Source organism: Phyllobates terribilis, unplaced genomic scaffold (genome assembly GCF_046119375.1).
Source record: "Phyllobates terribilis strain yellow unplaced genomic scaffold, ASM4611937v1 Scaffold_11__3_contigs__length_659146591, whole genome shotgun sequence".
In the NCBI taxonomy this organism is placed as follows: Eukaryota; Metazoa; Chordata; class Amphibia; order Anura; family Dendrobatidae; genus Phyllobates; species Phyllobates terribilis.
In genome coordinates, this window is record NW_027362771.1 from 226,232,576 (window position 1) to 226,376,754 (window position 144,179).

The 144,179-nt window shown below is 43.0% G+C and overlaps 1 protein-coding gene across 1 annotated transcript; it reads right to left on the reverse strand.

The window, feature by feature from the left end:
* Window positions 1-23,419: 23,419 nt before the first annotated feature.
* Window positions 23,420-99,886, reverse strand: GPR37 (G protein-coupled receptor 37). Its single transcript, XM_073652081.1, has 2 exons — window positions 97,886-99,886; window positions 23,420-24,628 (listed from the first exon to the last, which is right to left on the reverse strand). The coding sequence occupies exons 1-2, from the start codon at window positions 98,858-98,860 to the stop codon at window positions 23,810-23,812; spliced, it is 1,794 nt and encodes a 597-aa protein (XP_073508182.1). The 5' UTR covers window positions 98,861-99,886; the 3' UTR covers window positions 23,420-23,809.
* Window positions 99,887-144,179: the final 44,293 nt, after the last annotated feature.

Sequence of the window (144,179 nt, forward strand, 5' to 3'; positions counted from 1 at the left end):
AAAAAAAGTGAAAGAAAGTGAAAAAAAATTTGTAAAAAAATAATAAAAATAAATACATATTAAATAAATATTATTATGAAAAAAAACAATAAACCAATAAAAGTACATATATTTGGTATCGCCACATCTGGAACAACCTGACCTATAAAACTGTCCCACTAGCTAACCTCTTTAGTGAACACGTTAAAAAAAAAAAAAAAAAAACGAAGCACAAAACGATGCTTTATCATCATACCGCCAATCAAAAAATGGAATAAATTGCTATCAAAAAGACGAATGTAAACAAAAATGGTACCGCTGAAAATTTCATTTTGTCCAGCAAAAAACAAGCCACCATACAACTCCATCAGCTGAAAAATAAAAAAGTTACTGTATAGCTCTCAGAACAACTTGATACAAAAAAAATATATTTTTTTCTATAAAATAGTTTTTTTTGTGTAAAAGCGCTAAAACATAAAAAAAAATATAAATGTAGTATCGCTGTAAATGTACTGACCCTCGAAGAATAAAGCTGGCTGATCAATTTTATCACACGTGGGACGGCATAAAAATAAACAAAAAAACTATTCCTGAATTGTTGGTTTTTGTTTATTCTGCCTTGCAAAAATTGGAATAGAAAGCAATCAAAAAATGGCATTTGCCCGAAAATGGTACCAATAAAAAATGTCAATTCGCCCCGCAAAAGCCAATCAGTTACATGACTCTGTCAGCCGAAATATGGACAAATGGTTGCAACGGTTTAGTGTGTGACAGCTGCCAAACATAAAAACCCGATATGTATCTGGTATCGCTGTAATCATACCGACCCGAACAATAAAGTCATCTAATCACTTATACCGCATGAGGAACGGCATAAAAAATAAACTCTAGGGTTAGGGTTGTGCTAGGGTTAGGACTGTGCTAGGGTTAGGGTTAGGGTTGTGCTAGGGTGAGGATTGTGCTATGGTTAGGATTAGGGTTATGCTGGGGTTAGAGCTTTGCTAGGGTTAGGGCCGTGCTAGGGTTAGGGTTGTGCTAGGGTTAGGGTCGTGTTAGGGTTAGCGCTGTGCTAGGGTTAGGGCTGTGCTAGGGTTAGGGTTGTGCTAGGATTAAGGTTAGGATTGTGCTAGAGTTAGGGCTGTGCTAGGGTTAGGTTTGGGCTAGGGTTAGGGTTAGTATTGTGTTAGGGTTAGAGTTAGGGTTGTGCTAGGGTTAGGGTTGTGCCAGGGTTAGGGTTGTGCTAGGGTTAGGGTCGTGCTAGGGTTAGGGTCGTGCTAGGGTTAGGGTTGGGGTCGTGCTAGAGCAGGGGTTGTGCAAAGGTTGGGGTTGTGCTAGGCTTGGGGTTGTGCTAGAGTTGGAGTTGTATTAGGGTTGGGGTTGTGTTAGGGTTGGGGTTGTGTTAGGGTTGGGATTTTTAAAAAAATAAATAAAAAAATAACTCAGCATGTTGTGGTAACCCAGATTATAGTCAAGAGTAATAGCAAGGGGTTAAAATGTTAAATGTTTATTTCATTCTAATTAAAACATAAAGAATTATCACCCAAAGTGCAAACAAAATCATGGATACGCATCTATTAATGCAATCCGTTTTAGCACACAACAATGCTCCTGGAATTTACTTGTTTCTACTAGAAAAATTGTTTTGTACAAGTTGTCCTGTTCACATGCCCTGCTTAAATTCAGTGCAATGGGCTCAGAGGACTATCAATCATACAGTTGGTTAGCCAAAGCGAAGGCACTTAAAACAGGGTGGAGCTTAATCTTTCTATGCCAGCAAAATGTTCTCATCACCTATATCCCTTGATAAAATCCTCGAGGGATCTAGTTTCCAAAATAGGGTCACTTGTGGGGGGTTTCCACTGTTTAGGCGCAACAGGGGCTCTCCAAATGCGATATGGTGTCCACTCATGATTCCAGCCAATTTTGCGTTCAAAAAGTCACACAGTGTTCTTTCCCTTCTGAACCCTGCAGTGCGCCCAAACAGTGTACTTTCCCCACAAATGGGGTGTCAGCGTACTCAGGAGAAATTGCACAACAATTTTTTGGGGTCCATTTTCTCCTCTTACCCATTGTGTAAATACAAAATTTGGGGCTAAAAGATAATTTTTGTTGAAAAAGTTAGATTTTTTTTATTTTAATGGCTCTACGTTATAAACTATTGTGAAGCACCTGGAGGTTCAGGGTGCTCACCACACATCTGGTGAAGTTCCTTGAGGGGTCTAGTTTCCAAAATGGGGTCAGTTGTGGGGGTTTCCACTGTTTAGGCACATCAGGGTCTCCCCATACGCAACCTGGTGTCCGCTAATTATTCAAGCAAATTTTACATTCAAAAAGTCAAATGGCACTACTTCCCTTCCGAACCCTGCCGTGTGCTCAAACAGTGGTTTCCCTCCACATATGGCATATTGGCATGCTCAGGAGAAATTACACAACAAATTTTTGTCTCTATTTTTTTCTGTTACTGTTGTGAAAATAGAAAAAAATTGGGTCTAAAGTTACATTTTTGAGAAAAAAGTTAAATGTTCATTTTTTTCTTCCACCTTCCAAAAATTCCTGCGAAGCACCTAAAAGGTTAATAAACTTCTTGAATGTGGTTTTGAGTACCTTGAGGGGTGCAGTTTTTAGAATGGTGTCACTTTTGGGTATTTTCTGTCATAAAGGCCCCTCAAAGTCACTTCAAATGTGATGTGGTCCCTAAATAAATGGTTTTGTAAATTTTGTTGAAATAACGAGAAATCGCTGGTCAACTTTTAACCCTTATAACTTCCTAACAAAAAAAAAAATTTGGTTCCAAAATTGTGCTGATGTAAAGTAGACATGTGGGAAATGTTATTTATTAACTATTTTCTGTGACATATTTCTCTGATTTAAGGGCATGAAAATTCAAATTTTGAAAATTGCAACATTTTCAAACTTTCCGCCGAATTTCCGACTTTTTTCACAAATAAACACAATTCATATTGAAGAAATTTTAACATTATCATGAAGTACAATATATCACGAAAAAACATTTTCAGAATCAGGGGGATCCGTTGAAGCGTTCCAGAGTTATTACCTCATAAAACGACAGTGGTCAGAATTGTAAAAATTGGCCTGGTCATTAACGTGCAAACCACCTTCGGGAGTAAAGGGGTTAATATACTAGGAACATCTTACTCCTGCACGCAGTACATACAAAACGCCAGTCTTAATGAATTGGAGAATATAAATCTTGTTTGTACAATGCAAGTTTGATGAACATTTGAATGCATCACTCAGGTACAGATATATGTATAAATGCAGCCATAGCTCACTGAGTTGAGATAATGCAGTAGGTTTAACTTCAGTAATATGAAAGCCACACATCATTATATCCCAATGAGCTGTACAAAGGTGAGGAACAGTGTGAGAGACGGTACAGTGTCAGTGTCTTTAGTTATGACATTAAATTATAAACTTTTTACTTATGCAGGAATCGTTGAGGAATAATTACTGGCATAATTTGGCCTGGTAGGTGTGATTGAACCTGCTAAAGACGGTCCACCAGACATAACTAGTCTTTTCAGTAGACACAGTAATATCTGTCTGAAATGACTAGTGGAATAGCGTATTTGATTTGATTACATAATGCAGCCACAATCTCAGGATCAATATATTATGCAGATTACAGATGTAATGCTCAGTTCTTCTAGCCCTTTGTTCCATGCTGATTGATTTAGCTACACACATTGTTCGCATTCTGATTTTCTTTCCAATAATGATTCAGGAATTAGAATTATTTCACGCTGGAGGCCTTTTCTCCTGCGCACATTGTCTTTACCTGTGGCGTAATGTATTTAGTATGACCTGACAAGAGGTGTGGGAAATGCACTGCTCATGTTTCAGACTCAGAACAGTTGATTATATCTTTCTTTGGAACTAGATTCACACAACCGTATTTTCGGTCCGAATGCAGCACTCACACCAGTGTTATTCAACAGGGCTGTTCAGATCGCTGTTTTTTTTTACATGGACCGAGTGTTCTTTTTTTAAAAAAAAAAATCACAGCATGCACTCTTCTGTTACGAATTTCATATGAAGCTCACTTACTCAAGTCTATAGGTGCACAAAAAATACTGGATCCCATACAGATTTTAGCATCGGCATCTCTGCCTCCTGCCGGGCAGAGACGCAATTCCCCTCACCGCCCCGGGTCGAGGTCCGGCGTCTTCCCGCTCCCCTGTTGTTGTGGCGCGCACCGCGCGCAGCTTTCTGGGCACCGTGCTTGGGGCACGCGCGCACACTCCCTCCCTCTTAAAGGGGCCGCACACGCCGTTCTATAGAGTCCCCGAGCAATGGCGGGAGGACTTCCCCTATATAAGCCACCTCCTCCAAAATGGAGGTGCCTGTGCAAGGTTGTTGTTCCGTGTGCTTAACACTTGCTCCAGCCCTCAGGTCCCGCTGCCTGTCAGTCCTGCCTGCCAGTCTCTCTGTCAGTCCAGCCTGCCAGCCTGTCTAACAGTTCTGTTCTCCAGTCTGTCTACAGTGCCCACCAGCCTGCTTACCTGGAGCACCTGTCTGTAACTTGCTGTGCCCGCCAGTCTGCCTACCTGGAGCACCTGCCTGTTACCTGTCGTGCCTGCCAGCCAGTCTGCCTTGGGCACCTGCCAGTTACCTGCCGTGCCCACCTGCTCGCCTACCCGGAGCTCCTGTCTGGCTTTCTGTCCAACCAGCCTGCTTATCTACCCGGTCCACCCGTCAGCCTTCCTGCCGTGCTCATCCGCTGTACCGGTCAGTTCCTGCCATCTGTCCCGTGGGAGTCACCTCCTCTCACACAAGGTCAGTCCCAGAGTGGCACCTGGTCCACCTGCCTGGTTCCTCCCTGGTTCACAGAGTCGACTAAGCTGCCGTGTGACCTTGGTCGGGCCGAGTAGGCACTTAGTCACACCCCTCTGGTCCCTCCTTGCACCGAAGCACAGAGGTTCCACCACCCAGACTTGTAACACAGATCAACCATATAGCATCCAATCAATAACGAGGGAAACTGTATTTAATCCTTTCACCCCCAAGCCTGCTTCCACCTTCATGATCAGGCCAAATTTTACAATTCTAACCCGTGTCACTTTATGTGGTAATAACTCTTGAACATTTCAACAGATCCCAGTGATTTTGAGACTTTTTTTCATGACATATTTTACTTTGTGATAGTTGTAAAATTTGTTCGACATGACTTAAGTTTATTTGTGTAAAAAATCGAAAATTTTGCCAAATCACAAAAATGTAACTTTAGACCCAAATTTTCACAAGGGTTACAGGTGAAAATGGACCACAAAATTAGTTGTGCAATTTCTCCTGAGCACGACGACACCCCATATGTGGGGGAAAACTACTGTTTGTGCACGTGGCAGGGCTCGAAAGGGAAGGAGCATCGTTTAACTTTTTGAACTAGGAACTTATCTAGATGATGGTGAGAACCTTGAACCCCTCAAGGTGCTTCACAGAAATTTATAACGTTGAGCTGAAATCACATATTTTCCACAAAAATGCTTTTTTAGCCTCGATTTTTTTATTTACACAAGTTTAACAGGAGAAAATGAACCCCAAAAATTGTTCTGCAATTTCTCCTGAGTCCGTCGATACCCCATATATGAGGTTAAATTACTGTTTGGGCACACGGCAGGACTTGGAAGGGATGGAGCACCTTTTGACTATTTGAATGCAAAATTGGCTGGAATCATTAGCGGACGGCTTGTCGCACTTGGAGAGCCCTTGATGTGCCTAATCAGTGGAAATCCACCACAAGTGACACCATTTTGGAAACTAAACCCCTCAAGGAATGTATTTAGATGTGTGGTGAGCACCATGAACCCCTGAGTGCTTCACATACGTTAATAAGCTAGATCTGTGAAAATTAAAAATCTAATTTATTTTTCCACAAAAATTTTCTTTTAGCCCCATTTTTTTTATTTTCACAAGGGTAACAGGAGAAATTGCACCATACAATTTGTTGTGCAATTTCTCCTGAGTACACCGATACCTCATATGTGATCGAAAACTACTTTTGAGCCACAGTGCAAAGCTCAGAAGGGAAAAAGCATCAGATTTTGCTGGAATGGTTGGCATGTGCCATATCACATTGGCAGAGCCTCTGAAGTGCCAGAACAGCATAACCCCCCCATAAGTGACCTTATTTTACAGACTACACCTATCAGGGCGACACCGGCAGGATCATACAATATCCCACCGCTGCCACCAATTTGTCAGGAACGACACCGGCAGGATCATACAATATCTCACCGCTGCCACCAATTTGTCAGGGATTCCACCCACACACAGTCAGGACGGCATCGGGGAGATCACGCAATATCTCACCGTGCCGTCACGCTGTCCGTATTTCGTCCGGAGTCGCGAGCACGCGATCCAGATTACTCTCTAATTAGGTATCAGTAAGCGACCAGTGAGCGTATGGCTCAACACCCTGGGTTCCACAGCCTGGAATCCGTGTTTAACACCCTCCGCACGGTCACTGTCAGCTTCACGATAGCCCAATTATTAATATTCTCTGCCACCACCGGCCGAGTTTGAAATATAATACAGGCCTGGCCGGACGCCTGCGTTTTGGTAGCGTATATGGCTTCGGGGAAGGGAACGATTACAGAACAAAAGAAACAGAACTATTAAATTTTATATTTAATCCAAAAGGGAGGCAGTGTTTAGGAAAAATATATACAAGGATGTTACAAGGGAGACATTAAAATACATATGCAGTTACATAAAATAAACAGGAGGAAAGAGAAGATAACTTTACTTACACTATACAATCGCGGAGACGATTCAATATAGGTGGAGGAGGGGCTCTCCAGATTATGCTGTTATTGAACAGGACCCGTTGCTTATAATTCTTATTCCCCCCTGGCAATGAGTGCTCCTGTCTTCTCCATAGATTCTTTTATACCTAAGGGGAGATCTGGCCACACACCCTTGTGGTGACATCATGTGGGACGGTCTCCAGCCTGTACATTTTTATTAGAAGTGCTAACTTCTGCTATAACTCATCGCTCGTTGATCACAGAAGCTCGCAAACTACGCCATTTTTTCCCTTATGATTTTATCTTTATTTTGATATCACACTTCACATAGCTGCAGTCTGCTATTCTGGTGTTTTTGCTCTACAGCTCCCTGATTTTGGTTACAGCCCTGGAAAACTACCTACACATTCCTGGGCTGATTTGGTCACTACCCATTTGGGTCTCGTTATTGCCAGACGTATGGAACTCATACTATTTCATATATAATATCGGAGCCGATCTGGCTATGGCTGGTGGCCAGGAATTGTCTGTGGGTGTCTTTGAACCTAACGAACCATTTCCTCTTTCCTCCAAACTCATTGCTTGGGAGAAGGTGTCAATCTATCTCAGGTCTGTGTTAAGAGGAAATACATTTGCATTTTAGCTTGTGACACTTCATGTGTAAAGCCTTTTGGCTGTGGGGGATAATCTGCAGGAAGACACAGTATAATTGTCATCACTGGACAAACACTACAGGAGAGGGCATGGGAGAAGAGGCTAATATTCTGTTAATCTGTCCCTGACATTAATATTTTCCTGACAACACCTCACAATGAATTCATTTAGAGGTGCAGTGAGCATGTTGACACCACATGTTCCTCACAGAAATTTATACCATTGGGCAGTAAATAAAGAATACTTAAATTTTACAGCTAAAATGTTGTTTTAGCCCCAAATTGTTAAAATTTATAAGGGTTAATAGAAAAAAATGGATCTCTCAGTTTGTTGTGCAATTTCTCTTGAGTACTCCGATACCTTACATGTAATCGAAAACTACTTTTGATGCACAGTGCAAAACTCAGAAGGGAAGGAGTGCCATCATTTAGTGCAGATTTTACTGTTATGGTTTGTGTGTGTCATGACCCACTGAGAGAGTCCCTGAGGTGCCAGAACAGCAGAATCCCCCATAAGTGAACCCATTTTACAAACTACACCTCTCAATGAATTCATCTAAGGGTGCAGTGATCATATTGACACCATGGGTGTGTCACAGAATTTTAAATCATAGGGCAGTGAAAAATAAAAACGAGGGTCAGTCAATAAGTAATGCCTCCTATTTTTTTCTCCTTAAATAAGGTAGTTATGTTAAATATTCGAATTTGGCACAATTCCTCAAACCTCCTTCTCCAATCCACAGCAATTGCAACTTCCTGCACCAACAGGTGGCAGGACTGTATCCGTTTGCAAAATGGCTGACATCGATGTTCGTATTTGACAACGTTCTGTGATTGAATTCTTGCATGCAGAAGGTGAAACGCCCATTCGAATTCATGAGAGACTGAAAAATGTGTACGGTAATGCAACAGTGGATGTCAGTACTGTTAGACGATGGGTTTGTCGCTGTAACACAGCTGAAGGGCCATCACCGTTGAAACTCATCAAGAGAATGCCAAGAGTGTGCAAAGCAGTCATCAAAGCAAAAGGTGGCTACTTTGAAGAACCTAGAATATAAGACATATTTTCAGCTGTTTCACACTTTTTTGTATATAATTCCACATGTGTTAATTCATAGTTTTGATGCCTTCAGTGTGAATGTACAATTTTCATAGTCATGAAAATACAGAAAAATCTTTAAATGAGGTGTGTCCAAACTTTTGGTCTGTACTGTATATATATATATATATTATTTTATTAGTATTATTTTGTGATTTTGTAAAAATTATTTTTTTTAATTCTTTTTCACTTTATTTTTATACTTAGTCCACTATGGAACTTTCACTGTTTGCAGTCTGATCGCAGTTATAAAGCATAGCAATTCAGGAGCATTGCTATGCTTTATAACCAGTCAGTAATGTAGACACCAGCTTGTTAGACCATGCAGGTGCGCATGGTCAAACAAGCTTGCCAGTGCCTGGTGACCTGGATGTCATCATGATGACGTCGGGTCACCATGGCATCGATCGGCCCCTCGCGATGACGTCACGGGGGCACCGATCGGAGTGAAGAGGGAGCGCCCTCCCTCTGCCTGCCTTCTAAATGCTGCGATCGATATCGATTGCAGCATTTAGATGGTCAAACTGTCGGTGCAGGCACTACTCCTGGCAGTGAGTGCCAGGAGTCAACTGTCATGTCAGCTGAACACCCAAAGGCGATCGCGCGCGCACAACTCCTATGCACGCAAAATCGCCTGGACGTATCCATAAGTCCAAGGTCGGCAAGTACCTACCAACCTGAACATATGGGATACGTCCAAGGTCGTGAACGGGTTACTAAATAAGTATGTATCAAAACTGATGATATTAGATTTACATATGGATGACAATAGGTCCAGAGAAATGATCCGGAGTATGCAAAGTATAAGAGCATATTCATACTGGCCATTTAACAGACAGAACCTAAGATAGAAACAAAATAAATATATACCCTGCTGTAAGTAAGTAAAAAGCAATAGTGTATATACTTGGCAAACACTGTTTTTTTATCAAAAATAGCATAAAATCCATCCCACCAGCACCAAGGTGTACTCCAATCGGGACGGTAGTATTCTCTAACATTAAAACTTCACTTAGTGTCAGCCAATCTCAATGTAGATGGGGCCACAGTAGGATCGGGGCCCACTTGTATGGACACCGAGCCATGGAAAGCTATATAAATGAGATGCCCAGCTCAGAAAAAGGGGGGCCACGCCCTCGTTTGTACTGGATACAAGCACCTAAAGCAAATCCAAAGAAATGACACAGAGTACGAGTTGGTATGAATGCAAAGTATGAGAGCATGTTCACACTGGCCATTTAACAGACAAAACCTAAGATAGAAAAATTAACATATACCCTGCTGTAAGTAAGAAAGCAAAAAGCAATATTGCATATAAATAATATAGTTTGTTCAGGAACGAGAACGAGGCTGCATAAGTCACTAGCGGTCACGTCACCGCTCAGCGAGGCATGACGAAGTACAGCGTGAGATTCAGCAGTGGCTGCTGCTCCAGTCTGCTCCATACACTGGAAGATGGAGACGGGGATCGGGTGGGACCTCCATGTGAACTTCGGCGGACCAGCTTGGGACCTCCATGTGGACTGCGGCGGATTGGTGTGTTTTTTTTAAATAAATGGATGAAAGAGGGAAATTGTTGGGGACTATTAATATCAGCCCCCAGCTGTCTGCTTTGCCTTAGCTGGTTATTAAAAATAGGGGGGAAACCCACGTCATTTTTTTAGGGTACTCCATAGTGATGAGCGAGCACTAAAATGCTCGGGTACTCATTACTGGGGTTGAGCAAATTGGAATGCTCGGGTGCTCGACCCGAGCAATGAGCCCAATGTAAGTCTATGGGAAACTCGAGCATTTTTCAGGCGGCTCCCCCCGGCGGTCTGCAGAGGGCCTAAAAATTGCCCAATTCGATGGGAACAGTGTTCAAATGACATGGGAACAGCATGGGGAAGACCCCTGGAAGCATTACTCCCTCCCAGGTCACTGCTGTCAATAACGTTGTCAGAGGTATTACGCCACTTTTACAGACTCACAATAAAACATACAAAAGCGAATCCAAAATGGATTTTCCTGGGAAATATGTTAAGGAATATCCTTTCCAGGGTAATGACTTGTGTATAAGGCAAAATAAATAACCAAAACCAAAAATACTCCTCCACACCTAGGGCTATGTTCACACGTAGTGTTTTTGATGCGTTTTTGCACTTTTGCATTGCTTTCAAGCAAGACAAATGCATTCACTAGGAAATGTCATTTTAACATTTTACAACCTTATCTGGCCATGTGGTGTGTGACACATCATCAGACACATGCATACAGTGCTGAAAAGACATGGGAACAGCATGGGGAAGACCCCTGGAAGCATCTCTGACTCCCAGGACACTGCCTAAAAGTGTGCCCATCATAAGTGATCCTTGGCACATGTGAAGATGCCTCCCGCCATGGACCTGTCATTGCAGACTTGCAACAATCACCGTCCACATCCTTATCCCAGTGCAGCGTTCAGTTGTCCCTACCCCATTCCTTGGAATGCAAGTGCAAATATGCAGCCAGCCACCCACCCACCCACAGTCTGCAATACTACAACCCCTGGCAAAAATTATGGAATCACTGCCTCGGAGGATGTTCATTCAGTTGTTTAATGTTGATGAAAAAAAACAGATCACAAACATGGCATGAAACTAAAGTCATTTCAAATGGCAACTTTAGGGCTTTAAGAAACACTAAAAGAAATCAAGATTAAAATCAAGAGCTGTTGCACCAAGTGGACTGACATGAATCATGGCTCCAACACGAGAGATGTCAATTGAAACAAAGGAAAGGATTACTAAACTCTTAAAAGAAGGTAAATAATCACGCAATGTTGCAAAAGATGTTGGTTGTTCACAATCAGCTGTGTCCAAAATCTGGACCAAATTCAAACAACATGGGAAGGTTGTTAAAGGCAAACATACTGGTAGACCAAGGAAGACATCAAAGAGTCAAGACCGGAAACTTAAAGCAATATGTCTCCAAAACAGGAAATGCACAACAAAACAAATGAGGAACAAATAGGAGGAAACTGGAGTCAATGTCTGTGACCGAACTGTAAGAAACCGCCTAAAGGAAAAGGGATTTACATACAGAAAAGCTAAACATAAGCCATCATTAACACCTAAACAGAAAAAACCAAGGTTACAATGGGCTAAGGAAAAGCAGTCGTGGACTGTGGATGACTGGATGAAAGTCATATTCAGTGATGAATCGCGAATCTGCATTGGGCAAGGTGATGATGTTGGAACTTTTATTTGGTGCCGTTCCAATGAGATTTATAAAGATGACTGCATGAAGAGAACATGCAAATTTCCACAGTCATTGATGATATGGGGCTGCATGTCAGGTAAAGGCACTGGAGAGATGGCTGTCATTACATCTTCAATAAATGCCCAAGTTTACATTGATATTTTGGACAGTTTTCTTATCCCATCAATTGAAAGGATGTTTGGGGATGATGACATAATTTTTCAAGATGATAATGCATCCTGCCATAGAGCAAAAACTGTGAAAACATTCCTTGAAAGAAGACACATAAGGTCAATGTCATGGCCTGCAAATAGTCCAGATCTCAATCCAATTGAAAATCTTTGGTGGAAGTTGAAAAAAATGGTCCATGACAAGGCTCCAACCTGCAAAGCTGATCTGGCAACAGCAATCAGAGAAAGTTGGATCCAGATTGATGAAGAGTACTGTTTGTCACTCATTAAGTCCATGCCTCAGAGACTGCAAGCTGTTATTAAAGCCAGAGGTGGTGCACCAAAATACTAGTGATGTATTGGAGTGTTCTTTGGTGTGTTTGTTTTTCATGATTTCATATTTTTTTCCTCAGAATTGAGTGATTCCATCATTTTTTCCCTCTGCTTGGTCTGAAAAAAATTACCCATACTGAGTACCACATTTTTTATCTTGATTTCTTTTAGTGTTTCTTAAAGCCCTAAAGTTGCCATTTGAAATGACTTGTTTTGTGCCATGTCTGTGATATGCTTTTTTTCAACAACATTAAACAACTGAATGAACATCCTCCGAGCCCGGTGATTCCATAAATTTTGCCAGGGGTTGTATATAGCCAAATTTTTGACAGCTGCTTGCACTTGAAATGTGGCCTTTTAGGCTCGTGGAGACGGAAACTGTCCACAATCTTATGGTGGCGGCGACCGGGTATCCATACTCGGTCCGCAGCCGCCACTATTTGTCCCAGTGTCATCTCCGCCTTCCACAAGCACGGGTCCCACAATATTACCCGTGCTCTCCCCAGTGCAATTACTGGGAAGGACTGCCTAACCACAAACACGTGGTCAAGTGAATGTGGCCAGGGACGGTACGGAGCCAGTCCACAGCATTTTTGCTGAGTTGTATTTCACCACAGCCATATTCTTTAGCTTGGTGAAAGGACTTGGGAAACCATATCTACTCCAGCTGTCATTTCTCCCAGGAAGTCCTCTAAAGCTACTTTCACTTGAAATGTGGCCTTTTAAGCTCATGGAGGCGGAAGCTTTTCACAACCTCATGCCTCATGCCTCGTGTCCATAATCGGTCCCCAGCCTCCACTATTTCTCCTGGTGTTGTCTCCACCTTCTACAAGCGCGGGTCCCTGAATATTACTGCTGGTAATTTTCTGTGGGAATCTGCTTGCCTCCTACTAGTATGGAATATTTCCAGTAAACTATGGTACGATCCTATGGTATTAGCACGGCCCCCAGTACCAGTAGCGAAGCCATCCCCAATTTCCTTCTCAGGAAATTTATTTGGTAGACTGAGTGGCTGCCCAAATACATTAGTTTCTCCCAAAGGAGCTGAAGATAGAGTGGCAGTAGGTAAAAGTTTCTCCAGCCTGTTAGATATCAGAGGGTGAACGGCAACACAGTGGCTCAGTGGTTAGCACTGAAGCCTTGCAGCGCTCGGATCATGGGTTCAAATCCCAGCAAGGATAACATCTGCAAGGATTTTGTATGCTTGCCACGTGTTTGCGTGGGTTTCCACCTCAGTAAAAAAACAGCCATAGAGTGTCCAGGAACCTTCCCACACACTTTTCTTAGCCAGGACTACTTCTCGGCAGGGTTGGACGGTCCCACCAGAGAATCCTCTGGTATGCCTTGGCTTCTACATAAGGAGAGTTCATGATAGCGCTAACTTTGCAGCTGCTATGGGGCTCTTGAGTGGGGGAGAAAGGTGAGCCCTCAGAATCAAATCCTCTGGTGGGCACAATGTTTTTCAATCTGAAACAGCTTCTCAGTGGGAGTTGTATTTCACCACAGCCATATTCTTTAGCTCAGTGAAAGGACTGGCATAGAGGGAAACTGTATATACTCCGGCAGTCATTTCTCCGTCACCAGGTTCCGTCCATTGTCACACACGACCATACCTGGCTGCATGTTCAGCAGTGAGAGACACAGATCAGGCTGCTGTGTTACAGCTTTCAACAACTCTGCAGCGCTGGGCGGTTTGTCAATTAAGCATTAAGCATGTTATCTTCAGCACAGCCTGTTGCCACTTGGCCAAGGCAGTGCTGCAGTGCTTTCAGCATGTGACTGATGTGGTCATTTCAGAGATGGAGGAGGAGGTGCAGGAGCTGAACAATGTGATTACATTGAGGTTACATTGGGGACTCTGTTTTTTATACTAAAGAAAGATCCTACTGTTTGTTTTTTTTTACGTAATTTTTTAAGACAAATGCATTCACCGGGAAATGTCATTTTAACATTTTACAACCTTATCTGGCAATGTGGTGTGTGACACATCATCAGACACGTCCTGTTTCATTTATGATGGAGGGACGCTGAAAGTCACAAAGCCTATTTTTATAGGGCCATCAGGCGGCCCATACCATTTTTAAAAGGCCAGCAGTCGGCCCTCGCTATTGTTAGAGAGCCATCAGCCGGCTGTGCTTTGTTGTTCCCATTATTAACGAGTGGGTCTCCTATACTGTTATTGCGTATGCAGTGACTGCAAGGGCTGCGAAAAATTTGGGCGCAACCCAATACCCCTTTGAAGAGACATAGAGGAGGGTCTCAGTAAAATAAAATGTTCCCATTATAAAGGAGCGGGTCTCCTATAGTGGTAATGCCCATGCTCTGACTGCAAGGGCTGCCAAAATTTGGGAAAAACCCCACTAAGAATCTAAAGACACATAGAGCAAGGCCACAGTAGCCAGTACGACATGTTCCCATTAGAAAGGAGAGACTCTGCTATACACTTATAGGGTATGCAGTTAGTCCAACAGCTGACCAAATTTAGGAAAAACCCCACTAAGAAATTAAAGACACATAGAGCAGGGCCACAGTTACGAGTACGACATGTTCCCATTAAAAGGAGCGAGTGTGCTAAACAGTTATAGGGTATGCAGTGAGTCCAACGACTGACCAAATTTACGAAAAAACCCCACTAAGAATTTAAAGACACATAGAGCAGGGCCACAGTAACGGGTACGACATGTTCCCATTAGAAAGGAGCGGGTGTGCTATACAGTTATAGGGTATGCAGTGAGTTCAACGTCTGACCAAATTTAGGAAAAACCCACTAAGAATTTAAAGACACATAGAGCAGGGCCATAGTAACGTCAAATTCCCATTAGAAAGGAGAGAGTCTGCGATACAGTTATAGGGTATGCAGTGAGTCCAATGGCTGACCAAATTTAGGAAAAACCCCACTAAGAATTTAAAGACACACAGAGCAAGGCCACAGTAACGAGTATGAAATGTTCCCATTAGAAAGGATAGAGTCTGCTATACAGTTATAGGGTATGCAGTGAGTCGAACGGCTGACCAAGTTTAGGAAAAATCACACTAAGAATTTAAAAACACATAGAGTAGGGCCACAGTAACGACAAATTCTCATTAGAAAGGAGAGAGTCTCCCATAGTGTTGGCCTAGGCAGTGAATGCAAGGGCGGACAAAAATTGGGAGGCATTCCAATGCCCCTTGGAAGAGACTTAGAGGGCCTCATAAAAAATGTTCCCATTAGAAAGGAGCGGGTCTCCTATACTTGTAATGCCCATGCACTAAGTGTATGGGCTGACAAACATTTACCCCTGGGGGTTATACCTGAACATACTGTATAAAAAAAATGTTTACGGGCATCATAAACGCCCTTTAAAAAAATTATGTGGGTGTTGCATCACGGACCACGGTCACCCTGGTAATATGGTGGTGGAGGATGAGGATGAGGAGAAGGAGGAGGACAAGAGCAAATAGCCAAAATCAGGAAGCATATGCCCATATGTGGGTGTGAAAAGGTGCATAGGAATACACCTCCCAAAAAAAGACACTGGATTTGAGTTTATGTTACGCTGCTATCATTTGGTGGTGTTGGTGTCTGGCCCAATCCAGCCCTTGTTCATTTTTATAAGAGTCAGCCTGTCATTATTTTCAGCTGACAGGCAGATGCGCTTATCAGTTATAATTCCACCAGCAGCACTAAAAACCCGCTTTGATAAAACGCTGGCAGCAGGGTAGGCCAGGACCTCCAAGGCGTAGAGAGGCAGTTCATTCCACGTATCCACCTTGGATACCCAACAATTATGAGGCACAGAGGAATTGCGGAGGATGTTGGTACGGTGGGCAAGGTACTCCCTCATCATCTTCCCAAACTTAGCACTCCTTGTGAGAGTACCCCTCAGGGCTTGTGCGATGGGAGGGGCTGAGAAAATTCTCCCAGAAGTTTGACAGTGTACCCCTGCCTCTGCTGGATTGGAGTTGTGTCTCTCTCGCCTGTAGTCCTTGGTTGTCCAACAAACTATGACCTCTGCCGCCTACGTTTTCAGATGGGAATTTTTTTAATAGTTCCGCAACAAGGGCCTTCTAGTACAGCCCCATGTTTGTAGACCTGTACGCCTCAGGAATAAGAGATATAAAGTTCTCCTTGTAGTGTGGGTCTAGAAGTGTCACCAACCAGTAATGACTGTCACTCAAAATTTTGAGAACGCGAGGGTCATGGGAAAAGCAGCGTAACATAAACTCAGCGATGCGTGCCAGACTGCTAACAGGCAAGACTTCCGTGTCCTCACCAAGAGGACGAGTGACCATGCTCTCCTTCTCCTCCTCCTCTCTGTCCTCAGGCCATCCACGCTGAACAGACGGTATGACAGTTGTGCAGGTAGTACCGTCTATAGCGCATGAAACTAGCTCCTGTTTTTCTTCCTCGTCCTCCTCTTCTTCATTGTTACCCAATCCACGTTGGGATGAGATGAGGCTGGGCTGTGTGTAATCACCCTGTATGGTTCCTTGCTCCATCTCATCATGCTCCGCCTGCAATGCATCCTCTTTGATTGTGAGCAGAGAGCATTTCAGAAGACAGAGAAGCGTGATGGTGATGCTAATTATGGCGTCTTCACAGCTCACCATCTTGGTGGAGTCCTCAAAGTTTTGGAGGATGGTACATATGTCTGACATCCATGTCCACTCCTGAGGTCTTATGTGTGGAGTCTGAGTGAATACCGACGGCCTTGTTGATGCTGGTACTCAAAAACTGCCCTCTTCTGCTCACAAATCCTTCCCAACATCTGCAGTGTAGAGTTCCAACGAGTGAGGACATCACACACCAGTCTGTGAGCCGGAAGCTGCAAACGCTGAAATGGGCACACAGATGGCATACTTTGACAAGCAGATCTTGCAGCTCTGGGTAGGATTTGAGAAATCTCTGAACCACGAGATTAAGCACATGGGCCAGGCATGGTACGTGTCTGAGCTTGCCTCGCCTCAGAGCCGCCACCAGGTTCCGGCCATTGTTACACACGACCATACCTGGCTGTAGGTTCAGCGGTGTAAGCCACAGATCTGGATGAGGTACAGGAGATGCAGACTGTGGGGGCAACCCTGATTGACCTAGGGCCTGTGATCCCTGGGGTCGGGAGGATGTGTTCCGTCCCAAGGTCCGACTGGGTCCCGGCTTGCACTAGGTTAACCCAGTGTGCCGTCAGTGAGATGTACCGTCCCTGCCCACAAGCACTTCTCCACGTGTCCGTGGTTAGATGGACTTTAACGGTAACTGCGTTGTTGAGGTCACGGCCAATGTTTTGGGACACATGCTTGTGTAATGCGGGGACGGCACACTGGGAGAAATAGTGGCGGATGAGGAAAGAGTACCGAGGAACGGCCTCCACCATCAGGTTGCGGAATGCTTCCATCTCCACGAGCCTAAAAGGCAACATTTCTAGCACAAGCAGTCGCGAAATGTGGGAATTTAGTAGTGTGGCATGTGGGGCGTTGGCTGCGTATTTGGTCTTGCATTCCTAGGACTGGGGTATGGACAACTGAACGCTGCGCTGGGACAAGGACGTGGACATGCTTCCTGATGCTGCTACTTGAGAGTGTGCAATGACAGGTGCAGGACAGGAGGCATCTTCGCATGCACCATGGACAGGGGATTGGCTTGCATGCACAACAGCGGAAGAAATGTGGTGTCACCCGCAGACACTGTTCCTGGACCCTGGGGTTTGGCCCACAAAGTCGGGTGCTTTGCTGCCATGTGCCTGATCATGCTGGTGGTGGTCAGGCTGGTCGTTTTGCCACTTCTGCTGATGCTGGCCTTGCAGGTGGTGCAACTTCCTTCATGTTGCCTGCCTTCTTTCTGCGGCCACCACACTGCTTCTTCCTGCCTTTTGGGGTGTTCTATCTCCCTCCCCCTGTGTGCTGCTCTCCTCGCCCTGCATGTCCTCCTGCCAGGTTGGGTCAGTTACTATATCATCCACCACCTCGTCTTCCACTTCCGCACTCTGGTCCTCCTCCTGACTTTCTTGCAATTGTGTTTCATCATCGTCCACCTCTTGTGACACTTTCCCACCGTCGCCTTCATGTGACCGTGGCTGCTCAAATATTTGGGCATCGCTAGATGCGATCTCCTCTTACCCCACTTCAAGTGGACTGGGCGAGAGGCCAGAATCTATAAATGGAAAAATGAACAGTGTGGGATCAGTTGTCTTTGTCTTTGGCATGGTGGGAGGAAGGAGGTTCAGGGTGAGGAATATGCGGTCCAGACTCACAGCTACTGAGACTTGACCTTGTGGAAGACAAGGTGGTGGTGGTGGTGGCTAAGTGACTGGAAGCATCTGCTATCCAACCAATAACCTTTTCACACTGCTATGTGTTCAATAGTGGTGTTCTGCGGTCCCCTATCAATTGGGACAGGAAGTTCAAGCGAGAAGATGTGGGTGTTTGTTGTAACACAATTTAAGCTTGCCCACGGACTCGGCCTCTGCATGCACCATCACCATCACGTTCAGTTCCCTGTTCCTTGCCACGTGCCTTGCCCATTTTAAATGGAGGACAATATCTTCCACGCTCATTACAAATGACTGAATTTGAAGCGAACTTATATGTGATCCGTGTGACGAACAAACCAGTTTTAAATACCTGGTCCATAGGTAACTATTTTGAACAGCAAACTGGTGTCAATTGCTTCACTGACACACTGAAAATTTTTGTTAATGGAGGCCAGAAATGGCAGTATTTTCTGAAAACGTATATGTGATCCGTGTGACGGACAAACCACAGTTTTAAATACCTGGCCTGTAGGTAACTATTTTGAACAGCAAACTGGTGTCACTTGCTTCACTGACACACTGAAAAAAAAATGTAATGGAGGCCAGAAATGGCAGTATTTTCTGAAAACCTATATGTGATTCGTGTGACAGAAAATGCACAGTTTTAAATACCTGGCCTGTAGGTAACTATTTTGAATAGCAAACTGGTGTCAATTGCTTCACTGACATACTGAAACAAATTTTTAATGGAGGTCAGAAATGACAGTATTTTCTGAAAACATGTATGTGATATATGTGATCCGTGTGACGGAAAAAACACAGTTTTAAATACCTGGCCTGTAGGTAACTATTTTGAACAGCAAACTGGTGTCAATTGCTTCACTGAGACACTGAAACAAATTTTTAATGGAGGTCAGAAATAGCAGTATTTTCTGAAAACATATATGTGATCCGTGTGATGGACAAACCACAGTTTTAAATAGCTGGCCTGTGGGTAACTATTTTGAACCGCAAACTGGTGTCAATTGCTTCACTGACACACTGAAAAAAAAATTTAATGGAGGCCAGAAATGGCAGTATTCTCTGAAAACGTATATGTGATCTGTGTGACGGAGAAAACACAGTTTTAAATACCTGGCCTGTAGGTAACTATTTTGAACAGCAAACTGTAATCAATTGCTTCACTGACACACTTAAATTTTTTTTAATGGAGGCCAGAAATGGCAGTATTTTCTGAAAACGTATATGTGATCCGTGTGAGGAGAAAACACAGTTTTAAATACCTGGCCTGTAGGTAACTATTTTGAACAGCAAACTGGTTTCAATTGCGTCACTGACACACTGAAAATTTTTTTTAAAGGAGACCAGAAATGGCAGTATTTTCTGAAAACGTATATGTGATCCGTGTGACGGAGAAAACATGGTTTTCATTACCTGGCCTGTATGTAACTATTTTGAACAGCAAACTGGTGTCAATTGCTTCACTGACACACTGAAACAAATTTTTAATGGTGGTCAGAAATGGCAGTATTTTCTGAAAACACATATGTTATCCGCGTGACGGACAAACCACAGTTTTAAATACCTGGCCTGTAGGTAACTATTTTGAACAGCAAACTGCTGTCAATTGCTTCACTGACACATTGAAACAAATTTTTAATGGAGGCGAGAAATGGCAGTATTTTCAGCGCAATTATATGTGATCCGCATGACGGACAAACCACAGTTTTAAATAGCTGGATTTTTAGTGCTGTAATATGGAAAGGACCTGGCTGTATTCTGCAGTGCCAACAAACAAATGGCGCAGAACAACGGTGTTCTCTGGATTGCTTTTTAAGCAACTAATGAGGATTAAGATCCAAAAAAAATTATTCCTGGCCCCTGAGACCTGGGCCTATTTCTAGAAATATCTAACTGCAGCAGCAGACAAAACTGGAATGGAGCCTCTTGTGCTATGTGCACGGCAGTCCGCTATATACCCTGCCTGTCTGCCTATATACACTGCCTGCCTGATATCTCTGCAGATAGATTAGTCCTCAGAAGGACTGTTTGTTGAGATGGATATGTGTCTCTAATATAGTTTGGTACACCTACACTAACTAGAAACAAGCAAATCTCTCACTAGCTCAGCAGCACCTCTCCCTACACTGTCTGATCCCAGAGTGACTGTGACGAGCATGGCAGCGCCAGGTCTGATATAGACCTGATGACGCTGTGTGGCCAGCCAATCACTGTAATGCCACAATCAACATGGCTACGGGATTACAGTGAGTGGCAGGCAATCCCTGCATGTTCATTGGCTCTGTAAATAGCGCCAAAAATGCAGGGAGGTGACCCGAGAAAGAAATAAACACAAACAAAAAAATCTTTATTAGAAAAAAACTCCCCAACCATTTCCCTTTTTCACCCATTTATTAAAAAAAAAAAAACACGCCCCTTCTCGAGGCTCCATAGGTCACTCACAATCATGTCACCGCTCATCATTCTGGCTCTAGTGCTGTACTCTGCGAGACTTGACGGAGTACAGTGCGAGACCTTGCAGTGGCTGCTGCTCCAGTCAATAGAGCCCAGTTCTCTGAATGGGGAACCGTACCCTGGAAGACGGAGATAGGGCTTGTCATGGGACCTCCATTTGGACAGGTGGGTTTTTTTTTTTAATAAATGGGTGAAAGAGGGAAATTGTTGGAGAGTTATTTTTCAAATAAAGATTTGTATTTAAACATTCCTAGATCCTTTAACCATTCATCATAGGACATAGTTTGCAGTCCGCTCACCATCCTGGTAGCTGTTCTCTGAACTTGCTCCAGTTTTTCAATGTCTTTTTTAAAATGTGGTGCCCAGAACTGAACATAGTCTTCCAGATGAGGTCTGACCGAGGAGGAGTAGAGGGGGGTAATTATTTCATGTGATGTAGACTCTTTGCTTATCTTAATACATCCCAGAACTGTGTTTGTCTTTTTTTTGCAGCTGCATCACACTGTTGACTTATGTGCAGTCTGTGATCTATTACTATATTTAAAGCCCCCGTCTCACATAGCCAGATCGCTAGTGAGATCGCTGCTGAGTCAAGGTTTTGGTGACGCAACAGCGACCTCACCAGCGATGTCGCTATGTGTGACACTTTGCAGCAATCAGGCCCCTGCTGTGAGGTCGCTGATCGCTGCAGAATGTCCTGGACCATTTTTTGGTCTTTGCCCTCCCGCTGGTCAGCACACATCGCTGTGTGTGACCAGCGATCAGGCTGGTAACCATGATAAACAGCGGGTTACTAGGGGCACACGCGCACTTACTAACCCGCTGTCTATTATGGTTACCACTCTGCTACGGTGAGTGGTAACCTCCCGCTCACCGTAGCAGGCTCGCAACCATGATAAACAGCGGGTTACTAGATGCGCGTGTGCCCCTAGTAACCCGCTGTTTATCATGGTTACCAGCCTGCTCCTGCTTCAGCAGGCTGGTAACCAGGAGCAGGACATCGTGGAAAGATTCTTTCCACGATGTCGCTGCTCCCCTGATCGCTGGTGAGCCTGCCTGTTTGACAGCTCACCAGCGATCACATAGCGACGCAGCAACGATCTCTGACAGATTGTATCGTTGTTGGGATCGTTGCAGCGTCGCTAAGTGTGACGGGGCCTTTAGTCTTTTTCACATGTGTTGTTGCTTAGTTCTATTCTTCCCATTCTGAAGATGTAATTTTTGTTTTTATTGCCCAGATGTAGAATCTTGTCATTTCTCCCTGTTAAATATCATTCTATTAGTCGCTTCCCTCTGTTCAAGCTTATCTAGATCCTTCAGAATCTTTTCTTTGTCTTCTCTAGTGTTAGCTATTCCTCCTAGCTTTGCATTGTCTGCAAATCTGAATGTGTCATGGAGACATCATCAGTAGACGTTCATGGGTTGGATTCCTACCAGCTCCAGCTGAACAACTTACTAGGTATATAATGGTAGAACCTGCTAAATTTGGCAGGTTCATCCAACCATCTAATGTGAATGGGTGTTACAAAACTCTTCCCTGATGACAGATGATGTGGGACAGGATTGGTAGTTCAATTTTAATCCTTCGATTTCCAAGAGAGGTAAGCCACTTTGGCAGGTGTCTAGCAGTCACCTACTCCCTTTGACTCTCTGAAAACACAGGCATGCTTTTCTAAGCCTGCATGCTTATTGGGAATAGGTAGGAAGTCAGTAAAAGGCTGATCTAAAGTGTAAATTCATAAAAAAAAAAGTTTAGTAATGCTATAGCAAAGTCACAGCAAAGGAATTGTTTACACAAGTGTCATTTGGTATATACATAATACTCCACTTATTGTTGATCGGGCTTATGTTAGGATAATTTATCAATATCAGATTTGTGGAGGTCTCAGACTGGGTTCTGCTCCGTTGGTAGTCAGTTTTAAACAGTGAGCAGAGCCAGAACAGAACAGCTCCTTTCACTCTGTAGTAACCGTTGCCGAGAACAGAAGCACAGCTTCTATTCACTCTAATAGGGACTGAGATGTAGCTCTCAGCAACCGCCACTACACAGTTAATGCTCCATGTGCTGTTTCAGACTGCTGACCAAATTATGATGGCTATAAATTGGGATTAAAACATCTTCAAAATGTCTTTGTTAGAGAGTACCCACTATGCATAGGTAAGTGTACCTAAAAAAGTGATAATGGCAGAACAACCAGTGACAGGGTAATGGGGCTGTCTGGTTCAATCCTGAAGAACTAATGCAATTTTGGAATATTGGATCATTTTCCGCAGTAAGAAAAATTGCAAAATCTAATATTTTTTACTTATTTGATTATTTGGTTCTCTTGATCTACTTTTAAGACTTGAGTGAAAATCTGTTGGAGTTTTAAATCAAATATATGTAGAATTATGTAAAATTATGAAGGGTTCTCAAAATTTCAAGCACCATTGAAGTTTATCTCCTATGAAGGCTTGTGTTTGTAAGTTTATGGAAACAAAAACCCTTACAAGTATATTTCATAGAAACAAAATAAAATTTATTGAACAGCTAATTTTGGAAATGTTAAAGTAAACAAAACATTACAATATTTCATTTCAGTGCAAACCACCTTGGAGTATAATAATTTTACCTAGTTTTATATATATATAACATTTTAAAAAGTTACCAGTTGCGATTATCAAAAAAGCTAACAACAATCTAATTAAGGTGCAGATATGTGACTGTTAATAGTTTTTTTTGGAAACATACCCTGTTAGGAGACCTATAACATAATAAATATACAGAAGATACCAAAATTGTTCTTACACAAGTCGAATATTTCATTAAAAAAATCATGAACTAAAAATCATTTAAAATGTATATCACAGATTATTTACACAGAAAGTGAAATCTGACTTTTTATGTTCAGCAGTGAGTTCCAACCGAAGCAAATGTGGACATTTCACGACGTATAGTACTGAAAGGGGAAAGTTCTAGTTCTGTCGTATATTCATTGTCATTATCATCGCTGGTTGCAGTCGAGGACTTCTGAATGCATTCATCACAACAGCAACAACAGCATTCCATGAAAGCTCGGCTAAATGGCTTGCAAAGGCAAAACAGAAGGACAGGGGTAACACATGATTTAAAAAACAAAAGAAACTGACTGATCAGATGAAGAAGATCCAAGGTCTGCCTGGAGACACCAGTGGACATATAAGCCGTTACAATGTTACAGATATTTTCAGGGATTATACAAAAACCATACAAAATTGTTAGAGCAACTACGGTACAGTTCATTTGACTCTCAAGTTGAATCTGACGTTTGTTACCTCTTGTACAGGCTTTCTCAGCTCTTCTAATTTTTCTTGCTGTCACCAAAGAACACGTAATTGTGAAAAGAGTGGGCAAACAAAAATAACAGCCAAAGTACCACCACAGTCTGGCGCCATCATAGGTAAGGGCTAAAACATAGATAGTATCAGGAAGATCTGTGGAAATCTTGACAACACAACGCTCACTGAAAGTGTTGGCATTCACTGCCGACTCATCCTTGGTTAACTGCCGAAGGACAACTTCAGGCAATGCTAAAAGAAGCGCCCCCACCCAAATAACAGCGAGTTTTGCAGTTGTTGATGTGCAATTTTCAATCATCTCATAGTACATCTGTACGTTAGTGGCAGCACGGAACCGGTCAATACATAGGGCACACAATGTAAATGTAGTAACTCCAAGCGAGGCCACCTGAAAAAGAAGGAAAGAGAAATGTAATTTTATATCTATTGCAAATAAAGTACGGTATATCTTATATTTAAAGAAGATTTCTCATTTTTCCAACAAAATATACAAAAACATTTTTTTAGGGACCACATCACATTTGAATTGACTTTGAGGGGCCTTTATGGCAGAAAATACCCAAAAGTGACACCATTCTAAAAACTGCACCCTCAAGGTGCTCAAAACCACATTCAAGAAGTTTATTAACCCTTCAGGTGTTTCACGGGAATTTTTGGAATGTGGAAGAAAACAATGAACATTTAACTTTTTTTCACAAAAATGTTACTTTAGACCCAATTTTTGTTATTTTCACAAGGGTAACAGGAAAAAATGGAATATACAATTTGTAGTGCAATTTCTCATGAGCGCGCTGATACCCCATATGTGAGGGAAAACAGCTGTTTGGGCACACTGCAGGGTTCGGAAGGGAAGGAGCGCCATTAGACTTTTTGAATGTAAAATTTGTTTGAATAATTAGCAGACGCCATGTTGCGTTTGGAGAGCTCCTGATGTGCCTAAACAGTGGAAACCCCCCACAAGTGACACCATTTTGGAACCTAGACCCCTTAGGGAACTTATCTATATGTGTGGTGAGCACCTTGAACCCCAAGGTGCTTCACAGAAGTTTATAATATTGAGCTGTAAAAATAAAATTTTCACATTTTTCCCACAAAAACGTTTTTCATCCCTAATTTTACATTATCATAAGGGTAATAGGATAAATTGCACCATGAAATTTGTTGTGCAATTTCTCCTGAACACGCCGATACCCCATATGTGGGGGAAAACCACTATTTTGGTACACTGCAGGGTGCGGAAGGGAAGGAGCGCCATTTGACTTTTTGAATGTAAAATTTGTTTGAATAATTAGCGGACGCCATGTCGCATTTGGGGAACCCCTAATGTGCCTAAACAGTGGAAACCCCCCCAAGTGACACCATTTTTGAAACTAGACCCCTTAGGGAACTTATATAGATGTGTGGTGAGAACCTTGCACCCCCAGGTGCTTCACAGAAGTTTATAATATTGAGCCGTAAAAATAATATTTTCACATTTTTCCCACAAAAAATGTTTTTCATTCCCTAATTTTGCATCATCATAAGGATAACAGGAGAAATTGCAACATGAAATTTGTTGTGCAATTTCTCCTGATTACGCCGATACCCCATATGTGGGGGAAAACCACTGCTTTGGTGTATGGCAGGGTTCAGAAGAGAAAGGAGTGCTATGTTGGCTGGGATAGGTTGCAGACACCATGTCACATTTGAAGAGTCGCTGACATGCCGAAACAGCAGAAACCCCCACAAGTGACCCCATTTTTTTTAACTACACCTCTCAAGGAATTCATCTAGGGAAGTAGTGAGTATTTTTTAATTTTTAAATTTATACCATTGGGCAGTGAAGAAAACAATTATATTTTTACCACAAAAAAATGTTTTAGCCTCAGATTTTACATTTTCACACAGGGCAATGGGTAAAAATGGTGCCGAAATGTGTCATACAATTTCTTCTAAAAGTGGCAATACCCCATATGTGGCTGTATCGTACCGCTTAGCCATACGGCGAGATCTGGGAGGGACGGAGCGCTTTTGACAATAAGAGAACAAATTATTGTAGAATAGGCATTTGGATTTGGGAGCACAAAATTTTCTGAATTTCTTTTGGGGGGCAAGGGCCATGTTGTTTTTCCAGTGCCTTTCTGCTAACAGTAACTTGGAATATTTTTACTGACTGAGTTGAAGCTTTTATTGGGAACATTTTACGTAACATTTATCCGGCGCTCGAGGCTGAGCACTTACATCGGGGTTTCCTTCTAAATTTCCAAGTGATGTAATTCAGATGAAACCCCTGTAGGATCCATTCACTGTAATGAGGCAGCAGAGTTACTCTGGACTCCGTCTGGCCTCTGTTTAGCGGTGTCCTTTTTTTCAGAAGTGCACAAAACTGTAGCCAACCGCACTTTTATGCACGCCTAAAAAAACTGACAGGCCAAACGGCATCCACAGTGGCCTATACCTGCCTCATTACAGGGAATCTTCCGTCATGGGTTCCGTCTGAATCACGTATTTCAGAGATTTACACGGAAACTCTGGTGTAAGTGCTCAGCGCAGAGCGCAGGATAAATGTGAGCAGAGCCTTACTGCGATCTTTGGGAGACATAATAAACAAATCAGTAGCAGGTGAAGAATTGGTTTTATTTATTTTTTACGCCTTTCCTCGTGCGGTATAAGTGATGAGATTACTTTATTCTTCGGGTCGGTGCGATTACAGAGATACCAGATTTATATCGGGTTTTTATGATTGACAGCTGTCACACACTAAGAGACGCTTTGTTTTGCAAAATCTAGTTTTTGCACCGCCATATTTTGAGACCTATAATTTTTCCATATTTTGGCCGACAGAGTGATGTGACGGCTTGTTTTTTGCGGGACGAGTTGACATTTTTATTGGTACAATTTTTGGGTACGTGACATTTTTTGATCGCTTTCTATTCCGTTTTTTGGGAGGTAAAATTAACAAAAACCAACAATTCAGGAATTGTTTTTTGAGGTTTTCTTTTATGCCGTTCTGCGTGTGGTAAAAGTGATAAGGCAGCGTTAATCTTCGGGTCAGTGCGTTTACAGCGATACTACAATTACTGTATATATTTTTTATGTTTTGGCGCTTTTATACAATAAAACAATTTCATAGCAAAAATATATTTTTTGCATCGCTTTATTCTGAGAGCTATAACTTTTTTATTTTTCGGCTGATGGAGCTGTATGGCAGCTTTTTTTTTGTGGAACAAGATAACGTTTTCAGCGGTACCATTTTTATTTCCATTTTGCTTTTTGATCGCATTTTTTTCCACTTTTTGTTTGGCGATATGATGAATAAGCATAGTTTTTTACTCCGTTTTTTATTTATTTTTATTACGGTGTGCACAGAAGGAGTTAATTAGTGTGACAGTTTAATAGATCGGGTTGTTTCGGATGCGGCGATACCAAATATGTGTACTTTTTTTGTTTTTGCATAAATATACGGATTTATTGGTTTAATATTTTAGTTATTTATTTTTATTTATTTTGTGATTTTTTTTAACAGTTTGAAAACATTTTTTTGACTTTTTTTTTTACATTTTTACTTAGTCCCTGTATGGGACTTTAATTTTTATTTTTCTAATCACTGATCTCATGCAATGTAATAGACATGTATTGCATTGGATGAGATCTTTGCTGACAGTTTTACACTGTCTGTCTCCTGCTAGAGTTCAGCTGCAGGCTGAGCCTAGCAGGACACCATATATGGCAGATCCGGAGGCGGTCATGTGACCTCCGGCTGCCATAACAACGGCAGGTCCTGGAAGACATCAGGGGGCGGTCGGAGAGGTAAGTTGACGACCCCCTCTCCTCTCACTATCTTCTATATGTGGCGATCACTATAGATCGCGGCATATAGAAGATAGCAAAGGGTTAACATCATTGGGACCTGATCCAATCAGGTCCCGATGATGTCCCCTGTCAGAGCTAATGCTCTGCACCAGAACCGCAGCGCCTGAAGGACCCTGGGGGTCCTGAGAGCTGCGGGACCACTCATCGTTTTTAAACGTCGGCGCTGCACAGAGCGCAGGCAGTGCCGACGTTTATGTACAGTGGGCGGTCCTGAACCGGTTAATATTAAAAAAAAAACTTAACTAGGATTAATTCACCTTCCCCGGGTCCAGTGCTGAGTCTCCCCTGCTGTTTCTGGTAGCTGTGATGACATACATTCAGTGAGCTTGGTGGGTATAGGCTGATAGCGCTGTTTACATCAGCAGAGCTCCATAGTATGCAGCGCTGTTTACATCAGCAGAGCTCAGTAGTCCGCAGCGCTGTTCACACAATATCAGTGCCACACATAAAAGACACCGGGAGCAGAGGTAGAGACTAAGCAGTAGACCAGGGCAGAGTAAGCAAAACACAGTCTGTTTATTTTTAGGTTAAAGAAAACCTATCTTGTCCGATAATGCTATTAATCTACAAATATAGGGTGCAGGTTACTAGCGTTATGAAGGTGGCTGGTCGAAGGGCTAAAAGTGCGACACCCAGGAGAAAATTAACTCTATCTCTCGCAGGAAACGCTGGCTTTCAGTCATGCAGGTGTGCCCAGAGTGATTACAGTCACTGCTCACAGCATTGAGAACGGCAGGTGTAAGTTCGCCTCAGCAATGAGTAACAGCAGACTCTGCACTGCATCAGTGCAAAGGATAATCCCTTTAAAGTACATATAGGAATAACAGGACATGTTCCATGATCTACTACAGCTCATCAAATGTTAAATGAAATGCATTAGAAAAAATATATCCATATGATTTGTCCCGAAGCTACTCTGCAACCAGTGTTGATGATCTTTGTGAGGTTACGATTTTATCAAGTACCCAGTATCTCTGGATTTGACACCCCATGAAGCTAATCATGAAAGGATGAAAGCAAAAAGATCTAGCGCTTTTTACATGTTGCAGATTTGCAGTAAAATTTTACAGTAGCAGCAATGTGAATAAGATTTTGAAGATTTAATAAACCTCTAGAAGGAAAATGTCCTGCACTGTAGAATTTTAAATATGCAGCATGTCAATTTTTTACGTGGACTTCACTTGTTGCATGCATTGAGTGAAATCTGCAACAGAATCCGCAAGTCATACTTGTGGTTGTAGATTTTGCAACGGTTCTGCAACAAAATCCACACAGATTGTGTCCATCAGAGGTTGAGCATACCCCTACTGTAATTACCTGCACTATGCAAGTCAGGTTCTGACAAAGTTAAAGTATAAAGATTAGTAGTAGATTAGTAGTACTATTACCACAGGCAGAAAAGTTATGTTATTATTACTTATACAGTTATTTCAATTAAGATTCCTATCATATTTCTTTGTCACTGAATTAAAGTATTCTAAATGTTACCATCTATAAGCACAAACCAACAATAAATTATCTTATTAAACCGGAATATGACTGGAAAATTACATTTGTCTTTACTGATGATGAAACAATCCACTTTAAAAGAACACATACAATGAAGAATGAATACACATTTAAACAGGAAACTTCGATCAAAGGTTTCTCTGTGTACCTAACCTTTATCATAGATGAATACAAATCCAAAATGTGACAAATGAGGTCTCCGTATAGACATTAATTTTACTAAGGACTTTAAAAGAGTGTTTCAAAATGGTATAAGCTGATGGCAAATAACAGTTGCACCGCTGAATGATTATCAAAATAAATTAAAGGGGTGATTCACTACTTTGGACAACACCTTCTTAAATGCCGGAGTCTCCCAAGTAAAGTAAGAAAAGCTTAAAGTCACCTCCCACACTAGCGCCGCTCTAGGAATGCTGGTACTGGGTCTCTCAGCACCTGTGTGGCACTGTTATGTCACGAGTGCCGCAGCCAATCATCGGTCATTGAATGGCAGGGCAAAGCCGGCTGGTGACTGGCCTCAGCCCTATCAGAGGAGATACATATTATCTGTCCGTTTTTTTTCAAAGTATGTTTACATTGACACTCCAAAGCCTTTCAGAGAAAAGTTTACCCACCTGCAATCATGCAGGCAGTGTCTGATTCATGCTGTCCTTGGTTTGGTCAGCATGCACCTAATCAAAGGTTCCCTTTAAAGGGAATCTGTCAACAGGTTTTGCTACATAATCTGAGAGCAGCATGATGTAGGGGGCAGAGACTCTGATTCCAGTGATGTGTCACTTACTGGGCAGTGTGTTGTTGTTTCATTAAAATCAGTGTTTTATTAGCAGAAGATTGTCACTAGAGGACAAGTTGTCTTGTGCCATGTAGTTCTCCTGCTCTGTGTAACTATGCCCCCATCACTGATTAGCAAGGCACAGTGCACACAGAAAGCTGTCAATCAGTGGGGTGGATGAGGATATAGAGGGCTCAGCATTCAGAGAACTGGTAGATCTGCAGCAGAGAAAACAATGCAGACCAGTAAGTGATACATCACTGGAAGTAGGGTCTCTGCCCCTATATCATGCTGCTCTCACATTACATAGCAAGTACCTGATGACAGATTCCGTTTAAACAATTCAAAGGGAAGAGTTTTTCTGCAACAGTTATGCAATAAGTTCTGTAAAGAGAATATGCCCTATTTTTACCATATGGACTTTAGCTTATGACCAGGGGAAGAGCTACTACAAGCAGTGAGTCTTGCATTGGCGGACAATGAATGAGAACATTTTTTTTTAAAAATATAATATTACATTTCCTTCTCAGCAGCTGCTCCAAATTACATCTCTGGCTATCCACAGTTTCCTTCATTCTCCACTAAAACACACGCTTGACTAAGATTTTGAGAGCTGCACCTAAATCTATCAGTTGATTCCTATAGCGCAGGGCTCCCAAAATCCAGTCCTCAAGCCCCACCAACAGGCCATGTTTTCAGGATTTCCTTAGTATTGCTCAGGTGATAATTCCATCACCTGCACAGGTAATAAATAATTCAATCACCTGAGAAATACAAAGGAAATCCTGAAAACATGACCTGTTGGTGGGCCTTGAGGACTGGAGTTGGGGAGCACTGCTATAGCGGGTGCAATATTAAAGGGAACCTGTCACCAGAAAATATACTATTAACCTGCAGATATGGGGTTAATCTGCAGGCTAATAGTGTTTCATACCTGTTCGGCACCGGCACTTAGCCAAACGCTGCAGGGAGAAAATTAAGTTTATTCCCCCCGGCAGTTTTCAGGTCTGAGTCACTGGGGCGGCGCCAGCACGAGTTCCGTCACTGCTCTGAGTATACAAAATGGCGGCTGTGACCGTGTCTCTGGCCGTGACTGAAACTGGCTGTGCATTAGGGTTGGCTGTTACTCAGGACGGGGGTGTGCTTACAGCCACCGAGCGGTGACTGAATCCACGCGAGCGTCGCCCCCGTAACTGAAACAGAACGCTGCCGGGGAAAATAAATTAAATTTTCTCGCGTTCAGCTACAGTTTCAACCAGAAGTTTACATACACTATATAAAAAGACACATATGCATGTTTTTCTCAATATCTGACATGAAACCAGAATAAACCTTTCCAGTTTTAGGTCAATTAGGATTATCATAATTTTTAATATTTGCCAAATGCAAGAATAATGAGAGAGAGAGAATGTTTTAAGGCATTTTTATTACTTACTTTATATAGTGTATGTAAACTTCTGGTTTCAACTGTATATGCAGGCACCCGCCGGTTAGTAACGCTATTAACCTGCAGATTAACCCCATATCTGCAGGTTAATAGTGTTTTTTCTGGTGACAGGTTCCCTTTAAATTGTCTATGACCAGTCAAAAGTATAATGCAACGTGTCACAATTTGCTCTCCAATAAATAAAATAGACATTTTTCTTTTCTGTAAAAATGTCAGACATTAAAATAACTTTATAAAGTGGACAAGTGAAGGACAATGCATTTAAATGTTGCATGTCTAAAGTTTTATGTTCCATATAACCTGTTACAGAATTCTTCCATCAAAACATGCTTTTCCTCACTCCACATTTTGTCTGGAATCACAAATCCTATTCTAATTAATGCTGCTAAACAATTAACAGTGTAAACATTAACATGGTAATACATGCACTGTAAATTATTCTGCTACTATGGTGTGAGATGGTGAGTTTGTGTTTTTATAAAGTGCAACTAGTATTATCAGTTTGGAGGACGGGCTTCAGCACACACACTACATTCTACACTTCTTGAGCATGATGGTTTATAAACATACACGGAATGTATAGGAGAGTACTGCGACTGGGGATGTGACAGAGCAGACAGGGACAGCAGACCGGTGAACAATCAACCAATCTTTATTGAGTCATTTAGAGAATATTCCACCAAACATTGATATAATCCCCCAGAGTCTGTAACATGGCAGCAGGAACAAATCCAGGGGCCCCACCCGGTAATTCAACACCAAGGAAATTAAGACACTGGTCCTTAGAATACTTTCTTGAATCCAGCAGAGTAACCAAAGTGGGTAACAATAGTATGTAGCAGATGATCCCCAGTTTCTAGTAGTCCAAGTAGTGGCACCAGGATCTGGCAGCAGCAGCAGATTCTAGCCCTTTGAAGACACAGCACCAACAACAACCCCCAAATATGTGTCTTCCCTTTTCTACCCCTTTCAGTCTTCTGGTTGGGTAGAAATACTTACAGCCCACCCCCTAAACCATCAGGTACATTTAATTCAAAGAGTGAAAGAAGGTCCCTGAATTCTGTACTCCTGCAAGTCTGTCTGCAAATTTGTGCATTATGGAGGCCCCCTGCAGAGAGGAACAAATTACATTATGGAAATGGAGGCTAACTGGGGGTGACACACTATTACAACCCCTTCCCCCCTCAAACTGTGTACACACAAGTGACCTCAACAGGTTGCTTGTCAAGTACAGGTAGATATTACTGACATGACTCATGGCTCCTGCTACCTGGTCAAAGCATCAGCATTTTGGTGTTGGTTCCCTATTTGATGTTATATGGTAAAATTATGGGGTTGAATGGGCAAACCCATTTTGCATTCTACTTGACTTTAACTCTGCTTTTTGCACCCACAAATCAGCATTGTATATTTCCCACATCATTTCCTAGGAGAATATCTGCAGGCAGGCGACTCAACAAACCAACCAAGCATTGCTTGGTCGCAAAGCCAAAGTCCAGTTCTACACTCTCTTTTGGAATATTCCTCCATTTTCTCCAGCTAATTAAATTGTAATCCTGATCCTAGCTGTATTGCTTCTGTATTGCACTCCTTCCCATTTGCATTCTGGACATGTGGCCTGCAAATGCCCGAGATGCCCACAACGATAAAAATGAACGCTCTACTATGGTCCCTCCCAGTCTCATTCCAGAGGATGAGGTAGGACTAGCAGGAAGTGGATTAGCATGGATAAAAACATGAGATGGTGGTCTAGTTGTAGGGGTTGGAGGATGAACATTGCAGACTGGAGTGCAATCTACCACTAATGGTGGGGTGCTGGTAGTTCTTTCTCCACCAACCAAAAGATTCTTTCAATGAGGCTTGATAGTGAGAACCTCATCATCTAATTATACTGGTTGTTGTACTGTTGCTGGTTTCCTCTCATGCTCCCATTCACTGATCTCAGCAGGTATCTGGCAAAGAACTTTTCTTTAGAATGACCTGTAGGACATTCTCTAGACTTAAGGCCCCCTCTCCCTCTAGCCAGAGATGACATGCTTATTTAATCCCATGGGTATACATTTTAAAAGAGCCATACCTGTTACAGGCTAGAGAACAGAACTGAGTCATGTAAGTCTCTGGAGTTACAGCATAATGTTCCAGTATGGTTTCCTTAAAACTCTGATGTTGTGTTTGGTCAAAAATGACCGAATTTGAAATTTGATATTTTTTAAAATATTTATTATGTGGTTCTGAAACTTGTGGTTAATTGACTTTTCCTCATGTGAGGGGTTCTTACCATGGGTATTTGTTTTTGTTTACTTTTTTCTCCATGTTTTTTTTTACACTTTTACTGTTCGATCAAAAATGACCGATAGTCTTTTATACTAATCTCCAGTCATTTTTTGAGTAAAATAAAGGAGTTATAATCTCATTTTGAACTATATATTGCATCTACTACTATTTATCAATTTATCTAGGTCCTTTTGGTCCGTGGAGATTTACACATACATATATTTTCAAATTACGATACAGCAGATGGATTCGCTTCCAGTATAGTTATGTGCAAATTTTTTTCGCTGTATCTTATTTACCCACAATGTCTCTAGAAAGATTTCATGAGATTTCAAGAGTCCTTCGGTTTGATAATAAAACCAATCGAATTGAAAGAAGAGTCATAGACAAACTTGCCCCTATTAGAGATTTGTGGAATAAATGAGTAGAGATTCTACCAACATTTTATAATACTGGTGAAAATGTGACTGTAGATGAACAACTGGTGTCATGCAGAGGTAGGTGCCCGTTCAGACAGTATATTCCAAGTAAGCCTGCAATGTACGGCATCAAAATAGGTACTCTGTGAGACAGCAAAAGTTCATACGCTGTAAACACTCAGGTATACATAGAAAAAAACACTGGAGAAAGAGCTGAAAAAAATCAAGGCATGCGAGTAGTTTTGTATTTGACACACGGACTCAAAGGACAAAATGTTACATGCGACAATTTTTTCACATCATACCAACTGGGGCAAATGTTACTGAAAAGAAAAATGACCATGCTGGGTACTGTTAGAAAAAGTAAGCCTGAACTGCCACAAGGTATCCTCAGTAAGAGAGACGTTTATAGTTCTATGTTTTATTTTACTAAGGATACAACAGTAGTTTCTTACGTTCCCAAAAACACAAACAGGTCATACTGATGAGCACAATGCACCATGATAGTGCAATCAGTAATCGAGACGACAGAAAGCTGGACATTATTTTACATCACAATGCCACAAAGGGGCAGTTGATACTCTAGATCAACTCATAGGCACTTACACCTGTAAACGCAAAACAAATCGGTGGCCAATGGTTATTTTTTACAACATTCGTGATGTGTCGGCATACAATGCATTCGTGTTATGGCGTGAAATACACCCAAATTTGAACAAAAATAAACTATATAAAAGAAGAATTTTTATAGAGGAGCTGGGAAAATCATTGGTTAGCCCATATATCAAAGAAAGAAAAGTAACACCAAGAAATTATGGAGCGGCAGCCATTGTCCACAGGATCCAACAGCATGCTAAAGAAAGTGAACCAATGGCTTTCACCAGCACTGCTGCGATACGCACGGCCTCCACCAGCAACGCAACTAGCCTAAAATGAAAATGATGCGCCTCCTGTCCAACATCAAGTAATCACAAAACAAATGTGATAAGTTGCAGTTGTGCAAAGTACTTATGCAAAAGACATGTAAATTATACTTGTGACCAATGCCAACAGTAAATTTAGCAGCGTGAACCTAATTTACCATTTTATATAGAAAAAACTGAACTTTTTATTTTTTTTATTTTTGAAAAAATATATTTACATACAGTTTGATGTTATTAGTTATAATTTACAGTTATATAAAGAATATTATTTTTTATGTGCAAATGTGCAATATGCATGAATATAGCAATAAGGCCATGTAACATTTTTTTATACAAAAAAAATAAAAATTAAGTTTTTGATTTAATTTTTTATTTGTTTATGAACAACCATGTTCACATACAGTATAATAATGCAACAGGTATTCAAATACAACACTTAAATTAGCTAAAAATCAAGACTTTAATAGGTCCAGTCCAAAATGACCGGAACATTATAAGTGTATAGTAGACCCGAACAGAACAGCAGGGTTAATGTCTTCATACTCGCGGTTCCACTGAGGGTCCATAGCTTGATATGCTTCTGTAGCTCCATCCTCTAAGAGTCTCACTAGAGACTCATACATTAACTGATATTGATGTTTAAAGTCCTGGAAGAATTCCTCAATGTCCCCTGCAACCTAATTAAATGGCTTAAAGTCCTTCTGGGACATTCTTGGGGATTCTCTCATTGTGCGTGTTGTGGTGAATGTCTTCTTGTGGTCTCTAGCTGCTTCCACAGTGAGCAGCCTTCCTTGAGCTCTCCGCTTGGCCTTCTGTTAATCCTCTATGGTAGCTTCATCCCAAGCAATCCCATCTCCTTCTCATATCACACAACCCACTGACTTTTCAGGGCATTTACCTCTAGGTCCCGTCTTTCCTCCAACTGCTCTAGGATTCCCTCTCCAGTGCCTTCTTGTAGGCTTCATTCTTCCAAAACTTCAATTAGTTGATCCTTGGACAGTCCTTTGTAACAAACCCCTAATTCATGGGCGTTTGTTTGTAGGTTCACCTCAGTCCAATTTCTGTATCCTGAGGTTCTGGTTTCATTTGTTGCAGGGCTGCTGTTCTCCATTCCCTCTGCTCTTATCCCTCCTCTGCCAACCAGTTTGACAGGGTGTCTGACAGAACACACAGGGATAGCAGACCGGTGAATAATCAAACAACCTTTATTGTGTCACTTGGAGAATATTCCACCAAACATTGATATACTGTAATTCCCCAGAGTCTGTAATATGGCAATTGGAACAAAATAAGGGGGCCCATCCTGATAGTCCAATGCTGTGGAAGATAAGACACAGGACCTTAGAATAGTTTCTTGAATCCATCAAAGTAACCAATGTGGGTGACAATAGTACGTAGCAGATGATCCCCAGTCCAAGTAGTGGCGCCATGATTTGGCCGCAGCAGCAGATCCTTGTCCTTCCAAGGCACAGCACCAACAACAAGCCCCAAACATGTGTCTGTGTCTCCCTTTTCTACCTTCTAGCCCTGGTTGAGTAGAAATACTTACACGTCACCCTTAACCATCGGGTACATTAAATTCAAAGAGTGAAAGTAGGTCCATGAAGTTCTGACTTTGGCAAGTCTGTGTGCAAAATTGTCTACAGGACAGGGAATGCTAATAGAGGCCTAATTCCATCATGGCCCATGGAGGCTCACTGGTGGTGACACACTGTTACAAGTACTATTATTAGAAAGAAAGTCCATATTCATTACTGTACAAACGTTTTAGGTAGGTGTGGAAAATATGCTGCAAAGTAAGAATGTTTTCAAAAACTGAAGTGTTAATATTTATGTATCATGCAATACCACCAAGTAGGCATCTAATTGGCTTGAATAGTTTCTGCAGCAGGACAAAGACCTCAAACATATTACTAATGTCATTGAGAAATTTCTTCAGTGTGAAGAACAAGGAGTCATAGAAGTGATAATATAGTCCCACAGAGCCCTGAGCTCAACATTTCAACATTATAGAGACTGTCTGAAATTACTTGAAGAGATCGAAGGATTCGCGCAAGCCTACATCCGGTTAGTTCTTTAAAATGTTTGGATCAACTCCCTGCTGAGTTCCTTCAAAAACTGTTTGTGGTCACATAAAATATATTAACTTGATTTAGCTTTTTCTTTTGTTCATTCACTTTGCTAATTGCTAAAAATGAACTAAAACTTTTTATTTTTTTAAGATATTCTTTTTTTGAAGCATTATTTGCATATCTGCCTAAAACTTTTATATAATACTGTATATTTTGTGTATGTACTGCTCTCCTGCGCTTTGGACATACAATACAAATACAGCGGTTGAAATAAGTATTGAACACATCACCAATTTTCTAAGTAAATATTTTCCTAAATGTGCTATTGACATGAAATTCTCATTAGATGTGGGTAACAACCCATCCAATCCACAAAGGCTAAGGAATCAAACCATTGATGCCCAAAAATTAAGTTATGTGTAATAATGAGAAATGACACAGGAAAAAGTATTGAATACATGAAGGAACAGAGGTGCAAAAAGTCATTGAAAGTCATGACACCAGCTGAAATTTACCTGTAATTAGACAGCAATTCAGCCACTTAGTGAAAAATAATATCAGCTAGTTCAACTGATGGGCTATGAAAGAGTGTCTCATTACTAAGGTGTCACACAAAAAAATCTCATGATGAGTAAATACAGTGAGCTGTCTCATGACCTTTGCAACCTTATTGTTGCAAAACATATTGATGCCATAGTTTACAGAAGAATTTCTAAACTACTGAATGGTCTTTCCTGACCTTGTAACTTGTAAACAAATCTGGGGCAAATTATTGAAAGTTAAAATAATACTGGTTATACTACCAGGATGTAGTAAAACGAGGAAGCCATCAGATTCCTGAGGAGACAGGTGGTCAAAACCCCTCGAGTGACTGTAAAACACTTGTAGAAAGAATTGACTGCAGCAGCAAATGAGGTTTCAGTTTGCACAGTGAGGTAAATACTAAATACTGAAACTCAAGATTTCGAAGCCTACTTACCCAAAAGCACAGGAAAAATTGGCTCCAATAAGCTCAAAACCATATAAATAAGCCACAGAAGTTTTCAGATTCTGTTTTTTTGAGCTATGAAATTAAACTGGAACTTTTCAGGATTATGGACCAGTGGTATGTCTGGAGGAGAAATAATGAAGGATATGCTAAAAAAAAACCCATCCTGCCTATAGTGAAGCATGGCTGTCACTCTGTGATACCCTGAGGCAGGTTTGCTTCCTTGAAAACTATGTGCAGAGGGCAGGATGGATTTAGTGGATTTCAGGAAATCATAGGTGAAAACATAATGTGTTCTGTGAGAAAGATGAAGCTTGGGTGTGATTTGACTTCAGCCCCAAGGAAAATCTGTGACAGGATTTGAAGTTGATTGCAGTATGCAAACCCAAGTATATTAGTAAACTGTAAGTCTGTTAGTGTCCATGTTATTTATTACTTGAAGTTAACATTTTTGCACTTTAAAAGTACGTACACATTTTCTACAGAGCTATGGTTTCTAGTTACAATACGTTGCAAAAGTGGTCTAGTAACAGCCAATGACAATTTCTAGAAATTTCCAAAGGAACATATTCAGTAGAGTTTTACTAATACTGTTTCACCAAATATATATTTTCATATTTCAAACATTAAGTATTTCCTGTCAAATTCCATGTTACAAGTATTTCTATAGCTGGAAAAGTATTTTAAGTATACAAGCTTGTGTATTTGGGATCTACATTCTGATTGTAATCTCTGATCTATACATGAGCTGTATACATTTCAAAATTGCTATTTGCATTGCATAATGATACAGCGGAGTGCTGCATTAGTTTAGACTTGTAGACCACTATTGGAATGAGATGCAGTAAGATAGCAAACCATTAGGACAGTTAAGACAGCTGGTTTGTATATAAGACCTGCCAGTTGCAGTTAGGATTGATAGATGATTGTAGGCGAAGGCAAGACATTCTGTCAAAATCTAATATGCAGACTCAAATTAAAAATGACCAACCTTATAGCACCAACTGCCTACACTAACTAAAGCTATACAGTAGTTCTTGGTTTGATGAAATTGCAGATGGTAGATGTATATTTTTTACCTTTTCTAACTCTTCCTAAATATAATGTATGATATGTATATATAGGTGTATGAATATGGGTATTTAGATTTCAATCGCTTATGCAATTATCTCACTGTGCATGTGTAGACACGGTAATGGTGAGGAAAAGATCTATTTGCCTGGAAACCATCCAACAAGATTTATGCAAGTATCTGGTGAGCAGCAGAGGGAATTACTACAAATAACAAAAGCTTCAATTTAGGCAAGATCTACTACTGCTACATATACATGTAAGTAAGAAATATTCTTGTCACGCACACAGATGGCACACATGGTTCATTGCCCCACTGTGCCACGCAGCCATGCTTACCTAGGAGGGGCGTAGCTAAGCGGCTACCTTGAGTTTACTGGAGTTCTTGCTGGTGGAGTCAGGCTTGAGCTACAGGTAACCACCAGGTACCACTCCTAGGCATTCCTCGGTACCGCAGCTGCTGATTTAAAGGGTCACGCATGCAGACACGGACTCGGTCTCTGTTCAGACTACTACTCGGGCAAGACGGATACTGACACGGAGCCACAAACAGAACTGGATTCGGAGACTGCTATAACAGTACGGATACACGGAGAACACGTTCAGACACATAGGCACTGATTTAGACACAGGCCACAAGGAAGCAGGTTCAGGACCAGTGGTTCAGGTTCAAGCACTGGCCGCACAAGGACCAGGGGTTCAGGTTCAGGCACTGGCCACACAGGGACCAGGGGTTCGGGTTCAGGCACTGGCCACACAGGGACCAGGAGTAAAGGTTCTGGACCTGGCCGCACAAGGACCAGGAGTTCGGGTACTAACTTCATGAAACTAGGACACAGGACGACCTGGCGACATGCTGTTGCACACGCTACCAACTACTTGGAAACTATAGGGGTTGTTCGGGCACCTCCCTAATGGGGAGGGTGTCTTTTATATTCAGATGCCTCCTGGCTATTGGCTTGGGTCATTTTGCCATGTGCGCGCACTGCCACTTTAAGAGCAGGTGAGCACTCGCACACTAGGCGTCCAGGAGTGGCACAGGAAGCAGAAAGCATACCAGGGACCACTCCGCATCCCTGCATGGAGGGGGAAGGGAACCATGCAGGGAGCTGGCATTAGTGTTACAATTCTCCAGGCTTGATCATTCTGCCTTGTCAGTTTTTTTCCTGACTCATAGGTGAATTAATCATTGAGGACTGATAGACACTGCAGAAAAAACTCTTCTTGTAAGAACATTTGAAGAAATATTATAAGACACATAAGAGTGGTTGGTATTGAAAAGCCATTGTAATTATCTGGAAATTCTTCATAATCACAACATGGCCATATATTTCCAAAGCAGAATTGATCAGCAACTCAATTGAACTGCAGAATGTAAAACACTGCAATACATCATAATGACTAAAAATATTTGTTTAGTGTCAGCTGAAAAGCTGACACCTAATCCATCATGTGAGACTGAAAAAAAAGAGAGTACAATCTTCACTCTCTCATGTCTAGACAAAAATAAAAAAGAAACCCCAAGCGAGGATCTGCAAATACAATTTTATGGTGGCTAAAACCCTTCCTGACCACAACAAATGGATCAGATCAGATGAATTCCCTGGATAAAACACTGTTAGAATTCTGAATGCTGTTAAATTACCCCAGAGTCTGTCTTTTATTGAAGAAAAAAAAGATTTTCTAATAGTGGGTATAAAAAAACATGGATTCTTCAGTCACAATAAGTTTAACTGTGAATTCACAGTCAGAATTTTGTTACACTGAAAGGTAATTCTGAACCCATTACAATTTACTATTAGGTTATGTTCACATGTCCAGTAGTTATTTCTAGGTATGAACAAATCTTTTCAAATATGAATTTCCCAGCTTTGACGAATTGTTCCAAAAAATTTGATATTTGACGAACAAGTTCACCACAAATCTCATTACAACAAAGCCTCTAATTGCCCAGAAAAGAGATATTACACTCTGGGGTTCCTAGGACTGCACTGAACCACTTTTGAGCTCTTTAATACAAACAGAACCTTAGGTCTCATTCAGACATCAGTGATTCCTCACGTATGCAAAAAAAAAAAATGGTACGAGTGTCAGCAGTATTTTAGATGATTTTTATCAATGTTCGGTCCGTGTTGTCCATTTTTGCCATCAGTGTTTCATCAGTGATTTTCACATATAAATAAATAAATACATTGCAAAGTTTATCCTATCCTTTGCAATGTTAATAAAAGTCAGCACAAGAACTCCACAATGATGCCATGTTTGCCCGCAATTTTCACAGACTCATAAATTTGTACTACTACTTTTTACCACTGATGCTGATAAAAAATATACATGTCTCCTTGATTTTTGCATGGACACACAGTACGCAAAAAGTCGCAAGCATGTTAACAGCCCCATAGACTATAATGGGTAAGTGTTCTATCCGTGAAGAACATGGATAGAACACGTACATGAAACATGAACATCTGAATAGTCCAATACCATATATGACTAGGAGAAAATAGACGGTAAGCGGTGGTAACCAACAGTTTATTTACCAACACTGCAGTAGAAAACATTTTAGGTTGATTAAATTGTAAAAACAGTCCAAAAATTATCACTTTTTGGGGACAGCTGCCTGTCTTACTGGTGTTTATACACCGGAGGTGAAAGTGTAAGAAGTCATAGCTTTTTTTACTTGGGGTGGTGCAAAAATTATCACTGTTTGCAGAGTAAAAATAGCCATATTCTTTGACTAAATGAAAAAAATTATAGCTTTTTCACAAGTTGTTCAAAAATTACCCTTTTATTTAGGGATCAGCCACAAGGGAGCTGATTTTTGGATCTGCAACAAGTTTGCAATTTTAAAAATGATTAAGCAATTAAAAGGCTTTTTATCAAGCCATCCAAAAATGTTCCCTTTTTAGGGAGCAGGAACAGGCTAACAGTTTTCAATGTGAAGAAGAAATTGTCAAAAAGTCGTGACTAAAATGATCCCTAATTTGGAAGCTGTTTCATGTTCATGTACATTCAAGAGTGTATGTTTCCCAGCATGATAACGTTTTGTTCCTGAATAAGTGGGTTATACATTGAAAAGTGTAGAAAAATAAAAGAAACCTTTTTTTACATTATCTCTGGCATTTGACGTCACTTCATCAGTTGACAGCGCGGATACAGACGACAAACTTCCATTTTTTCATATGTTTAGAAACTGTCAGTTCATCTAAATACTTCACTATTGTCCTGGCCAATATAGGAGAGCCTAAGTAAAAATACTGAGGATTCTTTCACTCCAAGTGCATAATTTCCCCGTTGAAAACATTCAACAGTTTTTAAAATAATTTTCTTTACAGATAAATAATGTTTAATATTACAGATCCTTTCAGAAACAAACGCTATAACACACTTTTGTGTCATCAACAAACAGGGAAATGTTACCTGCCAAACATGTCCTATGTAAGTTACAGATATAAAAGTCTAAACCCATTGAATACAAAGATCCAGCAGTCAGTATCACTAAGGACACAACAAAACTGCAGACTAGCTGTGTGTCTGGAACACAAGGGAGCAGTGAGGGATATTGACAAAATGTCATACTTCATAATATTACGGGATTCTGAGCTCAGTTGACACCTTGTCAAAAGTTATCCAAATAGACATTCTATAGAAAGGCCACATTGTGAGGTGACTATGGCAGTAGTAAGATGGGGCTGAATTTGTTTGTTACAACATTAGTCAAATTGGACTATTGGACTATATATATATATATATATATATATATATATATATATATATATATATATATATATATACATATATATATATAAAACATTATATATATATATTATTTTTTAAATTAAACTCAGTAATAATTAAACAGTACTACAGAGTTGAAAAAAATACTAAAAAAATTAAGTTAAATACCTTGTAAAAATCCCTGAACCACCCTGATTCCGACACTGATTCTGACACAATTTTGGGCTGTGACATTCCATTGCAGAGACATTCTTATGCAGCGCATTATGTTAAATCTTTGCTTTTAATCTAAATGGGCGTTTCTTCAGAGTTTTCTCAGGAAGTATGTGCTTTCACTCCTCCCTCCCAGACACTGCCAATTACATCTTGGCATCAGCTGCCCTGATTGTCAGCATCTGTCAGAGAGGTGTAAAAGCGCACCCCCCTCAGAGAATACACTGAATAAATACCCAGTTAGACTACAAAGCAGAGATTTCACATACTGTGCTCCAGAAGATATAAATGTAAATATCTCTCCTATGGAGTGACATATTGCAAAACTGAAAAGAGCTGCAAAATTAGGAGATCTCAGGGATTTGTACAAGGTATTTAACCCCTTAATAACATCTGACGTACTAATACGCGTCTGTGCCCTGGGACTTAAGAGCCAGACCCGTATTAGTACGTCATCGCGATCGCGCGCGCACACAGGCTGTGCGGGCGCGATCGCCGCCGGGTGTCAGCTGATTGTCACAGCTGACACCCGGTACTATGTGCAGGGAGCGGTCACGCACCGCTCCCAGCACATTAACCCCCGTGATGCTGCGATCGAAGTCGATCGAAGTCGATTGCGGCATTGCGGGGGCAAGGGGAGGTGATCGGCGATACTCACCTCCTCTTCCGGCTTCCAGCGCAGTCTGCAAAGGCTTCCCGGGTGTTGCCATGACGACCCGATGTCGTCATGACAACATCCGGGTCACCAGAGAGCAGGAAGATTGCTTGGACATGCGCAGTGCATCTCCAAGCAATCTTCACACTGTGCACTTCTGACAGCCTTCATGGCATAGGGATGGTGCTCCATTCCTGTGCCATGCAGGCGATCAGAAAAAAAAAAGTGAAAGTCCCAGAGTGGGACAAAGTAATAAAGTGTATAAACTGTGTGAAAGTGGAAAAAAAAAAAAAAAAATGTGCAAAAATATTATAAAAAAATAAAAAAAATAATACACCAAAAATAAAAATATAATGTACCCATCAATAAATATTATTATAAAAAAAATTAAAAAAAAACAATAAAAGTACACATATTTGGTATCGCCGCGTCCGGAACAACCTGACCTATAAAACTGTCCCACTAGTTAACCCCTTCAGTGAACACGGTAAAAAAAAAAAAAAAAAAAAAAACAAGCAAAAAACAATGCTTTATCACCATACCGCCAAACAAAAAGTGGAATAACACGCGATCAAAAAGACGCATATAAATAAAAATGATACCGCTGAAAACGTCATCTCGTCCCGCAAAAAACAAGCCGCCATATAGCTCCATCAGCCGAAAAATAAAAAAGTTATAGCTCTCAGAATAAAGCGATACTAAAAAATATTTTTTTTCTATAAAATAGCTTTTATTGTGTATAAGCGCCAAAACATAGAAAAATGATACAAATGTGGTACCGCTGTAAACGTACTGACCCGAAGAGTAAAGCTGCCTCATCAATTTTACCACACGCGGAACAGAATAAAAAAAAAAAAAAAAACAATTCCTGAATTGTTGGTTTTTGTTTATTCTGCCTCCCAAAAATCGGAATAGAAAGCGATCAAAAAATGTCACGTGCCTGAAAATGGCACCAATAACAACGTCAAGTCATCCCGCAAAAAACGAGCCGTCACATGACTGTCTGCCAAAATCTGGAAAAATTATAGCTCTCAAAATATGGCGATGCAAAAACTAGATTTTACAAAAAATGCGTCTTTTAGTGTGTGACAGCTGTCAGTCATAAAAACCCCATATGATTCTGGCATTGCTGTAATCACACCGACCCGAAGAATAAAGTCGTCTAATCACTTATACCGCACAAGGAACAGCGTCAAAAATAAACTCTTGAGTTAGGATTGGGCTAGAGTTAGGGCTGGGTTTGGGGCTAGGGTTGTGCTGGGGCTAGGGTTGTGCTGGGGCTAGGGTTGTGCTGGGGCTAGGGTTGTGCTAGGGTTAGGGCTGGGGTTGGGATTTTTTTCAAAAGTAAGAAAAAAAGATGACGATATGGCGACTAGTGTTGAGAGCAAGTGCTCGCTACTTGAGTTTGCATCGGGTGCTCTGGTATGCATTTAGTATCGTGGGTATTTGAGTGACATGCTCGAGTCTCTGCCCCATATGCTTCGCGGCCAAAAAACTTTACGGGGATTGCCTGCCATGCACGAGCGATCCCCGCATGTTTTTTTTTGGGTGTCTAATAACGTGAAACATGCAGAGCAGGGACTCGAGCATGTCAATCGAGCACACACTGTACATGGTGCATACCTGAGTACCCAATGCAAACTCAAGTAGCGAGCACTTGCGCTCAAGAATAATGAAAACTTATTCAATATGATGACCTAATGTAAACAAATAATGTGCCGTACCTCTGGGTTCAAAATGTTCACTATACACCTTAATAAAATCTTTGAGGGGTATAGTTTCCAAAATGGGGACACTTGTGGGGGAGCTCCACTGTTTAGGCACATCACGGGCTCTCCAAACGCGACATGGTGTCCGCTAACAAATTGAATGGAAAATCGGCTCAAATTGTTAGCGGACGCCATGTTGCGTTTGGAGAGCCCCTGTGTGCCCAAACATTGGAGCTCCCCCACAAGTGACCCCATTTTGGAAACTAGACCCCCCAAGGCACCTATCTAGATGCATAGTGAGCACTTAGAACCCCCAGGTGCTTCACAAATTGATTCGTAAAAATGAAAAAGTGAAAATAAAACACTTTTTCATTTTTATGAATCAATTTGTGAAGCACCTGGGGTTCCAAGTGCTCACTATGAATCTAGATAGGTGCCTTGGGGGGTCTAGTTTCCAAAATGGGGTCACTTGTGGGGGAGCTCCAATGTTTGGGCACACAGGGACTCTCCAAATGCAACATGATATCCGCTAACAAATTGTCGGCTCAAATTGTTAGCGGATATCATGTTGCATTTGGAGAGTCTCTGTGTGCCCAAACATTGGAGCTCCTCCACAAGTGACCCCATTTTGGAAACTAGACCCCCCAAGGCACCTATCTAGATGCATAGTGAGCACTTGGAACCCCTAGGTGCTTCACAAATTAATTCGTAAAAATGAAAAAGTGTTTTTTTTTTCACTTTTTCATTATTACGAATCAATTTGTGAAGCACCTGGGGGTTCCAAGTCCTCACTATGCATCTAGAAAGGTGCCTTGGGGGGTCTAGTTTCCAAAATGGGGTCACTTGTGGGGGAGCTCCAAAGTTTGGGCACAGAGGGGCTCTCCAAACGCAATGTGGCGTCCGCTAACAATTTGAGCCGATTTTCCATTCAATTTGTTAGCGGATACCATGTTGCATTTAGAGAGTCCCTGTGTGCCCAAACATTGGAGCTCCCCCACAAGTGACCCCATTTTGGAAACTAGACCCCCCAAGGCACCTATCTAGATGCATAGTGAGCACTTGGAACCCCTAGGTGCTTCACAAATTGATTCGTAAAAATGAAAAAGTGTTTTTTTTTTCACTTTTTCATTATTACGAATCAATTTGTGAAGCACCTGGGGGTTCCAAGTGCTCACTATGCATCTAGAAAGGTGCCTTGGGGGGTCTAGTTTCCAAAATGGGGTCACTTGTGGGGGAGCTCCAAAGTTTGGGCACAGAGAAGCTCTCCAAACGCAATGTGGTGTCCGCTAACAATTTGAGCCGATTTTCCATTCAATTTGTTAGCGGATACCATGTTGCATTTAGAGAGTCCCTGTGTGCCCAAACATTGGAGCTCTCCCACAAGTGACCCCATTTTGGAAACTAGACCCCCCAAGGCACCTATCTAGATGCATAGTGAGCAGTTGGAACCCCTAGGTGCTTCACAAATTGATTCGTAAAAATGAAAAAGTGTTTTTTTTTTCACTTTTTCATTATTACGAATCAATTTGTGAAGCACCTGGGGGTTCCAAGTGCTCACTATGCATCTAGAAAGGTGCCTTGGGGGGTCTAGTTTCCAAAATGGGGTCACTTGTGGGGGAGCTCCAAAGTTTGGGCACAGAGAAGCTCTCCAAACGCAATGTGGTGTCCGCTAACAATTTGAGCCGATTTTCCATTCAATTTGTTAGCGGATACCATGTTGCATTTAGAGAGTCCCTGTGTGCCCAAACATTGGAGCTCTCCCACAAGTGACCCCATTTTGGAAACTAGACCCCCCAAGGCACCTATCTAGATGCATAGTGAGCAGTTGGAACCCCCAGGTGCTTCACAAATTGATTCATAAAAATGAAAAAGTGTTTTTTTTTTCACTTTTTCATTGTTACGAATCAATTTGTGAAGCACCTGGGGGTTCCAAGTGCTCACTATGCATCTAGATAGGTGCCTTGGGGGGTCTAGTTTCCAAAATGGGGTCACTTGTGGGGGAGCTCCAATGTTTGGGCACACAGCAGCTCTCCAAACGCAACATGGTGTCGCTAACAATTTGAGCCAATTTTGCGTTAAATTTGTTAGCGGACACCATGTTGCATTTAGAGAGCCGCTGTGTGCCCAAATATTGGAGCTCCCCCACAAGTGACCCCATTTTGGAAACTAGACCACCCAAGGCACCTATCTAGATGCATAGTGAGCACTTGGAACCCTCAGGTGCTTCACAAATTGATTCATACAAATGAAAAAGTGTTTTTTTTTTCACTTTTTCATTGTTACGAATCAATTTGTGAAGCACCTGGGGGTTCCAAGTGCTCACTATGCATCTAGATAGGTGCCTTGGGGGGTCTAGTTTCCAAAATGGGGTCACTTGTGGGGGAGCTCCAATGTTTGGGCACACAGGGACTCTCTAAATGCAACATGGTGTCCTCTAACAAATTTAACGGAAAATCGGCTCAAATTGTTAGCGACACCATGTTGCGTTTGGAGAGCCGCTGTGTGCCCAAACATTGGAGCTCCCCCACAAGTGACCCCATTTTGGAAACTAGACCCCCCAAGGCACCTATCTAGATGCATTGTGAGCACTTGGAACCCTCAGGTGCTTCACAAATTGATTCATAAAAATGAAAAAGTGTTTTTTTTTTTCACTTTTTCATTGTTACGAATCAATTTGTGAAGCACCTGGGGGTTCCAAGTGCTCACTATGCATCTAGAAAGGTGCCTTGGGGGGTCTAGTTTCCAAAATGCGGTCACTTGTGGGGGAGCTCCAAAGTTTGGGCACACATGGGCTCTCCAAACACAACATGGCGTCCGCTAATTATTCAAGCAAATTTTACAATCAAAAAGTCAAATAGCGCTCCTTCCCTTCCGAGCCCTGCCGTGCGCCCAAACAGTATTTTTTCCCCAAATATTGGGAATCTGCGTGCCCAGGGGAAATTGCACAACAAATTTTGGGGTCCATTTTTTCTTGTTACCCCTGTGAAAATAAAAAAAATTGGGTCTAAATTAACATTTTTGTGAAAAAAGTTAAATGTTCATTTTTTTCTTCCACATTCAAAAAATTCCTGTGAAGCACCTGAAGGGTTAATAAAGTTCTTGAATGTGGTTTTGAGCACCTTGAGGGGTGCAGTTTTTAGAATGGTGTCACTTTTGGGTATTTTCTGTCATAAAGACCTCTCAAAGTGACTTCAAATGTGATGTGGTCCCTAAAAAAATGGTTTTGTAAATTTTGTTGGAAAAATGAGAAATCGCTGGTCAACTTTTATCCCTTATAGCTCCCTAACAAAAAAAAATTTTGGTTCCAAAATTGTGCTGATGTAAAGTAGACATGTGGGAAATGTTATTTATTAACTCTTTTGTGTGACATATCGCTCTGATTTCAGGGCTTAAAAATTCAAATTTTGAAAATTGCTAAATTTTCAAAATTTTCGCCAAATTTCCATTTTTTTCATAAATAAACGCAAGTGATATCGAAGAAATTTTTCCACAATCATGAAGTACAATATGTCACGAAAAAACAATCTCAGAATCAGGGGGATCCGTTGAAGCGTTCGAGAGTAATTACCTCATAAAGTGACAGTGGTCAGAATTGTAAAAATTGGCCCGGTCATTAACGTGCAAACCACCCGCGGGGCTTAAGGGGTTAACTCAATTTTTTGAGCAAGTGACAGGTTCTCTTTAAAGAAGTTTTCTGTCCTGTTAATATAGATACTAGTAAAAAGTAAACAATATTTATTAACTGAATCTGTCCCCAGCACCAGCACTACTGCTTTTTTGGTCAGTCAGACCACAAAATAATGATCCTCTAACCACCAGTCACTTACAGCCAATCAGTAGCTTTACCTTTCAGTCTGTATATTCTGGCTCACTGTGGTGCTATCTGCTATTACCTCCACAGCAGTTGTGGAAAATTCTGCATCTGTCCCATTCATCTGAAACAACCTTACTCAGCTGAATGGGACCAATTTTCAGTTGCAGAAATTACTGCAACAAAATCTGCAGTGTAAAAATTCACCCTTATGCAGCACATTTGGAGTGAAAGACATAATCGCAATCTGAATTTATGATGAATTAAAAATAAAGCAGTCCATACAATAGGGTTATTGCCTTAAAGAAGCACGCCCATCAACATTTCTATCCTTTTAATATACTGCAATCATCATATTATACAGCACTGTGTACTTACAATTGCTTATTTTGCCCTTCTACCCAGTTAATTCTTCTCTTTTCCTTTAAAATTAAAATCTGACAAGCTGATCCTTCTAAGTTCTATGTAGAAACAGGAGGTCAATTTTCCCTGTATGAGTCATAAGTCACTGCAAAAGGAGTTAACAGCTGGGTCAGAAGTTGAAGTAGGGATTGATAAATGCAGGGACAAGAGATTTCCTTTTTCTACGTAGAGTAGAGAAAAAAGAGAATTAAGAGGATAAATACTTTGATAGGCATGTTTCTTTAACTAAGTATGTAGTCTAATGCCTCTCCCGTGAATATGGAATTGTAATTTTATTTAAAGTGGATATGTGGTACACCTACTCTTCACAACAAATCTAAATATGTTCACACTGTGTGATAGAATGAAGATGCTTAAAAAGTAACCATTGTTCTAATTTATTTTTCTATAAATCAATAGTACACACAAAAATGAAATTAACAAACAAACTTTGGAATATATTTTAGAGAAATCAGCTTATTTCTCCTCCTGCACATAGTAGGACTGTTGGGAAATCATTCTCTATATAGGAGGTTGTGTGGGTCATCATGTATATAAGAAGCTGTGGGGGTCATCATATTGCATATGGGGAGCAGTGGGGCCATCATTCTACATATAGAGAGGCTGTTGTGAAATCATACTGTACATAGTGTGAGGTAGCGCTTTTGATCATGTTGAGGGGCACTTACTTCACCGGGTCAATTAAAGCACACATGCAACATTTTCCGGTAATCTAAAGTCCAGCAGTTTATTACACATCATAAACTACTTATAACATAGTCCATTTCAGTGGCTCGCAGGAATGTTACACACGTAATATCCTAGAGCCTTTCAGTGGCAGCTATGCCCGCTTGGCTTCAGATAGAGTCCTCAGCAAGGTAACAACATCAATGTCCATATCAAGCACCATCTTTTACCTTTGCCGGGTCTAGCTGCTTCCATCAGTTCTGTTCTGCCAAAGCCGTGGTTTAAGGCTCACCAGATGTGGTCTCCAGGCCTCGTGCCTTCCGGGGCTAATGATGTCCCAGGCACAGACATCAGGTTTCTTGACTCCCTGCGTTTCAAAAACCACCTGGATATATATCTCCTCTGTGCACACAGGACCTGTGATGATGTCACAGTCATGTGATCACTCACCTGAAGGGAATGGGTGAACCTATATGAGATGTAACACATACATGGGGAGGTACATGGTCAGCCAGAACACACACCCTCAGACATTTTGGCAATGCAGCAAGCCTCTTCATTACATATCCTCCCCCTCTTGTTCAAGCCCATGGTATTGAACACATGATATACACAATCACATTATAACCCACAGTTCACACAGACACCATGTACTTGACATTTGCGCTGCTCAGTCCCTAGAACATTAGCCATCAACATTAGCACATTCCTTAGGGACCTATCATCCGTCATTGTCACTAACTTCGTCAAGTCACATTTCCGAGTCATAACCTTGTCAGACCTCCCCCGCTCTCAGCGGTCAATACAGCAGTGCGACTCACTTGCCCTTGTATCCAAGGTCAGGTTCGACTCCGTACTGTCCCATTCTCTATTGGGTCATTTGCAAGGGCTTCTCAGACCTGAGTTACTGGAGGACTCACTACCTCTATACCCATGCCCACTATCCTCAGGACGTCTTGAAAGGTCTCTAACTTCTGCTGTAGCCATTCTATTTTTGGAGGGCCCTTTTTCTGTCGGGTCTCACAATTTATAGACGGCTGACATCTTCTGCTGCTCAGGCGATGCTGTCTTTCCATTTGCAGTCTGGCGACATTCAACTGTTCTACCTCTCACAGGTAGGTCACTCGGTACTCCATCAACAATGGTATATATGCAAGATTTTCTTCCATTCCTACACAGGAGAATGACACCATGCCGTCTTCATCTGGTATCCAGTCCTGATGATCACGTGGACTGCTTACTTTCATCACACCAGACTTCTTTACCATCATTTGCATGGTTTGGCCATTTCTCCCAATGAGCTTTCTTACCAGAGCATGAGGCACCCAGATGACTTCTTCCCGCAGACTTTGAGCTTTTCTCATAAGTTCCAGTTTTCTAATGGCTTGTTCCATCTTCAACCGGACAATCCGCTTCGTGCGAACACATCGCCAGTGCATGTCACTTAGGACAGCCACCCTCTTCACTGTGACTTTGGTTGTGGACAGGACCACCAGCTGTTTAGCTTCTGAGGTCGAATACACCTTATAGGCTCCCATGGCCTTCTTAAACTCTTCATGCACTGACTCTCTGCTGCATTCTACTTTCAAATCTTCGGGTACATCGATGAGGCACTTGTACCGAGAAGTTTCTGTCTCACCAGTGGTCTCCAAACGATCATCTGGCTCAGGTTTCAGGGCCAACTGACTTTCAGCTTCTTCACCCTGTATGCTTCCCCTGAGCTGACTCACAGCTAAGAACTCAAGAATTCTTCTCTTGACATCTTCCATCCCATACTTATCTTCTTTTAACATTTCCTCAGCTCTTCTCAGGTCCACCTTCTCATGGTATAAAGGATTAAGCGCAACTTGTTTGCCCTTTTCCTTTTCCAAGGCGGCCTCGTTCACTCACTGGTACTTTGCCAGGTGACCTTTGAGCTCAGAAACTTCTTCCTCTAGCTCAGCTACTCGCATCTCAGCAGCCCATCTCTGAAGTTCTTCCTGCTTCAACTGCTCCTTTATCAGCAGAATTCTCTCAGACCTCTCTGTCTCCAATGCGCCCACTCGGCTCTCAACAGCCAGTCTCTCAAGCTTCTCTTGCTTCAAATAGGCTTGTAGCATCTCCTTGAGCTCCTTGATCTCGGCTCTTACATCCACCAAATCATCCAAGCTCGCATTATTCGAGGAGGTATTCGCTCCATACCTCCCTTCTCCAGTGGCAAACTCCTGACCCTGGTCTATGGCTTCTCCGAGAGACTCCTCCATCTTTTCCCGCTCAGCTTCCATCCTGCCAATTCTATCCTTAAGGCGCGTCTCTGCCCTCTGGAGATCATCACAGACCAGCTTCAGCTCCTTCACCTGAGCTTCCAGTCCTAGGATTTTTCTGCGGAGATCATCATTCTCATCACAGGTGTCCTGCAGAGTGGTCTCAATCACTTGGCGCATGTGCTCTGCATCTGCCTTATCATCCTCTAGTTTTTTCTTAACCTTGAGGAGATCCTCATAGTCTCTATTGGTTTGTTGCAGGTCCCTATTGTGTTCATCATACTCCTTCTTGGATTCACCCAGCTCCCGGTTGAACTGTTCGCGCAGTTGTTCTAGGTCTTGATTGCGTCCAGAAACGTCATCCTTCAGCGCCCCTTTTAAGGCAGATAGCTCCCTATCCTGCTGGTGTAGACCCTCGTACAGCCTTTGCTTCTCCTGCATCAGCTGATTCACCTGCTCCTGAAATCTCTGCACTTCCTTTCTTGTAATCTCTGCTTCCTCCGCATCCACAGAGCCTTTCTTCACTTGGTTCAGCTCTGACTGCATCAGGGAGAAACGATTTTTCATCTCATTCAGCTCATCTTCAGACTCCTCTTTCTCAAGCCTCAACTGCAAAACCTCCTCCATGGTTTTGCGGAGGTCCTCTTTATTTTTCAAGAACATTTCCTTCCATTGGTTGATGTCCTTGCTGCTTTCCTCCAGTTCTTGCTGCAAGTTCCTCACAACCTGGTTTATTTTCTGCTTTTCAGACTCCAGGTTCAGCTGGTCCTGGGACACCTTCTCCATGTTTTTCCTTAGTTGCTGCACGTCACTCTGATGCTGCTGCTCCTGCTCTTCCTCCTGGTCTTCTTTGTTGTCTGATACTGTATCGGAGGTTGCTACTGGCAACATCACCTCCTCTTCCATCCTGATCTCCTCTGCTTCTAAAGGAGGATCCACACTCGGAATAAAGGCACACAGCATTGCATTTTCTTCATTTACCCTTTCAGCAAAGGCCACAGGAGCAACTTTTTTGTGGCCCTTGGGTCTTCAACGGCGAGAGTGGGACTTTCTCACCTCGTTTAACTCCTCCTGACTGAACTATCTTTCTACTTTTGTAGTGTCACCATCAGCTGTGAGGTCAGTGTCACTCCCCATGGTGTTGTGGACCAACAAGTCACCTCCCACTTTGATGTCAACCCCTTCTACTGGAGCTACCCAGTTATAAATTGTCGAATTGTCATTTTTAGGCGGTACTTACACACGACCAGTAACCAATTCTGGTTTTATATGCACCACCCCCTTTTGAAACTCCGCCGCCTTTTGGATAACCACACCTGTAGGGGGTACTTTAAAAAAAAAAAACGCGATAGTCTTAGGACCCAGTTCACAACATATCTTACTACCTCCCTGGGCACTCTGGGATAGTGCCGGTGCCACAGGAGAACTCAAGGAATGGTCCGCTGCCGCCATTCTGTAACTTGCCAACAGCACCTGCCGTTCCTGCACCATGTCCTGTTGTCGTTTCTCTAATACCTGCTCCGATTTTAACAGGCAATTTAATCGCTCAATAGCTTCAGTCTCATTTTCTGCTTCCTTCACAGCCATCTTTATCAGCTCCTGCATTTCTTCAGGACACTCTATTTTGCTGAAGAGCATTTGCAGCCGGTCATCTAACCCCTTCTCCATTCCGTCTGGGGATACTGCTCCATTCATAGCTTTCGCTATAACCACCCGGATATATACTACCTCTGTGCGCACAGGACCTATGATGATGTCACAGTCATGTGATCACTCACCTGAAGGGAAGGGGTGAACCTATATGAGATGTAACACATACATGGGGAGGTACATGGTCAGCCGGAACACACCCCCTCAGACATTTTGGCAATGCAGCAAGCCACTGCATTATAATAGGTGGTTGTGGGCAGTGTCACACTGTGTATAGGTGTCTGTGGGGCTATCATACTGTGCATAGGTGGCTGTGGGCTATCATACTGTGTGTTAGGGTCACTTTAGGGTCATCATACTTTACTTTTGTAGGGTAATTCACAATAAATATATCATCATACATGTGTGGGGGAGGCATTTTGGGGGACATCATACTCAAAGGGAGCCATGAAATCAGTATCGCAGGTGAAAACACTAAGATGCTTCTCTTGGAAAATTACATTGATGACTTTGTAAGGGTGTGGACTGTACTGTCGTATTCCTGCCCCTGAAGGCCACAATCGCATTATGTGTATAATGCCATGCGTCTTTTACATATATTGTGTTATGGGAAGTGTGAAATATGTCTTGCTGTTTTTCGGAATATATTGTGTAGTAAGTGATACAATGTGAATTGCCATGTACTACGGTAATGTGTAATATATAAGTAATGCATAGTTTATAGTGCAGGGTAAGCACAAGATAAGACATAGCTTAGTGCTTAGGATAAAGATAGTGACTATAGATGAATTAGGACATTGGGATATGTGAGGCAGTGACCGGAATCGTATACAAGGGACGTTATATATCCCCCAGAATGTGTACAGAGACCTATTAAATCCATTGGAGTGCATTGCAGTCACAGACACAGCTGCGGCTGCAATGTAGGAATGAAGGTGAGCAATCACCTGGTCAGACTACCTGGCTAAGGCAGCTTAAGTAAAACCCGGCAGGGCCTTCATTTCTTGGAGGAGGTCACAGGAGGCAGTGGGGCGGCCTCCTTCCTCCAACCAGGGTTTTCCAGTGGCTCTTGCCACAGGTCCTTTAAAATCCCTGCACTAAACATTAGTGTTGTTCTATGTTGCAACCTGCTGGGAGCACAGCAGAAAACCTCAGCAGTATTGAGGGAGGCTGAACCACTGCTTGGGAAGGCTCTGCACCTGTCAGGCTCTGAGCGGCCCGGTGTGGCCGTTGTTCCCGGCAACCATTGTGTATGGACTTTCTGGTAACCCGGCTGCGAACCGAAGGACTTTCTGAAATTGCTGAAATAAAAGCTGTTTATGTTGGACTTGCTTGGGTCACTGCCTCAGTTACTGCACGGTGTGAACACTGCCGCCTTACAGTTTGGTGGAGAATGCAGGCATAGTGACTGAGGCATACCCCACCGGCCGCTGCATGACCACCATCCGGCCTGCCACCTTTCAGTTCCACCCCATGGACAAAATGGAGGAGCTATTAAAGCAGCTCGCACTCGCCCAGCAGCAGTTGCTGCAGTCTCAGCGGCAACAGCAGGAGCGGGAACTGCAGCACAATCAGCAGCAGCAGCTACTGTACCAGCAGCAGCAAAAAACAAATGAACTGATGATGCAACAGATTGCTGCCCTGCGGGAAATGGCCACAGCACCGATTCCGGAACGTCGAGAGAACCGGGACAAGGTTCGCTCAGCGCTGAGGAAGATGGGTCCGGAGGACGAAGTGGAAGCCTTCCTGACCATCTACGAACGCACAGCAGAGCAGGAAAACCTACCAGCCAACCAGTGGGCGGAAGTGGTAGCTCCGTTTTTGGTTGGCGATGCCCAGAAGGCCTGTTTCGACCTCAGTCGGGAGGACGCCCAGGACTACCAGAGGCTCAAAGGTGAGATCCTTGCCCGGCTGCGGGGTCAATACATACGTGAGGGCTCAGTGTGTGTTTTCGTGGGCCTATGTGGAGACCCGACCCGCCCGGTCTCAGGCTTATGACCTCCTGCAGCTGGTAAAGAGGTGGCTCCAGCCTGAGACTTTGTCTCCAGCCCAGATGGTGGAGAGGGTGGTGGTTGACCGGCTGGTGAGGACTCTGCCAGCCGCTATCCAACGTTGGGTGGGGCAAGGGGACCCCGGCACACTTGACCAGGTGGTCAGCCTGATCGAGCGCTACTCGGCCACTCAGGACTTTATCCGGGACTCTGGCCCCTTGCGGCTGTCACACCGATCCCTGCCAACCCAGGAGTCGGGAAAGGGGTCGCGTCCCTCTGCTGGGGACAGTCAGCACCGTACCCGTGCTGAAAGTTATCCTCGGAGTGAGAGTGACAGGAGACCGACCCCCTCCCAAACTGTCATAAGACCAAATAGTACCTCCACCCTTAGATGTTGGCAGTGTCAGCGGCCGGGACATGTGATTGCTAATTGCCCCCTGACTACGGAACCCATGGACTGTGGATATAGCCGCCGGGTCTCAATGTATGCCCAGACCGTCTGCACGGCGAGCGCCGACTCCCGGGATAGTGAACTCCAATTATGCCAGGTACAGGTTAATGGGTACCCCACGGACGCCCTCCTGGACTCAGGGAGCCTTGTGACTTTGGTACATGGGTCGTTGGTGGCAGGAGACAACCCCGGTGAATGGCCCGTTGGGGTTGTGTGTATCAATGGGGACCTCCGAGAGTACCCAACTGAGGAGGTAGTCCTGTCCACGCCGTGTGGAGAAATAAAACATGTAGTAGGGGTGGTAAAAACTCTTCCCTATGGGACTGTGTTGGGAAGAGACTTGCCCCTGTTCTGGACTCTGTGGAAAAACAAAATCCACTCTCCCCCGGTAAAATGTATTACAGGCATTGTACCCGACGAACCGGAGTCAGGGGAACCTGCCGTAGGGGTGTCCAACCTAGGGACAGAGTGTGACCCCGATAGGTTTCCCTTAGAGGTGCTGGCATGAGAGGTCGAGGAGATCCCATCGATCCCCGAGCTGGAAGTGTCCCGGGCCACGTTTGGGACGGTTCAGCTACAGGATCCCACCCTGGCTCAGGCGCGGGAAAGGGTGTTAGAGGTAAATGGCGTAGCTCAACATCCCGGTGCCGATACTGTATTTCCACGCATGGACATCAACAGTGAGTTGCTCTATAGGATAGATAAGATCAGGGACGAGGTTGTGGATCAGTTAGTGGCACCTCAGTCGTACCGTCGGGCGATTCTCGAGATGGCACACTCACACCTGCTGGGTGGATACTTAGGGGTAAAAAAGATGCTAGAACGTATCTTGCAGCGGTTCTTTTGGCCTGGGGTTTATGCGGAGGTCAAAAGGTACTGCGAATCCTGCCCCGAATGTCAGTTGACCACACCCACTGCAAGTTTCCGTAGCCCATTGGTACCCCTGCCGGTGATAGAGGTACCTTTTGAACGGATTGCAATGGACTTGGTAGGGCCCATTGTAAAATCCGCCCGTGGCCACCAACATATACTGGTGGTCGTCGACTATGCCACTCGGTACCCGGAGGCTATACCACTACGCCACACCTCAGCAAAACTGATTGCATGGGAGCTGTTTGCTATGTTCTGTCGCCTTGGACTACCTAAGGAGATCCTGATGGATCAAGGGACCCCTTTTATGTCCAAAGTGACAAGGGAACTGTGCAAATTGCTAAAAATTAAACAATTGCGCACCTCGGTGTACCACCCTCAAACCGACGGCCTAGTAGAACGGTTCAATAAAACCCTCAAGTCCATGTTAAAAAAGGTGGTTTCTAAGGACGGGAGGGATTGGGACATGTTGCTACCCTATTTGATGTTCGCCGTTCGTGAGGTACCACAAGCTTCCACAGGGTTCTCTCCCTTTGAGTTATTGTACGGCAGACACCCTAGGGGTCTGTTGGACGTAGCCAAAGAGACATGGGAACAAGAGCCGACTCCACATAGAAGTATAATTGAACACGTGGCTAGTATGCAGGACCGGATCGCGCGGTCATGCCCATTGTGAAAGAACATCTGTTAAATGCCCAGGCAGCCCAAGGCGCACATATAATAAAAGGGCCAGAGTCAGGTCTTTTAACAAGGGCGATCGGGTGTTAGTTCAGGTACCCACAACCGAGAGTAAACTCATGGCCAAGTGGCAAGGGCCATATGAGGTTCGAGAAAAAGTGGGGGAGGTAAATTACCGGGTGTATCAGCCCGGAAGGAGGAAACCTGAGCAGCTTTACCATGTAAACCTGCTTAAACCTTGGAAAGACAGAGAGTGTTTAGTTACAGACGTCACCCCGGGCATATCGTCAGAGAGTTCTCAACCTTCAGCCAGGAAAGCGTCCGAGGGGGATGTCAGGATAAGTGATGCTCTCACTAAACAGCAGCGATGGGAGGCTCACTCGCTGGTGCAGCACAATACCGACGTGTTCTCAGAGCTTCCGGGTAGGACTACGGTTATCCAACATGACATTGTCACCGAACCTGGGGTAAGGGTGCGAATGAGATCGTACCGGGTACCCGAAGCCCGGAGGCAAGCCATCATGGCTGAGGTAAAACAAATGCTTCGGTTAGGCATCATAGAGGAGTCACGGAGTGAGTGGGCTAGCCCCATCGTACTGATTCCAAAACCAGACGGATCGTTACGCTTTTGTAACGATTTCCGGAAATTGAATGAAGTGTCAAAGTTTGACCTTTATCCAATGCCCAGGGTGGATGAGCTGATTGAGAGACTGGGGCAGGCCCTTTACTTTACCACGCTCGATCTCACCAAGGGTTACTGGCAGGTACCTCTCACAGATTCGGCAAAGGAAAAAAACGCCTTCGTAACTCCGGAGGGTCTATACCACTATGTGGTCTTACCTTTTGGGTTACATGGGGCCCCGGCTACATTCCAGAGGTTGATGGACATAGTGCTCAAGCCTCATCAGGAGTACGCGTCCGCGTACCTAGATGATATTATCATCTTTAGCACCGACTGGCATACGCACATATCACAGGAACAAGCAGTGCTGGATTCTCTCAGAGCCGCGGGGTTAACGGCAAACCCCAAAAAATGTGCGCTAGGGCTAGAGGAAGCCCGATATTTGGGGTATGTGATAGGCCGAGGAGCTATCAAGCCCCAAATCAATAAAGTTGAGGCCATATAAAACTGGCCTAAACCATCAAGCACAAAACAGGTGAGGGCATTCCTTGGCATCCTTGGGTATTACCAGCGGTTTATACCTAATTTTGCTGGGCGAACGGCGGCCCTGACCGATCTCTTGAAAGGAAAAAAAAAATGTAATGGTTCGGTGGAACCCTCAGGCAGAAGAAGCTTTTCAGTCCATGAAGTTGGCTTTGTGTGGACAGCCGGTCCTCATCAGCCCCAACTTCAAGGAAACCTTCATTGTACAGGCAGATGCCTCAGAGGTAGGCCTAGGGGCGGTATTGTCACAAAAAGTGAATGGTGAAGAGCACCCGGTCACCTACTTGAGTAGAAAACTTGTCCCGGCAGAGAAAAACTATAGCGTGGTAGAGAAGGAGTGTGGCTATTAAGTGGGCCTTGGAATCACTACGTTATTATTTACTCTGGCGTCAGTTCCGCTTGGTGACGGATCACTCACCCTTGGTATGGATGAGGAATGCCAAGGAGAGGAATGCGAGAGTCACCAGGTGGTTCCTGTCACTGCAAAATTTCAGTTTCTCTGTAGAACATCGCCCTGGGAAGTTGCAAGCAAACGCAGTTGCCCTGTCCCGGGCACCCTGTATGGTGGCAAATGTTCAACCCCACAAGTTTGAACAGAGGGGGGGGGATATGTGAGGCAGTGACCGGAATCGCATACGAGGGACGTTATATATCCCCCAGAACGTGTACAGAGACCTATTAAATCCATTGGAGTGCATTGCAGTCACAGACACAGCTGCGGCTGCAATGCAGGAATGAAGGTGAGCAATCACCTGGTCAGACTACCTGGCTAAGGCAGCTTAAGTAAAACCCGGCAGGGCCTTCATTTCTTGGAGGAGGTCACAGGAGGCAGTGGGCCGGCCTCCTTCCTCCAACCAGGGTTTTCCAGTGGCTCTTGCCACAGGTCCTTTAAAATCCATGCACTAAACATTAGTGTTGTTCTATGTTGCAACCTGCTGGGAGCACAGCAGGAAACCTCAGCAGTATTGAGGGAGGCTGAACCACTGCCTGGGAAGGCTCTGCACCTGTCAGGCTCTGAGCGGCCCGGTGTGGCCATTGTCCCCGGCAACCATTGTGTATGGACTTTCTGTTAACCCGTGAGTTGCTGAAATAAAAGCTGTTTATGTTGGACTTGCTTGGGTCACTGCCTCAGTTACTGCACGGTGTGAACACCGCCGCCTTACAGATAAGATACAGCTAATATTTTGAACTAGCCCACATTGGGAGGGGCTGTACTAAAAAGAAAATTACTTACTGATAGTTGTTCAAATCGAGAGTTTGTTGAGTAGTGTGATAAGGTCAAGTTCAAGGTGCCGTGGGCTGATATCACAAGGAGTACATACTGTTCTAGATGGTATGAGATCTTTCAAGACTCCCTGCGGACATTCCTGCAAAGTCTGGAGCCTAAGACTCGAAACAGGCGCTATGGAGAGCACCTTAATCCCTTCTGTACAGAGGAAGATGGAAGTGGAACCACATGAAGGAAAGGTAACGGATCTCGGCAATACTACGGGGCAGTACAGGAAATCCCTGGGGCTGATGGGAACATTAAGAGTAGGGATAGTCCAAGCAGAATGGAAAGAAAAGCTGGAAATGTACTGTATTAAGGAAACAAGAGATGGAGGGTGCTGTGCCTGATACTGCGTGTTACAATCTGATGTACTTGAACTGTCTAGTAAACTTTTACGTTTATGTGTTGGAACGAACCGGGTGTCCCCTAATCTGTGTGTGGATGTTCCTGAATATGGAGAACTGAAGACAGCGGAGACGTGTGGCCTGCAAGTGAGTGTGATGCATCGCACACATGACAGCACACCGAGACTGGGACACAATTTTCATGTGAAGTGCCAGGGCGTCTTCAAGCAGCAGCTCGACCACGGTTACCGCCCTCTGGCACCTTACAACTTATCTCTCAGATAGGTCATCAATATCAGGTCGATGGGTGTCCAACACCCAGCACCTTTAACGATCAGCTGGAATAGCCTCTGGCAGTGGCTGGATGTAAACATTTATGGAGTTACACTGCACAGATTTCTGCATTGTGTCATTTTGCTCTTGGAACAAGAGGAGGAAAAAACAAAAGTGCAAAAATGAAAACTGGCCGCAGCTGGAAGGGGTTAGAAAATATCCAAACACAACAATTACACAATTTGCTTCCTCCTTTTAACTGCTTTTCCTGCGCAAATTTCACAGAAATTCTCGCATTACGTTCACTAGTCATGGTGATCTGCTTGTTCTATCCCATGAAGTAAAAGTGTTGCAGTGCATGAAGTTTTGAGAGGACATCAAATTTAGAGTTCATATTTGCCCCACACAATGAATGCAGATCATCCCTTGTCCTCTGTAAAACTTATCCTACTTTCACATCCGAAATATGATTGCTTTCTATATTCCATTTTCCTGTGCTGCTACAGTTTCTTTTAGTTTTTTTTACACTATAAGTGGAGAAAGAAATATATAGAAAAAATAGTATTTTAACTATTTCCACTATATCTAATCCATGTCTACTTACTGGGTGAACACAGGCAGCGGTGGTCCTCTGTGCAAGAACAGAATATGGGACCATTTCCCAACAATATATCATCTTAGAGCTCCCCTTATGCATGAGTTCCATAATAAGCATATGTGCACATGACTTTTATTTCAGGCAGATTCCGCTTAGAACCTGCCTGAAAAAGTGCTAAAAAAGCATAAAAAAACAATTAACATGCACAGCAACATCAAAATGACTTGTTCCGCCTTGTAACTTTTTTAACTACTTCAGACTTAGAAAGTCTTGAAGCGCCTAAAAGAAGTGACCTAACCGTTACCCTATTTAAAAGAAAAATATGCCACAAAAATGACTAAAAACTTGTAGTGTTGAGCGAGTATGTTCTGTTAACCCTTTCGGTGAGTATGTTCGGGCCGAGCACCGAGTAGTTACAGCTGCTCGTTGATATGTTTGAATCGCTCCCGTGTGCATGATTTGCGATTGTTTGACAGTTTTAATACATGTGAGGAATGTGTAAGAAATAGACATTCCTCACATGTAATAAAACTGTCAAACAGTCGCAAATCATGCACACGGGAGTGATTCAAACATAACACCGAGCAGCTGTAACTACTCGGTGCTCGGCCCGAGCATACTCACCGAAAGGGTTAACAGAACATACTCGCTCAACACTACTAAAAAGACATCAAATACGACAGATCAGGAAAAATACTGCCAGCGTTTTCCAGGTATGTGTTCTGCTTCAAAAGCTATGCAGGTGCACCAGCGTCTATAAGGTGCCATGTGCACATACCCTAATAGAGTTTTGAAATTCTTTAGCTCAGTTCCTTACATCAGAGGCAGACATATCAAGAGCTTAACTTGTGCAAGCAGTTTCTTTCATACAGAACTATAGGATTGCAAGGGATCCATATACTATTCCAGCAAAGGGACCCTCTTCTGCCTATGTCTGCCCCTGCCTTTCATACAATCTAGGAGATAAAAGGAAGCTACTTTGAAGGTGACAGTTGGCTTACTAAATGTGAGAAGACCACAAGGTCCCAGTATTTACACCCCTACCTACGGACAATTTTGAAATATAATTATAATGTTAGCCTGACCCTAAAAGAAATGCTGCACAACACGATTGAGAGGAATAAGAAATATCCCCATGCAATTAGCTTTTGCACAGTTTCTAAAAGATTAATGGTTTGACAAAGATTGTGTACTTTCCCACCAGTTTCGTAACAAGGCGCATTATTACTTGACATAGTGCTGTGAAACAGAGGTCTTTTGTTGAGCCATTCATTATAACAATTCATTAATAAATGCTCATCTTGACCACAAGCAAAATGCTCCCTCTGCATTATTTATGAAGTTCGTTAAACTAATTTTTATACAGCATTTCTGCCCAAGCATAAAAAGCCGTAGTAAAGAATAATGCATTACACAGTGGTATTTTTCCCATGAATTTTAATGAGTTGCAGTCTTATAACTAGCATTTATAACACTCACTGCTACGATTTACTAGCTTTTACACTGAAGCACTAAACAAAGTTCAGCTTATATGGGATACACAGTACCTGCTTATACAGGCAGAACCCTGCACAGTATGGAAACGTCTAAAATATTCTGAAATTTGCAAGTCTGCCATTCTAGCACCTTTTTATGAGACACTAATTGACTTATTGGTACTTTGCTTTAAAATAACAGTGTTTTACATGCATGACATTCAGAAACGTAATCAGCAACCAATACTCGGAAAACAACCCTGTCTGCATCAATAAGTTATTCACGCTAAATATCACAGTAAGTGTATTATTTATTTATTACTACATAACACATATAATATGTGCATTGACCTGAAAAACCAAAGCTAAATAAGCAACAGAATAGGTAGGAGGAGTGGAACATTTGAAAGCAGCCCGGACCTGCTCAAATTCTTACTATAGTTGCCTAATAATTAAGCATGCAGGGTACAGAAGGTATGCAGTAGATATTAAAGCAAAGTCAAGAGTGTCAAGATATTGCAGCCTGGGAGGTCACGCAGATCCATCACGCTTTTATCTTTGGAGCGAATAGCTCTCTGCTACCCCCTATCGTCCGGACAATTACAGGATTGGCCAATGATTAACGGAGGAGGCCGCAGGCTGTTTGCACTTATCGGAAAACTAACAGTGAGCGTATGGAATATACACCTCCCATTCCAATGCATGGAATATATGTATATACCTCCTATACGGTCACTGCGAGTTCCACGTTAACCTAGGAAAGATTATTAGCTGCCACCACCAGTCATTTTTACAAGCTGACTGGGGGCCTGGTTTCAGGCAGCGTATGGCTTTGAGACATGGTTTACAGAACAAAAGGAAAATAATTATTCAATTTTATATTTAATCCAAAAGGAGGCAGTGTTTCTAAAAAAAATATACAAAAAATTGTACAAAGGGGACAAATAATACCGTATATGCAGTTACAGAAAATAAAAGGGATTAACAAAATAACTTACAATGCCACTCGCAGAGACGAGTCAACTTAGCCGAAGAAGAGCGCTTCGCTTGGGTCCGTTCAGTGAACGGGATTCTTGCATACACTATGTATCTATCTACAGGAACCCAGATCATAATTTGCCTTGATCTTTTATGAGCACCTGAGTTCCACCCACACACTCCCCAAGTGATGACCTCACATGGGCCAGATTGTGGGCTGTCCTCAGTCATTCAGGATTTTATGAAAATCCCACTTATGCGATAACTCCTCTCCAGATGATTGCAGAAGTTCGAGATCGCCGCTATATTTTTTATTGAAATTTTATTGCTACCCAAAGACCAAACATGACCTGGCTGTTGTCAGCGATTGGCCCATTATCAATTTGTGGCCTATAGACAGGGGCTACAGTTAGGAAAAAATATGCATATTCTCCCCCTCTTTGCCCTTACACTGAAAATGTATGTCTCATCAATATCGGATTTATACAAACTTCGATATTCAATATTTTCTGTCAGAGACATTAAGCCTACCAGAGATGTGTTTATGAAGGAAATGTACATTCTGCATGGTCAATGGCTATCTCTACCAGGTGTCAGATATTCGCTTCATTCCTTTCAGAACCGCAGAGGCTTTTCGTGCCTATTCTTTACATCTCTGTCACACAAAAGGCATTTCCTGGGGGCAAAAGGCTTCATCCACTTCTCTGTCTATGCGTAAACACATGCACCCTATTGTTGTCCAACCCTTTGAAAAGACTCCCCCCCCCCCCCCCCGGCTCAATTACCTGTCCAAACTATAACTCTTTGTCTATGCACAATGGACATCATGCATTTTAATTAGGATTCCTCACTCTACCATATATTAGCTGTGTGGTCCTATTATCAAAAGAGGTTGGTAGATTGTAAGCTCATTTCCTTACTGCAAAACCATGTGAGAGGAAAAAGGAGGGGGGGGGGTTAGTGAGTGAACGTGGCCTGGCATCAGTCTGACTCTGACTGTCAGACATTTTTGCTCCTGCAGTCCCGTGTGGTGTAGAGATTTTAATATTTTCTATGACAAAAAGAGGCATGAAAATGGATGTCACAACTCTGAGCCAACCTAGTCACCAAAAACACTAGAGTTAACCTGTTATCTGTCTGGCTTCTAAAGGGTCGCTTTTTAAGTGTCTAAAATTGAAATATGCCAGAAATGGGTCAGAAGTGACCAGAAGGTACGAATAACTATTTACTAATTGTACTTAGATTCTTTCTCATTCATACTTAACATTCACTATGCTTACATACGCCCTTACTGTTTTTGCCCCACTAATCCTCACTGTCCTTCGCTATCCCCAAACCCTAGCACCCTCTAATCAAATCATCATCTCTCCTTCCCTCTTACCTCCCAACCTAGCCTCATCTACAGACCTGCTCCTCAACCTCAGGTCTATACTACCACCTGCTCTCCTTCCAATTCCCCCACCTATCGCTTCAAACCAACTGCAAACTACCACAACCTCTCCTACGTAAAACCCGCACCCCTGATGCCCACCCCCCTGCTCCCTCTCTCTGGAGCACTCTGGAATGCCCACTCTGTCTGCAACCAGCTCCATTTTGTCCACGACCAATTTACCACTCTCAATCGCTCCTTCCTGGGCATCACAGAGACATGGCTGACATCCTCCGACACTGCCTCCCCTGCTGCACTTTATTATAGTGACTTGCACTTCACCCACACTCCTCGCCCTGGTAACAGACATGGTGGAGGAGTGAGTCTTCTCCTTTCTAACAACTGCACCTTTAGCCCTACACCCCCTCTACCCTCCCTTATTCTCCCTTCTTTTGAAGTCCCCTCTGTCCGTATCTACTATCTCTCCAACCTCCAAGTGGTTGTCATACACCGACCTCCAGGCTCAGTCACTGCCTTTATTGACTAATTCTCCACCTGGCTTCTTTACTTTCTCTCTGCTGACATTTCAACAATCATGTGCGATTTCAACATCCACACTGACACTCGCCACTCAACAGCATCCAAACTCCTGTCGCTTACTTCATCCTTTGGACTTACTCAGTGGTCCTCCTCAGCCACCCATACAGACGGACACACACTAGACCTCATCCTCACCCGACTCTGCTCCCTATCTAACCTCACAACCTCCCCCCTACCCCTATCTGACCACCATCTACTCACTTCCTCATCCCTGTCCTCCTCACCTGTCACCCATGTCCAGCAACTAGCACACCTCCGCAGAAACCTTGTACATCTAGACACCCGCACACTCTATTCTACCACTGACATCCATGTCTTCACTCCACTCAACAGACAGCGCCACTGCTTTCTACAATGCCACTCTTGCATCAGCTATTGACTCAGTCGCCCCCCTTATGCATGGCAGAGCACGACGAGTCAACAGGCAACCCTGGCACAACAACCTCACTAAACAGCTTCGAAAAGCGTCCAGGGCTGCGGAGCGGCGTTGGAAGAAAACACATTCTCAAGATGACTTCACTGCATTCAAACAAGCAACACTCACAAACAAACAGGCCTACTTCACAACCCTTATATCTTCCATCCTACAACCCCAAGCAGCTATTCAACACTTTTAACTCTCTCCTCCGCCCTCCACTGCCCCCTCCGACCTCCATCATCTCTACTGAGGAGTTTGCCACACACTTCAAAAACAAGATTGACCAAGCACGGCAAGTCTTTTTTGCCCAACCACCACAACCCCTTTGTTTTCCACACCATTGCACTTCCCCCATAACCTCCCTTCCCAACATCACAGAAAGAGACCTTACTCGTCTCCTCTCCAAATCACACCTCACCACTTGCGCACTCGACCCCATCCCATCCCTCCTCCTCCCCAACCTCCCCAACCTCACCCCCACACTCATCCCATCCCTAACCCATATCTTCAACCTATCACTACCTTCCCCGCTGCCTTCAAACATGACGCAATCACGCCCATCCTCAAAAAGCCATCCCTCGCCCCATATCGTTGCTCCCATTTGCCTCAAAACTCCTTGAGCAACACGTTCACTCTGAACTTTCCTCCCACTTCTCATCTAACTCTTTCTTCGACAACCGACAATCCGGCTTCCGCCCCCACCAATCCACCGAAACTGCCCTTACCAAAATCACCAATGACTTACTTACAGCCAAAGCTAACAGACAATTCTCTGTACTCCTTCTTCTTGACCTGTCCTCTGCTTTTGATACAGTTGGCCATTGCCTCCTACTACAGATCCTCTCTTCCTTTGGCGTCAAAGACCTTGCCCTATCTTGGATCTCCTCATATCTTTCTAACCGCACATTTAGCATCTCCTACTCCCATACTACCTCCTCACCCCGCCCCCTCTCTGTTGGAGTCCCTCAAGGCTCTGTCCTAGGACCCCTACTCTTCTCAATCTATACCCTTGACCTGGGATAGCTCATAAAATCCCATGGCTTCCAGTACCATCTGTACGCTGAAGACACCCAGATCTACCTCTCTGGATCAGATGTCACCTCCTTGCTGTCCAGAATCCCAGCATGTCTAGCAGTTATATCCTCCTTCTTCTCCTCCCTCTTCCTCAAGCTCAATGTGGACAAAACTGAACTCATCATCTTTCCCCCATCTCGCATATCTTTCCCACCTGATCTTGCTATCACAATAAATTACATCACTCTTTCCCCTGTACCGACAATCCGCTGCCTCGCAGTAACCCTTGACTCTGTCCTGTCCTTCAAACCCCACATCCAAGCTCTCGACACCTCCTGTCGCCTCCAGCTCAAAAATATTTCCAAAATCCGTCCTTTCCTCAACCCTCAATCTACTAAACTGCTTGTGCATGCCCTCATCATCTCCTGCCTCGACTACTGAAACATTCTCCTCTGTGGCCTACCTGCTAACACTCTCGCACCCCTCCAGTCCATCCTTAACTCTGCTGCGCGACTGGTCCATCTCTCGCCACATTACTCCTCTGCTACCCCTGTTTGGAAATCCCTTCACTGGCTCCCAATTGCCCAGCATATCCAGTTCAAACTACTAACACTGACCTTCAAAGCTATCCATAACCTCTCTCCTCCGTACATCTCTGAAATAATCTCCCGATACACTCCCTTACGTAATCTCCAGTCTTCCCAAGACCTACTTCTCTCCTCCATACTTATTTGTTCCTCGCCCAATCGCCTCCAAGATTTCTCCAGAATATCTCCCATCCTATGGAATTCTCTGCATCAACACGTCCGATTATCTGCCACACTTGGATCCTTCAGACGGAACCTGAAAACCCATCTCCTCAAACAAGCCTACAGACTGCCATGACCTTGCTTGCTGCCACCTCAACGACATCGGAGCGACTGCAACCCCCTCCAACCTACTGTCTCCTTCCCCGTCCCTGTAGAATGTAAGCCCTCAAGGGCAGGGTCCTCTTCCTCCGTACCGTTCTATCATTGTTAGTTTGTTTATAGTAAGTGATATCTGTATTTGGTATTAGTGTTGAGCCACCCCCGTAGTGTTCGAGTTCGGTTCGGTTCGTCGAACACCCGTGTGTTCGCCGAACTGTTCGTCGAACTGTTCGTCGAACACCTTCGAACACCGTTAAAACCATTGGCAGGCAAACAAAAACACATAGAAACACATAGAAAACACCTTCAAAGGTGTCCAAAAGCTGACAAACTGCTCAGAAGACATAACTAACACATGGAAAAGTGACAAGTACATATAGTCATGCGAAAATAAAAGAGGTGGAGGAGTAAAAGGAGGGGGAGACACAGATATAGGCATGTCATGCCCTTCTAAAATCCAAAAAGTGAGAAGCCGACACGGCCAGTCCGCTCCTGCCCGTGCCACCTCCGTGTCGCCGGGTTTGTGCCAGAGCCGCGGTGAACCCTAACGGCCAGCCCCCCTCTCCCAATACTGGTGCCTGTCCGCTGGTGGGTCGAGCGAGCCCCCCTGTGGTGGAGGCAGCTCTAAGCTTTTTAATTTAAATTGTCTCTCTAATTTGAATGAATACACTTTAAATCCATTTACAAGGATCTATTGGAGGGCAAGTCTCATGCCAGCAGCCGCGGTAATTCCAGCTCCAGTAGCGTCCACTAAAGCTGCTGCAGTTAAAAAGCTTTTATAAGGATCGAGCTCGGCTGTCCACCGCAAGGCATCCTACTGCCAGTCCCAGCCCCTATGCCTTGGGGTGCCTCCTGATGCTCTTCACTAAGTATCCCATGGTCCCGAAGCATTTCCTTTGAAAAAATTAAGTGTCTAAACTACAGGTGGTGCAGCTTGCTTAACAGCCGGGATAATCCGCTTACTAGCAGACACTGCTACTAGGCACAAAGTATTTCCTGGGCTAGATGCAGTTAAAAATTTGTAATTAGATACTCTCGTTGGATGCTGAGAAAGCATTCCATAGAGTCTCCTGGCACGCCATATATGATTCTCTTAAAAAGCTTGGGGTAGGGGTCTAGGGGACCCTTTTATAGCCAAAATCACGGCCCTGTATCGCAATACGTCACCTAGGCTGAAGATAAATGGAACTGTAGCACCCTGAGGGCTCGGTTGCTAAAGACGTATTGCACCTCACCCAGAGGTGTGATATCTCACTCTCAGGTAAGGATGGAGTGTGGATCAGGACCCGACACCTGCATGCATTACACCACATTGCCGTGGGGCAGGGCGACCAATATGCCCCTGAGATGGGCACGACAGTCCCTGTCCCTGGCTGGAGTGGGGGGAGGGAACACTGAGGAAGGGGAACCCTGTAGTGCAGGAGCAGGGAGGAAGCAGTTCCTGGGTGCATTGAGAAGGGAGTATAAAAGGTGGGCACCATCTTAGTTCAGTGCAGAGAAGTCTGAGCAGAAGTGGCAGGGAGCAGGGGCTCTGCATGAGCTCTGCTCCGGAGGCGGGCCTAGTAACAGAGGCCCAGGCCTGGAAGAGGGAGAAGGAAGGAAGAGGAGCGGAGAAGGCTCCAGGAACGAGGAATGAAGGGATCCCAGGGGTGCGGACGGGCGAGTCGCCACCGCACGCCCGAATCCACCTGCGTGGAGGGGTCAGGCCAAAGGGGGAGACCGGTCCCCGAACTAGTGGAGGCAGGAAACGACCCTCAGCTAGAAACCGGAGGCTCTGACATTTTATGTGGCGCAGCCCCTCGCTACACCCGCTAGGAAGGCACCACATAGGGTCAGGGAAACTGGCGCCAAGTTTACCAAGAGGAGGCCCGAGGCAGCCGGACAGAAGTGTTGGTAAGAAAGGCCAGACAAAGGACACACAAAGAGGGTCCTGTGAAGTGCTCCAAAGTTATCTGGGAGTTGTCTGAGCCCCTCACCTGGTGAGCACAGTACGACGTGGGCAGCCGTTACCTGCAGACGTGGTCTGGATAATAAGAACTGTGAGTAAAGGCCCTGAACTGCATCACTGACTCCGTGTCGTTACTGCTGCTGCCCTGCACCATCACCCCCATCCTCCGCATACACTGCCCTGAGGCTATACTCCTCCCGTGGGGAGTTATGCTACGCTCTGCTGCACCCACAACACCAGCCTCAGTGGTCTGCCCTGTAGCGGCGGTTCACTCTGACCGCAATCCACGGGTGGCGTAGTCGGACATTTAAACATGAAAACCACATAAATAGTTCCGCCACTGGTTTGACCGCCCTGAGCCACGGAACTGGGTCGCCGCCACGAAGACTACAACCACCAGCATCCACCAAAAAGGGTCCGGCTCTGGGTGTCCCAAGGCCCAGGGGGTGCGTCAGAACATTTTCATCACCTTTCACAATCACCAATGGGACAAGGCAGTGATGTCCTCTGTCCCCTCTCTTATACATCCTAGTGACGGAGTACCTGCTCTCATCAATTCGCCATAACCCCAATATTAGGTGGATTGAGGTGGGAGGCACCGAGTACAAGTGCTCTCTATTTGCTGATGATGTCCTAGTATATATCACTCAATCACATATATCCATCCATGCTGTTATGGCTGAAATAGATCACTTTGTTACATGGTAAAATTTTAAAATCAATGCAGCGAAGTCTGAGGCCCTCGATGTCTCCCTCCCCAAATCCATATAGGATTCCATCCAGTCCAACTTTCCCTTTGCCTGGCCCTCACAGGGTATCAAATACTTAGGAATTCCTATTCATAGAGACCTCTCCCATCTATGTTATCTTAATTTTGGGCCCTTTATTGAACAACTCCATACAGACCACGGTTGGCAAGTTAGAACTGTAAGATTCACTACGTGAACCACTGGTGTTTTGTGGAAAAGCACATGTACACTGCGTTCCAAATTATTATACAAAAAGTGTTTAGGAGTGATAAGGGAAGAATTTGTTTGTTTGTCAGTTAAACTCATTGATGGTGATGTGTGTCAGGGCTCTTTATATCACTGTAAGCAATTGCAGACACCTGTGCTAATTAGTTTGGCAGGTGTGTCCAATGAAAGGCAAGACTACTTAAGAAGGCTCTCTCACATTATTAAGCAGCCTACATTTTCTGCCAAAATGGGAAAGAAAAAGGATGTGTCGGCTGCTGAGAAGCAACAAATTGTGGAGTGTTTAGGTCAAGGCATGACTACAATCAACATTGTGCGATGATCAGGATGAAGTGTCTTGGCAATCAAGAAGTATGTAGCTGATTCACAGTACACACGTGTGCGTGCTGATAAGGGCAAATTGAGGACTCTTTCCTACAGGCAATTACGTCAGGTTGAAAGAGCAGCGGCAAAAAAGCCTTGTCATAGCAGCAGACAAGTTTTTGAAGCTGCTTGTGCCTCCAACGTCCCCCGAACAACAAGATGCAGGGTCCTTCAGAGGTTTGCAGCTGTGCATGCGCCATCCTGTCGACCTCCTCTATCCACTTCACACAAGCAGAAACGGCTCCAGTGGGCCAAACATTACATGAAGACTGATTTCAAAACTGTTTTGTTCACGGATGAGTGCCGTGCAGCGCTCGATGGTCCAGATGGATGGAGTGGAGGATGGCTGGTTGATGGACACCCCACACAAACACGGCTACAGCGCCAACAAGGAGGAGGTGGAGTAATGTTTTGGGCTGGAATCATGGGGAGAGAGATTGTCGGCCCCTTTAGGATCCCTGAAGGCGCTAAAGATGAACTCCATAATGTATGTGGATTTTCTCAAACAGCACTTCCTGCCATGGTTCAAGAAGAAGAACCGTGTATTTCACAGCAAGATCATTTTTCTGCATGATAATGCACCATCTCATGCTGCACATAAAACATCTGCATCTCTGGCTGATATGGGCATAAAAGGGGACAAACTTATGGTGTGACCCCCATGCTCCCCTGACCTCTACCCCATTCAGAACCTTTGGAGCATCATTAAAAGGAGTGTCTATGATGGCGGGAGGCAGTTCACATCTAAGCAACAGCTCTGGGAGGGTATTCTGTCCTCATGCAAAACAATTGAAGCAGAAACCATCCAAAACCTGACAAATTCAATGGACGAGAGAGTTCAGAAGCTCCTTTCGAACAAGGGGTCCTATGTGAAAATGTAACATCACCTAGAATAAAGTTTTGAGTTGAAAACTGTTTGATTTCAGTTTCTAACAACCTGCTAATGCTTATAATTTCAAAAATGACCATTTTTTTGGTCTTTATTAAAATGAAAAGGTTGATCGAAAAGTTTGGGGGATCTAAGAGTGTGGCAACCCAGTAGTCATGATTACTTCGAATTCTGACAATATGAGGGTCATGCTGCAGGTAGTGCAGCAAGAAGGCACTTATGTGCCTTGCGCATCTCGGAGCCCCAAAATTATTTTCCGGGCTAGATGCAGCTAAAAATTATTTTTAATTTTAAATCTGATGAAGCTTTAGTATAGATGGCCTAATAGGATCAGTGCTGCACACTGCTACAAAGCCCAAATTATTTTCCAGTCAAGATACAGATAAACATGATTAGTAATTTGAAAGCTTAAAACGGTTGGTAGGGTGATTTTAACCAATCATCAAGCTTTTACTCTCCCCAGGATGACACAGGGGTAGAAAAGTTGTTTCGGATCCATGATTTGTTCATCTTTATGAACGTGAGTCTGTCTACATTATCAGTGGAGAGCCGCGTGTGCTTATCTGTCAGCACACCACCAGCAGCGCTGAACACACGTTCAGACAGAACGCTGGCTGCGGGGCATGACAAGATCTCCAAGGCGTAAGTGGCTAGCTCCGGCCATTTATCCAGATTGGAAGCCCAAAAAGAGCAAGGGTCCAGTGACACAGTCGTGGCTTCAATGTTTACTTGGAGATACTCCTGTACCATCGTCTCTAGGCGTTGACTATGTGTCAGACTTCTTGTCTCCTGTGGCCTTGCAAACGATGGGCTAAAAAAGTGGTGAAATGATTCCGCAAAATTGATGTTACCAGCAGATACTGTGGTTCTGTCACGGTTTGAGTGCTGAACACTTGACGGTCCCACGGTTGGCAAGTTGGAACTGTGAGATTCACTACGTGCACCACTGGTATTTTGTGGAAAAGCACATGTAAGATTCTGCAACAGTCTCTGCTGATACTCCTGCATGCGTGCATCCCTTTCTATGGCAGGAATAATTTCTGCAAATTTACTTTTGTACCGGGGATCTAACAGTGTGGCAACCCAGTAGTCAGGATTATTTCTAATTCTCACAATTCGAGGGTCATGTTGCAGGTAGTGCAGCAAGAAGGCACTCATGTGTGTTGCGCATCCAGGAGCACCAAGTCCCTGTTGTGTTGGTGGCGAGGTAACAATCATGCTTCCTTCCTCTGTCCTCTCCCCCCAACCTCGCACAACAGAAATGTGATCAAGGTCTCCCTCATCTGATGAGTCTTCCATCAGTTCGTCCTCCACTTCTTCCTGGGCTCCTGCACCTTCCTCACTAGTTTGGCTGCTACCATGCGCCCTGGTAAAACCATCTCCCCCACCCTCACATGCCTGCCGCCTTGGTGCTGCCGACCGTCTGGACCTTGCAGATGTTAGCCCTTCCGCATACAACTCCTCCTCCTCTACTTCCTCCACCTCCTCTTGTGCCACCACCTGACTCCGAATTCTGTTTAACATGTGCTCCAGCATGTAAATCACCGGAATAGTCATGCTGATAATGGCATCGTCAGCACTAAACATCTTCGTCGCCATTTCAAAACTGTGCAGAAGGGTGCATAGGTCCCTGATCTGAGACCACTCCTCCAGCGTGATTTGCCCCACCTCTGAATCTCGTTGGCCCAGGCTATACGTCAGAACGTATTGCACCAGGGCTTGTCGGTGCTGCCACAGTCGCTGCAACATGTGCAGAGTTGAATTCCACCGGGTAGGCACATCGCATTTTAGCCGGTGAAGTGGCAGGCCCAACGACTTCTGTAGAGATGTAAGTCGCTGAGCTGCGGGATGCGAACGGCGGAAGTGAGCACACAGCGACCGTGCCCTCTGCAGAAGGCCATCTAGTCTGGGATAGTGGGCTAAAAATTGCTGGACAACCAGGTTCAACACGTGAGCCATACAAGGCACGTGTGTGACATTGCCCCGGCGAAGGGCCGCACCCAGGTTTGCAGCATTGTCGCACACGGCCTTCCCTGGTTTCAGGTCCAGTGGAGACAACCATTCATGAAATTGGTTCTCCAGAGCTGACCACAACTCCTCAGCTGTGTGACTCACATTTCCCAGACATTTCAATGTAAAAACCACCTGATGACGTTGAGCCCTACTGCCAGCATAGTAAGGAGGTGTGCAGGATCCCTTCTGCGCAGTTAGAAAGCTTGTGGCATGACCAGACAGGCTTTGGGTGCAGGTGGAAGACCGAGAGGAGGTTGAGGAGGCAGAAGCAGTGGTGGAACTTTGACATAAAGAGGATTGACGCACAACTCGTGGGGACGGCAAGACTTGGACAGCAGCCCCTTGTCCTGCTGTCACCATAGTTACCCAGTGCCCAGTCAGCGACATGTAACGCCCCTGTCCATGCCTACTCGTCCAAGTGTCTGTGGTGAAATGCACCCTGTCACACACAGAGTTTCTCAAAGAAGCGGTGATGTTGTGTGCGACATGCTGGTGGAGCGCAGGCACACCTTTCTTTGAGAAGTAGTGCCGACTGGGCATCTGGTACTGGGGCACTGCGACGGACATAAGGTCTCGAAAATCCTCTGTGTCCACCAGGCGGAAAGGCAGCATTTCTGTAGCCAAGAGCTTGCAGATGGTGAAATTCAACCTCTTAGCTTTCTCATGGCTAGGAGGAAATGGTCTTTTACTTGTCCACATCTGAGGGACCGAGGGCTGGCTATTGTGCTTAGACGGGGTTGATAAGGGTGTCCCCGGCAAACTGCCGGTCTGTGAGGAAGATGCAGGCGGACATGTTAGGTTGCCTTGATCCAAAGGTGGTGCTATCGATGTCGGACAGCGCTCAAGACCAGCTGGTGTTACCACCTCCAAAGAAAATGATGACCTGCCAATCACGCTGGCTGTTGCGGGTAAAGAGGTGGCAGGTCTGCGCCCCAAAACAGGTGTGACTGCTGTCCCCCCAGTCACAGAGGATGAAGAGGCCGCGGATGCACAAGATATGGCAGACGGTGGTTGGCCCGGCCGGCTAGACCGCATTGTAGCACACTGAGCTTCCCACTGCAACTTATGCTTCATGTCCATGTGCCGGTTCATGCATGAAGTACTCAAACTATGTATTTTTTGGCCTCTACTTAGCTTTTGCTGACAAATGTTACAGATAACACGAGTTGGGTCATCTTTATCGATCTGAAAAAATGCCCAGGCTATGCAAGGCTTAGCACCCATGCGACCTGAAGAGCCACCACGACTTGTGGTGAGAGGCAGAGTTGTGTTTGAGGATGCAGTTGTTGACGTGCTTCCAGTACTACGTCTCTGTCCAGGAAGGCGCAACCTGACCTCGTCGTCACTAGCATCTTCCTCCACCTCCTCTGCTGACCTCATCTCTTGGCTGACTGTGGGTTGACAGTAAGTGGGATCTCCGACCTCATCATCATCACCCTGTGCGTTATCACACCCGTCGTCCTCAGAGCCAACCTGTTCCTGCCCTGACAAAAAACTAAAGTTGTCGCTCCAATCAGGTATTTGAGTCTTATCATCGTCTTCCTCATTGTCTCCACCAACAGGAGTTACAGTTTGGGAATGAGGGTCTACATTATGGTCAAAACCTTCTGCGTCTGGTCCTGGATCCGACTCATAAAGATTCTGGGCATCAGTGCAGATCATTTCCTCGTCTGGATTCACAGAAGCGCTGGAGTCGACCTCTGATTCCCAGGCTATAGTATGAGTAAACAGCTCTGCAGACTCAACCATCTGTTCTACCTCATACTCAGACGGGCAGCTGGAGATTTGGGAGCTGTGAGGAAGCAAGTGCGATTTGGGTGACACCTTTGAGGACTGGAGTATTTGTGATGTTGAAGTTGATGTGGAGGAGAGCCCACTTAAAGGAGCACTTGATATCCGTTGAAGCACCTGCTGTTTTTGTGCCTCATCTGGAATTTGTAGCGATTGGCGTGGCCGTAAGAAAGGGATCTTATCACATTGTCCGCTAAAAGAAGTAGACATTTTAGTTTGGCTGGAAGATGGTCTTTCTTCTGCACCTACCCCACGGACACAACCTTTTTTCCCCTTCCCAACACGCCTATTCCCCTTTCCGCCAGCAGCAGGCCTTTTTCCACTCATTTTGGTGGTTAACTAATTCACAACTCTGGAGTTGTTTGCACAAAAAAACAATGGATGGTAACCGAGCAGAGCTGAGTGGCCAAACTGTGGTATTAGGCCAAAACTATTGGCTGGGTTAGATGCAGAAAAAAAATATTTTTAATTTGCAACCTGATGGAGGTCAGTATAGATGGACTAATAGACCAAGTCCCACACACCGCTAGAAGCCCAAATATTTTTTCAGAGCTAGATGCAGAAAAAAATTATTTTTAATTTGCAACCTGATGGAGGTCAGTATAGATGGACTAATAGACCAAGTCCCACACACCGCTAGAAGCCCAAATATTTTTTCAGAGCTAGATGCAGAAAAAAATTATTTTTAATTTGCAACCTGATGGAGGTCAGTATAGATGGACTAATAGACCAAGTCCCACACACTGCTAGAAGCCCAAATATTTTTTCAGAGCTAGATGCAGAAAAAAATTATTTTTAATTTGCAACCTGATGGAGGTCAGTATAGATGGACTAATAGACCAAGTCCCACACACCGCTAGAAGCCCAAATATTTTTTCAGAGCTAGATGCAGAAAAAAATTATTTTTAATTTGCAACCTGATGGAGGTCAGTATAGATGGACTAATAGACCAAGTCCCACACACTGCTAGAAGCCCAAATATTTTTTCAGAGCTAGATGCAGAAAAAAATTATTTTTAATTTGCAACCTGATGGAGGTCAGTATAGATGGACTAATAGACCAAGTCCCACACACCGCTAGAAGCCCAAATATTTTTTTCAGAGCTAGATGCAGAAAAAAATTATTTTTAATTTGCAACCTGATGTAGGTCAGTATAGATGGACTAATAGACCAAGTCCCACACACTGCTAGAAGGCCAAATATTTTTTCAGAGCTAGATGCAGAAAAAAATTATTTTTAATTTGCAACCTGATGGAGGTCAGTATAGATGGACTAATAGACCAAGTCCCACACACCGCTAGAAGCCCAAATATTTTTTCAGAGCTAGATGCAGAAAAAAATTATTTTTAATTTGCAACCTGATGGAGGTCAGTATAGATGGACTAATAGACCAAGTCCCACACACTGCTAGAAGCCCAAATATTTTTTCAGAGCTAGATGCAGAAAAAAATTATTTTTAATTTGCAACCTGATGGAGGTCAGTATAGATGGACTAATAGACCAAGTCCCACACACCGCTAGAAGCCCAAATATTTTTTCAGAGCTAGATGCAGAAAAAAATTATTTTTAATTTGCAACCTGATGGAGGTCAGTATAGATGGACTAATAGACCAAGTCCCACACACCGCTAGAAGCCCAAATATTTTTTCAGAGCTAGATGCAGAAAAAAATTATATTCAGTTTGCAACCTGATGGAGGTCAGTATAGATGGACTAATAGAATGATGCTATGCCCAAAAGATTTTACTTCGCTAGGTGCAGTAAAAAAATTGGTATTCTATACACAGGTGTTATATCTTGCAACACAGATAGGCTACTCCACTGACTAACACACTCTGCAATAGGCCAAAAAGGATTAGCTTTGCTAGATTCAGCCAAATGCTGTGAAAAAAACTTGCACAGCACTGGCACAGACCTGCCTGGCAAAAACTGATAGGAACTCATGTAACCTAGTCCTGAAAAGGACTCCAATTACAATTAGTCTTTACTCCCACAACCTATCTATTTAAGAGCACAGACCTCCCTGATAAAAGTCGTAGGAAATGCTGTAACCTAGTCCTTAAAAGGACTGCAATCACAACTATTCCCTACTCCCAAGCTATCTGTATATTTGTGCGAAAATTGGCTTGAAATTAACAAGGTATAGCACACACAGCAACAGCGGTGCCGTCTAACACGCAGCTGCAGCAGTGAGAAAATGGTGGCGACGGGGAAAATGGCTTGGTCTTATAGGGCAAGGACATGTGACATACACTGCCAATCACACATGCCCTTGCTTGTGTGAAAAAAAGCACTTCGCTCCGTGTGTGCGCTGCTGATAGGCTGACAGATTGCACCTCCCCACTGCAAATGCGGGAAAGAGAAAAAAAAATGGAGATCTTCATTGTTCCTGCAGAGATCCATCCCCTGCCCCTCCCCCCGCCCCGCTGTACACTCAAACTGCGTATTAACATTAATTTTCATCATTACTGAGAAAAAATCCAGTTATGATTTTGGTGCACGAACAGTTATCGAACATAACCTCGAACAGCCGAATTTTTCTCAAATTGTTCGTGTTCGCCGACCGGCTCGAACACCGCCCAAAACAGCTCGAATTTGAGATTGGCGAACAGTTCGAGTAGAACAACGCTCATCTCTATTTGGTATGTAACCCCTTCTTATGTACAGCACCATGGAATCAATGGCACTATATAAATAAATAATAATAATATCACCATGGAGAGCTTTCTCCGCCAGTTAACACATTAGAGAGGGTGAGACTTATTAACAAGAGGATGTCTGCCCCAAGAAATTGTGAAGTTTCAATGGGGCATATGGACAAGAGTTGCTCAGTTAGACGGAATATAACACTGGGTTTTTGCTATCTCATCTAAATGCAGCATGAAGTAGGGGAATAGACTCGGATTACAGTGATTTACTACTTACAGGACTGCATGCTATAGTTTTGATAAAATAACTTTTATCTGCTGCAGATCTACCAGTTCTCTGAATGCCGAGTTCTGTATAACTCCATCCTCAGCATTGATATGCAACTGAATATGGAGGACTAGGCAGCCTGGTGGCTCAGTAGTTATCACTGTAGCTTTGCAATGCTGGGTTCCTGGGTTCTAATCCCACCAAGGACAACATCTGCAAGGAGTTTGTATATTCTTTCCGTATTTGTGTGTGTTTTGTCCAACACTCCAAGACATACTGATAGGTAATGTAGATTGAGCCCCAATGGGGACAGGGATGTCCCCATTGGATTTAATGTTTGTAAAGCACTGTGGAATAATGGTAAAATATAACCGAGTAAAATAAATAAATGAATAGACTACATGGTAGCAGGTATACTAGCACTCTAGCAATCATCTACTGCTGATAAAACAGTGATTTTATCAACAACAGCAAGCAGCCCAGTAAGTTACATATCACTCGACCAGAATTACAAGTATTTTAGATAGATAAATATCAACTAGCCATGGAGGAATATTCTATAACTTTATATGCGCTAAATTCCCAGCCCATTGACAGACCTCATGTCCTGAATTAACAGAAACACACGTCTATGATGCTATTAGTTAAAAACATAAGACCTGTGGCCAGGTAGAGATTTATTGCTGTAAAATGGATAACAACATAGAGTTGTGCTCAAACGTTTACATACCCCGGCAGAATTTTTCCTTTCTTGGCCTTGTTTCAGAGAATATGAATGATAACAAAAAAACTTTTTCTCCACTCATGGTTATTGGTTGAGTTAAGACATTTATTGTCAAACTACTGTGTTTTCTCTTTTTAAATCTTAATGACAACCAAAAACATCCAAATGACCCTGATCAAAAGTTCACATACCCCAGTTCTTAACACCGTGTATTGCCTCTGACATCAACGACAGCTTGAAGTCTTTTGTAGTAGTTGTGGATGAGGTACTTTAATTTCTCAGATGGTAAAGCTGCCCATTCTTCTTGGCAAAAAGCCTCCAGTTCCTGTAAATTCCTGGGCTGTCTAGCATGAACTGCGCGCTTGAGATCTCCCCAGAGTGGCTCAATGATAATGAGGTCAGGAGACTGAGATGGCCACTCCAGAACCTTCACTTTGTTCTGCTGTAGCCAATGACAGGTCAACTTGGCCCTGTGTTTTGAATCGTTGTCATGTTGGAACGTCCAAGTACGTCCCATGCGCAGCTTCCGGGCTCATGAGTGCAAATTTCCTCCAGTATTTGCTGATAACGTGCTGCATTCATCTTTCCTTCAAATTTTACCAAGTTTCCTGTGCCTTTGTAGCTCACACATCCCCAAAACATTAGCGATTCACCTCCGTGCTTTACTGTAGGAATGGTGTTCCTTTCATCAAAGGTCTTGTTGACCTCTCTCCAAATGTAACTTTTATGGTTGTGGCCAAAAAGTTCAATTTTGGTCTCATCACTCCAAATCACTTTGTTCCAGAAGTTTTGAGGCTTGTCTCTGTGCTGTTTGGCATATTGTAGGCGAGATACTTTGTGGCATTTGCGCAGTAATGGCTTTCTTCTGGCAACTCGACCATGCAGCCAATTTTTCTTCAAGTGCCTCCTTATTGTGCATCTTGAAACAGCCACACCGCTAGTTTTCAGAGAGTCCTGAATTTCAGCTGATGTTATTTGTGGGTATTTCCTTGCATCCCGAACAATTTTCCTGGCAGTTGTGGCCAAAATTTTTGTTGGTCTACCTGACCATGGTTTGGTTTTTACAGAGGCCCTGATTTTCCATTTGTTAATCACAGATTGAATGCTGCTGACTGGCATTATCAATTACTTGGATATTTTTTTGTATCCCTTTCATGTGTTATATAGTTCAACTACCTTTTCCCGTAGATCCGTTGACAATTCTCTTGGTTTCCCCATGACTCACAATCCAGAAACGTCATTGACTGGATGACAGATGCAAGAGTCAGTCTGGAACCCGGAAACTCACTTAGCTTTTACGCACACTCTGATTACAAGGAAACAGGTCACAGGTGAGGATGTTACCTTTAGTAGCCATTCAAACCCATTTGTGTCAAATTCTGTGCATGTTGTCAGGCCAAAATCACCAGGGTATGTGAATTTTTTATCAGGGTCACTTGGATGTTTTTGGTTGTCATTTACATTTAAAAAAAGAAAACATAGTAGTTTGACAATAAATGTCTTCACTCAACCAATAACCATGAGTGGAGAAAATGTTTTTTCGTTATCATTCATATTCTTTGAAACAAGATCAAGAAAGGAAAAATTCTGCCGGGGTATGTAAACTTTTGAGCACAACTGTATGACCACAGTACTGAGGTGTGAACATTGCCTAAGCTCTAACGACTACTCTCCAAACTTGATGAAGGGTCATGCTGCTATGATGAGTACTCCAGCCATTTCATCCTTGCAATTAGTCTGCACCCTATTTTACTGTTGTCTAACATGTTATAGAAATTAATTTTTGTTTGCTTTTTACTGTTTTGCAGGTATTTATTGCTAAGGAGAAAACCTAAAAGTAAAAATAAGATTTTAAAAATTATACAGTATTTGCAGACTACAAAGCCAATCTTAGGTTTGCTCGATTGTAAAACTTGTGATAGAAATTGTAGGACTTGTTTGTACCTAGATATTTCACTTGGAAATACACAATATGGATGAAAGTATTGGGATACCAATACATTACACAGACAGGAGCTTTTATGACTAAATCATAAATCCATAGGTAATAATATGGAGTTGGCACTCTCTTTGCAGCAATAGCAGCTTCCACTTTTCTCGGAATGTGGGAATTTTTGCCTATTAATCTAGAAGAGAATTGTGAGATCAGTCACTGCTATTGGAAGAGAGGGCCTGGTTCTGTGTCGTTGTTCAATGGGGATGAGATCAGGGCTCTGAGTGGTTCAGTCCAGTTCTTCCATGCTAAACTTGTTTAACCATGCCTTTATGGAATTTGCCCTTTAAACTGGGATATAGTCATTCTGGAAAAGAGAAGAATCTTCCCCCAAACTGTTCCAACAAAGCTGGAAACATTCAATTGTCCAAAATGTCTTGAAAGATTTGCTGAAACATTAAGATTTCGCTTTACTGGAACTATATGCACTAGGCCAGGGGTCTTCAACCTGGTGCATTGGCACCAAGTCTAGCAAACAGCTAGGAAACAAAGGACTTCAGATGATACCCTCTGGAAGGAGAGTAGTAGGTAAGTATTGGTTACGCTCATCTGTGGGATGAAAGCATGCTGCTGCTGCCCAATGGCTAGTGTGGTAGATCATTCACTCAGCTGCACACGGAGGTAGACACAGGTACGCCATCTCTTTAAACCTTTGGTTGATTTATTGTAATGCTGCATGAACCAACCTTTAGTCCATAAAAATAAACACAGCCCGCTGGGCAAAACAGGAGAAAAAAGCAAAAATGGTAACACATAGAACACAGTCCTTGGAGTAGCAGGGATTCACCTGCTTAGAGTTCAGCAACTCCACATGGTTCAAACACAAGCTCCCTTCTGAAGCTTACTTCTCCAGACATTGAACTCTGAATGCCTCAGCTGGCCAAGTATTTAAACCTCCCCCGGACCACACCCTGGGGAGGAGATATGGAGAACAACCTCCCGCCTGCTCTATGGTTGTTCTCATAAAACACACCCTTTGGAAATGGAGACTTAACCCCTCCTTGCACATAATATGCTGGAGGAAACGTAACGGTTTCATTTCACTGACACCCATAACCTCAGGGAAACATATCTCCCCTCCACCACTTTACCAGTGACTTTGTCACACTAGTGGAAGAATTCCTCCAGGAGATGCTCGATCCAGGTGGATAAATCAGTGTGTGGACTGCTGAAATAAATTAATCTTCAACAGAAAATGAATAAGGTTTCTTATTTCTACACATTTCAGTGCTGGACCAGTGCCTTTTTCAAGAATTTTTTTTTTCAAAAACCACATTTGCTCTTAACAAGGTGCCAGTCCGGAGCTGAAACACATAGACATAAAAAACCTTAGTCCTTTTGTGGTGATTTGTTTATCTCAGTTGCGCAGCTCACACACCGTGATTTATACATCTGGATCAAACTTTACTTTGTCATAATGCAATAAGGCAGGTACCCTGATAAGTCACTCAATAGGAAGCATAGTGTTGACATGCTTTACATGACTTTATACGATGCTTGCTTATGTAAGGCTTACATGCAGCAGTTTAGCCATGAATTCCTTGCCATGAAGTTTCTAGTACAGAGTTTTTGTGCTGATGTGCCAGAGGAGGTTTGGAGTTCTACAATTATTGTTTCAGCAGAGTGTATGTGACTTTTATGGACTATACCCTTCATCACTCAGTGACTTTAGGTGGTCTGTCACTTCATGGCCGAGTTACTGTTATTCTTAAATGCTTGTACTTTTCAATAACACCACTCATAGTTGATTGTTGAATATAGGAGGAGGTCTGAAAATTCACAAACCGATTTTTTAAAATGGTGGCATCCTATTAGAGTACTGTGCTTGAATTCAATGAGCTCTTTAGAATAAGCCACTCTTTCACAAATGTTGCTAAAGTGTAACACCAGCGTCCCTGCATGCCTCCGCTACGCCCTCCTGGCAGGGACTTACCTCCCAGCTGCATCCCCTGGTCTGGCTCCCGTGTCCCAGGGTCTACGCCTGGCACGCAGGACTCATGGCATCGCTCCCTGTCTCTTAAAAAGAGAGCACACACACTTCCAATGTGTCCTCATCCAATAGCTGGGAAGCACTTAGTTCTTAAGGCACCTCCACCGGTTGTGAGGTGCCTTGAGCAACAATTGTCTTAGTCTGCAAGCTGCTAGTCAGTTGTTAGGTCCCTGTACCTGTCCAGTTCACGGTGTCTTGTAAAAGTATTCACCCCCTTGGCATTTATCTTGCTTTGCTACCTCACAACATGGAAATTCATTGTTTTTTTTGCGTTTGCATCAGTTCATATAAAAAAACATGAAGAACATACATGTGAAGCAAAGAACAAATAGGAAAAAATAACAGAAAACTTCAGTGTGCATAACTATTCACCCCGCATAAAGTCAGTACTTTGTAGAGCATCCTTTTGCGGCAATTACAACTGCAAGTGTGGCGCCCCTGAGGGTTCAGTCGCCACAGAGGTACTGCACCTCAGCCAGAGGTGTGGCATCTCCTCTCAGGTAAGGATGGAGTACTGCCCGGGACCCCAACACCTGCACTCAACACTACACTACTCCAGGTCAGCTGGAAGGGCATTATGCACTTCTTTTGCTGCCCTGTCCCTGGCTGGAGTGAGGGGAACCAAAGTGAGGGGGAACCAAGTAGTGGGTGTGGGTGGAGGACGTAGACCAGGGGAGCACTTAGAGAATATGTATATAAAAAGAAGCCATCTTAGTTGGTCAGTTCAGTGAGTAGTAAGTGAGAGAGAGGAGGAGAGGAGGGGAGCAGAGTCTCTTCAGGAGCTCTGCTCCAGAGTGGGGCCTAGTAAGAGAGGCCCAGGAGTGAGAGGGGAGTCAGGGAGGAAGGCTCCAGTAACAGAAGGGATCCTAGGGGGTACGGTGAGTGCAGGACAGCACCTGTATGCCCGAATCTGCCAGACGTCAGAGGGATCAGGTCGCAAGAAGGGAACCGGTCCCTGGACTAGCCGAGTTGCTCCAGGTCTCGGCTGGAAAACTGGAGGCTTCTGCACTTCCATGGTGCAGTTGCCACAACCTCACCTAAGCCGCTGTGAAGGGCACCAAGCAAGGTCTGGGAACTTCAAGTTGCCCAGAGGGATCTCAAGGTACCCAATCGGGACTTTGTGTGGCGGGGCGCAGGGCAGGAGGGAGAAGACCCAGTGCGGGAAGTCGGCTAAGGAAGGAACATAAAGAAAGGGGGTCCCGTTAAGTGCTTCTGGTATCCTTGAGGGAGTGCTGAACCCCTGCCTGGTAAACGCAGTGCGACGTGGGAGGCTGACACCTGTACAGTGCACCTGAGGAACCTAAAGAACTGTGAGTAAACTCGGATGACTGCACCCCACTGTTTCTGTCAGTTATTTCTACCATGCTACTGCCCCTGCACTACAACGTCCAGCATCACCATCTGCACCTACACTGCCCTGGAGCTGTGCTCTGCCAGTGGAGAGCCGCACCAACCCAGCTGCCCTAACATTTGCTCCAGAGGTCTGCCGCAGCTCCGGTATCCATTACCGGGAACCACAGGTGGCGTCACGAGACAAAACTGTTAACAACCCCTTTTAAAGAGTGACCCCAGGGTACGGGCCCGGGAGCCGACCGCCGTGACATCCCCAGAAGGTAAAGGCCCGGGTACCGAGTTCCCCCCATATCCCCTTGGGCTGGTCAAAAGTCACTTTGGATAATTCTCTATGAGCTTTCCACATCTTGCCATTCCTCAAGGCAAAATTGTTCCAGCTCCTTCAAGTTAGATGGTTTCCTCTGGTGAACAGCAATCTTCAACTCTAAAAACAGACTCTCAATTGGATTAAGGTCTTGTCTTTGACTAGGATACTCCAAAACATTTACACGTTTCCCCTTAAACCACACGAGTGTTGCTTTAGCAGTATGCTTTGGTTCATTGTCTTGTTGTAAGGTGAACCTCCGTCCCAGTCTCAAATCACTGACAGACAAACAGGTTTTGCTCAAGAATATCCCTGTATAAATACATCTTTGAAACCTGTACTAATTTGCGCTTTTCTAGTAGCTAAAAATGCCATAGCAGCAAAAACATCCATTCCTACCACTGAAGATATTGTAGACAAAATAACTCTTCATAATTCTCATGACAGAAGCCACGCCATATCAAAAAATTACTATCCAAAGTACTATAAGCGATGGGTACGGGTACCCTGGCTTAACTTTTCCTCTAATTATCTAAGTTTTCTTTAAGATATTGATAACTTTATGAAATTGTTACCGACTAATATTGTTATGTTTGATTCTAAATATTTTATGTCTAATATTACAGTATATTTGTTTCATAATAGATTCATATTCTCCTCTGTAAAGTTTTGTGATTTCACTTTAAACTTATGTTCACAAAAATGTTAAACCCTATTAGTATATTTTGAATTTAATTTATAACCACTGTTAATAATATTATTACAATATTGTTATTATTCTCCTATCCCTCCCTCTATTCCCTTCTTTCACCCTATGTTTACCCAATAAAGATCAACTTTCTTTCCTTTCCATACCCGTACCTTTTCCCCTTCTAACCGTTTATAAAACTTTAATAAAATGATTACAATTAAGAATATCCCTGTATTTCGCACCATCCTTGCTAGGGGTGAGAGTTTTCGTGGGTGGACCTCTCTTGGTAGGTTTGATGTTTTACCAAGTTCTTTCCATTTGATGATAATGAATTTGATGGTGCTCAGGGAGATGATAAGAGAGTGGGATATTTTTTGTTTCCAATTCTGACTTGTACTTCTCAACAACTTTGTCCCTGACTTGTTGGAGATCTCCTTGGTCTTCATGGTGTTGGTTAGTGATGCCTCTTGCTTAATGGTGTTGCAGCCTCTGTGGCCCTTCAGAAAAGGTGTGTATATACTGACAGACCATGTGATACTTAGATTGCACAAAAGTGGATTTCCTTTCACTAAGCATGTGACTTATGAAGGTAATTGCTTGCACATGAAATTTTTAGAGGCTTCATAGCAAAAGAGGTGACTACATATGCACATGACAATTTTTAGTTATTTGATCCCACTGTGGTACGTGAACCAGGACCTGTGCTTGAGACCTGCAATGTCAGTACCAACTCCAATATCGGTCCATCTGAACCAGCTCCAATATATGTTCCACTAGAATCCGGTCCTGCCTTGGACTTCAAGTCCGTGTCTACTATCCTGACCCTTGGGGTCAGCTGCTGCAGTACCGGGATCTGTCCTGGAATGTCACCTGGCGTCCACCTGTGGCTAAAGTCTAACCCCACCATCAGGGGCTCTAGTGAAAACCCAGGTGTTTGCTAAGTTACACCCCTCCAGGCTCTCCCTGGCCCGTGGCGCAGTGGGTCCACGATCCACCAGAGTGACACAAAGGCAGACTGCATAGCTGGAGACTGGATTTTATACACCTGTGGCAATGGGACTGAATGAAAAATATGAATTCAATGCAATTCAGAGGTGCTGTATATCACAGTCGCACTACTTTTGTCCATATAATGTATAAGTTATTTATATTCCACATGTATCATTAGAATGTTATCCAGCTTTGCTGTATGATGCAAAACATTTCAACATTAAATATTGGACAAGACTTTCTATTTCTTTATATTCTTCAAAGTAAACATACAGTACATATAAGACCAGTATCACCCATCCATGAAACATGGACCGCTTCTGTATTAAAAGACCCAGCTAATTGCTTTATAGGCATATATGAAGCAGTTAGTTCAGGTCGGAAGACCCAGCAGTCAAGCAAAGTCTTCTGATCTGAGCATGGTCCATGTTTCACGGATGTGAGTAACCTGCTTAACAAGACATAAACTGAATGTGTAAACTACTGAAAAAGAGGGTTGGGTATCCATCAAATTTTTCATTGAGCAAATTCACTGTCCATAGTTACACATTGTGAGAGTCACATAATTTATAACTTTTATGAGGCTACTACACAAGTACATCAATAAGTCATGAAGAACAAGACGCATGACTCCTGCTGTTGACAGTGGAGTCATTGTCCAACAAAGATCTGTGTGTAGCCCTAGCCTCAGGCAAAATTTGGTGCTTCATTAAAGGATATCTAAAGGGATCTTTCATATAAGAAATCTATTACAAAGATATTGTATACCTATAATTTGTGATCTAGATATTTTAGGACCTTACAGATAAAATGAAGACCTTTGTTTGGAATGACTGTGTACACTTAAAAGGTCAAGATAGCATGACATACTAATGCAAGACAGAACAAGACTTGAAAAATGCTCTAGGGTACGAAACATCTCTTTGTATATATTCAGTGAATAAAAACTTTGCATTATCTTTATATAAATTCTGCAGCCTCACTTTGCTTGATTGCAGATGGACCATCTTGACTCATAATGGGTATCTAATAGATTTTTTTAGTGAAAAAGCAAAGCATATATAGTTCATTGCCATCGGCTTAGTATAGGACCAATCTATTTTTGATATTTATTTTTATTATTGCAAAAATTAAATTAAAAGAGAACATTATCAACTAATTATAAAAAGATGCAAGAAGAACCCCACAACTAACTTCTCACCAACCCCAGCACTGGAGAGAGAGAAAAAAAAAGGGAAAAGGCAAAAAACCCTATTTAATGAGAATAGTTTTGTGTGAAATTCTAATTTTTTAATGTACAATACATAATATATGAATAAGAACCGGGCATACATGCACAATATTAAAAGTTAGGTGAAACTAATGAATAAAGATTTTCCACATTAGAGGATTTCCTTATCTGCTTACTAAAGACATTCTTAGAAGTGAATCATTATTTTTAGAGAATATTTGCTGAGAATAAGTATGATTGTTAACTATTACTCATAATGACTTTCAAAATACTAATATTATACACAATTTTTTCGATGGTTACAGGGTGAGAGCTCAGCCAAAAAGTACTAAATAAAAAAATTACCCCATAAAACACAGACACATCGATTTTTTACTGTAAGAGCATTGAGACTATGGATCTCTCTGACATACAATGTTGTGATGGTCAATTCACTAAACAAGGAGGCCTGGTTGCATTTCTTGCTAAATATAATATCACAGGCTGTATGGGTGCTAGTCTGATTGCCATATGTGCAGTCGGGAGCGATTTTTTCTCTTTCAACCTTAAAGCACCCCCTCCCCCTGAAGATTAATTTCAGTAATTTTTGATAAAGTGGTGCTTGAAACTTTGTGAACCTTACAGTATTTTCCATATTTCTGCATGAATTTGACCTAAAACTATATCAGATTTTCACACATGTCCTAAAAGCAGATAAAGAGAATCATATAAAATAAATGAATAAAAAATACTGGACTTTGTCATTTTTAAAATGAGGAAAATGTACTAATGTCACATCTGTGAGTAGCAAAAGTATGTGAACCTTTACTTTCAGTATCTGGTGTGACCCCTATGTGCAGCAATAACTGCAACTAAATGTTTCTTAATATTGTTCATTAGTACTGCACATCGGATTGGAGGAATTTTAGCCCATTCCTCCCTACAAAACAGCATTAACCCTGTTATGCCGGTAAGCTTTCTCCCATGAACTGCTTGTCACGTTAGGTGAGGGAAGGACCAAGTGTACGACGATGGGAAAAGGGGGGAAGCCAAACAACTAGGGAAAGGGAGAGTTGAGACCCCTTAGCAGATCTTACAACACCCTGACTCCCCTATGATCCCTAAATAGGTTCCGCACCTATCGCCGAGCAAGATAACTAATCCCTGACTGACCCTAGAGCTAGGCCCAAGGTAGGGAGGGGACGGGGTGAGCACTAGCCAGCCCCCACTACAACTAAAGACAAACAAGGAAAACATACAAGGGGATACACTTAGCTTAGAGAAGACACCAGAGAGAACACGACAACAATCCACCAACGAACTTCAAGAAGAAACTAGCCGATTGCTAGAACTTCAGGCCTTAACAGAGGAAAATAGTTCTATCACCGGCGACTCTCTGGAGACATTGAGGGTTTTTAAATATCAAGCAAGGGTGAGTCAATTAGCAGCAGAGGGTGGAAGTCACTGCTAGGTACTAGCGAGAGAAGGATGCCACTACACTACAGAGATGAAAGGATCAAGAAGGTGTCTGCAAAGCCAAGTGCAGCGACCGTCTACAGCTGGATCCAGAATGACCGTCTGTCAAACCTGAAACACCCGTGACAGTACCCTCCTTTCTATGAGTGGCCTCCGTACACTCAGGACCCAGTTTCTCTGGATGAGACGAATGGAAAGAATGAACCACTCTAGGGGTATTCACCTCTGATGCTGAAACCCATATCCTTTCCTCTGGACAATAACCCCTCCAGTGCACCAAGTACTGAAGGGAACGACGCTGAAGATGAGAATCCACAATCCTCGAAATCTGGAACTTAAAATTGCCATCAACCAAGATTGGGGACGGCGGCAGGGGGGGAGGACTCAAGAGGTACCAGATATTTCTTGAGCAGAGACCTGTGAAACACATTGCGGGTCTTAAGAGCCTGAGGTAGCTCAAGACGAAATACTGCTGGGTTAATGATAGTGGTTATTTTATAGGGACCAATAAATCTAAATTCCAGCTTCCAGGAAGGAATCTTCAACTTGATATTCCTGGTAGACCACCACGCAAAGTTATTTACACTTATGTCCGCACATGGCGTTATGTCCATACATTTGTACCTGTCTCCCATGATCTTCAAATTACTCAGAAGCCCCCGCCACACAGAAGAGAGCGACGAAGCAAAATGTTCCTCCTCAGCAACTCCCGAAACCTCCCGAAAACCATATGCACCAAAAAAAGGTGACCTGCCAGTAGACTCTTGGTGATAATTATTAATAGCAAACTCGGCCAACAGTAAGTAAGATGCCCAATCCTCCTGGTTTTCAGAGACAAAACACCTGGTAAGTCTCCAAATTCTGACTAATGCGTTCGGTCTGTCCATTCGACTGAGGATGGAAGGCGAGGAAAAAGACAACTGCACCCCTAGTCGAGTGCAGAAAGCTTTCTAGAATTCAAAAACAAACTGGGTTCCAAGATCTGACACCACATCAGAAGGAACCCCATGAAACTTCACAATCTCATTAATAAATACCTGAGCAAGAGTCTTAGCATTGAGAAGTGCCGGTAAAGCGATAAAATGAACCATCTTATTTAACTTATCTTCAACCACCAGAACCGCATTCTTGCCTGTGGATACCGGTAGGTCAGTAATAAAATCCATGGACAAGTGTGTCCATGGCCTGCTAGGAATAGGCAGCGGAAGAAAAGGACCAGATGGACATTCTTTAGAATGGGCGCAAATACTGCAAGCTGACACATGTTCAACCACATCCTGATGCAACCCCAGCCACCAAAAATGACGAGAAAGGAGTTCCGCAGTTGCCTTACCATCTGGATGACCAGCAAGCACAGAGTTGTGATGTACACTAAGTACTTTACGGCGCAGATTAGATGGTAAAAATAACCTCCCCAAAGGTCAGGAGGCAGGATCGTCACCCTGAGCCTCCAACACCTCTCCCTCCATGTCAGAGTACAAAGCTGAAATGACTACCCCCTTCTACAAAATTGGGGTAAGGTTCTCATCCTCACCACCACCAGTGAAGCTCCGGGACAAAGCATCAGCCTTGATGTTTTTACCCCTGGAAGGAAAGTGACAACAAAATTGAACTTCGTAAAAAACAGGGACCATCTAGCCTGCATAGAGTTGAGACGTTTAGCAGACTGAAGATATGACAGGTTCTTATAGTCCTTGATAACAGTTATAGGATGGACTGCCCCCTCCAACCAATGTCACCATTCTTTGAACGCCAATTTAAATCGCCAAAAGCTCCCTATTACCCACATCATAATTTCTCTCAGCCGAAGATAATTGTTTGGAAAAGAAAATGCATGGACTCCATTTACTAAATGATGGAAAATATAATTTATGAAATGCTGGAGCACCGCAGGTGCATTGGTCTCGAAATGCCCCTCAGGGGTATTGAACGCCGTTTTCCATTCATCTCCTTTTCTGATTATAACCAGATTGTAGGCTCCCCTTAAATCCAACTTGGATAACACCTTAGCTCCCACAACCTGGTTGAATAAATCTGGAATCAGAGGAAGAGGGTAGGGATCTCGGACGGGAATCTGATTAAATTCCCGGAAATGCAAACAGGGACGGAGACGGCCATCTTTCTTCTTCATGAAGAAAAACCCTGCCGCTCACAAACCCAGCATCTACAGATGCATATAAGGTCACCATCTGGATGGTATTTGACAGTAACCCACAAAATTCTCAGTTGCATAGTGATGTTAATGGAATTGCCTAACCCAGTCCCTATATAATAAATGGGTTATGGCTGTATATTCTACACATTAATGTTACCCAAGTGGAAAGTGGTGATAGCTGTCTCTATTGAAGTCAATAATATGTCAAAAGTGTTATATATACACTTTGACTTTAGTCTTATCAAACAAATAGTACTTCTATCTGTGACCCAGGTATGTAACAAACATGGAATACAATATTGAATTGTCTGTCATAGGTTAAATTCCCACATGGGTAAAGGACTTTATTATTGACTGGCAAAATCGCTGTGTGGTCAAATCGCACCCAATTCAGAGCGCATAGACCATATAGTTGATTGTACAACCAGTACAGTATACATCAATAGATGCAACTCTAAACACATAGAGGTAATAATAGCCTCAAATAGTATAGCCTCAGTAGTAATGGATCACGCCGTACATCTACATTATAGCCTGCAGCATGAAGTCAGTGTGTCTAGCCGCATGAACATATCGGCCGGTATTACAAATAGAAAATCTTTGACGGGACCTGAAACTCAATGCTGCCCAGCGACAGCCCCGAAAAGTGAAAGATCTGGAGAAGATCTGTATGGAGAAGTGGGCCAAAATCCCTGCTGCAGTGTGTGCAAACTTGGTCAAGAAAAGGAAACGTCTGACCTCTATAGTAGCAAATAAAGTTTTCTGTACCAAATATTAAGTTCTGTTTTTCCACTGTATCAAATACTTATTTTGTGCAATAAAATGCAAATTAATTTTGTAAAAATTATACAATTTGATTTTCTAGATTTTTTTTTAGATTCTGTCTCTTACAGTGGAAGTGTACCTACAATAAAAATTACAGACCTCTCCATTCTTTGTAGGTGGGAAAACTTGCAAAATTGCAGTGTATCAATTACTTATTTTCCCTGCTGTAGTGTTTGACTACAACCCCACATTCTAGTGCATACTTAAAACGTAACTGACATTTTAATTTTTATTATATAAATTAATAGTAGAAGTGAAAATAAGCAACTTTGTAATATATCTTATCAGATAAATTAGCTTTTATTCTCTGCTAAAATTGATCAGTTATAGACAGACTTTTCCATTACTGAGATAGGAGATGGTAGGTGCTACTGATAAGATTCTATCAAGATAGGAGGTTGTAGCTCTGTCTGTAGCTTCTCCCTCCTTCCACCTATATAGAAATGTATCCTTAGCACCAGCTATCTCCTATCCCAGTAATGGAAAAATCTGTCTTCACTGAATACAGATTTTACCTCAGAATTGACAATTTTGATAATGATTGATCAATTTTGGCAGAGAAAGAAGCACATTTTTCTGATAAGATATATTACAAAGTAGGCAAACTCGAGTAATGAACACTTGCGCTCATCACTAGTAAGTAGCAACCCCCCTTGTAGCTGGACTGTCAGCAGCACAATAGAACCCCTCCAGGGCTACTGCGCATGCCCAAAAGCCACCCTAAAGCAGTCCATGGGGCAGAAGCGTGGTGGTTTATTGCATGTTCAGACACCGCTTTTAGACTTGCAGTAATTGCTGGTCCCTTTAGTTTACGAGCTATAAAGAATAAAATGAAAAAAGCCAAAAATCTTGAGAATATTGGATAATGTACCCAAGAAATAATTTAGAAAGTTATTTATTTTCACAATTAGTATATACAGACCCATTTAAAATGATTGGAACAAGCCTTTACCCTTCTAGAACTTAACAAGGGAACTTAGAATAAACCAACTGCTCCAGATCATCAGGCATGCTGGCACTAAGCCATTTAGTGCCCTAGACAACCATTAAAGAAGCACTCCCATCATTTTTTTTATCCTCTTGATATATTGCAGTCATTGGATTATATAACACTGTGTACTTACAATTGCTCATTTTGCCTTTCTACCCAGTGAATTCTCCTCTTTTCTCTGCTCTATGTAGAAACAGAAATCTCTTTTCCCAGCATTTATCATCCCCCTCTTCAACTCCTGACCCAGCTGCTCCCTTCTCCTCCTGCCAGGGACTTTTGCAGTGATGACTCATGCAGGAAAAATTGACCTCCTGTTTCTACATAGAGCTTAGAAGGATTCAGCTAGTCAGTTTTTTTGCATGTGATATCATAGACCTAATGAGAAGAGTTAACTGGGTAGAAGAGAAAATGAGCACTTGTGGGAGTGCTTCTTTAATATACCCAGTCACTGCCACCATAGACCATCTGTGATGCAGAGGATGACCTTCACTGTGCTAGACCAGGTTGCCACTTACCTTGATGTTATTGACCCTATCTGGCTGTATAATAACTATATTTATATTTATTTGATGCAGCTCTATAATGCCTGGCAGAGAGGGAACTTGGCCCAAGTCTCTCTCTACCTGTCCCTCTTTATGACAATTGGTTAGAGAGAACATTGACTGTTACTCTATCCTATGTAGTATTTCTGAAAAGAAAATGTACAGTATGAAATTATTTTCATTACACATATTTGTAAATATTACATTTTTGATAAACTGCAGCTGCTGGCCATTGTGCAGATAGGAATTTTCCCATTCTAAGTCTATTTATCAAATACTAATCAATAGAAATTTTTAAAAGCAAACTCTCTTCAATGTGTGACTACTGTCTACAGCATTTATTGAGAGAAAAACAAGTTGAAGCAAGATGTACAATTTTGCATTCCAACATCCCATAGTTCAGACTAGAGAACTGGAGAAAGTCAGAGCAGAAATACTGTAATTTCTGTACTTCTATTTTAGAAAACAAATATCATACATATATATTTCGATATGACGAAAAACAACGATGGCAGCATTGGCTGCTGATTTTTTTCCCAATCATGCACAATGTGAGAGATAGTGGACTATAGCCAGTTCGCTGTGAGGTTGGCAGAGATACAAGATGAATGGCACAAAACTGGCACTGACATTAAGCTGGTCACTTTTAAATAAGGAACAAATATGCATGGCAATTGGAGACAGGCAAAACAGCTTTAGGGGACCATATTTATTTCCAAAGCAGAGACAAAATCTTGGCATACACTCCCTCCTGCTCATCTTTTGCTAGATATTGTGCCAGTTTGTACTTGTCAAGTGAAAGTGTAGAATAGGGCATACATGTTATTTAATCATATGCAGAAAAGTATCTTATATTCTAAAAAAAACATGCAGAAATCATTCAGGTTCAAGTGAAACAATTTTTAAAATCCAGTTTCCTATGCTCAACAAATTGTATGGATTTCCTTTGGAAATGGTGCTGATAGAATGCAAATATTACCCTTTGCACAGAATAGTGTGAAGTCTGCAACATAGATCAACATGGGCTGCAAATAAGCAACGCCATTCAGTTTGCGCTCTGGACTGTAGAAGAGATTTTGTAAAACCCCTATCTTGCTACTATACTGCAGCAGATTTTCTGTCCTGAAAATCCAGAAAAACAATCTGCTGTGTATGTGCCCTGTGTGTACATACCCTTTCTAATCCTGGAAAGCCCCTTTAAGAGTATGTAAAAAAAAGTAGGGTACGAAAATAAAATATCAAATAGGGATTATGTAACCATTATCCTTTTACATTTAAAAGGTGTTTTTAGGGACTTTTATATTGAATCCTTGGGATAGGTCAGCTGTTCCCGATGCCGGTCGGATGTGCTGAGTTGCCGAGCTGCACTGCATAGCTCCATCAATGGAATAGTGGCCACGTCCGGGTACTGCATATCTGCCCCTTATTAGAATCAATAGGTGACCTGGCTGTGGCTACTATTTCATTGCAAGAACTGTGCTGTGCAGCTCCGAAAACAAGCACATCCGGCCACCGCCGCCGGGAACAGCTGATTGGTGGGGGTGGTGGGTGTTGAACCTCCACAGATCAGATACTGATGACTATCTCATGAATAGGCCACCAATTTAAAAGTCCCAGGCTAGCCCTTTAATTCATTGTAAAAAAAACATACTGGAAAACATAAAAGGGAATACACCAGTAGATTTATGCTAAGGGATTTCATAGTACCCAGTGAAGCGCCATGAGACCTTATGATCGATGAGAGGGAGATGTATCAGGAATTACACCCTCTATTAGTGGTTCTCAACTCCAGCCCTCAAGACCCACCAACAGATCATGTTTTCAGGATTTCCATAGTGTTGCACAAGTGATGGAATTATATCACCTGTGCAATACTAAGGAAATCCTGAAAACATGATCTGTTGGTGGGCCTTGAGGACTGGAGTTGAGAACCACTGCTCTAGATAAACATCACTTCCCTCCTACTGATTGGTAGAGGGGGATTACCTGACTAACTGCATTACATAGTGCAGGTAATGTCCTCCCCCAAATCGCGAATTAAAGTTCCTATAAATAAAGATGTTTATACCAAAAATCTAATGTAGAAACCTTACAAAGACACAACATTTTGACACAACAGAAGGGTTGTGCAAATTTTTTTCGACTTTTGGAGTTTTTGGACAACTACAACAGAGTGGACTGAGCTGGGGCAAGACGGTAGTGTGGCATCGCATGCCATATAAATCATTAAAACTTATTCCAGAAATATTACACCAATTCCTGTCTGGAGTAAGATTTTTTGTGAGGCGCACTGAGGTGTACACCAGTGCTAAAATGTGCCAAATTCAATAAGTAGCATGCGCATCTTAATGAATCAGGTGCCTCTTACTCCACCATGCCCCTTCATTGAGTCTGGCATGTACAACGCCAAACTTAATAAATCGTGGCCTCAGTGTATATTTTTTGGTGCTATAGCATCCACTAACATAACATTATATGAGCATTACAAGACAGACATGTTATATACAGGAGACAAAGTCTCTTAGAACATTACTCCAAACAGTATATAATATAAAAGCTCTCAATGGCAAAACACTCTGCTACAATTAATTTCGGTATTAAACATGCACAGTGCATTGTAAACGAATAGAATCAGTAACAAATCTATTAAAACACATTTAAGAAATATTACCTCAATATAAGGAATGATTTTGCAAGAGAAATCCTCCAGCAGCCACTTTTTTGTTAGTTCGTGAAATATTACCAATGGGAGGCAGAAGAAAATGATCAAAAAATCCCAGAAGGCCAAATTCGCCAAAAGTGAGTTGGATATGCTTCTCATATAGTAGTTATGACAAACTATGCACATTACAGCCATATTACCCATAATCCCAATAACAAATATAATGATGGATAAGCACATGACTGCATATGCCCCATACGAATCTTCTGTTAAAGGGTAAAATGGATTCTTAATGTGCATCTTTTTATTTGTTGCGTTTTTTGGTACTAAAGCTTGATTAGCTTCCATATTATCGGGGAACACTTTCAGATCATTGGTAGCATAGGGTACTGATCCATTTAAGGACAATGCATGTGGTTCTGTCTCTTTTCCAAAATTGGAACTCTGCAAAGTTTCATTCAAATCCACTAAGAGTTTTTTTTCACTGTTGGTTTTATTTGAGCTGTCATTTCCTTTCTTCCACTGACGTTCATATGCTTCCCTTTTATGTCTTGCACTCATATATACCATGGCAATGTGATCCTTAGGATGCTGCTCAGGTGTTTCAGCCTCATACCTGGTTTCCATGGCTGTGTTGCTCAGTTTTCTATGCTCCCCGGGAAAGGTTTCAGATTGCATATTTGGTGCAGGTGTTCTCTGTCCTTGTTTGCCATTTTGCTGATGTGACTCTATAGGCTTGCTTAAGCTTGGGTGTAAAAATTTGCAAATAATGCTTCTTAAACCACCGTCTGGGGTAGACTTCTCATCAACACTTTGACTCTTTGTCCTTTTAGAATTAACTTTGTCCAGAAAAGGAGATGGATCATGGCACCAGGTTGTGCCATCTTCATATTTCACCTTGTTTAGATCATCTTGCAATTCATGATTACTCGCTATTGAAGCTCCAAAAAATAAAAAAGATATAGCGTAAATTAGTAACTGCATGTTTAAAAGAAAACATTCAGTTAAAAAGCAAGAAGGAAATCGCTGGTTCTGTGCATGTCACTTGATTCCACAGCGCCAGACAAAGCAGTGAGAGCAGACAGAGAAATACCAGGGTGTAAATAAATTACGCACTCCTTGGAGTAAAGTTTCACCTCTGAAACATTGTAAATGACACCGCAATTCAATGGGTGGAAGTCATTCCAGCATCACTGCACAAGCTGTCAGGAGAAAAAGTTCAGGTTGCCAATGCTGTACATTCATACAAATACCAGGGCTCCACCCTTTTTGTGCCACTGTCTTTGTAGGAACTGTTCGCTTTTCCCTGGCTGCTCATTTAAATGTTCTTCCAGTGCTTCATTGCAAAGACATCAAGGGGTAGTTCCTCCTGCTTGTAATAATCACAAATGAAAATAATCCCTTCTAGGCTCAGAGTAAACAGGTTGCAGAGATGTCATCAGATCAGATTAAAGGCTGGACAGAAAAAAAAAGACAACAGGCTTCCATGGCCAGAAAGAGAGAGAAGACTTGACAATTTTCTTGAATGTTTCCTTGTCTGACTTCTACATAGAAGGTGAAGAAGCCCTGTTGGCCCTCAAGGTGCAGAAGAAGAAGCTCTGTTTCTGAAGGCTTCTCCCTGGTTGTACTGCTGCTGTCAGTGAAAAGAGCCCCGCCTGTAGGGTTTACAAGCCTATTCTCTGCGCCTGTGTATGGCTGTAAAGGAGACAGCCTCTCTCCTCCCTTCTCTCCACTATCTCTCCATCTAATGTCACTCTGAACAATTATCACACCTTGCTGGGTGCCCTCACATGTATCTGCTTGCATCTCCCACAAGAAAGGTGGCTACTTAAGACCCAGACTGGCATTTTAAACGCAGTATTTAAATGTCCTATCGGATTTTTCAAACAAAGAGCAGATAATCCTTTACCTCAGTACATTGTAGTAGCACTTGCGGCAGCAGTGCCATTCTCTGTCTGGGCAAAGCATAGCCAGTTCTCTCAGCACTGAAGCTTACACAAAGGCTGTGCAGGAGGGGGAGTGGGGGAATGATCAGAAGCTGTTAATGCTGCAAGTAAGGTCTAGAAGCAGCTGGCTGAATTCTTTCCTAGTAATACAAAATATCTGCATTGAAATCCAAAATGGTGATACCTTTAACTAGAATAACTATGGCATTACAATGATATTAGTTCTATGTTTTTACATAAAGTTTGACAGCAGGATATCATATACTATCATATTTTGTGATAATTTAAAAGGGCAAAAGTGTGATGAAAAAAAAAATTCTTTAAAAAATATAGCTCCTGGGCAGGATTATTAAGTACAGGGTGGAAACAAAACAGCAATTATTAAAGGAGGAGTTAAAATCGAAACTTTACATAGCCTGCAGGAAAACACATTCAATTCTTTCTCAGGTCTAAAGAGGTGAAAGTACGCTGTGCACGTCATTGTCCAACAGGATATATGAGCAAAACTGAATTGAGTAAAAACATGAAAAAACATTGAAGTGAACTTAAAGAGGACCGATTTTTTAACTACCTCTTCCCATGGCCGCTATTCCACTAATTATAGGACAGTTTTTCTTTTTCTCCTGTGCCCCTCCGTTCCAGAGTCATGTTCCTTGGTAATAAAGGTGTGGTATCCCACAAAGTGGCCATCTACCGGGATATAGTGTGTTCCATGACAAAACTGTGATTCTGTGTAAACTGTATGTTGTAACATATTGTGAGACATGCTGACAGGCAGCACTCAAAGGGTTAATCTTCCCTCTCAAGGGCTTGTTTACATTACTCAGCTCTGCTTGGTATGCAGAAGGCTCTGGAAAGAGCTGGAACAAGCTCCCCTGGCAGTGAGCCAATGACTGCAGCTGAAAGAGTCACAGGAGAAGTCAGTAGAGGAAGGCATTGTTAGAATCTATGCTGTTTTACTTTTCGGCCATCTTTTTGTGGTTTCCTGGCTTCTAGTCTTTTCCTCTGGTGCTGGGTGTCTTGGTCACGTGATCTCCTCACTCTTTATTACTCAGCACCTGTCTCTTATTCCTCGCTGGACATCAGTGTTGTTATGCTTGTGCTCTGGCTAGTAGAGGGACAGGAGGTTCTCTGAGGGACTTTGCTTGTATTGCGGTAAGGCTGATCATTTTTTAAAGCAATGCAAGGTTCGTTTAAGGAATGAAAAAAAAATCGTCAGTAGAAATAACACTCCCGTTCGCATTGCGTTTTTATGTTCTGCTGGGGTGTTTTTTCCTGGTAATACCACCTGCCAGAGTCGTTCGATTGAGTTTCAGGTAATGGTGGATTGTGGTTCTGTACTTAATTTGATTGATCAACAATTTCTTGAAAAGTATAAGTTTGGTTCTGAACCTTTGTCGTCTCCTTTTCCTGTGGTGGTGATTGATAATACTCCCCTGGAGCATGGTACCATTCTTCGAAAGGTCACTGGGTTTGCGCTTACTATGAATATGGAACATCAGGAGCAGATTGACTTATTTGTACTTGCTAAATTGCCTGCCCCGGTCGTCCTGGGATTGCCAGGTTAAAAGTGCATAATCCTTTGCTGGACTGGTCGTCTGGTTCCATAAGAACCTGGGGTCAGGGGTATTATGGTAAGTGTTGTAATGTTCACATTGCGGCTGTTGTGAAGCGGGAGTTACCTGAACCCGTTCAGGATTTTTGGAGGGTTTTTTCGGAGGTGGAGTCGAAAGCTTTACCACCTCATAGAGATTACGATTGCGCTATTTAGTTCGTCCCTGATGCTAAGCTCCCAAAGAGTCAGTTGTTTAATCTGACGATTCCCTAGAGGGAGGCTTTGAAAGAATACCTTCAAACTAGTTTAGCTGAAGGTCACATAAGACCCTCTAAGTCTCCTGTGGCGGTTGGGTTCTTTTTTGTCAAAAAGAAGGATGGGAGTCCTAGGCCATGTCTGGATTTTCGGGAGATTAATAAGATCACTGTGCGCAATCCTTACCCGTTACCACTTATTCCAGATTTGTTTAACCAATTGACCGGAGCTAAATGGTTTTCTAAGATTGACCTTCGTGGGGCATATAATTTGCTGCGGGTGAAGGATGGAGATGAATGGAAGACAGCTTTTAACACCCCGGAAGGTCATTTTGAGTGTTTGGTGATGCCTTTTGGGCTTACTAACGCTCCTGCATTTTTTCAAAATTTCATCAATGACATTCTGAGACCCTTGATCGGTAGGAATATTATTGTTTATCTGGATGATATTTTGATTTATTCATCGGATCTTGAGTCTCATTGGCAGAGAGTCCGCAAAGTTCTTCAGATACTGATAGATAACACACTCTTTGCAAAATTGGAGAAGTGTCAGTTTGCTGTCCAGAAAATTAGTTTTTTGGGTTACATTGTCTCTTGTGATGGTTTTGAGATGGACCCGGTGAAAGTTCAGGCTGTGCTGGAGTGGCCGAGGCCTGAAGGTTTGAAGTCCATACAGAGGTTTTTGGGGTTTGCCAATTATTACAGGAAATTCATAAAGAATTTCTCTGTCATTGCTAAACCCATTACTGATCTCACCAAGAAGGGTGCTAATACAGTCCAATGGTCCACTGAGGATATTGAAGCTTTTAAGTATCTCAAGGAGAGGTTCAGCTCTGCTCCTGTTCTTATCCAGACGGATGAGACCAAGCCATTTTTGGTTGAGCTGGATGCCTCATCTATAGGCGTGGGGGCAGTTCTATCCCAGGAGGGAGAGGATGGTGTGCATCACTGTGCTTTCTTTTCAAAAAAAATTTCTGAGACGGAGCTCAACTATGATGTTGGGAATTGTTACTGAGTTGTTGGCTATTAAACTCGCGTTCGAGCATTGGTGACATTTTTTGGAGAGGGCTCGACATCCTATACAGGTTTTCACTGATCATAAGAATTTGATTTATCTGGACGCAGCTAAATGTTTGAATGCCCGTCAGGCTAGGTGGGCACTGTATTTTGCCCTGTTCAATTTTTCCGTAACCTTTGTCCCGGGGACAAAGAATGTTAAGGCTGACGCTTTGTCTCGTAGTTTCTCTCCAGCGGTGAATGCTGAGAGGGAGGAGTGTATTTTGCAGAGAGGGGTGGTGGTGGCCGCACTGGATTCTGAGTTAGAGAATAGCATCCTAGGAGCTCAGAGTGCGGCACTAACTAACATTCCGTGTGGTAAATTGTTTGTGCCTAGAGCCTTGAGGAGAGCATTGTTTGTTGAATGTCATGAGTCTCGGTTGGCGGGTCACCCAGGGATTTCGGAAACTAGGAAGTCTTTCGGTCGGAGTTTCTGGTGGCCAGGGTGGCAAAGGGAAGTCATCAAGTGGGTGCGTCAGTGTTCTGTGTGCGCTAGGTCGAAGGCCTCTCACGCTCCGGCTGCTGGGTTGCTGTGCCCCTTGGAAGTTCCTAGTTCGCCATGGACGCACCTTGCCATGGATTTTATCACCGATCTGCCTGTATCGGAGGGTTTTTCTGTCATCTGGGTTGTTGGGGACCGGTTTAGTAAAATGTGTCATCTGGTTTCATTCAGCAAGTTACCTTGCGCCAAGACTCTTGCTAAGTCTTTTGTGAAGGAGATTGTCAGGCTCCATGGTGTTCCCACGGACATTGTTTCCGATAGAGGACCACAGTTTGTGGCTCGCTTTTGGCATGCTTTTTGTGACAGATTGAAAATTCATTTGTCATTCTCGTCGGGGTATCATCCAGAGTCCAATGGACAGACTGAAAGGAAGAACCAGGATGTCGAGCAGTTTCTGAGATGCTTTGTGGCAGACAATCAGGAAATGTGGTCGAAATTTCTACCACTTGCGGAGTTTGCCCTTAATAATCATACTTCTTCCACGGCTGGGTGTTCTCCTTTTTTTTGTTGTACTGGCAGGTATCCATCTTTTGGTCCATTTTCCAAAGTTGGGGCTGCTGTACCGGAGGAGGACAATTTTTCTGGTGATTTGGAGAGGGTTTGGACCAGTGTATGCCTGAACCTTAAAGAGGCTAACAGGAGATCAAAAAGGTATTTTGACAAAAAAAGAAAGGAGTCCTTGTTTGCTGTTGGGGACATGGTTTGGTTGTCCTCTAGGAATCTTCATTTGAAAATTCCTTCTAAAAAACTGGGGTCTAAATTTGTGGGTCCTTTCAAAGTGGTTCAGATTGTCAACTCGGCAGCTGTGAGGTTGGGCTTTCCCTCGCCCTGGAGGATTAATTCTGTGTTTCATGTGTCGTTACTTAAGAAGGCGGACACGCCTGATAAGCAGGCGAAGCCTACTGTTCCTCCTGTTGATGAGGACGGTGAATTTGAGATTTCTCGCATTTTGGATTCCAGGTAGAGGGAGATTACAGTATCTTGTGTCCTGGAGAGGTTTCGACCCCGAGGATAATTCCTGGGTGAAGGCCGAGGACGTCTCGGCCTCAAGGCTAATTAAGGCTTTTCACAGGAGATTTCCTGGTAAGATTCAGCCTAGAGGATCCGGAGGATCTTTGTAAAAGGGGAGGTACTGTTAGAATCTATGTTGTTTTACTTTTCGGCCATCTTTTTGTGGTTTGCTGGCTTCTAGACTTTTCCTCTGGTGCTGGGTGTCTTGGCCACATGATCTCCTCACTCTTTATTACTCAGCACCTGTCTCTTATTCCTCGCTGGACATCAGTGTTGTTATGCTTGTGCTCTGGCTAGTTGCCTTGTTAGTTCTTTGTGCTTAGGACAATTTATATCCTGGGACTTCTTGCTCCACCAGTTTTGTTCCCTTTAATCTTTGTTTCTGCAACTAACTTTTCTGTTAGGAGGTCTCCTGTTTTTGCTCCCAGTCCTTAGATCTTTTAGGGACCCCTTTTCCCTTCCTTTGAGTTCAGTGCAGGAGTGTCGGTGAGGCTATTCACAAGGAATAGGGCACCCATCCCAGTGTAGGGTTTAAGCTGAGTCTCAGTGCAGGGACAGCTTTTCCCTCCTATTCCTTAGTTCTTAGTTGCAGTACATAACAGGCATATTGCAACAGGAAGATGTTGTTCTCTCCCTTGACTACTGGGCCTACATATATCAGGGCTGAAAGGTACTGGCCTTACCTCATATGGAACAAACCTGATGACAGGCTCTCTTTAAATTTTGTAGTCCTCTGTGTAAAATAAAAAAACTTTATACTCACCTCCTGCACCGGCATCATTCCAGTGATATCGACACCTGGTCTCCCAGCACTTGCGTGTTATTTCTCTCACACTTACCTCTGATAAAACACTGACATCGGATGGAAATGTGAGCAAAACAGCCCATTAGCCTATAGCGTGCAAGCACTGGGAAACTCGGCACCGACACTGCTGGAACAGCATCAGTGTTTTGTTTTACATGGCGGAGTTCAGTATTTAAAGGAAACCTGTCATCTGAAAAAATGCTATTAACCTGCCGACATGGGGTTAATCTATAGGTTAATAGCATTGTGAACCTTCCCAGCGCCAGTACTTAGACCTTTGCTGCCGGGAGGAAATTAATTTTACTCCCTCAGCAGCATCCCAGTTTAAGTCACAGGGGCGACGCTGTAATCACGCCCCCAGCACTGACTGACAGTGGCTTAGCATTAAAGCCCATCCATCAGTGTCAGGGGAGTGGTTACAGCCACTGCTCTTTATACACAGAGCGATGACTGAACCCGTGCTAGCGTCACCCCGTGATTAAAGCAAGGACGCTGCCAGGGAGAATAAAATTAATTTCCTCCCGGCAGCGTGGGTCTAAGTGCTGGCACCGGGCAGCTTCACAACACTATTAACCTGCAGATTAACCCCATATCTGCAGCTTAATAGCGTTTTTTTCAGGTGACAGATTCCCTTTAAGAATGGATTGTTCAAGTAATAGACAACTCCTTTAACATTTTAAAAGTCAACTTATAGACAGTATAAACAGTGTTGTATGGCCAATTAAGGATCATCAAGGAAATTGTGACCTGAAAACTTAAAATAATTCTTCAAAGACACTACAGGCAAAATTTAAAAAAACTCCAGACTTCCGCATGAGTAAGTCATTAAAGAGCACTTGTCAGCAGGATTGTGCTTTGTAAACCACATACACTGTCAGGTGGGCGACATTACACTGATTAAAATTATACCTTTGTTGATGAAATCCGTGCTGTGGTTCTTTTTCATCTTTATTTTCATTCCTGAGATAATGATATGCTCATGCTTCGGGGCGGCCTTTGGGGTGGGGCTTTATCTTGTGCTCTGCTTGTTTATTCAGCTTTATGGCTTCTGACAGCTTACTATGCCTTCAGTGACCTGCCTCCTATTTTAAATACTGCCTGTGTAATTGTGTTAGTAATCAAGAAATTTACAGGTAGCAATATTGCCCCACCGTCTGCACATGCGCTGTAGCATCTCTTGTTTGCTGAGAGATGCTACTGTGCAAGTGCAGCCAGCGGTGCTATATTGCTGCAGGGAAATTTCTTTTAATTTTAAATTTCTTTTAATACTGCTTCAGGCAGTATTTAAAATAGGGGGCAGGTCACTGAAAGCACAGTGACCTGTCACAAGTCATACAGCTGAATAAACAAGCAGAGCACAAGATAAAGCCCCTCCCCAAAGGCCGCCCCGAAGCACGAGCATATCATTATCTCAGGAATGAAAATAAAGATTAAAAAGAACCACAGCACGGATTTCATCAACAAAAGTATAATTTTAATCAGTGTAATAGTGCCCACCTGACAGTATATGTGGTTTACTAAGCACAATCGGGCTGACAGGTGTGCTTTCTTTAAGGCTCTGTAACTACTTATTCAATTTAGAATATATCTCCAGTATATGCTTCATCAGGTCACCTGGTATAATTTTTCATATTGATGTCAGCAGGATTAGATATTTATATACACTTTTTGTTATGGTTAAATGTAGTGTGAAATACTTGTGTTTGTAGGTTTAAGATCAAGAGCATGAAGAATAGGCAGCAAGAATATGTAGTCTGGCAAGCGTTTAAAGCCATGAAAAAATCCATAAAGCACAGTAGTGCTTGAGAGTTTGCAATCCCATTAGAATTTTTCATATTCATTCATGAATTTGACCTAAACCTACAAAAAAAAGTCACAAAAGTCCTATAAGTAGATAGAGAACCAAATAAAAAAATGAGCAAAAAATATTAGACTGTAATTGTTTGAGAAAATTATTCAATATCACATACTGTATCTGTTAGTGGCAATAATATGAAATAAGATAATTTCATAATGAAATTAGAGTCTGGTGTTTTCAATCAATGTGATCACAATCAGGAGGGATTGGGTGACTTATTTTACTTTGAGCAACATTGATCAATCAAAGTCTGATCTTCACAACACATTTGTAGTTTATCATGGCATGAACAAAGAAGATCTCTGTGGACCTCAAAAGAAGAGTTGTTGATGCTCATCAGTTTCCCCAGACTAGTCGGCCCTCTCCGCATGTTATCACACCCATGTGGGCATGATAACATGATTTGCAAGAGCCAAAGTCATCGCCAGCTCCCTGCAAATTTCGTGCATGCACGCGGCATTCTATTCGGTAGCATGATTGCGTCTCTGAAGCAGGGAATACACTTCCCGACTCCGTGATGTACGTGAGCCGTCTTCTGCACTTCCGATCATGCGCAGTGCGTCATTGAAGCCGCAAAGTGTACACCCGACTTCAGACACGCAATGACGGGTCTGGAGAAAGCCGCAAGGTTTGCAAAGATGATACTAGCTCTTGCAAATCACGTTATCATGTAATAACATGTGGAGAGGGCTGAATAGCCTGGGGTAACTAATGCCTCATTGACTAAACTAAGGCCTAATTAGCATAGGAAAAAAGGACCTTATAAATGCTTTTTTTTTAAACATGGATTTAAGTGACTGACATTATAAATGGTTATTTAGACAGGGACTTTAATAATATACAGGTGCATCTCACTAAATTAGAATATCATCAAAAAGTTAATTTATTTCACTTCTTCAATACAAAAATTTAAACTCATATATTATATAGATTCATTACAAACAGAGTGATCTATTTCAAGTGTGTATTTCTGTTAATGTTGATGATTATGGCTTAAAGCCAATGAAAACACAAAAGTCATTATCTCAGTAAATTAAAATAATTAACAAAAAACACCCACAAAGGCTTCCTAAGCGTTTAAAAAGGTCCCTTAGTCTGTCTCAGTTGGCTCCACAATCATGAAGAAAACTGCTGACTTGACAGATGTCCAGAAGGCAGTCATTGACACACTACACAAGGTCCCAGAGTTCCAATTTTCACTTGGAAATCAAGGTCCCAAAGTCTGGAGGAAGAGTGGAGAGGCACACAGTCCAAGCTGCTTGAGGTCTAGTGTGAAGTTTCCACAATCAGTGATGGTTTGGGGAGCCATGTCATCTGCTGGTGTAGGTCCACTGTGTTTTATCAAGATCAAAGTCAGCGCAGCCGTCTTCTAGGAAATTTTAGAGCACTTCATGCTTCCCTCTGCCAACAAGATTTTTGGAGATGGAAATTTCATTCTCCAGCAGGACTTGGCAACTGTCCACACTGCCAAAAGTACCAAGACCTGGTTTAAAAACAATAGTATCACTGTGATTGATTGGCCAACAAACTCACCTGAAGGCTGAAGGCTGCTATCAAAGCAACCAGGGCTTCCATAACACCTCAGCAGTGCCGCAGGCTGATCGCCTCCATGCCACGCCGCATTGATGCAGTAATTGATGCAAAAGGAGCCCTGACCAAGTATTGAGTGCATTTATTGAACATACATTTCAGTAGGCCAACATTTTGGATTTTAAAAACATTTTTCAAGCTGTTGTTATAAAGTATTCTAATTTACTGAGATAATGGATTTTCTGTTTTCATTGGCTGTAAGCCATAATCATCAACATTAACAGAAATAAACACTTGAAATAGGTCAATCTGTTTGTAATGACTCTATATAATATATGAGTTTCACTTTTTGTATTGAAGAACTGAAATAAATTAACTTTTTGATGATTTTATAATTTAGTGAGATGCACCTGTATATAAGAATGCTGCTGGGTTAGAGGGCATGGGGACATGTTAATATTCATGAGTCCGCTGAACAACAATGGTGTTGCATGGCAGGATTGTAAAGAGAGCCATGGCTCTCCAAACTGAACATAGCTGCCTGTTTGCTAAAGATCACCTGGACAATCCGAAAGGCTATTAAAACAATATTTTGTGGATGGATGAGACCAAATTAGAGCTTTTTAGATTTAAATGCAAAGCATTGTGTTTGAAGAATGAAAAGTATTGCGTTACAGTAAAAAAAAAATCAACAAAAAAACCCCAAAACAAAAACATGCCATTCATGACATATGGTTGTGATATTATCATGGTTTGGGCCTGTTTTTTGCATCTAGGCCTGGACAGCTTGCCATCACTGGTGGAAAAATGAATACTACCAATGAATTCTAAAAGACTTAAATTGTATACTTGAGTTATAAAGACAGAGGTTTACATCACTGGAGGTTCAAGGACTGGGAGTTCTGGAAGAATAAAAGCAGCCATGGCTTTCTTCCAAGTGTTGTACCTTTTTTGCATTTAGCAAGGTGATATATTCGATATCTGTCAATGAAAAGTTATTTTCTATGTTTCTGCAGAAATGTTATGCAGTAAATATATCAAATATATCCAGCTTTATGTTGAGTGTAATTTACTTCACATAATGCCAGAATATCTTCTGAACACGTTACATATAAACTATAACAATAAAATGTTACTCTGAATGTTCACCTGTTTGTTTTTTACAAAACCTACAATAGTAATTGGGTTGGTGAACAATTCCATATAAAGTAATGTGAAGAAGTTTGAAATAGATATGGAAAAAAATCTGCAAAGTAATAATGCTTTAAAAAAAAAGTGTTAATATTTTATTTTTATCAATTAACAAAATGCAAAATGAACAAACAAGAAATCCATATCTAATAAATATTTGGTGTGACCACCCTTTGCCTTCAAACAGCATCAATTCTTCTAGTTACACTTGCACAAAGGCAGGGATTTTGTAGGATTACAGTTAGGTGAATGAGTAACCAATTATACCAAACAGGTGTAACGATCATCATTTTCATATGTGATTAGAAACAGAGTCATTAAAGGGGTTGTTCGATCTAAATAGAAAAGTCTGCAGTCACTCTGTGTGACTGCAGACTTGTGAATCCTCCCAGCGCACAAACTGTGTGCTGCGAGGATACTCGTGTCTGCCCCAGGAATGGTGGTCAAGTATGTGATATGCATACTCCCGGCCAGAACCAGTCTAGTGAGCGTGGCCTCACTCAATACACTTGTATTGGTGAGTCCTCATCCACTAGAAACCCACATCCACTAGATGGGGCACGGCCTCGCTCAATACAAGTGTACTGAATACTGAGCGAGGCTGCGCCCACTAGACGGTTCTGTCCGGGAGTATGCATATTGCATACTTCACCACCATTCCCGGGCCAGACACTGGAGAATCCTCGCAGTGCGTGTGCTGGGAGGATTCACAATTCTGCAGTCACACAGAGTGACTGCAGGCTTTTCATTTTAGACCAGACAACCCCTTTAACTGAAACAGCTGTGTAGCAGGCTTAAATCTGAGTGAGGAGCAGCCAAATTATATTACAAAGCTGAGGGTGTGAAACTCAGTTTCATGTCACAAGTCTTAAACGATGGCGGTGATAGAAGCAGTGAGTGACACCAGCACGACCCCCTGATGACGATTCATTTGAGGGAGGTGCTAAAAGATGTGGGGCAGCGCTGGTGTAACTCACTGTTTCTATCCCCACCCCATGATGACATCTTCTTTCACAGAAGCTATGGTAGCAGCGGAGACAGAAGCAGAGAGCTGGCGCTGCACTCACATCTGCAACAGCATCATTCACCCAGGATCCATGATGTCTTCAGAAGGGGCAGTGATGAAAATAAATAGTGAGAAACTGTAGCGCTGCCCCCTATGACATCCTTTTCCAGGAGGGGTGTGGGACCCTGTGGGGAGTGAGTGCAGGCCCAGTTTCCCGTGATGTCAAGTTTGAGACTCCCCTAAAACGAAACGTCAAATGAAGTACAGTAAAAAAACACATATAGAGATTAGGTTGATAGGGAAAAGTGTAGGTTTTTGTGTAATAAAGCTCAGTACAAAAGTGGTTAGGGTATAAGGATAGTTAGAAAATAAATTTTAGGTACCAGAACACTCCTTTAAGTCCCTCTTTAAAAACAGGTTTTTCAATTAATTTTGTCCATTCAATTTAAAGCCATACAGGCTTAGATACTAAACACTGACACATTGATTACCTCATCAATGTTGAGACATGCGATATGTTAGGCAACAACTGAACAATAACTTCTTAAAGTTGAAGCAGGAAAAGTGTGCAAGCATAAGGATGTCATTGATTGTAACATGTGCAAAATAACGATGACTAAACAATCAGGTCTCATAATCTCCAAAATGGTAAATCTTGTTGAGTATTCATGGGACACAGTGGTTTTTATCTCAGAAAAAAAAATATCCATGTAAAGACAACTGGTAATGTGGAAATAGTGTAATGGGTGTCCAATGCATATCAATTTGTGTGGAGAAGAATGGCTAGCCTAATAGAAAGGTCTGGTCTAATAGAAGTTACATCATGTGTGAGTCCGGGTGCATGTACAGTGCTCAGCATAAATGAGTACACCCTCTTTGAAAAATAAGATTTTAATCAACATCTCTCTGAACACAAGAATAGTTTCCAAAATGTTGACAAGACTGAGTTTCACAGAACATATTTTTAACCCATAAGAAGAAAGTAAGGTTAAGAATATTACTTTCATTACAAAATCTTCAGTTTTACTCAAATTAGTTGATGCAAAAATGAATACACCCCAAACCAAAAACAATTACATCTAGTATTTTGTATGACCTCCATGATTTTTAAGGACAGCATCAAGTGTTCTTGGCATGCAATGAACAAATTGGCGAGATAGTACAACATCTATCTTTTTCCATTCTTCAAGAACCTCTTTTAGAGCCTGGATGTTGGATGGAGAGTGATACTTAACTTGTCTCTTCAGAATTCTCCATAGGTGCTCAATTGGGTTCAGATCAGGAGACATACTTGGCCACTGCATCACTTTCACCCAGTTCTTCTTCAGAAATGCAACAGTGGCTTTAGTTTTTGATCATTGTCATGTTGGAAAAGTGCATGTCTACCAGGGGCATGGAGTAATGGTAGCATCTTCTCTTTCAACATACAATAGTACCATAAATGACAAAAAAAACAACTGACCAGCACCTCCGAACAGAATAAAGCAAATGTGAACAGGTGCAAACTGCCATGACTGCATAATGTACAAACAAGAGAATAAAGCAGCACTCTGTAAGCGCTAAGATGTATGCAAACATTGAATATCTGAAATTTGAACTGCATTACTGCTATATAGATAGTCACACATAATGAATATTAGGTTTAGCGTCCCATCAAAGAAAGGTCACCTTGCTGTGGTTGATGGACACACATGATTTGGCCAATTTATGCTAAGTACCTTTATTTTTATAAGTATATTCTATATAGCAGTAATGCAGTTGAAATTTCATATATTCAATGTTTGCACACATCTTACAGAGTGCTGTTATATTCTCGTTTGCATAGTATTATCAATGAAATATAGGTAACCCGACACGAGCAGCACTGCATAAGGACATTGCCACCACCATGTTTCATGGTAGGCACCATGCATTTTTCTTTGTACTCCTCACCTTTTCAATACCATACAGTTTTGAAGCCATCAGTTCCAATAACGTTAATCTTGGTTTCATCATCATTTTAGAGTATAGAATCCCAGTGTCACAGTTACACCACTCAGTGTGTCTGGGATGCAGATACTGACAGCTCAGCCATCCAATCTGGTGCGGGGGTGTGCTGGATCTGTCAGTACTGTGATTGACAGCTCGACCGTCCTATCTGGTACAGGGGCATGCTGAAGCTGTCAGTGTGTTGATTGACAGCTCGGCTGTCCAATCTGAGATTAGGAGGCGCTGGCTATTTCCAGGTGTTTATTGTTCCGGATGATTGCCAGGCTACTTAACTGAGCTGTTTCTCCCAGACCTCTGCCAGACATACATTCAGTTGGTGTGAGGTTTGTTTCTCTGTGCCTAGTGTTCTGATATTCTGTAGCCTGACCCTTTGGACCGTGTTCTGACTAGCCCCTTGTCTTGTCCTTTGGCTTTGTTCCGCTTTCTCTTGGTATTGACCCTAGACTGTAACTTGACTTATGCCTCTATCTTTTCCCTTGGTATTGACCCTGGACTGTGACCTGACTAACGCCTGTCTTTTCCCTTGGTATCTACGTGCTCTCTTGGTATTGACCCCGGAACGTCTGACTATATGCCTCATGGTCGCTCCATGAGTTTGTGACCAGTGTCACACCCAGTAGTCTTCATATTTTTCAGCATGGGCCCTGGCACATTGTTGGGCTTTTTGGTGCATGGGATTTAGGAGAGGCTTCCTCTATGGCCAGTACTCATACATGTCAATTATTTATTTATTTTACTCACTTACATAGTGCCATCATCTTCCACAGTACTTCACAGACATCATCATCACTATCCCTATTGGGGCTCACAATTTATTTTCCCTATCAGTATGTCTTTGGAGTGTGGGAGGAAACCACAGTTCCCGAAGGAAACACATACACACACGAGAACATATAAAGAGTTGGAGTAGGTGTAAATTTTGGTTTAGTCGGAGTTGCAGTCGGTAAAAAATGGACCGACTCCGACTCCTAAAATATATAATAAATTGGGTTCATTAGTACAATGCAGGATGTGCTGTAAATGTTTTCATAAGAATTTGGGAAAGTTGTGAAATGTCCTATAAATGTCTGTTCTATTACTGATCTAAGGATTTAGGGTTTTAGTTGAGATAAATCTGTGCTGCACTTTATGAACATGCTTAGTAGTGAGGAGTCGGAGTCCTGGAGTCAGGGAAATTGAGGATTCGGTGGATTGGCTTACCGACTCAACAGCCCTAGTGCTAGCTACTGAGTCACCGTGCTACCCATGCCATTCCTCTCCAGTGTATACCGTATTGTGAATGGGAAACACTCACCCAGATTTGGCTTTCTACTTCTTTAGCTAACTGCAGTAAACTTGCATGTCTATTTTCTTCAACCCTTCTCATCAGAGAAGATGCTCCTGTTTAGTTTTTAACTTCCGTGCTCAACCTGGATGTTACTGTGAGATGGTTGCAGTTCTATCTTTGTTACATTTTTGTATCAATTTTGCTACAATATACTAACTGATAAATAAAGTTTGTTGATCTTCTTGTAGCATTCACATTTCTTTCTCAGGTCTTGCAACATTTACTTTATTTTTGTGGGAGTATTTTGTAATATGGTTTCCCATAGAAATGATGATTCTGAAAGGAAACTAAAGATATTCTGACAAATCTGTTGGGGTGTACTAATTTATGCTGACCACTAAATTTTTCTTAGATGAATAAGCAAGAGAAGCAGAAGCAGAGTGAGATTCTGGGCAATGTTCTGTTAGGAAATCGAGTCCTAGCATTCCTGTGAATGTTACTTTGAAGTATGCCACCTGCTTTCTCGCTTCTGGTCTCGTATATATAACTTGGCCAGTACTATTTTCGACACACCCCTTACTAAGGATCCCTGGAAAGTTTTGCTACATCTCAAATCGTCTATATTTTCTTCGTCTTAATATACACGCCTCGCTTTTGACTTTTTAGTGTCGAGAACAAACAATTGTCCATGCTTGGAAAACAAAAGAACATACCATTTCCAAAATATTTAGCCCATGTAGATTACTTTAGGCCAATGAGCAACTTTCAAGTGTTCTGAACGAAACTTAAGCTACATTTTTTAAGGTCTGTGACTCATGGATAGACCTGCTCATCTGCAGTTGTCAAGTGTGATCCATTGGCTAATTGCTTAACATCTTAACATAATACATCATAGTCCTATTATCTACTTCTTCTTTCTTATTTTCTATGTGCTAGCACCCCTTACCTCTCTCTTTTAGATACCCCACTTTTTTGTTTTGTTCCTTTTGTTTTAATTCTACTAAATTGATGTTAAATGCCATTGTCTTGATGGTATTCGCTATAACATGACCTGCTAAAACTACTTAAGTTAAATGCTGTATTTCAAACTGTTATATTGATAAAGCATCATAAAATATTTGAAAGAGACATATAGAATCTACCTAACCAGTGTCAAAGATCAAATCCCCTCTCTATGGCACAATATTCCCTAACACTGATGGTCTTTTTATTGGCAGGATAAAGTGTTGTACCACACTGTAAAAATTGCTCAAGAATAGTTTGAGGAATATGACAAAGAGTTCAAGATGTTGTCTTCACCTCTATATTCTCCAAATCTTTGAGCATCTGTGGAATGTGCTGTATAATTGAAAGCAATCCATGGAGTCTCCATCTCACCACTTACAAATCTTAAAGGATCTCCATAGATACCACAGGGCATCTTTACAGGTCTTGCTGATCAAAGCTGTTCTGGCAGGATGTACTGAATCTACACAATTATGGAAAAGCCAGATGGCCGTATAACTCGGATCACAACGCAATGGTCACACTGGCCATTGGCTCTCCCGAATCGAGGGCGACAGCCTCATAGAAATACATGCTATCCCGCTCGGGTTGGGAGAGCCAACGGCCAGTCTGAACATTGCGATCCTCGTCTGTGTTATATAGCCGTCTGACTCTTCCCTTAGGCTGGTGGTTTTACTGGTATGACTGGCAGGTATATAACTTTTCAGTATTTGATATGCAGCAATGATTTTGAAGGGGTAACATATTTCTGTATTCATTTACTTTTTAAACCTGTTGTTTTTGCTGTTGTTGTTTGGCATTAAGTATTCTTAATTAAATAATCTGCATTGCAATGTCTGTCTTTGATGTTTTCCTGTGCAAAAATATTAATTCATCAATATGAAATTTTATCTGCCATGTAACTAACCGTGTTGTAGGTGTGGTTTCACAACATGTTTGTTCAATGTGGTAATATTTCACAATAAAGCTGAGTTTTAGGTTACTACAATTATCACATTAAAAAATTCCATACACACACCCATCATTAAAAAAAAATCCTCAAATGGCGAGGACTCAGTAAGGATCTTTATGGTATACACCCGCAATAACATAATCTTAGACGAAAAGCCAAACATCCAACTCTTTCAGATTGAGTTCACTAGACAATACCAATGATACTTGAAAATAATCATTCATACCAATAAGCACACAGGTACAAGATGATGTTTATGGAATACAGTATGAAGGGTACACCAAAAATAGATTAAAGAAAGTAGAAAGTTAGTGTAAAATAATATAATGAATGTAACCAAAATGGAAACATGTAAACCTTTCACTTGACAGATCTGAACATATAAACAAGCCTTGATAATTCCCCAACAGTGTTTTTACCCTGCAGTGTCTTCAGGCGTTTGACACAAGCGACAGCTGAGCTTAACAAGCACAGTACTGAGCTGATTGAAGTGGACAGTGAAGAAGCCAGAATACGTGGATGTTTCACAGAAAGAGTATACACCTGCAGCAATAAAGATAGCAGTGAGTCAAAGGGAAAAGATCAAATATGTTTTGCCTAATGCAAGCAGTCATTTAGAGTGCATGCAGAACAGCTTATGAGATGGAAAAAAAGACAAAGGAGCATGTGAAACTACTTAAGATAGAGACAGAATAGTCAAAAACGTTAGATTATTTTCCTCACACAAGTCTCCAATAACATAGGATAAAATATACTATTTAAATTGCCTTTGATGGAAATGTTTTTCCTCCATTGACTCAATGAAAAATGGAGTAAAGATTCATAAACAGTGAGTGTATTGATGATCTATCAGTTTCCATTTGCAACAGCTGTAGCACCAGCGTGAAAGGGAAACTGGGGATCCCCAGTCTGGAAATAAGTACAGGTCACAGAAGTTGGACCTGCTGCTATAGGGCACTTATGGCCTATCTTGTGAATATATCATCGCACACTCATGAATTCTGATGCAGTGTTCATTTATTAACATTTGGCATAATATCAAACCGATCAAACGTGATTTGCGACAGTGATTGGCGACAGAGACGTTTCGGCCTTATCCAGGCCTTATTCATTGAGTCGCACTACTAAAAGAGAGGAAATACGGTGTTAGGAGTAGGGATATAGGAAATCACATTAGTTAAACAGAAAGTCCAAAATATACATTATTGAAGGACGAGAGGGGAGGGGGGGGGGCGGGCAGGGGGGGAGGGGGAGGGGGGGAAATGAGGGGGAGAGGGGAGAGAGAGATAGAAGCAAGGGGAGGCAGAATAAAATCACAATTATGCATATGTACATTATATACAGTGGAATCATCAAGTAACATAAAGTATACTGTGGGGTTACCTTAAGTGGGTTCAGATGAAGGTATATGCCATAAGAGATAGAATAAAAATCTTTATATGGTGCTGTAATAGTAAGAAATGCATGTTAAGCGCCTGGAAAATCAAACAGGGTTTTTTTAGAGAAAACAGACCACTACCTTTAATGTCTCTTGGTTCACAGCCTAAAGGAGACTTTCATGCTGGTGTGACGTGAAGTCTCTACGTCTTGATACAGTGCTGGCATCCCTGTTGTGGCTGTTTCATATAGTAGAGAGGAGCGGTGTGGCCTTTTCCCTATATTGTTATTCATATAGTGTGGGGGACTGGAGTAGGGAGAATGTCCCAATTAGTAGGAGGGGTGAAAGAAGAGGGGAAGGGGAGGGCTCCTGGGAGCTGGGTACCTTGTTCCTGTTAGCTTCTGCTTCTGGCTGTGGTGCAGGAGTCCCAGATATGGCTCGTTGTTGCAGGGAAGGAGGAGGGCGGCGTGACCGTCTCCCAGCGCTGTGGAACGTGCACTGGGAGTCCTCATTTAAGTATGTGCGCGCTGAGCGCTGGGGCGGAAGTGTGTCACAAAAGGGGGCGGGGAACCGGAAGTGACGTCGCGCTAGTGGAAAACTCACTTATGTGTGTTTTGGTTGCTATGGTGCGCTGTATACACTGATAGCTGGTTGGCTAATGCACATGCAGAGCGTGTACACTTCACAGCATATCGTGTCATGCCAGTAAAGGAGCATACCTTGCTGCTAGGGGTAAAAATACTCCAGTAAATCAACCATGAGGACTATATGATCCACAGAAATTGTGGTAGTGGAACAGGGTTAAGGTGACTAAACCTCATACTTAAAGAAAGGAAATCTATGTGCACAAATTGTCCTGGATCCCTTAATACACTGTATGTAGTCATGGGTAGTACAGATAGTAATGTTGTCTATTTGGGGGAGGGGGGGGGAGATAAGAGAAATATCATGGCATATAGATGGGCACATCAAAAAGTCAGATAGGATAACTTTTAGTTGTGTAATCTTTAGGGGGAGGCAACTGGTAAGAGGGATATCATGGTATGTATAAGGGCACATCAATAGGTCAGAAATGTTCACTTTTAGTGGCAAAAGATAAGAGGGATCTCATGATATGGGCACATCAATAAGTCAGAAAGGGTAACTCACCTAAGAGTGTGTTCAATGGGTCTGTAGGAGCAAAAAGGTCAGTGATTAGAGGTGAGAGAAATAAACTCAATAGATTAAAAGGCAATTTTTTAGAATCAATGGATCCAGTTAATTTCTCGGTTCAAGCCTTTAGGGGATAGTGTCTGGAGTGTGTGGATCCAGTAGGATTCCCGCTGTTTCAGTAATTTAATATGGTTGCCACCCCTCCTTGGTCTTGCCCCATGTTCAATTACTTGGAAGCGGAGTTGGGCCACTGTGTGCCTAGCTCTGGTAAAGTGGTCGGGTAATGGGAGCCAATTTTTGCCGCAGCGGATGGTAGACTTGTGGCTCGCTATGCGATCTTTAATATGTTGTGTGGTTTCCCCTACGTATAGAAGACCACATGGGCATTTGATGATGTAGACCACAAAATTTGAATCACATGTAAAAAAGCCTCTGATGGGGTAGCTTTTCCCTGTCCTTGGGTGCGTGATGGTATCAGACTTGATGATGTTGGAACATGCTGCACAATTGAGGCAAGGGAAAGTACCGTGACGACGGGTACTGAGTAGTCGTTGTGAGGCAGTTGTGCGGGAAGATCCTATGTCAGCCCTAATAATCCTATCTCTGATGTTAGGGGCCCGCTTGACGCACATAAGTGCAGGATTGGTAAATGCGGGGATTTCTGGATAGGCTCTAGATAGGAGAGGCCAGTGCTTCCTAATAATGGCTTGGACTTTAGGTATTAGTGGATGGAAGGTATGTACAAATGGTATTCTCTCAGGGCTAGTGGTAGTCAGCTGGGGTGGTTTGGGTTCTAAAGCTCGGTCTGTTTCTTGTCGTAGGAGTTGGGTGGGGTAGTCACGTTCTCTGAATTTAGTCGCCATTTCCTGTAGACGTCGAGAGAGTGTGTCCGGGTTGGATACGATTCGAGTCACCCTGTGGAATTGGGAACGTGGAAGGCTGTTTTTTGTCGATTTGGTATGGCAGCTTGAGTAATGTAGGAGGCTGTTACAGTCGGTGGGTTTCGAAAAGATGTCGGTTATTAGTTTATTATTGTCATCACGGATGACTACGGTGTCAAGGAAAGAAATTTGGTTGTAATCATGGGTAATTGTGAACTGTAGTTCAGGTCTGATTGAGTTGATATGTGTGAAAAAGGAATCAAGTGTTTCTGGTGGGCCTTGCCATATGAGAAAGATGTCGTCTATATATCGATGGTAAGTGGTGCAGTACTGTTTGAATAGCTCATTGGGGTATATGAAGTCTTCCTCAAACTTGTGCATATAGGCGTTGGCATAAGCTGGAGCTACATTGGAGCCCATTGCGGTGCCCCGTCTTTGTATATAGAAGTCATCGCCGAACAGGAAGTGGTTTTGATGTAGGACTAGGGACAGTATTTCCAAGCAGAATTGGATAGAGAGGGGGGAAAGGTCAGACTCGGAAAGAAGATGTGCTGAAGCTTCAAGGCCTAGTTCATGGGTTATGGAAGTATACAAACTGTTGACATCCAGTGTAACCAGTTGACTGGTCGGGGAAAGGCATGGTTTTTTTTTGATGATGTCCAGAAAGGCGTTAGTGTCAAGTAAAAAAGCTCTAGTTTTCTTCACAAGTGGTGTTAGAATTTTCTCAAGATAAATCGCTAGAGGGGAAAGGATAGAATCGGTAGAGGCTACTATCGGTCGTCCCGGAGGATTGCTCAGTGATTTGTGTATCTTGGGGAGTATGTAGAACACTGGGGTTATTGGGTGGGAGTTGGTAAGGAATGTAGCGGTTTTTTGGTCAATTGTCTTACAATCAAGATATCTGGTAAGAATCGCTTGAATTTTAGAATGAATGTTATGGGTGGGGTCATGGGTGATACGATCGTAGGTTGTAGTGTCCGCCAGTTGGCGATTAACCTCGTCTATGTAATTCGTCCGGTCCATGATGACCGTCGCACCCCCCTTGTCTGCTGGTTTAATCACAATGTTTTTGTTACCACTCAGACTCTTGAGGGCCCTTTTCTCCTCATTTGATAAGTTTTGATGTGTGGGAAAGAAACCTAACTGTTGCTCATGTAGCAGACTTTTAATGTCCCTTGTGATGAGGGCAATAGTTGTCTCAGTTGCGTGGTTGGTGTGTGGGGGATTGAATGTACTGTGTGTGCGTAACCCCAGATTAACTATTGAAAGCTCCGTTACAGTATCACCCCCAGGTGGAGGTGCTCTGCATATGGAGGTCTCTTTTGACAGTCCAAAGTGAGTCTTCAATCGTAGAGATCGATAGAAGCGTTGCAAGTCCTTCTCCAACTGGAATGAGTCCCAGTTTGGTGTCGGACAGAAGGATAAACCTTTCTGTAAGACTGCCAGTTCAGTGGGGGAGAGGGTGTAGCTGGAGATGTTCATTACCAGGTTCGATGTCTTACCTGGGAGCGGGTCGTCATTCTTTCGTTTCCGCGATCTCCTTGTGGGTCTGGGTGTTGGCGTCCTCCTTTTTTGTTTTTCCATAAAAAACTCGACTCTTGTCGACCGGTGGAGGAATCGCTTCCTGAGCTGAAGGAGTTGTAGTTGCGATGGCCAGCTTGGTAGCGGCGGGTGGGGGGACCGGAGGAGGCGTTCCATCTGTAGATCCGATTACTGCTGTAGTCCTCTTGGTCTCTCTGAAATTTCTGGCGTTTGCGTTCCTGTAGAGTTTTTTGGTAGTCCGAAAGGATCTTATCAGTCCTGTTTTTCAACGTCGTCCACTCGGTTGAGGACAAGTTGGCGGTGAGTTGGGTCTCGATGGCGGTGATAGTTTTCTGACTTTATTTGATGGCTCTCTGTAAGAAATCCACTGTGAGTATAATTATATCAAGAGAACACTTATTTAATATCTTTTTAAATTTTTCACAGTATTGTTCGTTGTCTGAAAAAAGAGTGGGTCGGAGATTACTCCTGAGACCCCTAGGGATCTTTCCCTGTCTGTGATATTCGGCTAAAGTTACAGCATGTAGGTCATAGGAGACGAAACGTCGTCTCTCTTTCTCGTAATCCTTGCTTCTTATCTCCTCTGAGGGAGTCTTAAGGAATTCACATGAGGTAGTTACTGATGACAGTATATTGTGGCTGGTGGTCTCGTAGTAGGCGAAAGTATCGCTTGACATCTGGAAGACCGGTGCAACGCTGAAGACCAGGTAATTTATAGAATAAATAATTAGCGTGCACTCTTGTCATAAAACGAGAGGTGCTGATGAAGAGACACGAGGTGTCCAATACATATATTAAATTATATAATCGCACACTCATGAATTCTGATGCAGTGTTCATTTATTAACATTTGGCATAATATCAAACCGATCAAACGTGATTTGCGACAGTGATTGGCGACAGAGACGTTTCGGCCTTATCCAGGCCTTATTCATTGAGTCGCACTACTAAAAGAGAGGAAATACGGTGTTAGGAGTAGGGATATAGGAAATCACATTAGTTAAACAGAAAGTCCAAAATATACATTATTGAAGGGCGAGAGGGGAGGGGGGGGGGCGGGCAGGGGGGGAGGGGGGGGGGAAATGAGGGGGAGAGGGGAGAGAGAGATAGAAGCAAGGGGAGGCAGAATAAAATCACAATTATGCATATGTACATTATATACAGTGGAATCATCAAGTAACATAAAGTATACTGTGGGGTTACCTTAAGTGGGTTCAGATGAAGGTATATGCCATAAGAGATAGAATAAAAATCTTTATATGGTGCTGTAATAGTAAGAAATGCATGTTAAGCGCCTGGAAAATCAGCCACAACAGGGACGCCAGCACTGTATCAAGACGTAGAGACTTCACGTCACACCAGCATGAAAGTCTCCTTTAGGCTGTGAACCAAGAGACATTAAAGGTAGTGGTCTGTTTTCTCTAAAAAAAACCCTGTTTGATTTTCCAGGCGCTTAACATGCATTTCTTACTATTACAGCACCATATAAAGATTTTTATTCTATCTCTTATGGCATATACCTTCATCTGAACCCACTTAAGGTAACCCCACAGTATACTTTATGTTACTTGATGATTCCACTGTATATAATGTACATATGCATAATTGTGATTTTATTCTGCCTCCCCTTGCTTCTATCTCTCTCTCCCCTCTCCCCCTCATTTCCCCCCCTCCCCCTCCCCCCCTGCCCGCCCCCCCCACCCCCCTCCCCTCTCGTCCTTCAATAATGTATATTTTGGACTTTCTGTTTAACTAATGTGATTTCCTATATCCCTACTCCTAACACCGTATTTCCTCTCTTTTAGTAGTGCGACTCAATGAATAAGGCCTGGATAAGGCCGAAACGTCTCTGTCGCCAATCACTGTCGCAAATCACGTTTGATCGGTTTGATATTATGCCAAATGTTAATAAATGAACACTGCATCAGAATTCATGAGTGTGCGATGATATAATTTAATATATGTATTGGACACCTCGTGTCTCTTCATCAGCACCTCTCGTTTTATGACAAGAGTGCACGCTAATTATTTATTCTATAAATTACCTGGTCTTCAGCGTTGCACCGGTCTTCCAGATGTCAAGCGATACTTTCGCCTACGACGAGACCACCAGCCACAATATACTGTCATCAGTAACTACCTCATGTGAATTCCTTAAGACTCCCTCAGAGGAGATAAGAAGCAAGGATTACGAGAAAGAGAGACGACGTTTCGTCTCCTATGACCTACATGCTGTAACTTTAGCCGAATATCACAGACAGGGAAAGATCCCTAGGGGTCTCAGGAGTAATCTCCGACCCACTCTTTTTTCAGACAACGAACAATACTGTGAAAAATTTAAAAAGATATTAAATAAGTGTTCTCTTGATATAATTATACTCACAGTGGATTTCTTACAGAGAGCCATCAAAGAAAGTCAGAAAACTATCACCGCCATCGAGACCCAACTCACCGCCAACTTGTCCTCAACCGAGTGGACGACGTTGAAAAACAGGACTGATAAGATCCTTTCGGACTACCAAAAAACTCTACAGGAACGCAAACGCCAGAAATTTCAGAGAGACCAAGAGGACTACAGCAGTAATCGGATCTACAGATGGAACGCCTCCTCCGGTCCCCCCACCCGCCGCTACCAAGCTGGCCATCGCAACTACAACTCCTTCAGCTCAGGAAGCGATTCCTCCACCGGTCGACAAGAGTCGAGTTTTTTATGGAAAAACAAAAAAGGAGGACGCCAACACCCAGACCCACAAGGAGATCGCGGAAACGAAAGAATGACGACCCGCTCCCAGGTAAGACATCGAACCTGGTAATGAACATCTCCAGCTACACCCTCTCCCCCACTGAACTGGCAGTCTTACAGAAAGGTTTATCCTTCTGTCCGACACCAAACTGGGACTCATTCCAGTTGGAGAAGGACTTGCAACGCTTCTATCGATCCCTACGATTGAAGACTCACTTTGGACTGTCAAAAGAGACCTCCATATGCAGAGCACCTCCACCTGGGGGTGATACTGTAACGGAGCTTTCAATAGTTAATCTGGGGTTACGCACACACAGTACATTCAATCCCCCACACACCAACCACGCAACTGAGACAACTATTGCCCTCATCACAAGGGACATTAAAAGTCTGCTACATGAGCAACAGTTAGGTTTCTTTCCCACACATCAAAACTTATCAAATGAGGAGAAAAGGGCCCTCAAGAGTCTGAGTGGTAACAAAAACATTGTGATTAAACCAGCAGACAAGGGGGGTGCGACGGTCATCATGGACCGGACGAATTACATAGACGAGGTTAATCGCCAACTGGCGGACACTACAACCTACGATCGTATCACCCATGACCCCACCCATAACATTCATTCTAAAATTCAAGCGATTCTTACCAGATATCTTGATTGTAAGACAATTGACCAAAAAACCGCTACATTCCTTACCAACTCCCACCCAATAACCCCAGTGTTCTACATACTCCCCAAGATACACAAATCACTGAGCAATCCTCCGGGACGACCGATAGTAGCCTCTACCGATTCTATCCTTTCCCCTCTAGCGATTTATCTTGAGAAAATTCTAACACCACTTGTGAAGAAAACTAGAGCTTTTTTACTTGACACTAACGCCTTTCTGGACATCATCAAAAAAAAACCATGCCTTTCCCCGACCAGTCAACTGGTTACACTGGATGTCAACAGTTTGTATACTTCCATAACCCATGAACTAGGCCTTGAAGCTTCAGCACATCTTCTTTCCGAGTCTGACCTTTCCCCCCTCTCTATCCAATTCTGCTTGGAAATACTGTCCCTAGTCCTACATCAAAACCACTTCCTGTTCGGCGATGACTTCTATATACAAAGACGGGGCACCGCAATGGGCTCCAATGTAGCTCCAGCTTATGCCAACGCCTATATGCACAAGTTTGAGGAAGACTTCATATACCCCAATGAGCTATTCAAACAGTACTGCACCACTTACCATCGATATATAGACGACATCTTTCTCATATGGCAAGGCCCACCAGAAACACTTGATTCCTTTTTCACACATATCAACTCAATCAGACCTGAACTACAGTTCACAATTACCCATGATTACAACCAAATTTCTTTCCTTGACACCGTAGTCATCCGTGATGACAATAATAAACTAATAACCGACATCTTTTCGAAACCCACCGACTGTAACAGCCTCCTACATTACTCAAGCTGCCATACCAAATCGACAAAAAACAGCCTTCCACGTTCCCAATTCCACAGGGTGACTCGAATCGTATCCAACCCGGACACACTCTCTCGACGTCTACAGGAAATGGCGACTAAATTCAGAGAACGTGACTACCCCACCCAACTCCTACGACAAGAAACAGACCGAGCTTTAGAACCCAAACCACCCCAGCTGACTACCACTAGCCCTGAGAGAATACCATTTGTACATACCTTCCATCCACTAATACCTAAAGTCCAAGCCATTATTAGGAAGCACTGGCCTCTCCTATCTAGAGCCTATCCAGAAATCCCCGCATTTACCAATCCTGCACTTATGTGCGTCAAGCGGGCCCCTAACATCAGAGATAGGATTATTAGGGCTGACATAGGATCTTCCCGCACAACTGCCTCCCAACGCCTACTCAGTACCCGTCGTCACGGTACTTTCCCTTGCCTCAATTGTGCAGCATGTTCCAACATCATCAAGTCTGATACCATCACGCACCCAAGGACAGGGAAAAGCTACCCCATCAGAGGCTTTTTTACATGTGATTCAAATTTTGTGGTCTACATCATCAAATGCCCATGTGGTCTTCTATACGTAGGGGAAACCACACAACATATTAAAGATCGCATAGCGAGCCACAAGTCTACCATCCGCTGCGGCAAAAATTGGCTCCCATTACCCGACCACTTTACCAGAGCTAGGCACACAGTGGCCCAACTCCGCTTCCAAGTAATTGAACATGTGGCAAGACCAAGGAGGGGTGGCAACCATATTAAATTACTGAAACAGCGGGAATCCTACTGGATCCACACACTCCAGACACTATCCCCTAAAGGCTTGAACCGAGAAATTAACTGGATCCATTGATTCTAAAAAATTGCCTTTTAATCTATTGAGTTTATTTCTCTCACCTCTAATCACTGACCTTTTTGCTCCTACAGACCCATTGAACACACTCTTAGGTGAGTTACCCTTTCTGACTTATTGATGTGCCCATATCATGAGATCCCTCTTATCTTTTGCCACTAAAAGTGAACATTTCTGACCTATTGATGTGCCCTTATACATACCATGATATCCCTCTTACCAGTTGCCTCCCCCTAAAGATTACACAACTAAAAGTTATCCTATCTGACTTTTTGATGTGCCCATCTATATGCCATGATATTTCTCTTATCTTCCCCCCCCCCCCTAAATAGACAACATTACTATCTGTACTACCCATGACTACATACAGTGTATTAAGGGATCCAGGACAATTTGTGCACATAGATTTCCTTTCTTTAAGTATGAGGTTTAGTCACCTTAACCCTGTTCCACTACCACAATTTCTGTGGATCATATAGTCCTCATGGTTGATTTACTGGAGTATTTTTACCCCTAGCAGCAAGGTATGCTCCTTTACTGGCATGACACGATATGCTGTGAAGTGTACACGCTCTGCATGTGCATTAGCCAACCAGCTATCAGTGTATACAGCGCACCATAGCAACCAAAACACACATAAGTGAGTTTTCCACTAGCGCGACGTCACTTCCGGTTCCCCGCCCCCTTTTGTGACGCACTTCCGCCCCAGCGCTCAGCGCGCACATACTTAAATGAGGACTCCCAGTGCACGTTCCACAGCGCTGGGAGACGGTCACGCCGCCCTCCTCCTTCCCTGCAACAACGAGCCATATCTGGGACTCCTGCACCACAGCCAGAAGCAGAAGCTAACAGGAACAAGGTACCCAGCTCCCAGGAGCCCTCCCCTTCCCCTCTTCTTTCACCCCTCCTACTAATTGGGACATTCTCCCTACTCCAGTCCCCCACACTATATGAATAACAATATAGGGAAAAGGCCACACCGCTCCTCTCTACTATATGAAACAGCCACAACAGGGACGCCAGCACTGTATCAAGACGTAGAGACTTCACGTCACACCAGCATGAAAGTCTCCTTTAGGCTGTGAACCAAGAGACATTAAAGGTAGTGGTCTGTTTTCTCTAAAAAACCCTGTTTGATTTTCCAGGCGCTTAACATGCATTTCTTACTATTACAGCACCATATAAAGATTTTTATTCTATCTCTTATGGCATATACCTTCATCTGAACCCACTTAAGGTAACCCCACAGTATACTTTATGTTACTTGATGATTCCACTGTATATAATGTACATATGCATAATTGTGATTTTATTCTGCCTCCCCTTGCTTCTATCTCTCTCTCACCTCTCCCCCTCATTCCCCCCCCCTCCCCCCCTGCCCGCCCCCCCCCCCCTCCCCTCTCGTCCTTCAATAATGTATATTTTGGACTTTCTGTTTAACTAATGTGATTTCCTATATCCCTACTCCTAACACCGTATTTCCTCTCTTTTAGTAGTGCGACTCAATGAATAAGGCCTGGATAAGGCCGAAACGTCTCTGTCGCCAATCACTGTCGCAAATCACGTTTGATCGGTTTGATATTATGCCAAATGTTAATAAATGAACACTGCATCAGAATTCATGAGTGTGCGATGATATAATTTAATATATGTATTGGACACCTCGTGTCTCTTCATCAGCACCTCTCGTTTTATGACAAGAGTATACGCTAATTATTTATTCTATATCTTGTGAATATGTCATATACAGTAGGGGAAATTAGTATTTGATCCCTTGCTGTTTTTGTAAGTTTGCCCACTGACAAAGACATGAACAGTCTATAATTTTAAGGGTAGGTTAATTTTAACATTGAGAGATTAGACTATCCAAAAAAAATCAAGAAAATCACATTGTATAAATTAGATACATTTATTTGCATTTTGCAGTGAGAAATAAGTATTTGATCCCTCTGGCAAACAACACTTAATACTTGGTGGCAAAACCCTTGTTGGCAAGCACAGCAGTCAGACGATTTTTGTAGTTGATGATGAGGGTTGCGCACATGTCAGGAGGAATTTTCATCCATTCCTCTTTGCAGATCATCTCTAAATCATTCAGATTTTGAGGCTGTTGCTTGGCAACTCAAAGCTTCAACTCCCTCCATAAGTTTTCTATGGGATTAAGGTCTGGAGACTGGCTAGGCCACTCCATGACCTTAATGTGCTTCTTTTTGAGTGACTCCTTTGTTGCCTTGGCTGTATGTTTTGGGTCATTGTCTTGCTGGAAGACCCAGCCATGACCCATTTTTAATGTCTTGGCGGAGGGAAGGAGGTTGTCACTCAGGATTTTACGGTACATGGCTCCATCCATTCTCCCGTTGATGCAGTGAAGTAGTCTTGTGCCCTTAGCAGAGAAGCACCCCCAAAACATAATGTTTCCACCTCCATGCTTGAGAGTGGGGACGGTGTTCTTTGAGTCATAGGCAGCATTTCTCTTCCTCCAAACACGGTGAGTTACGTTAATGCCAAAGAGCTCAATTTTTGTCTCACCTGACCACAGCACCTTCTCCCAATAATTTACAGAATCATCCAGGTGTTCATTGGCAAACTTCAGACGGGCCTGCACATGTGCTTTCTTGAGCAGGGGGACCTTGCGGGCACTGCAGGATTTTAAACCTTTAAGGCGTAATGTGTTACCAATGGTTTTCTTGGTGACTGTGGTCCCAGCTGCCTTGAGATCATTAACAAGTTCCCCCTGTGTAGTTTTAGGCTGATCTCTCACCTTCCTCATGATCAAAGATACCCCACGAGGTGAGATTATGCATGGTGCCCCAGATCGATGTCGATTGTCATTTTGTATTTCTTCCATTTTCTTACTATTGCACCAACTGTTGTCTCCTTCTCACCCAGCGTCTTACTTATGGTTTTGTAGCCCATTCCAGCTTTGTGCAGGTCTATGATCCTGCTCCTGACATCCTTAGAAAGCTCTTTGGTCTTGCCCATGTTGTAGATGTTAGAGTCTGACTGATTAATTGAGTCTGTGGACAGGAGCCTTTAAACTGACTATGTAAGACATCTGTCTTTAATGCAGGTAACAAGTTGATTAGGAGCATCTAACTGGTCTGTAGGAGCCAGAACTCATAATGGTTTGTAGGGGATCAAATACTTATTTCTCACTGCAAAATGCAAATAAATGTATCTAATTTATACAATGTGATTTTCTTGATTTTTTGGGGGATATCCTATCTCTCAATGTTAAAATTAACCTACCCTTAAAATTATAGACTGTTCATGTCTTTGTCAGTGAGCAAACTTCCAAAAACAGCAAGGGATCAAATACTTATTTCCCACACTGTATGATTAATATGAGAGTATCCCTTTAAAGGGGTTTTCCACTACTCAGACAACCCTTTCTCAATCACTACGTTCCCACCCCCAGTAAAATAATAACACCTATATTCACCTCCGATGCCGGAGTCATTCAAGCAGTGATGGCACTAGCTCTCCCAGGGTTGGCATGATATTGTTGTGTCATGAGATCCCTGTAGCTGATCAGTGGACGCTTCATTCTACCCTCCTTCAGACAAATCATATATGCGGAGGAAGTGTCAGAGCAGCTGCAGCTCTGATTTCCTTCGGATGTCAATTACGTTCGAAGAAGGGGTCAGTGAATCGGCAGCTGATTTCTTGCAGGGATCGCATGACATAACAGTGTCACGCGAGCCCCGGGAGAGCCAATGCAAAGACTTTGGAACTGTGCTGGCATCAGAGGCGAGTATAGGTGTTATTTTACTGAAGGGGGTAACACTGATTTAGAAGGGGTTGTTCTAGTAGTAGACAACTCTTTTAACTAGCCTCTATTGAACGTGGCATTTAACATGTATACTATACAATATGATTTGCATATTGCTGGCTCAGTAAAAGTCTTTTTTTTATATCTGCTTATTAAAACCATGGTAACGAAAACATAGAAAAGTTTACAAAACCCATTGGTATCAGCCCTCCTATATTGTAAAGCTATACTTGCTTTAGTGCTCAACTGTCCAGCACCCTAGATATGGAGCATTTCTGTAAAAGTGAGACAACAAAAATCTTCCCTCAATATCCTTTATTTAAAATTGAAGAATAATTAATGTTTAGTGTTCTGTTGTGGTTTTAAAGATAAATTAATATCCCAAAAAACTGTACAAGATCCCTTTATCTTGCTTTCAATAGAATACTTGTACAGGCCATATCTTCGTAAGTGTGTGTAAACATCAGGAAACATCTTAAGAGCGCATCATGTCTCTCAGGCTGAATAGGCAATGCCTTATAATGTGTCAATATTACAAGCTATGCTATGAATAATGGCAGAATTGTTATCACTCATACAATTGAAAATGGACAATGCATCTAAAAGCAACATCCTCAAGATACGTCATTATGACTGAGTGAATAGTTGCATTCATACAACATAATGTAGGGAATAGAAAGACTTGGGAATTCTTGTGAATTAAACATATTTACAAAAGCGCACATACTTGCACTGAGTAATACGCCTCTAATTGCAAAAATGAGATTATGGCTTTCATTAATACCAGCACTAAATACATTATCCTTTTTAGAACACATAGGACTTGTCATATAAAACAAATTTGTATAGGTATGATAGATGGATAGATAATTGAGGGAAGATAAAACCACCATATAAGGGAGCATCACATGCAGCCAAAAGTCCAAGTAGTAAATTAAACCTATATTGTATTACCTTGCAAATTTATATATACACATTATATATACACACTGTATATATACAGTGGGGAAAATAAGTATTTGATACACTGCCGATTTTGCAAGTTTTCCCACGTACAAAGAATGGTGAGGTCTATAATTTTTATGGTAGGTAAACTTCACCTGTGAGAGACAGAATCTAATAATAAAAACTCAAAAATCACATTGTTTGATTTTCTTAAAAATAATTGCATTTTATTGCATGAAATAAGTATTTGATCACCTAACAACCAGCAAGAATTCTTGCTCTCACAAACCTGTTAGTTTTACTTCAAGAAGCCCTCCTACTCTGCACTCATTACCTGTATTAATTTCACCTGTTTGAACTTGTTACCTGTATAAAAGACACCTGTCCACACACTCAATCAATCACACTCCAACCTCTCCACCATGGCCTGAAAGAGCTGTCTAAGGACACAAGAGTCAAAATTGTAGACCAGCACAAGGCTGGGATTTGCTACAGGACAATAGGCAGGTAGCTTGTTGAGAAGGCAACAACTGTCTGTGCAATTATTAGAAAATGGAAGAAACACAAGATGACTGTCAAATCTTCCTCGGTCTGGGGGTCCATGCAAAATCTCGCTTCGTGGGCTAAGGATGATTCTGAGAAAGGTCAGGAATCAGCCCAGAACAACACAGGAGGACATGGACAATGACCTGAAGAGAGCTGGGACCACTGTCTCAAACATTACCGTTAGTAACACACTACGCCGTCATGGATTAATATCCTGCAGGGCACGCAAGATCCCCCTGCTCATGCCAGCGCATGTCCAGGCCAGTTTGAAGTTTGAAAATGACCATCTGGATGATCCAGAGGAGGCATGGGAGAAGGTCATGTGGTCAGATGAGACCAAAAGAGAACTTTTTGGTATCAACTCCACTCGTCGTGTTTGGAGAAAGAAGAATGATGAGTATGACCCCAAGAACACTGTCCCAACCATGAAGCATGGTGGGAGAAACATCATATTTTGGGGGAGCTGTTCTGCAAAGGGGACAGGAAGACTGCACCGTATTGAAGGGAGGATGGATGGGTCATGTATTGTGAGATTTTGGCCAACAACCTCTTTCCCTCAGTAAAAGCATTGAAGACGGGTCGTGGCTGGGTCTTCCAGTATGACAATGTCCCGAAACACACAGCCAGGACAACTAAGCAGTGGCTCTGTAAGAAACATTTCAAGGTCATGGAGTGGTCTATCCAGTCTCCAGACTTGAACCCAATAGAAAATCTTTGAAGGGAGCTGAAACTCAATGTTACCCAGCGGAAGCCCCGAAACCTCAAAGATCTGTATAGAGGAGTGGGCCAAAATCCCTGATGCAGTGTGTGCAAACTTGGTCAAGAACTACAGAAAACATCAGATCTCTGTAATTGCAAACAAAGGTTTCTGTACCAAATATTAAGTTTTGTGTTTCTATTGTATCAAATACTTATTTCATGCAATAAAATGCAAATTAATTATGTACAGATTATACAATGTGATTTTCTTGATTTTTTTCTTAGTTTCTGTCTCTCACAGTTGAAGTGTATCTATGATAAAAATTACAGACCTCTCCATTCTTTGTAGGTGGGAAAACCTGCAAAATCGGCAGTGTATCAAATACTTATTTTCCCCACAGTATATATCCTATAAATTGTAAAAGTGTCCCAATGTTAGGGAAGTCACATTTCAATATCTGAATATCTTTGCATGTGGCCTATTCTACATCAGGACTATTTTCTTCACATACACTACATTATTGAATAGTAAACATAGTATACAAATATAAAAACTAATTGAAATTGTGAACTTATCAGAATTGCATATTTCCTAAAGCTCATGAAGTGTCTTTGTGGTGACTTCATAGTTTTGTACACTAACATCATTTGCATAAACAGTGTGCGGTGATACCAAACACTTATATTAGAAACCTTTTATGTAGTTACGGTATATAATATTTTATATACTGATCTATTTGGACAGTGACTCAATTTGAATAATTTTACGTCTGTACAGCAGTACAATGGATTTGTAACAAAATGACAATATGTGATTAAAGCTTTAATTCATTCAAAAGGTTTTGCAAAAATATTGCAATAATAAGGGTTTTACAATAATACTGGTCATCATTTTAACAGGCTAAAAATTGACTGTATTATTGACTGATAAGTTTCATGGCCCGGTGTGTCCTTTTACCTCATTATTTCATTGCAATTTAGAGAGAAAAGGGTCTGCAGTTAATTCTAAGGTCTCCCGATGCCTCAAAGCTTTTATGCCAGATAAGTGTGCAAAATGTTTTGAAAGTCGCAAAATTTTTGCACAATGCAAAGTTGTAGTAGTTCTGCAAAAATGGGCGGAGCAGAAGAAGAGCCAGGGCAGTGTGGGGCATGGCTATGCCCGCCTGTCAAATTCAGCAAATTTCTTAGTCCAGAAATGCTACTCCATGTATACACACACATATATACAGGGCATGTGAAATAAGTATTGAACGCGTAACCAATTTACTAAGTTAATATATTTCTAAAGGTGCTCTTGACATGAAATTCTTACCAAATCTTGGTAACAACCGATCTAATCATCCAGTCCACACAGGCAAAGAGATTAAACCATAGATGTCCATAAATTAAGTTGCGTAATAATGAGAAATGACACAGGGAAAAGTATTCAACATGCTTACTGAAATGTAATTAATACTTCATACAAAAGACTATGTTGGTGAGGACAGCTTCAAGACGCCTCCTATATGGAGAAATTAGTAGCATGCATTGCTCAGGTGTGTTTTTGGCCCATTCTTCTACACAAACACTCTTCAAATCCTGAGTGTTCTGTGGGCTCCTTCTATGAACTGTAAGCTTTACTTCATTCCATACATTTTCTATTAGATTCAGGTCCGGTGATTGGCTGGGCCATTCTAGCAGTATATTTTCTTTCTCTGAACACAACTGACAGTTTCCTTTGCTATGTGCTTGGGATCATTGTGTCGCTGAAATTTCCACCCTCGTTTCATTTTCATCATCCAAGTTTGCCAGTGCCATATGTTGAAACATAACCACACACCATGATGTTCCCACCTCCAAACTTCACTGTTGGTATGGTGTTTTTGGGGTGAAATGCAGTGCCTTATGGCTTCCAAACATGGTGAGTATAATCTTACCAGACTATATTCTCCCAGTATTTCACAGACTTGTCTAAATGTTGTTGAGTAAACTTTAAAGACTCTTGAACATGCTTTTTGTTCAGCAATGGAGTCTAGCATGGTGAGCGTGCATACAGGCCATGGAGGTTGAGTGTATCACTTATAGTTTTCTTTGAAACAATTGTATCTGCTGATTCCAGGTCTTTCTGTAGCTCTCCACAGGTGGTTCTAGGCTCTTGGACAACTCTTCTGATAATTCTTTTCATTCCTCTGTCTGAAATCTTGCAGGGAGCACATGGTCTTGGCTGGTTTATGCTGAAATGATGGGCCCATAATCCGAAAATGGAGAGATCAACAGTGCTCACTGGAACCTTCAGTAATTTAGAAATTCTTCTGTCAATGACATCAGTATGTTTTGCAACAATAAGGTTGCGCAGGTCATGAGACAGCTCACTGGTTTTACCAGTCATGAGATGTTTCTTGTGCAGCACCATGGTAATGATATAGGCCATCAGTTCAACCACCTGATATTATTTCACTAAGTGGCAGTATTGCTTTGTGATTAGTGATAGATTTCAGCTGGTGTTCTGACTTTCCATGGCTTTTTGCACCTCTCTTGCTTCATGTGTTCAATACCTTTTCCCTGTGTCATTTCTCATTATTATACATAACTTAATTTATGGACATCTATGGCTTGATTTCTTTGTCTATGTGGATTGGATGATTGTTACCGACATCTGGTGAGAATTCCATGTCAATAGCACCTTTAGAAATACAGTTACTTAGAAAATTGTTGACCTGTTCAATACTTATTTCACCTACAGCAAATATACACTGCTCAAAAAAAATAAAGGGAACACTCAAATAACACATCCTAGATCTGAATGAATGAAATATTCTCATTGAATATTTTGTTCTGTACAAAGTTGAATGTGCTGACAACAAAATCACACAAAAATCATCAATGGAAATCAAATTTATTAACCAATGGAGGCCTGGATTTGGAGTAACCCCCAAAATTAAAGTGGAAAACACACTACACGCTGATCCAACCATGATGTAATGTCCTTAAATGTCCTTAGTCAAAATGAGACTCTGTATTGTGTGTGGCCTCCACATGCCTGTATGACATCCCTACAAAGCCTGGGCATGCTCCTGATGAGGTTGCGGATGGTCTCCTGTGGGATCTCCTCCCAGACCTGGACTAAAGCATCCGCCAACTCCTGGACAGTCTGTGGTGCGTGACAGTGGTGGATGGAGCGAGACATGATGTCCCAGATGTGCTCAATCGGATTCAGGTCTGGGGAATGGGTGGGCCAGTCCATAGCTTCAATGCCTTCATCTTGCAGGAACTGCTGACACACTCCAGTCACATGAGGTCTGGCATTGTCCTGCATTAGGAGGAACCCAGGGCCAACCGCACCAGCATATGGTCTCACAAGGGGTCTGAGGATCTCATCTCGGTACCTAATGGCAGTCAGGCTACCTTTGGCTAGCATATGGAGGGCTGTGCGGCCCTCCAAAGAAATGCCACCACACACCATTACTGACCCACTGCCAAACCGGTCATGCTGAAGGATGTTGCAGTCAGCAGATCGCTCTCCACGGTGTCTCCAGACTCTGTCACGTCTGTCACATGTGCTCAGTGTGAACCTGCTTTCATCTGTGAAGAGCACAGGGCGCCAGTGGCGACTTTGCCAGTCTTCACAGCCCCAAAACATCACTGCTCTAGAGGAGATCTGCATGGAGGAATGGGCCAACATACCAGCAACAGTGTGTGCCAACACTGTGAAGACTTACAGAAATAGTTTGACCTCTGTCATTGCCAACAAAGGATATATAACAAAGTATTGAGATGAACTTTTGTAATTGACCAAATACTTATTTTCCACCAAAATTTGAAAAAAAATTTCTTTCCAAATCAGACAATATGATTTTCAGGATTTGTTTTCTCATTTTGTCTCTCATAGTTGAGGTCTACCTATGATGTCAATTACAGGCCTCTCTCATCTTTTTAAGTGAGAGAACTTGCACAATTAGTGGCTGACTAAATACTTTTTTCCCCACCGAATATGTGAAAAAATTGGCACTTTCTTTGTAATGTTTGCAGCATTCAGTTGTTTTTGTTTCTGGGTATATGGTGTGACAAAGTCACTGGTAAGGTAGTAGAGGGAAGATATGTTTCACGGACGCTATTAGCTTCCGTGAATTGAAACCATGAAGTTTGCTCCAGCATATTATTTGCTAAGAGGGTTAAACCTCCATTTTAAAAGGGAGTGTTTTTTGTGAATGACCACTGTGAAGGGTGGGAGGTCATTCACCAAATCTACACATCAGGGTGTCGTCTGGGGTTTAAATATTCGACTTGCTGAGGCAGTGTTCTGTGAGTCCGGAGAGAGTAACTCCAGACGTCTTTGTGTTGAGCTGACCTGAACCATGTGGACTTGCTAAAGCTCTGAGCAGGTAGATCCCTGCTACCACAAGGACTGTGCTTTGTGTTGCCATTTTGTTTTTGTTTTTTTTTATTCCTGTTTTGCCCAGCAGGCTGTGTTTTCTTTTATGGATTTAAATGTTGGTTTATGTCGCACTTTAATAAACCAACACAAAATTTAAAGAGAGAGTACCTGTGTCTACCTCCGTGTGCAGCTGAGTGAGTGATCTACCACAGGTGGTGGAGAATACAGGCAAGATCCCCAGGAAGCATGTGTAACGGCTGAGGACAAACCACACGTCCTGGGTAAAGGCAGCCATAAGCCAGGAAACTAAGACAGACAGTAAGAATAACCTGGTCAAGCATCTTGTGCTAGCCCAACAGGAGACAAGCAAGCTGATATTGCAACAGATCCACCAACAGCAGCAACACCAACAAGACAAACTCAGAAAACAGCAATAGCAGATGGAGTTACTCACAGAGGCAGTTCGTGGGAGGCCGCCAGCCCCTCCCTCAACTCCAGGTGATGACTCGTACATCCAAAAAGCGGTAAGACGAGACATGCAAAAAATGAACCCGGGGGATGATGTGGAAACATTTTTGAGTGTTTTCGAGTGGGTAGCAGAGCGAAAGAAGCTGCCACCAGAGCAGTGGGCGGAGGTGATGGCCCCCTATATAACTGGCGACCCCCCAAAAGGCTTATTATGACCTGGCCTTACAGGATACCCAGAAGTAGTCAAAGTTAAAAACTGAGATACTCAGGGGTGGATATGTCTGTCCGAGCTCAAAAGGTTTACCTCTGGGCATATTGCAGTGATAAACCCCATCGCTCCCAAATGTTTGATCTCCTCCATCTATTACAGAAGTGATTGCAGCCAGAGTCCTCCACCCCAGCCCAGATGGTAGAACGGGTCGTGATGGACAAGTTTATTCACTCCCTCCCTAGGCCCGTGCAGACCTGGGTTGCGCTGAGAGACCCCGGAATGCAGACGACCTGGTCGGCCTCGTAGAAAGGTACCAGGTGGTCGAGAGATCTCTAAGGAAGCCAGGAGGTGCTGCATCCCCAAACTGGGTAACCCAGATGGAGCCAGAATCCCAAAAGAGGCGTATCAGAGCCACCACTGGGAGGAGTCAAGGTCCCAAGGGGTCGCTGAGGGTCTGCCAAAAGCCAGGAAAGACTTGATCTGCTGGAGGTGTAATGGTCCTGGAACATAGCCGCCCGTTGTCCTCTGAACAAATGGACTGCAGCATAGGGGGGCGGTGCTCAAACTATGCCTATCCTGCCTGCAGTGCGGACTATAAGCCCGGTGAGGGGCCACAGTCATATCCCGGGACCATAAATGGGGTACTGGGGTCGGGACTTTTGGACCCAGGGAGTTTGGTGACTCTGGTAAGGGCCACACTCCCCCACCAGCTGATTCCTGGGAAACACGTGGGCATCCACTGTATCCACGGGGACACCAAGGACTACCCAGTCACCCAAGTGACTATAAAAATGAACCGTGGTACTGAGTCCCATGAGGTAAGGGTAGTTCAGAGACTTATTACATCCAGTTATAATCGGGCAGGACTTCAGACTGTTCTGGGACTTGTGGGGAAAGGCGGGGATGCCCACTAGCTCAGACTGGAGCCGGTTCGTCCATGAAGAATCCCCATTACAGCCAGAGGTGGATGAGTTCTCCCTGTGTGTCCTTGCTGGCGACAAGGACGAGACAGGGACCCATGAGGATGAGATTCCTGAACTGAGGATTTCTGGGGGAATTTTGGTACGGCACAAATGCAGGATCTTAAGTTGAAAGGTGCATTTGACAATGTGACTGTGATAAATGGGGTTGCTCAAGAGCCGGGAGCTGACACCAGGTTCCCATATTTCACCTTAAATGAGGAGCTGCTTTATTGGGTCACTAAACAAAGAGGGGAAGTGATAGAGCAGTTGTTGGTGCCAAGTCCCAATAGAAGTTTGGCCCATTTGCATGTCTTAGGTGGGCATCTGGGAGTAGACAAAACCCAAGAGCAGGTCTTGCAGAGGTTCTACTGGCCTGGGTGTTATCAAGACATTGTTAATTTCTGCCGGTCTTGCCCTACTTGTCAGCTAACCGCTCCCGTGTACCACTTCCGGAGTACCCTGGTTCCATTACCCATTATAGAGGTCCCGTTTGACCGAATTGCCATGGACCTTGTAGGGCCCTTAGTTAAGTCCGCCAGGGGTCACCAATACATACTGGTTGTGCTGGACTATGTAACACGGTACCCAGAGGCGGTACCATTGAGAAACTCCTCTTCCAGGAGCACAGCCCGAGAGCTGGTACATATCTTCTCCTAGACGGGCCTGCCAAAGGAGATCCTGAAAGATCAGGGAACCCCTTTCATGTCGAAGGTGATGAGGGAGTTGGGTATGGCTCTCCAGATTACACAACTCAGGATGTCAGTGTATTATCCGCAGACAGACGGCCTGGTGGAGAGGTTCAACAAGACCCTGAAGTCCATGCTTTAAAAGGTCGTGGAGAAGGATGGACGAGACTGGGATTGCCTACTCACCACCTGCTATTCTCTATTAGGGAAGTTCCCCAGGCCTCTACGGGGTTCTGACCCTTTGAGTTGCTTTACAGACGGCACCCTCGGGGACTGTTGGACATTGCAAAGGAGACCTGGGAAGCCGAGGTAACACCCCATCAGAGCGTCATCGAGCATGTGGCCCAAATGCAGGACCAGATTGCGAGTGTGATGCAGATTGTGAGAGAACCTCCTTCAAGCGCAAGAGGCCCAGGCAAGGGTCTACAATTGGTCAGCGAGACAGATGCAGTTTAGCCCTGGAGACTGGGTGCTTGTGTTGATCCCCATGGTGGAGAGTAAATTCCTGGCCAAGTGGCAAGGGCCATATGAGGTGGTCGAAAAGTTGAGTGACATCAACTACAAGGTCCACCAACCAGGAAGAAGAAAGCCATATCAAGTGTACCACGTTAACCTGCTCAAACCTTGGCGAGACAGGCGGCCGGTGGAAGCTACGTGCCTGGGGGCCCATCCTGAAGCCCGAGTCGAGGATGTCACAGTGGCAGAAACACTAACACCGGCCCAGGAGCAACAGTGACGAGAACTGCTTCAGTGAAACCGGGACCTGTTTTCAGAGCTGCCAGGTTGTACGCAGGTGGTCGAGCATGAAATCTTGACGGAGCCGCATGTGAGGGTGAATCAAAGGCTGTATTGGATTCCTGAAGCCTGCCGCGAGGTGATCTCCAAAGAGGTGAGGAGAACGTTGAGCCTGGGCGTCATCAAGGAATCAAAGAGTGGCTGGTCCAGCCCCATTGTCCTGGTGCCGAAGCTGGATGCAGAATGGCACTTCTGGAATGACTAAAGCTGAATGAGGTGTCAAAGTTCGACGCGTATCCGATGCCCCACGTCGATGAGCTCTGAGAGCCTAGGGTCAGCAAGATATATCACCACCCTGGACCTAACGAAAGCTTACTGGCAGATTCTCCTGTTCCCAAGTGCCAAGGAGAATACGGCCTTCTCTACTCCTGACGGGTGCTTTCAGTACATAAGGATGCCCTTCGGTCTGCAGGGAGCCCCAGCTACCTTCCAGAGGGTCATGGACCGGATCCTTGTCTCTCACAAGAAGTACGCCACAACTTACCTAGATGACATTGTAATATTCAGCCCCAATTGGGGAAGTCATTTACAGAAGGTCCAGGCGGTACTGGATGCACTAAGGAAGGCAGGGTTTACGATAAACCCAAAGAAGAGCACCATTAGGAAAGAAGAGGCAAAATACTTGGGCTACATCGTCGAAAGGGGCAAAATAAAGCCACAAGTAAATAAGGTGGAGGCTATCTGAAATTGTCTGCAACTGAACTCCAAGAAGCAAGTTTAGGAATTCTAGGAATTGTGGGGTATTATTGGCGATTTATCCCGAATTTCGCCAGGATAGCCACCCTCCTGACTGATCTTCTTATGGGCACGAAGACATCGATGGCCAAGTGGTCCCCAGAAGCGGAGATTGCATTCCAGGAGTTGAAGCTCGCCCTATGTAAACTGCCAGTCTTAGTAGCGCCTAGCTTCAATAAGGAGTTTGTGGTTCAGACTGATGCCTCCGAGGTCGGTTTGGGAGCTGTGCTGTGCCAGGAAATAGATGGGGACGAACATCCAGTTTGATTCCTGAGTAGGAAATTCTCCTCCTGTGAAAAGAACTATGCCATCGTAGAGAAGGAGTGCTTGGGCAAATGAGACTCTAAGATATTATCTGGTAGGCCGAAAGTTCAGGCTAGTGACAGATGATGCGCCCCTGAGATGTATGATGGAAAGGAAGGAGAAGAATGCCCGGGTAACCAGGTGGTTTCTAGCACTCTAGGACTTTCATTTTCATGCGGCGCACAGGCCTGGGAACCTGCATGGTAATGCTGATGCCCTACCCAGACTTCCCTGCTTAGCGAGTTGCAGATGCCCTATCCAGACTTCCCTGCTTAGCGAGTGAAGGTGGCAAAACCCCCGGCTTTGCGCACAGGGGGGGATATGTGATAAAGGCACTGGTAAGGTGATAGAGGGAAGATATGTTTCACAGAGGCTATTAGCTTCCGTGAATTGAAACCATGAAGTTTGCTCCAGCATGTTATTTCCTGAGAGGGTTAAACCTCGATTTTAAAAGGGAGTGTTTTTTGTGAATGACCATTATGAATGGGGGGTCATTCACCATATCTACAGTTAGGTCCATATATATTTGGACAGAGACCACATTTTTCTAATTTTGGTTCTAGACATTACCACAATGAATTTTAAACAAAACAATTCAGATGCAGTTGAAGTTCAGATGTTCAGCTTTCATTTGAGGGTATCCACATTAAAATTGGATGAAGGGTTTAGGAGTTTCAGCTCCTTAACATGTGCCACCCTGTTTTTAAAGGGACCAAAAGTAATTGAACAATTGACTCCAATGCTATTTCATGGACAGGTGTGGGCAATCCCTTCGTTATGTCATTCTCAATTAAGCAGATAAAAGGCCTGGAGTTGATTTGAGGTGTGGAGCCGACAATTTGTTAGCGGATATCATGTTGCATTTGGAGAGTCCCTGTGTGCCCAAACATTGGAGCTCCCCCACAAGTGACCCCATTTTGGAAACTAGACCCCCCAAGGCACCTATCTAGATTCATAGTGAGCACTTGGAACCCCAGGTGCTTCACAAATTGATTCATAAAAATGAAAAAGTGTGTTTTTTTTCACTTTTTCATTATTACGAATCAATTTGTGAAGCACCTGGGGGTTCCAAGTGCTCACTATGCATCTAGAAAGGTGCCTTGGGGGGTCTAGTTTCCAAAATGGGGTCACTTGTGGGGGAGCTTCAAAGTTTGGGCACAGAGGGGCTCTCCAAATGCAATGTGGTGTCCGCTAACAATTTGAGCCGATTTTCCATTCAATTTGTTAGCGGATACCATGTTGCATTTAGAGAGTCCCTGTGTGCCCAAACATTGGAGCTCCCCCACAAGTGACCCCATTTTGGAAACTAGACCCCCCAAGGCACCTATCTAGATTCATATTGAGCACTTGGAACCCCAGGTGCTTCACAAATTGATTCATAAAAATGAAAAAGTGTTTTTTTTTTCACTTTTTCATTTTTACGAATCAATTTGTGAAGCACCTGGGGGTTCCAAGTGCTCACTATGCATCTAGATAGGTGCCTTGGGGGGTCTAGTTTCCAAAATGGGGTCACTTGTGGGGGAGCTCCAATGTTTGGGCACACAGGGGCTCTCCAAACGCAACATGGCGTCCGCTAACAATTTGAGCTGATTTTCCATTCAATTTGTTAGCGGACACCATGTCGCGTTTGGAGAGCCCGTGATGTGCCTAAACAGTGGAGCTCCCCCACAAGTGTCCCCATTTTGGAAACTATACCCCTCAAGGATTTTATTAAGGTGTATAATGAACATTTTGAACCCAGAGGTACGGCACAGAATTTGTTTACATTAGGTCATCATATTGAATAAGTTGTCATTATTCTTGAGCGCAAGTGCTCGCTACTTGAGTTTGCATCGGGTACTCAGGTATGCACCATGTACAGCGTGTGCTCGAGTGACATGCTCGAGTCCCTGCTCCGCATGTTTCACGGTTATTAGACACCCAAAAAAAAACATGCGGGGATCGCTCGTGCATGGCAGGCAATCCCCGTAAAGTTTTTTGGCCGCGAAGCATATGGGGCAGAGACTCGAGCATGTCACTCAAATACCCACGATACTCAATGCATACCAGAGCACCCGATGCAAACTCAAGTAGCGAGCACTTGCTCTCAACACTAGTCGCCATATCGTCATCTTTTTTTCTTACTTTTGAAAAAAATCCCAACCCCAGCCCTAGCCCTAGCACAACCCTAGCCCTAGCACAACCCTAGCCCCAGCACAACCCTAGCCCCAGCACAACCCTAGCCCCAGCACAACCCTAGCCCCAAACCCAGCCCTAACCCAAGAGTTTATTTTTGACGCCGTTCCTTGTGCGGTATAAGTGATTAGACGACTTTATTCTTCGGGTCGGTGTGATTACAGCAATGCCAGAATCATATGGGGTTTTTATGACTGACAGCTGTCACACACTAAAAGACGCATTTTTTGTAAAATCTAGTTTTTGCATCGCCATATTTTGAGAGCTATAATTTTTCCAGATTTTGGCAGACAGTCATGTGGCGGCTCGTTTTTTGCGGGATGACTTGACGTTGTTATTGGTGCCATTTTCAGGCACGTGACATTTTTTGAACGCTTTCTATTCCGATTTTTGGGAGGCAGAATAAACAAAAACCAACAATTCAGGAATTGTTTGTTTTTTTTTATTATGTTCCGCGTGTGGTAAAATTGATGAGGTAGCTTTATTCTTCGGGTCAGTACGTTTACAGCGGTACCACATTTGTATCATTTTTCTATGTTTTGGCGCTTATACACAATAAAAGCTATTTTATAGAAAAAAATATTTTCTTTATCGCTTTATTCTGAGAGCTATAACTTTTTTATTTTTCGGCTGATGGAGCTGTATGGCGGCTTGTTTTTTGCGGGACGAGATGACGTTTTCAGCGGTATCATTTTTATTTATATGCGTCTTTTTGATCGCGTGTTATTCCACTTTTTGTTTGGCGGTATGGTGATAAAGCATTGTTTTTTGCTTCGTTTTTTTTTTTTTTTTTTACCGTGTTCACTGAAGGGGTTAACTAGTGGGACAGTTTTATAGGTCAGGTTGTTCCGGACGCGGCGATACCAAATATGTGTACTTTTATTGTTTTTTTTTAATTTTTTTTATAATAATATTTATTGATGGGTACATTATATTTTTATTTTTGGTGTATTATTTTTTTTATTTTTTTATAATATTTTTGCACAATTTTTTTTTTTTTCCACTTTCACACAGTTTATACACTTTATTACTTTGTCCCACTCTGGGACTTTCACTTTTTTTTTCTGATCGCCTGCATGGCACAGGAATGGAGCACCATCCCTATGCCATGAAGGCTGTCAGAAGTGCACAGTGTGAAGATTGCTTGGAGATGCACTGCGCATGTCCAAGCAATCTTCCTGCTCTCTGGTGACCCGGATGTTGTCATGACGACATCGGGTCGTCATGGCAACACCCGGGAAGCCTTTGCAGACTGCGCTGGAAGCCGGAAGAGGAGGTGAGTATCGCCGATCACCTCCCCTTGCCCCCGCAATGCCGCGATCGACTTCGATCGACTTCGATCGCAGCATCGCGGGGGTTATTGTGCTGGGAGCGGTGCAGGACCGCTCCCTGCACATAGTACCAGGTGTCAGCTGTGACAATCAGCTGACACCCGGCGGCGATCGCGCCCGCACAGCCTGTGTGCGCGCGCGATCGCGATGACATACTAATACGGGTCTGGCTCTTAAGTCCCAGGGCACAGACGCGTATTAGTACGTCAGATGTTATTAAGGGGTTAAAGTGGCTATTTGCATTTTTAAGTTTCCAGAGGAGCATTGCATGGCCTTAAGTGGACTTAGCACTCTGCAAAAGAAGAAATGTTATCCTTCAGGTTAAGTTCCAACATTGAGTATTTGATGAGTTTTTGAC

Bases quoted from the DNA above. Each gene is read 5' to 3' on its own strand.
- GPR37 (XM_073652081.1), bottom strand. From the start codon at position 98,860: ATGCAGTTACTAATTTACGCTATATCTTTTTTATTTTTTGGAGCTTCA. The intron at 24,629-97,885 runs GTAATATTTCTT...CTTCTTTTTCAG, and splicing joins AAATCATTCCTTATATTGAG to GTGGCCTCGCTTGGAGTTAC.